Raw genomic sequence first — 144179 nt, 5'->3', positions numbered from 1 at the left:
TGCCTTTAAGACTGGCATATGTAAATGACCTTCGTTTTGATTGGCTGCCATGCATTTTGCTTTGTTAAAGAGCAGTCCAGGCTTAAGCACACCTTATAACTTCAGAGTGAATGGGCGAGGCTAATCTGTTTTACTCTAAATAGGCCGATAAATAGGAGGCCAGAAGAGGCTATGAGCTGTTGCTTTAATTTTTTGGATTGTTATCTTGAGATCACAAGATAGTTAGCTCGTTATCTCAAGATAACAATCTAGAAAATTGTAACCACCCCACGGCCTCTCTGGCTGTCCGTGCGATAAATATAAGCAAACGTGTTGGTTTTTGTGACGTCACGAAAACAGTACATTCAAAACGAGCTGGTGCGGCTTAGTTTCTCTACATCCCATGTGTGAAACACAAGGCCGGCGGGCCAAATCAGGCCCACCGCACAATCCTGTCCGGCCCGCAAAAGTGTTTTAACTTTCTGTTAATATTAGAAAATTACAGTCCCTGGAAATGTGAGGGGCACGCTTAAAACTTTAACAGTGTTTACACTTTACATCAAACTCTTTTGTTTAGAAAAGCGAGGGTAAGTCAGGTGATCGGGTCCCTTTAAGGCTTGTTTCTGAATACTGAGAAACTTTCATTGCTATGAAAATGATCCATAATAATGCTTCAGGAGTTTCTATAGGATTCTTATATAAGACTGTTAAACAGTTGCAGTGTTAAACTACAGGACACTAAACTCCTGTTATAGACTACTGAACACCAGTACAGAGCTGGACTATATTACAGTATTTATTATTATCATGATAAATTACATCACAGCATGCTTTTCTGAGCATATCACGGATATCGTCAGTACTGAAAAACTACTTACCAACTGCGTGTTTGTTTAAAAGGAGGGCATAGTTAGTCCTGTTTAACTGGATTTAGTGCAGCACAGTGTGTGAAATGTTGAATACAAATAATTGAATTCATAGTGTCTGATGATATTTTTAAAATGTGGGCTTACTTTGTTCTGTTTTCCTCTAAAATCAGACGTCAGGGAAAAAAATAAATATTCTGATGATGCGTGTTGTAAAAGCTTTGAAGTATTATGTCATTCTGTCACAATGCAACCTTCCATGCCAGAACTACAGGAAAAAATATACAAGATGAAGTTATTACAGATTAATATAGAATTGTTAAACTGCACTATAGGACTCCCCACCAGTACACACAGTTAAAAAAATGCAGACTTTTTAACCGTGACATCAGCGAACTCTCGTACGAGTCGGACAGCTGTGGTGCTAGTTTATCAGCTGGGGACACCTATCACATAAATAAATACTGTATGTAATTAATAAATATCTTATAGATAAAGAACAAACAGCACAGTGCTTATGAAGGAACTCTTCTGTTTCCAGGTGAGATGAGTGACAGGCGGCTTTCCCACCCTGCCTCCCACCCTCCTTACCCAGTCAAACAGGAGCAGGGTCCGAGTGCTTCAGGCCACGTGTGCGGGAGGGGCGGCGATGGCGAGCGCTCGGCCCAGAGCGTGTGCGACCTGGGCTACATCCACGTGGTGGAGGAAGAAGGAGGTGGTTCTCGTCCCCACAGCCATCCGCCCAAAGCCACACCCACTCCCCCTTCCTCCGGGTCTCATAACGGCCCCTCTTCTGGCAGCCCAACTCCACAGGGCCCATCCGGACTTGGCACGGCCCAGAGGGAGGCATCTGGGGCCGGCACACAAAGCCCTGGGACGTCCCCGGAGGTACGCAGGCGTCGTTCAGCCTCAGAGCTAATGGGTGAGGCTCCGGGTGATCGCCCCCACCTGTGCATGGAGTGCGGCAAAACCTTCCGGCTGGTGTCCAGCCTGAAGAAGCACCTGCGCATCCACACGGGCGAGAAGCCGTACCCGTGCGCCGTGTGCGGCCGCCGCTTCCGTGAGTCTGGCGCCCTAAAGACGCACCTGCGCATCCACACGGGCGAGAAGCCCTATTCCTGTTCAGAGTGTGGGACTCGCTTCCGCCACCTGGATGGCCTGCGCAAGCACCGGCGCACGCACACCGGCGAGAAGCCCTACGTCTGCGCCGTGTGTGGCAAGCGCCTCAGCCGCCTGCAGCACCTCAAGCAGCACCAGCGCATCCACACGGGTGAGCCGCCCACTCGCTGCCCGCTCTGCCGCCGCGCCTTCCAGGATGTCGCCGCACTCAGGAAGCATCTGCGGCACCACCAGGGCGAGCCGGGACTGGAGGAGGTCCGAGACAGGCTGGGGCTCGACGCAGATGAGGAGGAGGACGGTGACCCGAACCTCCAAGGCTCCATGGAGGACGAGGAGATGAGGTTCGGGATGTGGGGGGAGGAGGAGAGGGAGGAAGGGGAAGCGGCAGTCGATTGCGTGTAGGAGACAAAAAGAAAACACAACGTTTCTTCGAGCACTGGTCACCAACCGTGCTCCCGAATATCTGCCTTCCTGCAATGTTGATCCACCAGTCATTCCCTTCAGAAGACCATGATCACCTGGTTTCGGGTGTTTTAGACCTGTGGTGCTCATTTCCAGACCTGGGAATGCTTTCCTCAGCACACTTAAACCAGCTTCAGGAAGGACTTGAGAATCTGAGGACCAGAGTTGAGAATCCCTGACCTAAAACAATGCTGATTGGTTGCTTTAGGGTTCAAAATAAACTCTAGTCCTCATAGAATTCCTGAGTCCTTCCTGGTGCTGAGCAGTGCATTCCAAATACCGGACACATCTAATCCAGCAGCAGGAAGGCTTTAAAGAAAATTCCATGACAACCAGAGTTTAGTGGAACCCTCGGGATGTTGAGAATCGCCGGTCCAGGACCATCCTGACTGGTTGGATCAGCTGTAGCAGGTTAGGGTTCAAACTAAACTCTGCCAGAAGGTTGATCTCCAGGAGGGGGGTTGGTGACCACTGGCTTAAAGCTTTAAAAAATATTCTTGGTGCGGAGACTAAAACCTTTGTGACTTATCTGATACAGGAGTCACTGGCCATCATTTGCCGCCAGGCCTTGTGTAGAGTCTTTAGTCCCAAACGGAGGATCTTCACAAGCTTTTGCTGTTCCAAACGCTGGAAATGTGGAAAGGAATAAGCGAGCAGAATCGAGCGTTTGAGCTTGGATTAACAGCAAAACAGACTGCATGTGTGTTAGAGGAGTGGGAATAAAGACGAAGTTGTAACGCCAGGAGGACGTTTTCCTTGGCCCTGCGTCTTCCCTGCTGGACACACTCAAATGTTGGTCTTATCTTTGGGACTTCAGGGTGGGAACCTCCAACCAGCTCCTACTAGAGACTAAGTTCCAGCAGCACTCTAACACCCCTTGCTGTAGTGGTCATCTTCTTGTGATGGCATTAATTAGCTGGATGTTGGCATGTTAGATTAGGGTTCTGGACTCTGCAGGGTGGACGATAGATAGCATTACTGTGTAAGACTGCAGATTTCAGTTTTTACGTTTGTATCACGTTTTAATGATAACGTCAGGTGAACTGGTCGTTGCCCTTTCACCACTGGGAATCACTAATATGTTAGCATGGGTTAGCTTGTCTGTATTCACGTGGATGTTATGGAGATCTTCCAACAAGCCCACGAAAAGCCAAACCACCAACTATGGAGTTCTCAGCTGTGGAGTTTTCTAACAATTGAAGGCAACCGATATAGGAACCTCCTAATATTCATAAGCCTGAACAACATACTTATAAAGCAATACTATTTAAGAGCAGCTTATGCCATTATTCACAAGACGACATAAGATGTATTATGATGTAAATGACATTGTCTTGACACAAAGGAGCTTAAATGTGTCATAAGAGTGTTATAAGTGGAACAAATGCCGGTCACTTCAGTTTACGGCTTGTTATGTTAGTACAATGTCATTTATTTCCCCAAAGCATCTTGTCATTAATGGCATAGGCTGTTCATAAATACTCAAGGACATTCTTCAGTGCTTATGCACGTGTTATGAGGTTCCTATGAAGGTAGGCTTCATAGAAATTGTTACTGGGAGTCCTGGTATTCCATAGCTCCAGACTTCGTCTGATTTCCGGTCCTGGATTTTGTGTTTAGACGGAGAGCAGTGGGTTCCCAGCACTGTGTTGAGTTGAGAAACCTTGTTTGAGGAGGTAGATTAATCTACAAAGCTTACAAAATCCAGAACGGGAAAGTCCAGGTTGGGAATCGAATGTCTCGAGCGTTCTAAAATCCAGAAGACTCTCCCAGCTGGACTCCCAGGATGCTGTATGTTTCTTTTTTTTTTTTATTTTGTTTGTTTGTTTGTTTTTTTTCCTTAAAAGCTTTTGGATGGTCGTCTGTGGTAGTTAGTGAAAATGTAACATAGGTGTTTGTGCAAGCGTGGAAAATAGAAGTATGACCAAAAGGAGTTTCAGGGCGGCATGAGAGCCTTAACTCTCTCTTTCTTTCTCTCTCTCTGTCTCTCGCACACAAGCATTAATAAGCTGTCGAACTTTAAATGGGCAGCGGTTGAACAGAATGCACCTTCATCTTTAGGTATTTTATGGTTATGCTCTTATTGATCCCTATAAAGGAAAGTCTGAACTATAATGTCTATGTGTATACAGTATGTATGAAACTTTATATCCTTTTTTTTTTTATCTTACCCCTTAACTATAGTAGGATTTGAAGTCCAATACTTTTTCTCCTGAGCAGTGCTTTGTTTACCGGTTCACAGCCCCTCCGCTCTACACAGCTGGTGCAGTGAACTGAATCTGTTGATGTACTGTTATGAAATGGATATTCAATTAAGCCCAGCAAATAAAATCCTCAGAAATCAATAAACAGGGTGGGTGTGCCAAAATGGGGGCACGTTAAGAAAGAGTACTGCCCTCTTCTGGTCAGTTCAAGGCACTGCTGTTTGTTTTTGGTGTTTGTACTGAAGAAGGTTGGAGACTGTATTTCTTTGTTGAAACCGTTCGTACTGCCGTTCTCGACGTCATTTTGAAGACTGTTTTACCTCTTTACCCAGACTGATGGACAAAGAAGACCTTTCTAATGTCACCACCTTGTGAAAAGTTTTGGACTCTTAGTGCTTTTATTTTGATTGTTGTTGTTCTCTACACTTCTTTGTATTGAGAGATGTTCCTACTGTATTTGGGACTTAACACCTGTATAAAATCATTACCTAGTGGATAGTTGACCCAGACGTACCCAGGGTGAATGGAAACACAATAGTGTTTTAATAACTCTTCCAAACTGTTTCAGTAACTCTTTCATGCTTTAGATATATCTATTCACATGTTCATTAAATCTAGTAAATAAAAACTTTTATATGAAAAATTCTCCCTGTTGATCTGCTGGGGCTCTGTTGGAAGTGGGAGTGGCTGAGGTCCTGACTAGACGTGGGTATTCCAATGTTTTCAATATTGAAATGAATATCAATGCCCACACACTTTAAAAAAAAAAGGGTTCTTTAAGGGTTCTTTAGTAATGAAAATGGTTCTGTGTAGAACCATGAACACACACAGAACCCTTTGCATGATTAAAGGGCTGTTTGCATTGTGAAAGGGTTCTTCAGATTGACGGAGAATAGGCTGCAGATGGTTCTGTATAGCGCCTTTTTGAAAAAGGTTCTATATGGCACCAAAAAGGGTTCTTCCGTTGTCCCAAGCTCAACATCATAACAGTAGAACCATTTGAAAAAGGTTCTATATAGAACCATGTACAGCACATTCAACTAATCATCCTGAAGAATCATTTCAAATGGCAAACAACCCTTTAATAATGCAACAGGGTTCTGTGAGTGTTCATGGTTCTACATAGAACTACTAAAGAACCCTTAAAGAACCATCTTTATTAAGAGTGTAGGGGTGGGCAGTATGGAGATATTTATGGTTATTGGCATAAATGATGTCATATTGCATTACAATACTTTTCTGAGCATGTTGTCACTGTTGGGACAAAACCTTGTATCTTCAGTTTTGTCATTTTTTTAAAAAATTGCACCATTACATACATATATATCATCTAAACCGCTTATCCTTCTGGGTCGCGGTGGGGTGCTGGAGCCTATCCCAGCTGTCACCATTACAGTTATGTCAAAATTTCATGATGAACAAACCAGTAGAAATGGTCCAAGAATGACTTTTGGAGATGTTTTTCCTTCTCCCAAAGTTGCTTTTTCTGAGATGTGAGGTTTTATTCTAACAGTGATGATATCATGGATACGGCCGGCACTTCAAGAAAGCATAATTGGTCCTGTTTGGTTGGATTTAGTGCAGTTTAATATGTGAAACATTGAATAAAAATCACTGGACTCGTAGTTCTTGATAGTAAATTTTACATTTGCCCCTACTGGGGCTTTTTTAACTGTTCCAACTCATTAAATTTCAGAAAAACTAAATATCAAGATGCATATCATGATATATTTTTGCCCTATCGCCCACCCCTATAATACCTTTTTACCTGACCAGTACTGTTTCTTTTCAAAACGTCCTGTTAAATTACAAACCAGAGAGTCTGAGGTGTTGGTGGGTGTATTTACTGACCACAGATGACTGCAGACTTAATCAAGAAGCGCTTATTTTAATAACATATGCATCGTAATTTAGACAATCCGCAGTCTAAATTTTGGAACTCTCATTGCATCACTGACGCTGATGAGACCACTGAGGTGTTGAAATTTGGTGCTGAATAGAACGTAATGTTTTGATACTCAGTAGTATTGAAGTATTTCAGTCGGTGCTGTAGAAGTATGAATTCTGATGCTCAGTCCTAGTCATGACTAAGGTTAAGGAAACCAGGTAATTGTTTATTTCTATCATATTTTTTATGCTACTTCATATTTGACTTATAACATTAAGCATGCATTTGATAAACGTTAAACATCGTATCAGTTGTCTTCCTGCTAAACGCCTCGTTTTTGACTTATATGACTCAATAATTGATCAGACACTCACTGATATTCACATTTTCTGTTTTTGATATGACATGCATTACATGTCCAAAAGTATCTAGACACCCACTCTAAATAGTTAATTATGCTACTTTAAGGTGCAACCATTAGTAAAAAGTGTTCAACTGTGCACCCACAGCTTGATTAATCACGTAGAAAAGAACAGACCAGTGGAATGGGAACACTCTGGAGTGGCCATATATGAGCCTGAGGTCACCGCGCCCAGTGGAACTGCATACTCTGGAGTGATGAAGCTCTTTCCAATACCTTTGCTATGAGTTGGAGTGTCCAGAACAGATCGTCCAACATCATTACCAGTAACTCTCTAATGTTTTTGTGGCTGAATGCAATCAAATCCTCACAGCAATGTTCCAACATCCACTATGCGAACTGTCTTGGTCCACTATTTTTTTTTTTTTAACTCTTCCAGGCTTGAAAATGGAAAAGGAAGAACAGAAATAAAAATATTATCCATTTATTAGAATAAAGTTCATACAACATGTAAAGTATTTGAACAACTAGGGGTACATTGTGCCAATTAGAAGCATTCCAGTCATTAAAATTAGGTAAAACCTGGAACTTTCAGGTCTAGAATGGCTCCTCCACGTTTTCAGGAATGTGTGTGATGTCGCTGATTAAAAAACCAGGAGCAAAGCTGATCTTCCATTGAGATCTCCACACTCTCAGCTCTCTCATACCCCTATGCAGCTCCTTTCAGAAGCTCTGAGTTTGATTAATGAGGCCTACGTGCGCTGCTACACGGTCATATTAGATATCCATAACGTCTCTAAGGTCTGTTCTGTAATGAACTGTAAATGTGTCTGGATATAGATGTAGAAATTTGAGGAGCTCTCAGATGGAAGAACGTTCAGCCCTCTAACCGACCTTTTCTCGCTTTCCTTTTTTACCAGAATAGATATAGAATAGATGACAAAAGTACACGATTAGTGCTTTGTGTCTTTGCTGCAGGAGATTTAAAGGGTTATTCTGCATACTTAAATGGTTAAGATGTAAACGCAGCCATTCAGAGTGGTTTGGTGTGAAACGCTCTGTTTAAGACAAACTTACAGAAGCGTTCACAGTGGTGGTGATAGGAACCAGACGTCCACCTCTAAAAGCTCCCTCACAGAAAGTTTTAACATGAAATGGTTATGAATACACTGTCTGATGCCTGAGACGTTATTTATTATAGTTTTGCGAGGATTATGGCCTAAAATGTATTTTTAAAATCCATTCATTGCAAAGTGACACATACAGGGTGTTATAAAGCAAAATAGTTCTCAAAGAAAGCTTGTTTTTTTCAGATTTATCACGATTTTATCATCATCAACATTACATATAAAAACTCAGACACGGGATGTTCACTGGTGGTTTATGATAGTAAATAAAATGGCTGTATTTGTGTTGTAGACATGGTGACCCCTGGTTCCCATCATCACCTCTGCAAATAAATCTGAGGCAGTAAGTTTCACTACAATGAACCACTTCACATCAAACAACTCTGAGTGACTTTGTTTACATCTCAACTAAAATCTGAAAAATTGGTGGAATTCCCCTTTAAACTGTACATCAACAGACGAGCTGCAGTCTCTAACTGTACACGGCAAGGGGGAAGCAGAAGAGAGTGTGTGGTTAGTGCATATATCCATTGACACATGTGTGAACCTCACCTTTCACCATTGGGAATGAATTCTGTGATGGACTGTCCAGTGTGTTTCCTGCTTCCTGCCCAATGGCCACTGGGATAGGCTTCAGGAAAACCCCTGCAACCCAGGAGGATAAGCGGCTTAGATAGAGTGTGTGTGTGTGTGTGTGTGTGTGTGTGTGTGTGTGTGTACTATTGTTGTAGTATTTTATTGGACCCTTTCATTTTATTAAAAGGGTCCATTTATTATGTTTGTATGAGTTTATGCAACTAAAACAGTCATAATTCATTTTTACATGACCATTTCCAACCTGTCTTTGAATTAGCCTGAAACACTCCTTGTAACTTCAGTATGAATGGGTGGAGCCAAACTGCTGTAGGTGGATATATGTAAGTGCATTGGTTTTGTGACATCACAAAAATGTTAAAAACCAGCTGCCGCAATATCAAGTTTAGCTCAGTTTTGTCAGTTTTTGCCAGATCAGTATTAATGTTGTTTTGATCCAGCCAGTCTGTAAAGCATCTTACAGCCCATTTAGTTTGGTGAATGGTATTGGGTTCATTTCTGGCTGACTCCAGGTTGTGTAGCTGTTCTTCTGTCACAGCTGCCGACTGAAAAGCTGCTCAGTGGTGATGACAGTTTGGGAATTTAGTGTCGTCTCATCTTCAGAGTCTGACCAAATCGGCTGTCGGTCAAAAGTGATCTTAAAAGTGTCCATTTTGTGTTTGTGGCAAAGTAAGAAGTAAAAACATTCAAATGGCTCCTACAGCTGTCAAAGTTGTTGCTTAGCAACGGCGTCTCAGCGGAGCGATACAGTGCTTGTGAAAAAAGTTAGAACGCTTCTCAACCAATCAGCTTGTGTGGCCGGAACTAACTGTTGTATAATTTCATATATTTTCCATAGGAACTGTGGAGTGAATGCTGTGTTATTTTGAAACTTTAACAATGTTTACATATTACACTAAACACCATTATGTCGAAAACATGAGGAGAGTTCAGTTTCGCATGTTATGGGCCCTTCAAACATCAAAACCAAGAACGAAGTTATTATTATATTAAGGCCTTACGATAAAATAACTCAGTAAGTCATGCCTGATATATCAAAAGTGAAAATCTCAGAGAAAGACACACCAATAAAACATCATTATATGATCACTATAAATCAGTAATTCCAGTTTATTATTTATCATAAAATGCCTTGAAATATTGAATAAGACAAATAAACAGGAATAGTGCATTAACATGTGCAGAAGTGTGTTCTCTGTCGAGGACGTGTTCACTTTGTTTAGAAAATCAACAAAACGTCATTTGGCCAGGGGTGTCTAAACTTTTGCATATGACTGTATGTAAATACTGTACATAAAAAGTGATAAAAATGAGTGAGACAGCTGATTCCCAGTGTTTGAGAGCCAGTGTAGCTGTAAAAGCTGCTGTTTGGCTCTGATCTGAGTGCTGGGAGCTTCAGACAGAGCCAGTTTTTCATGGAGCACTTTGAGGGAAGCAGTTCAAAACAACATAAATGAGTGTTGTGTGCGGAGGGCGGTAGAGTGGTGATTACTGTGTGCTGGAAATCTGTCCCTCTTTCCCTCTCACTGCTGACCACACATACAAAATAACTGAGACTCAACACGCCCATCTCTCTCTCTCTCTTTCTCTCTCTCTCTCTCTCTCTCTCTCTCTCTCTCTCTCTCTCCCTTCCTCCTCCTCTTCTATGGGTTCCACAGACAGTATTTGACTCATAGGATATGATGTCTGAAGAAACTACCACAGGACTCTTATTTTGAAGAAACTAAGGATGGAAAAGAAGTCCCTGTGGGCTTGTGTTTTTTAAGCACCACAAACCACACATAGTGAGAACTGTGTTTCCTAAGTTACATAATAATTTGTTTAACTATAAAGCTACATATGAATTTGAACAACATGAGCTATTTTTACTCTATTATAAATGTCTGTCTGGTGAATGTCTACTAGTTAAATCTGCCTCATCAACATATTTCAGGGAAGTACAGCTCTTTTTATCCGGTAAAGGATTTGATTGTGCTTCGCTGTGGAGATATAAAGGGAAAAAGTTTCTCCAACGTACAAAATATCAATACATTTTTTTCCAGCTATTCAGCAACATAAACCTCTATATCTTCTCCTTTTGGGTACGTAAAGTTGTGAGTCGGAAGTCATAACACATTTTTCTTCCATAGTCTGACATATTTGTTAGTGAAACATGGTGTCAGGGAGGGTCTCTGAGCTAGCTGAGCATTTTCTGTCCATGATAGGTGGGGTGGAGGTGAAACATGATGTTATGGGTTAGTATTATTGCTTCTGACAGATGCACAGTGATGTACTTAAAAATCAGAAGGCGTTTAAGAGAAAGGGCGATACATCACATTGCTTCTTTCTTTACACTGGCGCCAAATGGATTTATTTATTGAAACATGCACTCGAACGAAAACGAACTCCCTCTCCAATTTGATTTACCAGATTAACTACTGCATTACTCCACATGGTGGCGCTAAGGCGCTAATCAAATGAATAGAGTAAACCTGCAGTGAAGAAAAGAAACACTAAGGGGGGAGAAATGGTGGAAACTTGGGGGGGGACGAATCAGACAGACCCCGTCCACGTTGAAGTTGAAGGTCTGGGCCCACTTATCGCCTATTTATTTTATTTTCTTCAGTAACACAGATATCGTGATGCATCGTAGAGGATTGTCTTGCGATATATCGAGTATCACAGAATCTCAGTATCGTGATATCATCGTTATCATGGGCAGTATATCATGATGATATTGTGATATATATGTATAATATCGTGCGATGCCCTGTGATTCCCACCCCTATTTAAGAGGTGGGCAAAGTCATGAGTACTGCCTTAAATGATCAGGAACATGAATTAAATAGATTAAAAAAGGCCAATTTTGTGGACATGCTAAATTGCCCCTAGGTGTGAATGTGTGTGTGAATGTCTATGTCTGTCTGTCTGCCTTGCGATGAGCGCTGGGATAGGCACCAGCTTCCCCCGCGACCCAGAAGGATAAGTGGCTTAGAAGGTGTGTGTAAAGGCCAATTTTGGAACCCCTGAATTCAATCCCAGGAGATGCCACAGCCGTCCGTAACCAAGACTCCAGGGAAGTCTTCTCTCTCTCTCAGTGGGTGGGAAGGCTCTTCCTCTCCTCACATCACTGCAGCATGATGTTAGCCAATATAGGCTTCTGTTAGCTGACATAACAGAATTAGCAGTTAGCATTCTCCTCCAAGCGTGCTGAGCTGTCCAGTGATGTTGCTTTAGCGTCAGTTCGGAAAGAGCTTAATGTGCCTAAGATGAAGTATGTTCTAGCATTCACCCTTCCAGTTTGGTAGCTTTGTATGAGAGGGGCAATCAGGCTGGTGGATGGAACTGTACATGATTAAAAATTGCATTAATAGTTGTTTGCATTAATTAAAGCTGTTTGAATTATTAAGCACCTTTTTAATGTGGCTCTCATTTAAGCTGAGGTGACGCCCAGTTTGTAAAACCTCTATATCTCAGATAATATTGAAGATACAAAAGGCAAAAAAGCCCACATTTGGCACATTTAGGCACAATGGGATTGATGTCTCAAATGAGATCTGACTGTTAATCAACATTGAGTTGATCAGATTTTATATGCACTTGAGTAATCTAATAATGGGGAAACTCTGAATCTACATGAGTCAGGCGGTAATCAGATTTCTGGTTTATAACCAGCCAATAAACTCACAGAAGAAGACATGACGTAAACATAACTAAACCCAAACTTCATGCCGTGGCTTTTTTTTTTTTTAAACACTTCCCCTGAAAATATGAACATACATCGTCTAGAAGATGAAGAATATTTAAATCCTTCATTTCGTCAACCATGTGTTTGGTTTCAGCGTCGCTCCAGTAGTGTTTAACTGCCATCTCGCAGCAACACTGCTCACTTATTTCCGGTCTGTTTTCGCACGTGATGACTGAGATATCTGAAAGAAATCAGAGTAAGAGTTCACATGCGCTGAGAAATGTGATTACTGGGCTAAACTCCAGCTCTCTGGAGGATTTGTAGATCAGAGTATGGTGTTTACATGACCCTTTGAATAATCAGATAACTGCACTAATCCGATCATGATCGGATGCACTCATTGTCAACACTGATTGACAGGAGATGATTTCACATTCACTCTTTTTTACCATTACGTTGAAAGTGACATTACATGGCTCCATAATTGATCAGATATTTCCGCTGAAAGTGTTTTGTTTTACTTATTGTGTCATATTTACTGTGATTACTGTCTCACAGTAATGATTACTGGGCCACAATCCGTGATAACTGTGTTACATTCAATTTTAGAAAGTACATAGAGAGGCATTTCGGTTTAATTGACCTTGAGCTTCCTCAAAGAGTCGAAGCTCAAAAGGCTAGAGTGAGCATCACTGTGAACACTCTCTCTAATGATTAAGGTGACCTTAAAACATTGCTTTTCAGCCATGAAAGCTAGTGAATACAAAAATCAGTGTTAGCAACATCCTAGACATTTTTGCTTCAGGCCCTTCAGGGTTTTGAAAGGTCTGTTACTGACACATTGCTAACACATGCTAACTCTGAGAGTGATTCACACGCATCTCCTCAGGATCTAAATAGCAGTACCAGACAGTAATCCAGGAGGAAAGTGTTTATACTGGCCAAATCACACCCTGCGCGAGTCAGCGAGAGCTTCAACCCTCGAAAAATTCCACTGTGTGGAGTCACCCTGCTGTTTCGTCTGGGACAATAAGATGTTTAGCCAGCGTCTGACCAGAGCCGCTTTCTCCTCTTTCTGTGGCGTGGCTAGTGTCCGGTTAGCCACTGTGGAAGCCGTATGTGACGTAATGGCTGTTCCTCCCTCTCAGCCCACATCCAGACCACAAACTCTGCTCATTTCCCTGTGGCTCAAACTCACAGCACAGTTTAGTGGTTTGTCCAGTTTTGTTCAGTTTAGCTCTGAGTTGTAGTAGACCACGAAAACTCTACGCCTGGTCAGGGAATCCTCTGTTGAAGCTACAGTTGGCACTTTTTAAGAACGCTGGCACTGTCACCTGGTTTAATTTGGGGAAGAACATTTTTGTAACATCAGTTGTGCCGCCCACCTCCAAGCAGATTGATCTGGTCAAGTGGGGTTGCCGGTTCGAAGTATCCAACATGATCAATGAGTGATGTACAAAGGTGAATACAGCATTAGGAGTCAAGCCAGAGATGTGAATGGGAAATCTTGTAATGCTCAACATGGTTTGCTTATAAAAAAGTCCTGCCCTACAATAAAAATAGCCAATTAGCTTGCTGGTTGCACCATGAGCAGAGAAGGGTCGATGATATTGTGGCGCTAGTGGGGAAAGCCCCCTGGACATGGAGATCTGCGCAAACGAAGTAGCCAGAAAAAACTATAAAATCACGTTTTTTGTGTGTTACTGAGTCAAACGCTACAAACTATTTATGAGGTTTTTGTCAGATTTTACTGGTGGTTTCAAATATGTTTTTGAAATGGTAATTGGACCTTACGTTTTAAGTATTTTAGGCTCTCCTCCTTCAAAGAGATAGGAGACTGGATTTAGTATACCTGGAAATAACTGCCTGGAGGCGTTGCAAAGATGGCTGCCGAGTGAACAAACTTTCCTATAGGGACTCTTGGTGGTGCAGGATGATAGTGTTATCCACTATGCTATCACTACACTGTCAGACCAGCACTGTGAGTTACACCTGTGAGACTTGCTCACACAGCTTTAATGGGGGATTTAAAAAAACAATCACCATAATAAAAGGTAACTGATTTTCCAAAATTGTGCACACTTAACTCATTAAGATGTAAATGAAGTCATTTAAAGTTATTTAATACGAAATGCCTGTTCTAGAGAAACTTACAGAGTTATAATTGTTCACAGTGGTGATGATGGGAACCAGGCGTCATCATGTCCACAACACAAACGTAGCCATTTTATTTACCATTCAAAACCACCAATGAACCTACACCTGTCTTCTGAGTTTTTATGTGTAATGTTGATGATGATAAAATAGTGAAAAAATACATTTTCTTTGAGAACTATTTTGCCTAACAATGCCCTGCAATGTAGCCTCCCACCATGATTGGAGATGTCTGGTTCCTATCAAAACCAATGTAAAGAAATCTGAGTCTGCAAGTTTCTCTACAATGCAGAATTCCCCTCTTTAGTACAGTTGCTCTTCTGTAAGATCTGCAAAAACTGTGTATTTTGAGCCACCCTTGCTATGTGATTCAAGAAAGGTCATATATATGACAGCCAAAACCAAAAAGAATAATATTTATCCCTGAAATGTACAGTTTAGAGCTTTAGCGCCCTTGAAGGGGCTTTTCCAGCAGAGTATGTGTGTAAGATGGTAGGCAGAAGCTTTTTGAGTCATCTGGGTGGCAGGTGTGGTGGTCAGCCCACAGTCTGGTGCTTTTCTTGTGTGATTGACCTAGATTTGCCTCATTCCCTGTGACTCAGACGTCCACTGACGCTTGTCACAGTGCGCTTAAATTCGTCCCACCATGTGAACTGCAGTTATGAGGGATTCTGTTACCATGATGACGAGGGGTACGTCCCAAACAGACTTTTCCACAGCCTGTGTAGGAAGCTAATTAAGGTTTCAGCCATCGAGGGTGTCCCACTGTAGAGATCACACTGAGCTCTATATTGTAGTGAATGAGCATGTATCCCAGTAGATCCTGTATGTCCCAGACTGCAAATCAAGACAAGCAACAATAAGAAGGCGTCAGAATGCCCACCCATTCTGGTGTTCATACAGTCATATGCAAAGGTTTGAAAAGCCCAGTCAAACAACATGTTTTGTTGGTTTTCTAAGTGAAAATAAGTTAATACATCCTTTACTGGGAACAAACTAGAATATGGCATTTTTCTGCCAATTTTGGGTCACAATGCTCAGAGCATTACATTCTCATTTGTCACTTTATTAGAAACCCTTAGAGATTAGAGATTATAGCCTGTAGATGCACAGTGTGTGTTAGTTATCTTCAGTGTGGTTAGCCTCCAAAATAGCCTCCAAAATATATATATACACTGTTGTCACATAATTTGAAATAATTTTGTCACTGTTGTGACATAATTTGAAAATGCCTGTTGCCTTTTACATTGTATGTAAATTTCATAATGAATGGACTAAAAGAAATGACCCAAAATGACTAAAAGTAAAGTATGTTTTTCCCTTCTCCTGTGAAGTTTTCATTTTGGATATACAAGGTTTTGTTCCGACAGCAGCGATACATATATATATATATATATATATATATATATATATATATATATATATATATGTATATCAGTAGGTTTTGTAGTCAGAAACTGATCAAGGATTAATGGGTTAATGACAGCAGATGGGCTACAGTCTATATTACATTGGTGAACTGTAACTATTAGAGCTAGATTTTCAGGTCAAATGTCAAAAACTCATTTCAATACCAGTTTTAACAAGTCCCTCGTCCTTTTTGGCTCGTCCTCAATGCCACCTTAAGGGTCGTTCCATTACTTTATTAGCTCAAGTTCCCAACCCGACAATAATGGTGAACATATCTGTTTATAAGCTACAGCAGTTCTTAACATTTCAAAGCCTTAACTTTCGATTCACTAGGCTTTAGGTTGCAAACTGCTCCGTCTGTCATACTTCTGATTCAGCTTCCTCACTTTGCGCTGCTTGCTAACTAGCATGCTAAAGGCTACACAGCAAACAACAGCAAAAATAAGGCTTTATACTTCAGCTCTACACCACATCTATAGCGATAAACTACTATTACTCACAGATTTTATGTTTGTCATGTTCATACATCTCATGCATGGCTAGTCAGTTAGCTCACTGATGCTAACCTGCTGAGGCAGAGTGTATTTTGTTTGAATGACCCTCTCTTCACCGTCTCCTCCTCCCCTTCTGCTGCTGTGAGTGACCACTTGTGTAACGTAGGTGTGACGCACATCTGAGTCAAAGTTTAAAAAAAGTACTGAAACAGGATGCTGGTCAGATAACATGAATAAGACCCATCTCTATAACAGTGCTAATTTCTGACAGCTAACACTGGTGCACATTAACCTTTTTTGGCCTTTCTAGATTAAACACTGATATTTTAAGCTTATAAAGGACATTTCACAGTTTTACAGTGACTCTTTCTGTAAACAGTCCTAGCAGAGTCGCTACCACTGTTTTCCATTTCTAACAAGGCTAGACTACAGTTCATCTTCACACTCAGTGATGTATCTATAACGTCCAAAAGGCCATTCACACCAATCTGGTCCCACCCATTCTAAATCAAAACATGATTGGTTGATTCCTCTGTCATTACCTAATTGTGTTAATCTAAGATGAATGGCCCTTCAGTGCAGCTCCTGAAGTCCTAACCAATGGGAAAGCTTGCTTGGCTCTATGTATCCAGATACCACCTAGAAAAATGGGCCGTTTTTCATCAGGCAGTTCAAGATTTTAACCCTTTTGTTTCCAACCAGAACGTAACAACGAATTACTACAATACTTACAGAGTTTAAATACAGTAAGTATGTCAATACTGTTAAATAGAAATGAACAAAAAATACAGATTTATTAACATTTTCTAATTCCTGGTGATCAAAGCCCTGAAGGTTCCCACTGCTATATAGTGGACCTATAAGATAGGTGGAGGTCATGAAGTGGCCAGTGAATGGACAAATTCAGTGTAGCCTAACTGAAATAGCCATTTCAAATTCATCTTATATCAGTGCTGACATTCAAGACTCATCTTTGCAAGTTTCAGTTTTTGCTTTAAGCTATTGTAACTCCTTATGTAATATACATTCTATGTCCATCAGTATCCCTTCTAATTAGTGAATCCAGTTCCTTTAAGGTTGCACGTACATAGCGCATATAATCTCCAGAGAAAAGCATTGACCGATAGAATGGGACACTTTGGAACAGCCGCCCGTGACGCATCAGGCCCGATGCCAAGCATCAGCAACACTGGGCTGTAGAGCAGCGGAACTGCATTCTCTGGAGCGAGGGAGTTCCATCCAGTACCTTTGGGATAAGCAGTATGAGTTTTGGACATGCTGTCTGGCATTAGAAGATTTCGTGGCTGATTTTGTTTTTCTTTCATGCCACGTTTAAACAGTTCACTGTGTTGGCAGAAACATACTACTCTTTACTTATTCCAGGCTAAACGCTTGACTTCAATTCAAGAAATAAACACAAGGTTTATGGCTAGACAAAATAAACGTCTGAAACGTATAGGGATGCTGTAGTATTTATAAAGAAGGGTAACTAAGAAATGTTCATGTCAGCAGAACGTAGGCCTGAGCAGTGACGGGAAAGGGGTGGCAGGGTTTCAGCAGGTTAATGTGTTAAAATGCCACCCATGGGGCACATAGGGGGCGGAGAGAGGGTTGGGACAGTTGTCCCACTGAGTGCAGAAAACCAATTCATTCTCAACTTAAAGAACAAGGGGGCCAGAAGAGACGTACTCGCAATGAGAACGTGTGAGCGGAGGCAGGGGGCAAGGGGTGGAGAGTTGTTCTGTCTGTAGTACACAGGGCATTGAGGGTCAAATTCAGATCAGAAAGCGATTTTGGAATTTATGATTTTGTCTATTCGTTCTGGTTGGTTCAGTTGGATTCTATTTGTGCTGATTCAACTCGTGTGTTCTGTTGTTGCTTATTTATTCTGTGATGGAGATGAGGATGTTGATGGTGGTGTATATGTGGGTTATGAAGGGTTCTGTTGTGTGATATATCTAGTTCTAGGCTTGTATATATAGTGGTGTTCTGTGAGAAAACTTTAATAGGTACAGTTAAAGGTTCTTCACTGATTTCCAAAAATGATGATTTAAACGCTTTTTAAAGTGGCCCTAAAATGCAGTTTCCACCTGTTTTGGGGGGGGGTTTGTGTCCCACGCATGTTTTTTTTTTTTCTTCAGTATCATTGATGGAATATAAATGATTTACAAAAACTAGATTTCCTTTTTGGTAGGAAAGCAATCAAGTCAACAATTATAAATGTTTTTGAGTTGTGTTTAAATGCTGTTTCTGTTTTTTAAGTGGCAGTTGTGCAGCATTTTTTGGCGTCAAGAAAGATTAAGCGGTGTGAATTATACTCACAGAAGGGGGTTTTCACCCCCCTTCACCTCTCATTGCTCACTAGCAGCTCAACACAGTCACAACTTTTCACACACAGAGAACTAACAGTGAGTGCGTTTACATGCAATAATCCAATAACTGCAGAAAATCAGATTCTGTCAGTAATCTGATCAAAGTGTTTATGTGCGCTTGAGTAATCAGATAATGGGGAAACTCCAGGTTTACATGAGTCAGGCAGTAATCAGATTTCTGCTTTGCAACCAGCCAATAAACCTAATGTAAAACTCAAACCTTATGTCGCATTGTTAAAAAAACATTGCACCACTTTACCTGAAAATATGAACATACATCACCTAGAAGATGAAGAATATTTAAACACTTTATTTCGTCGAGAGTGTAGTCGGTTTCAGCGTTGCTCCAAAAGTGTTTTGCTGCGTCTCGCAGCGGCGCCATTTGCCTATTTTCTGGAACAGCAGTCTGTTCCGCACATGCGCAGACTGAGAAATCAGAAAGAAATCAGAGTAAGAGTTCACATGCACTGAGAAATCTGATTACTGAGCTAAAATCCAGCTGTTCTATTTCTCGGATTCCTAGATCAGAGTATGCTGTTTACATGTACATTTCAATAATCAGATAACTGCAGAAATCCGATAATGATCGGGTTATTGAGTGCATGTAAACACACTTAGTGTTCTAACTAATCTGATAACAGAGTTACAGGAAAATATTTTATTTGATTACATTAATTAAACATATCCTAGTCCACTCGCAGGCCTGAATGAGGCTACAGAACTGCCAGTTGAAAGGTTCTTTGCTGCTCTTCTATGTCTATAAAGAACCCTTTTGGCATCATTACGGTAACATCATGAGTGCACTCAGGGTTGTGCATGTGTTTTGTTATCCTCCTCTCGTTCCTCCATCTGGTTCTCATTTTGGCCTTTTTAGCACTTTTGGGCCGACGTTAACTTTAAAAAGGTGATAACACTTTAAAGGAAAGGTTTATTGAAACCAGTTTTACCTCAAACATAATTGAAGTCTGTTTAGACTCTTATTATATTATCCTCATAACTCCAGTTTACAACAAAGAAGACAATGCCTGACACCAAACATGTCGTGGTCCATCGACTGTTTGGGGTTCGGGGGAAATGTGTAATATTCTCAGAAGAAACTGAGGGGAGAAACTGAGGGGAGAAACTGAGGGGAGTCTCAACATCAGCTTTAAATTATAACACACCGTATTCAGTTCAAATTTTCGATCCATATTTTAATTGTTAACATTTTTGTAATTACATTTACATAGTAATAACTCTGTTATAACTAGCATAATCTGTGTGTTTGGAAATCCTAGCTCACGTGTATTGATCGGCTCTGCTCACTGCTGTCTGTCGCATTTTGTCTGGTCTGCAAATGGTTTGATTATTCCAGGAGCCTCATGACTCTGCAGCCAAAAATGTGAGATTTGCCTGCGAACTCTCTCCTGTGTGTGTGTGTGTGTGTGTGTGTGTGAGTGTGTGTGTGTATGTGTGTGTGTGTGTGTGTGTGAGTGTGTGAGTGTGTGTGTATATGCGCACATGTGTGTACGTGTGTGTGTGTGTGTGTGTATGTGTGTGTGTGTGTATGTGTGTGTGTGTGTGTGTGTGTGTGTGTGTGTCTCCCTCTCTGGATCTATGCAGTCATTTCCTCAGAGACTCAATGCAAACATTCCCACTTTTCTCAGAGGAAGTGACTCAATTCACTTTCTCTCCCTCTCTGTCTGTGTCTCTCTCTCTATTTCTCTCTCTCTCTCTAACTCTCTGTCTATCTGTCTCTCTCTGTCTCTTTGTCTCTCTCTCTGTTTCTGTTTCTTTGTCTCTCAATCAATCTCTCCCTCTTGCACTATTTCTCTCTCGCTTTTTTCTGTTTCTATATCTTTCTCTCTCTCACTCCATCTGTCTCTCTCCTTTCTGTCTCTATCTCTCTCTCTTTGTCTCTCTCTCTCTCAGTTCAGTTCTGAACAGTTTTATTGACGTGACAGTGTCAGTGCAGAACTGCCAAAGCATTACAGCAGTAGCAACAACGCAACAACAAAAATAACAACAAGAACTAAAGCAAAAAAACAGCGATAATAATGATGATAATGATAATAATCACATTATTATTGTCATTATAATTATACTAATAGCACTACTGATTTATTTGTAAATTTGTATACCTATGCTGTGCATTGTTGGGGGTCTGCAGGGTTTGTGTTCGTTTTTGAAAGTTTGGGATCAGCTTTTTAAATCTGTTTGTGAATGAATTTCACAGAATTTTTCACAGTGAAGACCAGTGTGCATCTCTGTCTCAACCTCACCTGATATACAGTGACCACGCAGTCTCTCTCTCTCTCACTCTCTCTCTCTCTCTCTCTCTCACACACACACACACACACACTCATACACACACACTTACCGTTCTTTTGTGGTTCTCCGACTTCCCTTAATGTTCATCACTTCCACTGTTTATCAGCTGATGTTACCAACTTCTATTCTGTATCTCTTACCGCATTCAGCAATTAATAGGCTCTATTGTGATGCCTGAGATGCTCCTGGGCCTCGTTTCACTATCCTACTGTTTAACAAGCCCTCGCCAACTTCCACTCACCACTCAGACGTGTGTCAGTGTGTCAACAGTGCAGAAGTGGCCACTCAGAGAGGAAGAGGGCACAGCGAGGAGTGGATTTTCAACCATAACGCACTGGCCTTCGGTCAGGTTAGCCTCAGAGAGCAAAGCTAGCCATGCAAACTTATGAAATATGTAATGAAATAGGTTTTTTGAAGACGTCTGAGTGGAGCAGATATATATATACCTAAACATACCTAAAATTAGCGAACGAGTGCTCTGTCTGGCGATAGGCATCGCTTTAAAGCTGTGGTGTAGCGTCTTTCTTTTTGTCATTGCTAGCTGTGTAACCTGTAGCTTGCTAACTGGCAAGCTAGCAGAGTAAAGTCATACAGTTACATCAGCAGCTGTAACAGATGGAGTGGCTTGTAACCCAAAGCCCAGTCTAAAAATAGCTAATTTAATGTTATAGGTTTGAAAAATGCACTAATTTCTTAACAAGGAACAGCATAAAATATTCCAATACTTCTGTGATATTTTTTAGCACTTCTGAACTCCAGTTATAGGACTTTTAACAGTGCCTTGACCTTCAGACCTCTTCACTCAGCCAGCTGATGAGCTGATCAGCTCACCAACCAATCAGCACTCAGTAGCAGTAACGCTAACCAATCAGCACTCAGTAGCAGTAACGCCAACCAATCAGCACTCAGTAGCAGTAATGCTAACCAATCAGCACTCAGTAGCAGTAATGCCAACCAATCAGCACTCAGTAGCAGTAATGCCAACCAATCAGCACTCAGTAGCAGTAATGCTAACCAATCAGCACTCAGTAGCAGTAACGCCAACTAATCAGCACTCAGTAGCAGTAACGCCAACCAATCAGCACGCAGCAGCTGTAACGCCAACCAATCAGAACTCAGTAGCAGTAATGCCAACCAATCAGCACTCAGTAGCAGTAACGCCAACCAATCAGCACTCAGTAGCAGTAATGCTAACCAATCAGCACTCAGCAGCTGTAACGCCAACCAATCAGCACTCAGTAGCAGTAATGCTAACCAATCAGCACTCAGTAGCAGTAATGCTAACCAATCAGCACTCAGTAGTAGTAATGCCAATCAGCACTCAGTAGCAGTGATGCTAACCAATCGGTACACAGTAGCAGCAGGTAATGCTGGAGTCCTGCACGCGAAAACCTGCATGTTGTAGAGAAACTGAAAGATGCTGCTGATTTTCTGTCATTTTTTGTGAAATACATACTTTTCCAAATTAAGGCGTTTCTGTGCAAATGGTTAGAAATGTTTAATGTTTTTGTTGTCAGCTGTTTAGCTCCAATTCACCCAATTCACTGGTGAATGCTGAAAACGTGTGGAATTCGCTCTCAGTTATCTGACTAAATGGGAAATCTTGGTCTGAAAACTTTGAAAGTTGTTGCTGTTCAATACTCAGTAATGCTGTTCTGTGTTTTCCTACTGGGTTGACATCACAGTGTAAAGCTTTCTAATGGCCTGGGACTGACTGCAGATGCATTTGATCGTTTCCTAATGGGATCTAAAGATGTCCTATAGGAAACTAGTGGTCTCCAATGGTAACCATCAAGCCTATACCTATCAGAAAGCAAAACCATCGGGTTCTAACCCTAATGGTTCTAAGGGTCTTTTTTCAGCAGGGTCTGTTTAGGCGTTATTTTTCTCCCCACCCGTTTTCCGACAAGCCCCGCCCACCGCGCTCAGCTGAACTGGAGAAAGTTTTCTCTCGCTCTGCTCTGGGCGGGGCCCCAGCCGAGCTCGCAGATGATTGGCTGCTGCTCCTTGGCTCCTCCCTCCAGCTGTCCTCCTCCAGATCTCAGCCTCGCGCAACGGCTGGAAGAAAAGAAACAGAAGCAGAAGAAGAAGGAGAAGAAGAAGGAGAAGAAGGAGAAGAAGGAGGGAGGAAAAGGAGGAGAGCGAGGGAGAAGTGCAGGAAAGTGGGGTCTACAGTCGCGCGTGCTCGAGGATGTCGCTCCTCGTGTTTTCACTTTCACGCGTTTTGATTTGCATATGACGGAGGGAAGAAATCAGCGCGCGAGCTGCGGTTGTTTTGGCCTACCTGGACCGTGAAGCTCTGACGGTTTTATTTTTTTCTCAGAAAACTCCACTCGCACACGCGCGCGCACCTCAGCCTGCTCCAGCACGAGCCTCCCTGCCCGCCGTACGCGCATGACTCGCGCGCGTGTGCTCGCGCGGCGCCCGTGACCGGAGGGGACGCCAGCCGGCCGTCCGTCTCTCCATCCCTCCCTCCATCTGTCCGTCCACACCGTCATGATCCTCCTCCTCGTGCCGCGCCTGCTGCTCGCCTGGCTCGCGCTCCACAGGCTCGGCGGCGCGGCGGCGGAACAGCAGCGCGCTTCCTCCGCGCGCGAGCGCTTCAAGGTGGTCATCGCGCCGCTCATCTGCAAGCGCACGTGCCTCAACGGCCACTGCCGGGACACCTGCGAGCAGGGCAACAACACGACCCTGATCGGGGAGAACGGACAGTCCGCGGACACGCTCACCGGACACGGCTTCAGAGTCGGTGAGTGGAGCCGTTTGGGAATTTTCATGGATTTGGGCTTTTTCCAAACGGATTTTCCCATTTTTCCCAAAGTTTGATCCGTTCTCTTAAACTCAAGCTGCTCCTGCTTGTTAGTTCACACTTAGAACAGATGGTTCTTCAAGAGTTCTTTAGTAAAGAAAACGGTTCTGTATAGAACCATGAGCACTCAAAGAACCCTTCGCATGATTAAATGGTTCTTTGAGTGTTCAAGGTTCTATAGAACCACTGTCTTACTAAAGAACCCGAGAAGAACCATCGTTTATAAGAGTGAGGAGCTGACCCAGAAGAATAAAATATGGTTCTTCAAGGGTTCTTTAGTAAAGAAAATGGTTCTACACAGAGCCATGAACACTCAAAGAACCATTTACGTGGTTAAAGGGTTCTTTGCATGGTGAAAGCGTTCTTCAGATTGATGGAGAATGTGCTGTAGATGGTTCTGTATAGAACTTTTTTGAAAATGGTTCTATGTAGCACCAAAAAGGGTTCTTCTGATACAAGCTTCACATCGTAACAATAAAAGAATGCTTTTTGGTGCTATATAGAACCCTTTTCAGACAGGCTCTATGTAGAACCATCTACATTAAATGATGCTGAGAACCCTTTAATCATGGAAAAGGTTCTTTGAGTTTTCGTGGTTCTGTGTAGAACCATATTCTTTACTAAAGAACCCTTGGAGAACCAACTTTTATTCATTTTCACTTTAGCCCTTTACATTTAGCTTTCGTTTAATTTCGTTCTATTGTTCTGGGTCAGCTCCTCACTCTTACAAAAGGTGGTTCTTCAAGGGTTCTTTAGTAAAAACTGTAGTTCTATATAGAACCATGAACGCTCAAAGTGCCGTTTGCGTGGTTAAAGGGCTCTTTGCATGGTGAAATGGTTCTTCAGATTGAAGGAGCATGTGTTGAATATGGTTCTATATAGAACCTTTTTGAAAAAGGTTCTGTATAGCTCCATAAAGGGTTCTGCTATTGGTACAAGCTTGACATCATAACAGTAGCAGAACCTTTGTTGGTGCCATATAGAAGCATATAAAACTTTTTCTCCATCAATCTGAAGAACCATTTCACCATACAGAGAGCCTTGTAAGCTCACAAATGGTTCATTGTGTTCATGGTTCTAATTAGAACTATTGTCGTTACTAAAGAACCTTTGAAGAACCGTCTTAAGAGCGGGGAGTGCTCTGCCGTTGCCCACACCTCTCACTGTCAAGCTTTAGCATTTTATTTTACGCTAAAAGGATCTAACAAAAAAAGAAGGGTCTAACAAACTGGACTCTGGAAGTTCTAAGAAGGTTCTCCGCAGTTCTCAGCACTTCAGGGTTTTTTGGATGTGATATTTTTGTTTTTTAAGTTCTTCTTGAGTCGTTACTTCACTGAAGTAACGGCTTGTTTAGTTAAGTATTTGTTCATAAACACAGAAAAAGCCCAAACTGCTGAAGTCGTCTCGCTCTTCTTTGTCTCGGTAGAGTCGTCACAGCAGCGCTGCAGATCATTCCAGCTGCTTTAGTCTCTAGTTTTGTGGAGAAAACTGATTTTCTTCTGGATGATCTCCAGATAGATTCATTATTTTTTTAAATCTGGAACGCCTTTCGTTCCCCTTCAGCCAGAAAATTATCCAAAGCATTTCAGTGAGGCGACTGCGCTGCCCTCTGAAAACAGACCGCTCTTGGTCTGTGTCACGCACTGCAGTTCCTGTTTAGGATGTTTGCTGAATTGAGTGTTTTAGGAGGTGGCTGAGAGTGGTAGAAAGTGAATAAGAAGGACTGAGATTTGTAGAGCAAATAAAAGTGGCTGTAATTAGTACAGAGTGAAAAAGAGTGCTTGAGATTAGTCAAGAGAGTGATTGGGGTGATTGAGATTTGTAGAGAGAGACAGAGATTGGCAGAGAGTGCGTAAGAGTGTTTGAGATTAGTAAAGAGAGTGATTGGAGTGATTGAGATTTGTAGAGAGTGACAGAGATTGACAGAGTGGAAAAGAGTGTGTAAGATTAGTAAAGAGAGTGATTGAAGTGATTGAGATTGGTAGAGAGTGAATAAGAGTGTGGATAAGAGTGGATACGAGTGTCTAAGATTAGTAATGAGAATTAATACAAGTGTTTGAGATTAATAGAGAGTGAATAAGAGTGTTTGAGATTGGTAGGGAGTGAATAGGAGGGCCTGAGATTGATAGAGAGTGAATAAGAGTGTTTGAGATTGGTAGAGAGTGAATAAGAGTGTTTGAGATTGGTAGAGAGTGAATAGGAGGGCCTGAGATTGATAGAGAGTGAATAAGAGTGTTTGAGATTGGTAGAGAGTGAATAAGCATGTTTGAGATTGGTAGAGAGTGAATAAGAGTGTTTGAGATTGATAGAGAGTGAATAAGAGTGAGATTGGTAGAGAGTGAATAGGAGGGACTGAGATTGATAGAGAGTGAATAAGAGTGTTTGAGATTGGTAGAGAGTGAATAAGAGTGTTTGAGATTGGTAGAGAGTGAATAGGAGGGACTGAGATTGGTAGAGAGTGAATAAGAGTGTTTGAGATTGGTAGAGAGTGAATAGGAGGGACTGAGATTGGTAGAGAGTGAATAAGCATGTTTGAGATTGGTAGAGAGTGAATAAGAGTGTTTGAGATTGATAGAGAGTGAATAAGAGTGAGATTGGTAGAGAGTGAATAGGAGGGACTGAGATTGATAGAGAGTGAATAAGAGTGTTTGAGATTGGTAGAGAGTGAATAAGAGTGTTTGAGATTGGTAGAGAGTGAATAGGAGGGCCTGAGATTGATAGAGAGTGAATAAGAGTGTTTGAGATTGATAGAGAGTGAATAAGAGTGAGATTGGTAGAGAGTGAATAGGAGGGACTGAGATTGATAGAGAGTGAATAAGAGTGTTTGAGATTGGTAGAGAGTGAATAAGAGTGTTTGAGATTGGTAGAGAGTGAATAGGAGGGCCTGAGATTGACAGAGAGTGAATAAGAGTGTTTGAGATTGACAGAGAGTGAATAGGAGGGACTGAGATTGATAGAGAGTGAAAAAGTGTGTTTGAGATTGATAGAGAGTGAATAAGAGTGTTTGAGATTGATAGAGAGTGAATAGGAGGGCCTGAGATTGATAGAGAGTGAAAAAGTGTGTTTGAGATTGGTAGAGAGTGGATAGGAGGGACTGAGATTGATAGAGAGTGAATAAGAGTGTTTGAGATTGATAGAGAGTGAATAAGAGTGTTTGAGATTGACAGAGAGTGAATAAGAGTGTTTGAGATTGGTAGAGAGTGAATAAGAGTGTTTGAGATTGGTAGAGAGTGAATAGGAGGGACTGAGATTGATAGAGAGTGAATAAGAGTGTTTCAGATTGATAGAGAGTGAATAGGAGGGACTGAGATTGATAGAGAGTGAATAGGAGTGTTTGAGATTGGTGGAGAGTGAATAGGAGGGACTGAGATTGATAGAGAGTGAATAGGAGTGTTTGAGATTGATAGAGAGTGAATAAGAGTGTTTGAGATTGATAGAGAGTGAATAAGAGTGAGATTGGTAGAGAGTGAATAGGAGGGACTGAGATTGATAGAGAGTGAATAAGAGTGTTTGAGATTGGTAGAGAGTGAATAGGAGGGACTGAGATTGATAGAGAGTGAATAAGAGTGTTTGAGATTGATAGAGAGTGAATAGGAGGGCCTGAGATTGATAGAGAGTGAAAAAGTGTGTTTGAGATTGATAGAGAGTGAATAGGAGGGACTGAGATTGATAGAGAGTGAATAAGAGGGCCTGAGATTGATAGAGAGTGAATAAGAGTGTTTGAGATTGACAGAGAGTGAATAAGAGTGTTTGAGATTGGTAGAGAGTGAATAAGAGTGTTTGAGATTGATAGAGAGTGAATAGGAGGGACTGAGATTGATAGAGAGTGAATAAGAGTGTTTGAGATTGATAGAGAGTGAATAGGAGGGACTGAGATTGATAGAGAGTGAATAAGAGTGTTTGAGATTGATAGAGAGTGAATAGGAGGGACTGAGATTGATAGAGAGTGAATAAGAGTGTTTGAGATTGATAGAGAGTGAATAGGAGTGTTTGAGATTGGTGGAGAGACTCTACTCTTAGAAAGTGACTAAGGTATGTGTTGTTTGAAGAGAGTGAATGTGAACTGAGGGACCCGAAGCCAGAAAAACAGTGAGTCTGACTGATCATCCACAAAAGTAAGGTTTGATGTGCTCATTCGTGATGCGCTTTACTGGAAATGCATGTGGTAAACTAAAAATAGTTTTCCTAAGAGTAACTGAGTGATCGAGGTTGGACGAGAGTGAATAAGAGTATTACAGATTTTACAGGTTGAGAGTGAGGGGTGATTAAGAATGGGAATGGATTAAGAGTGATTTAGATAAAATGAGAGTGAGTATGAGGAAGAGTGAGAGTGACTGAGAGTGAGTGACTTATTGAGAGTGAAAGTGAGAGTGCTAGAGAGAAAGTGATTAAGCGTGAGAGTAACTGAGCGAGTAAAAGTGAGGGAGTGTGCTTGAGATTGAGAGTGATGGCGAGTGAGAGTAAATAGAAATGAGAGTGATTGTGAATGAGGGTGAAAGTGATGGGGAGTAAGAGTGAGTGGAAGTGGGAATGAGTTAGAGTGATAAGGAGTAAGAGCAAGTGTGATTGAAGTATTGGGAGTGATGGAGAGTGATTGGCAGTGACTGATGTTGACCGATGGTGTTTCTTAGTGATTGATGTTGCAGAGTGACTGTTATTGACTGAGAGTGATGTGTACTGAAAGTGTTTCAGCTGATTGAGTGTCTTTTAGTGATTCATAATGAATGAGCAAGTTTTGGTGATTGATTTTCATAGCGAGTGTTTGATGCTGGTTAAGGGTGTTTCAGAGTGATTGATGGTGCGAGAGCTCCTGTGTGGCCTGATCTGCTCGTTCTGTATGTGGCTGTAAAGAGTGAAGCGGTGTGGAGGGCCTGTGTGGAGCTATGAGGCTAATGTAGCTAAAAAGTAATGGAGGCTTACATCCCATCAATTAGCATTGTGCTAACTGCTTGCCTAAATCGTCATACACTGCATGTGGTTTCTGACGCCACACAACATGCTGCTATATATAAACATGAACAAAGTGTGTCACATTAAAAGCAATGCTGCACGATGCTGATTGGTGGGTATGTGGTTTCATTTTGTTGACTACAGTGTGGCATCAGTGCAAAATAGAGAAGGAAACTCAGATACCAAACATGTCTTGGATAATCGACTACAAATGGGGAGACTAAGGCCCAATCCCATTTCTCATTTTTACCCCTACCCCTTGTTTTTGAGTGTCATCTTGGTTGAAATCCTCCTACTATGAAATGGGACCCTCAAATAAAAAGAGCATTACTTCATTAACAGCTACTAGCGCTGCTCTGTAGGCGACACTGCCAGTCTGCAGTGACAGCAGAGGAGGGTAAAGTTCAGCTTAGTTACGTTTAGGACATCATATGGCTTCAAAAGCGGGGCAATTATTTATTATTGCCCACCACCTAATTCTTCAGTGATATGAAGCTGAATTCAGCCATTCTCCAGCGTCTTGTCCAGCATTTTATGCTCTTTTATTCCACCTTAAATGGTGCAGCAGTTACATTCTGGCACTTCAGGTGTCAGTACAGCTGGACTATTTAAGGTGGAATGGGAAATTTAGCTAGCTACTGAGACATCAGCATAATATTAGTGATTTTTATGCTTGTTATGAAGAAAAGGACCATAATACATTGACACACAATTAAACTAAGATAATATAATGGTTATTGTAACTTTTTATTGGGAAAATTCTCACAATTGTGGGTTTCTTTGGGCGCTCACACAGCCATCTTGCAGGTTTTTCTTTTTCTAATATCACTCTGTTTGGAGTGTGACCTCTGTTTGGAGGGCCATGTAGTCCTAACACTTCACCCCACCCCTCTATCTCAACAAGAATCGGGACACCCCACCCCCTAGATGTGATCATGCGAAATGGAGGGGAAACGCTAAGTGGTAGGGTCAAGGGGTGAAATGGGATTGGACCTAAGTTTGATTTTTTTCTTAAACGAATGATTAGATGTGATTTCATGTGGGCATGAGTGTATACAATAAAGTTTAGCACGCATGACTCTCTCTCTATCTCTCTCTCTCTCTCTCTCTCTCTCTCTCTCTCTCTCTGTCTAATTGTTTCTGTATATATTCTGCTGTGTCAGATTGTGCTGGTGGTGAGGTGTGGTGCCACAGAGTCTACCCAGCGGGGTCTACACTCACACAACCACTCACACACACACGCACCCCAAGAAGCCGTTCACACTCTTTTACTCCCTTAAGTGCAGATCTGTTTTGGTTCTTTCTATCTCGCCCGCTCTAGCAGCAGTTTCCACTGAAATAATGCGTGTGTTATCTTAGCGGGTTTAGATGTGGAAGGGGGGGGCCGGGCAGGGGGGGGGACTCCTGTCAGAGTTAATCTGTCCCACCACTGTTATTTAAAGCTGTGGATGTCTGGGACTGAGGGAGAGAGAGTGTGTGGTAATTGGCCTCTGTGATCAGACTTGCCAGGAGGGGAAGTTTTATTTTGCTTTCTTCTCTCTCGCAGGGTTATTTTGAACCTCTCTCTCTTTCTCTCTCTCTCTCTCTCTCTCGTACACACACATTAGTTGGGGATTTGGATTTGAAAAGGAAGCCAAAAAAGTATGTGGCGAAATAAAAGTGGAGCCCAATTAACGGTTTAGTAGAAGCTACATTTATGGCTCAGCTCAGTTCGAGCAGAACATGCATGATTACCACAGAGCGCCTCACCTAACTTCAAAGTCGTGGAGGTGTATTCCGAATAATTTTGATATTCGAGTGTCCTTAAGGGTTAATCAAGTCCATAGCACTGGCCACTACTTGCCTAGCTAGCTTATACTCATAAAACAAGCTCTGTAAGTAGTAAACGGTGCTAAAGAAACACACATTGTGCAGTAATGCTGGAATAAAACGATCAGGCCCTAGATATCACCTGGGGCTGCGAAACGTAGGTTAATTAGTGGTTACCCACTGTGGAATGCTGTTATAGCGACTAGACAGTTGAATGTGAGGTCAGCAATCATGTGTTGTGTCTAAACTATAATCTTTTTTCTTTCTGTCTACGACAAATTGAGTTCGTAGCTAGAGGGCTAGCTAGTGTTTGTCAAGGTCACTATACCAGTCTCTGGGATGTAATGCTGCCTAGCAGGCCCCCCCAACCTGTAACTAGGCCCACTTGAAAATAAAATATGGGGGCGCCTCAATGGTGTGTGTGCGGTCATATTCTCCACCTACTGTACGGAAGTCAGAGACCACCTTCATTTGTTTATTTTCAGTCAAAACAGCCTTTAAGTACAAGTTATTCATTTTTCAGTGTCAGGAAAAAAGCAGAAAAATATGTTTAATGGAAATGTAAACAGAATCTTCGACAGCTAAATATAATCACATTTTTCAGGATTTAGTGTGACTCTTTACCTTTATTACAGCCTCCATTCTTTTCAGAAGACTCACTTTTAGTTCTTCAAATCTGCAGGGAAAATTTTCCACACCTTTAAAGTTCAGTCTTAGACGTTGGTTGCATTTTCCGGTTCTCACAATCCAAGTGTTTGGACTCCGGGGTGGTCAGTGACTTGTTCTGAGAACACCAGCAGCTTCTTTGATTTCTTCGTTTGCTTTTCTCAGTGAAAAGCTACACATCCTTTCAGACCCTCAGCGCTGAGTTGTCCTCTCACAGTGGAAGGATGGCTGTGGATTTTTCAGAGCTGAAGCTGGAGAGGGGCTTGATTTTATCTCTCTCTCAAAGATGGAAGCTTTGAGTGCTGCTTATCTGATGCGGTCAGTTTGGTGGTCTACCAGGTCTTGCAGGTGGTTGTTAGGGGTCTGATTATCTCTGCTGCTTTTAATTATGTTTTAAAAACTTGTTTTTTCACTTATATTCCTTTGACTTGCCACCTATGCCAATTGATTATCTTATACCTAATCCCCTCAGACACACCTCCTGAAAAACTCATACTTAATGGTGTTTTGACTGGACATTAAATAAATTTCAATTGACTCAAATTGAAAATGAATATTCATGAAAAGGCACTGGACTTTACATTTAGGAATCTGCTCAGTGGCTGCGCCTTTAACCCCTTAACATCACAGGCTTATTGCATACTAAAGCTTATTATTCAGTAATTACAGGGACCGCAGTGCAAACTAGTTGAGCTATTCTTAGGTTATAGAGTTGTGTAATATAACGTTGGCCATTTAAAGGGTTAACTTCCAGCCCACTAATGGAATGAAAAACAAAAAAAACTCCACTCGTCTGTGAAATAGATTATCCAGTACATCCAAACCTTCCATCGAGTTTTCATGGCTTCTTCTGTGTTGCTGTGGTCTGAGCAAGCCATCAGGGTTTTCACTGTGATGTAACAGTACCTTTTCTCTGTGGGTCTCAAAGTCTTGAAACACCCCTTCTTATATTCTGTTTAATTATTTATCAGTCTTTGCTCATTGAAACAAGCAGAGAGGTTCTGTGGAGAGTTGACATGTTAAACTTTAAATCAATGCCTCATTTGTGTTTGCAAGTAGAAGAGGAGATATTTTATTAGGATTTGAATTCGGTGAAAAATTAATGGAAAAAATGAAAGGTTTATGGAATGAAAAGCCTTCTTTGCATTCAGCCTGTAGATACAGAAGGTAAATCAAATGTAAATGCAGTTTATTGCCTAAAGAACTGTGTAATTGACTCTCTAATCGTCTGAAACGTCTGTCATAACAAAACTCTGAAAAGACAGTAGTCATATTGAATGTGAACGTGCCCCTTGCCCCAGTCTGAGTGGGCTAATTCTGTTGAAGCTTCACTGCTTGTTTGCTGCAGCTATAGCCTACTCCACATAGTCTCCATTACCAGACGTTGACTCACCACCACTAAACACGCGTCAGCTATCCCTCCCAAGGGAGGGGAGAGGCTATTTAAAATATCATTTCTCACCGGCCAACCACAATACCACACTGGAATTAGAAGTGACAGCCGTGCATTAGAGCTGCATTCATCACATCCAGTCCTGCTCAGTTTAGTGTGCTCCCTCCTGAGAGACTGACACACCTGGTTTAGCTCATTAGCTTAACCTTCATCAGCTCAGTCAGGTGGACTGGAGTGTTAAAATTGCTGGACCGCTCAGTGCTCGAAGAATCACTGAGAGGTTTTCATGATTTTTATCCCAGCCAATCACACTCTCCATGCAGTTCCTCTCTGTTTTCTTAGTGTTGGTGTTAAATTGAGGAATAAATCTGGATCCAAATTAGGCAGCACTGAAAGCTGGAACTGCAGATATGTAGACAAAACAAAACAAACTGTGCTGAAGATTCAAAATAAGGTTCTTTGACCCCTTTTACACCTGCTCACTTCATGCGTCTGGAGTATCAGGATTATGTCTGGATAAGGCCAAGCCACTTAGAAATGCCAGTTTGATTGGCTGAACTGCATTTGAAGCCATTGTAAAATCTACGATATACACACACCTTTGACCGCCTCAGAACAACTGAACTCTGTATTACTGGGCCACGGCACGAAAAACACGCTTGTGCTGTTAATGGAATCATCTTTGACTGTATACTGATGGAGTAGGACCCCGTTTTTTGCTTAGACTAAGGGGCTGGTAACTTTTGATTGTCTGGTCAGCTAGCTAACAGGCTAAAAGATAGCAAACAGCCTAAACAACTCCATCATTAATATCACAGACTTGACTTAAAGTACTTACAATATGATTAACTGTAAAATAACAGTATAAAAGTCTAAAAAATGTCACTTGAATGACTCACACGATTCAATGTTGGTGTTTCAGTCAGGAGTAGCGTTATTCCCAGGCTGAATCCCAAACGGCTCTGTACTCCCTAAATAGTGTGCTAACTATGAAAGTTTAGAAATTCTAGCCTCTCCAGCCAAACAGTGCATCATTTATCGAGTATGAATGTGTCTGAGTCCCAAATGACTGTTTCTTAGCTATATTTTGCACCATTGGGGTGCAGGATCCAGTATTCAAACTCCGATGTAGTGCACTATGTAGGGAGCAGGGAGCCATTTGAGATTCAGCCCCAGCATGGGAAGAGGGCGCCGTGGGACTGGTGCTAAATAAGACTTGGTGACCAAAAAGTACTTATAAAGCAAATATTTTTGCATTAAACAGTGCTGTGTTATCATATGTTCATTGTTATATGTTGAGCATGTCATGTGTTGCTGTACTCACGACTCTTTCAATGCGATTTCGGAGATCATCCATTACTGTGGAAGCAACAACGAACGCTCTGAGCTGTTGGAGGTTCACTGCCCACGGAAATCACGCCGCGGTTAGGACGGACTCACTCTTATTAAAGTGAGTGACGCAAAATGCTTTCTGCTGAGGGGTCGCATCTCCTCGCAGAGGAGCCATCTTCCGGTGACAGTCAGAAACTCTACGACCCCCTCTTACAATTGGTATGTGATTGGTTCCTAGGCGCCTCACGGTTGTAAAAATATGGCACTTTGAAATCGGATGAATCTTTTTGAATCACCCGGTATTCAAGGTTTCAGCACTTTGAGTGATGATGGGCTGGTTTGGATCAGTTTTGCACAGAATTTTATTAGTCTTAGGTCAGTTTTAGACTTTTCATGTGGTTCAGGTCTGGTAGTATTCAAACAAAAATTTGTCAGGCTCGGGCTGGGTTTGGATTTAAATCTATGGATTGGCTCAGGTCAAAGATCTTGTGCTATAGATAGCATTTGATTTCCGTCACAGCGCGGTGATGACAGCAACACATGTAGAGCCACTGTTTGTACACTGTTAGTTAATGAAGCCTTGGTGAGCTGTGTGGTTCATGGTTGTAGTAACAACAGAAACGAAAATAAAACTCTGTAAGCTTTCATTATCGCGCCTGTCTGACATTGTGAGGGGAAAGAAGGCTGAAGAGCTGAGCCAACGAAGGAGAAACCTTTGAATAACGAAAATAAACAGAAAAAATCCAGCCATCTCTCCATGTCTGAGTCTGCTCTGATCAGTCTGACACAGGTAGACACTTAAGTGAACGATGAATTCTGTAGTTTTGCCCTTGATCATTTTCGAGTGTTGAGAATTGTTCAGAATTGACAGTTGACACTGATTGATGATAGACTTGATTTGTGTATAGATCTCTTATGCTGTAGATAGACAGTGAATGCAGTTAACAGAACGTTAGTAGTGTTCACACATCTTAACCTAACATCAAGTTAACACTAATGAACCTCATCAAACATAGATACGTAGCTATTACTCACGTTTTCGATCATGACAGCATTTGATGGTGTAGTTGATGGTTCAGAAGACTGAATATCACTGACCCTTCCACAGACGAAATAAAACTAATTAAATTATGTGTTTATTACCTGCAGTGTGTTTGCTTATGCAGTATTTAAGGTAATAATAATGTTAGAGGTCTGGATGTGTTATCACAGACAATAACACATAATTGGGACTCCAAGATAACTTTGGTACGGATCAGATCAAGCTGACTTATTCTTGATATCGATTTGGGCTTCCAAATCATAGCCAGCATTGACTGCTCACGTTATGGTGACAGATTGTCAACAGTACGGCATATGGCAGGGGTCGGCAACATGTGGCTCTGAAGCCACATGCGGCTCTTTTACTGCGCTGTTGTGTCTGCGTTTTAATTTATATTATATTTTTTAGTCTATACTAGGACATTAGTACATACTGAGACATTGTTTTCAGGCAAGATAGTAAAACGTTACTTCAATAAATGGACATAAACTGTTGTGGCTCCCAAGGTGGTTTGATTTTTTTTGTTGAAAGGACAAAATGGCTCTCCTTATCATTTAGGTTGCCAACCCCTGGTATATGGTATTCTTTAGTCCAGACTTTTCCGTGTTTTGCAAATACCATCCATTTTGGTTTTGGACTTAAAGCTTGATGTGGTTCAGGTTGAGTCTGGTTCAAACAGATTTTTCTTAGGCTCAGGTTGGGTTTGGATTTAAAACTGTGGATTGGCTCAAGTCGAGCTTGGACCTTGTTGTATATTTGGGTTCAACTCTAAAAATAAAATAATAAAAATAATAATATTCACATGCATAAATGAGGGCGGCACGGTGGCGCAGTGGGTAGCGCTGTCGCCTCACAGCAAGAAGGGTCTGGGTTTGATTCCTGGCCAGGCGACCAGGGTCATTTCTGTGTGGAGTTTGTCTGTTCTCCCCGTGTCTGCGTGGGTTTCCTCCGGGTACTCCGGTTTCCTCCCACAGTCCAAAAACATGCAGTCAGGCTGATTGGACACAATAAATTGCCCCTAGGTGTGAGTGTGTGTGTGAATGTGTATGTCTGTCTGTCTGCCCTGCGATGGACTGGCGACCTGTCCAGGGTGTATCCTGCCTTCCGCCCAATGACAGCTGGGATAGGCTCCAGCACCCCACCGCGACCCAGAAGGATAAGCGGTTTAGATGATGGATGGATGGACATGCATAAATGATAAATAATGATAATATCTACAATAAAAACATCAGCATATATTTTCATTGATGATTTTTTCTTGTTTACATTTTGCAACCAACAGTGAGTTAACCAGCCTAACCTGAAGAGGGCAGCAGTTTGCTTATAGTGTCGTATCTATCTAGTATCCGTGTGAGCAAACAGCAGAAATTTATGAACAATAATAGCTTACAGTTAAAAATAAGAAAAGTATGTGTGCATTTTCTTAAAGTGAAAGATAAAGACATCATATAAAATACTAAAGTCTGACTTAGCTTTCCACAGAAGCACAACATTACTTTCGAGCAATGGAAAGGAAAACATGATGGTGGCAGTTCTGAAGCAGCAGAATGGTCAGTAAACGGTAGCTTTCCCTCCAGTGCTAACATTGAGGCAATGCTGGATTACTGGGCCAAAATACCTCCATTTAACTGCATTAGTAAACTCATAGAAATACATGTTGTATTTCTCTGTAATGCAGACTGAATGTAAAGCCTAATCGAAAATCAAGCCTAATAATAGGACATAGGCTGTTTAGTCATTCACTCCTAAGCAGAAAATAACAGGATTGTCCAGCAGCTCTGAGGTTTTTGCTGAAGTAGGTTGTGTTTGGATTGGTTGGCTACAGCTCCTCTTTGGCTTCCTACACAGAGACGATGACAGAAAGACAGAAAGGGCAATGTTTAGGGTGGCTGTCAGTACACATAACCTGCTTTCTGTTTGCTCAAACACACACAGAGAGAAAAAAGTATACAGAAAATCACACATACACACTTTGTGCTACAAACCTTCCACTTTCCTTGGTCAGCTCTTTGTTTGTCCAGGTACTGTCACAACACATTTTCTTTCTCCCAGTCGTTGGGGTTGTGGTAGGCGTTTGATTGAGCGGTCAGTGTTTTCCCAGCTGTGGCTGAGGTGGTAGGTGAAATGACCCCACACTGGCCTGAACGTCAGTGGTGCGTAGCCATGAACACGTGCATGGGCTTCTTCTCTTAGTGCTGATCTGTCAGGCCTGTATTACAGATGAGCATTTCAACAGTTTTTTTGCGTTTTCATTGTTTAAGCATATTCAAACAAATAGTATTCAAACGTTTCAAGGAGAGTATATTTATATTGTCACACTGGTGCCAAAAGCTAGCATAAAAGGGTCAGCCATACTATACATTCGGTTCTGTGTTTTAGGTGTTTGCAATTGGCCGTCCATGCCCTGCCTGTATACTCTAATAGAAACTATTGCGTTGGACAAGCATTACAGAACATTGGCAAAAATCCCATTCAAACTATTGCAATATAATGTCCTAAGACTGAGTTTTCAGTTAAAAATGCTGTCACTGTTATTGTAGCTAATCAAATTTAGGCAGGTTGGAAACAACAACAAACTTGCCATAATGCTAACATTAGCTCGATTACAAAAAGTACAAGAACAGTACCTTGAATCGTTCTTAGTTGTGTTACCGTTACACATATATAAAACAAATATCGTATAAGTCTTCATATTTTAACAGTTGTGCTAGAAACATCCTGCAGACATTCTGCAGAGCTGGTCCAATCTAGCAGTAGCAGCTATGAAAGAGCACTTCTGTAGGGTGAAGCGTGGGCAGGTCGATTAAACATACAGACCTCTGAAGCTATGTTGTCACTTTGTGGTCAGCGTCATGCCCATATCAGAAACTCTGGATTGACACTGAGGGAGAAATGAACTCCATTTTTGAAAATCTCTATCTTTTATGCCTTTGAAGTAATGAAAATGTTCCTAGTTAATAGCGCTACGTGCAAGCTAGCACTGCTGTGCACTGAGTTAACATCAGAAGACTGACAACCTCACCAAAATACCCCACACAAACCTGCAAAGTTTGTCAGAAGTGGTAGTTTTAGTACTGCTTTGGCAGTGGTAGCCCACACTTTGACTAGCTGAGGTCGTATAATAGTGTTTAAGTTTAATGGAAGGCTTACTTTTGTGTGACGTCAGTGTTAGCTTGCTTGTAGCATGTACATAGCACTATTGGTGTTTTAGCTAATAAACAGGTTTAGAACATTTTTGTTTACCACAGGCTGTGATGACAGTGATTTTTTTTGTGATTTTCAAAAACACCACTCATTTCTCCCATAAAGAAAACCTGCTTAAACTGTGTTCCCAACATGGGCATGAATGTGGACGACACAACTTCAGAGGCCTGTTATTAGCTGGCCTTCAGAGCGATAACTTGCACAGCTTTACACTGTACAAACTGATGATCTCTTTGTTTGAATTATTTCCCTCATGTATAGCACTGCTAGCTGTTTAGCCTAACCTGAGAAGCAATATCAGCTGCTTGAGGCCCACGTTCTCTGCAGTTCTTCAGCCACCGAGAGCTCTTTGGTTGCCACCGTAGTTTTTTTTACATTTCATATGCACTAGCAGTGCTGACCAATATGTCTCAGTGGAGTTTAACTCAAGAGGATTGAAAGAAACGAGGCCTGTCAGCAGCACGCTAAAGCTAACTTTCTGACCTGGTTGTGTGTTTGTCTTGGAAGTGGAAGCTCACTTTAGTGACTGAAAACAGCTATAAAATCTGATTTATTTAAACCTGAATCTGCCTTGATTCCTTAGTTTACTTCTGTCAGTTGTGTGATTTGTTCTAATAAGCAGTATATGCGCAGAGACATTAAATACGGGTGAGTAAAGTGTGCAAGGTGTTCATTTTCCTCTTAACTCAGAAACTCAAGCAGTCTGTGCAGTTTAAGGACAGAGAGAGGTCAGTGAGTTCACTCCGTTTTAAACCGATAGTTCTGCCAGAAGAGCAATTTACAGTTTTCCCCCCTTTCCTCAAACAGCCAAGACACGTTTGGTGTCTGAAGTTTGCTTCTTTAGTTTTGTGTTAGGGCTATGAGCTAATTTAGCTAACAAGCAAATGAAGCTTGTTTTTCTCTGATTAGCGCTGTGCTAACTGCAGGCCTAAATCATCACACATTTGTTTCCTGTCAGAATCTCACCTCTATTTAAACTGGATCAGGTACGATGGGAAGAAAACAGCTGTTTGCCAAGCTAAATGCGTTTAGCAAGCAGTTGCGTTTCTACTCACCAAGACTTCTAAAGCAAGATGTCGGCCCAGAAGCGTTCATAACGTCCCATTTTAAGATGTTATTTCTGAATTGTGTTTGAAACCGTAAGAAACAAGTGAGTGACACATCCTTGTTTGTTTGCTGACTGATACTCCAAGTTTGCTTCCGTTACGCTAAATGGTCTGCAATGGGATGGTTTGCATGTCAGTCAAATGACCCTTTCTTAGTGCAGTTCTCTAAATCTTCTAGGTCTGGCTTATGAGTCTGTATGTCAGCTGTATGCATGTTTATGCAGCTTGCAGTGGAATTGGTTTAATTGCATGTGTTTCCACTCTGAAAAGGACTCTGGGCTTTGAGTTTAGCAGAAAAACTGATTTCTGTCTCTTCACTGCAGTTTTTACCACAGCTGTATATTAGACACTGCCCTAAACTAGTCAACTGCTGCACACAATGCCAACTAGTTGATTTATTAGGCGACTAGTCGACAAGTCTATGAAACTCCTATTAGTAGTGTGTGCTATAAGTAGCAAGCTAACAGTGATTCCAGTGAACATTTTTAAGCTGGTCTAGATTAAACACAGACATTTGATGCTTGTAAAATACGTTCCATGCTTTTTTTAAAGCTTGTAAAAGACATAATATCAGATATTTTACCTTGTAACAGTGACGTCTTTTCCTGACATAGAGCTGCTGCTGTTTTAACCATTGGTTAGGCTAGGGGTCGGCAACATGTGGCTCTTTTACTGATCTGTTGAGGCTCCACAGCAGTATTAGATTTTTAGGTAAAAATAAAATAACACTTCTTTGCAGTAAAATAAAGCTCTGGTGATCGTTCAACACAGTTTTAACAATAAACGGTCTTAAACCCTGGAGTTGATGCAGCCTATAACTGTTAATTGACCCTTTAACCCTGAAGGTTGGCACACAGACTGCTGGTCACATAGCATCGCGGTTAACAATCGCGCCTAGCTCGTAGCTAACGAAAAGGCAAAGAGAAAGATTTAAGATGAATATTGATCATTTAGAGATGAATTTATAATCACTGGTTTCCTGATATGTTTATTCTGCGACGAGAAACTGTCGAACACTAAAAAGTCGCAAAGCTAAAGTCAGCTTCTCATTCTCCAGCTTCTCGTTCAGATTTCCCCGTTCCACCTTAAATGGTGCCTGAGGTTCCAGAATGTAACTGCTGCACCATTTAAGGTGGAACGGGAAAATTCGAACAAGAAGCTGGAGAATGAGAAGCGACTTCAGCCTTGGATAAAAATTTGAATGTTAAGAGACATTTTACAAGAAACTATTCTATTTTTGTGGAAAAGTTTCCTGCTGGAGATGCGAGAAAAGCACTTATAGCTGAGCTAAAGCTTAAATCAGAGCAAAGTCTGCGTTTTCATTTATACTGTATTTTTAGCCTATATTGGTACATGAGCACATACTGAGACATATTTACCGTCAAGGTGTCAAAATGGACATTAAACGTTGTGACTCCCAAAGTGGTTTGATTTGTGTTGAAAGGACGAAATGGCTCTTCTTAACATTTGGGTTGCCGACCCCGTTCTTAGGCTATCGCTCGTACTAACACTCAGTGATGTATCTTCCAGGACTTCCAGATGTTCTAGATTGATGTTTTTTCTAACAAAACTGATTCTACCCATTGTAAATCAAAATGTGACTGGTTGATTGATCCGTCACTTCTGAGCTACGTTAGTGGTCAAGAACTGCAGTTCAGCTCTTTGAGCGTTTAACACCGTTGTGTCCAACCATAAATTAACGATAAAATAAAGGTATTACTACAACACACATGATAATACTATTACCTAAAAATCAACTATTACATAAAAATCAACTAAAACTTACAGACATGCGGTCATTAGGACTTCTCTGAAGGCCAAGATGGCCCAAAGTGTTTCCACTGTTGTGTAGCTAAACCAGTATTAACCTGCTGAATCTCAATTTTTCTGTTCTTATGTACATTTTTATGGAAGGCAGTATGTTATACAATGTCAGAAACTACATAAGCAAGTCTATTTGAGATTATTTAGCAACTCAGCCTGGTGTGAGTCAAACGTGTGATGATTTAGACTGATAGCATGATGCTGGCTAAACTAGGACTGTAAGCTTCTATTACTTTTTAGCTACGTTAGCCTTGTAGCTCGGGTGGAAGTCCAAAGATGCAAGCTACAGTTAGTTTTTATTAGGTCATCCAAAGCCACATGAGCTTTTCTTAGTCCAGAGTTAAATGACCTTTACCTTATCATTTGCTCACCGTTTAGCTGCGGCCCTGCAAGCTAACTTTGCAGGAGCACTGGTTATTTGGAGAACTTTAAATGTTAATCCTTGTTGTTTTGTTCCAACTTTCTCTCACTACTGCTGTGGTCAAGGGTAAACCCCAAACCCTCCCGGAGTGCCCGGGCTTTGCCCAGAGAGATCCCTTCTCCTTCTCCCTCGGCTCTGTTCCTCTCTCACTCCTCTCTTTCACACACATATGCTACATACTTCCTTTCTTTTTTTGGGTTCTCTTTTTTGGGCCTCATGTTTTTTTCCAGCTTCTGCCCTCAACTTCTCCGCCTCTTACCCACTCTCTTCTCTTTCACTCCACCTCCCGCTCTCTTTTTCCTCCTTCCGTCCTTTAACGGTTTCATACGCATCTCTCTCTTCTCTGCTTTGCCCTGCCTGTCAGTAATATCTAAAAGTTGTGTGTCTATGGAAAAAGTCGTAAGACATGAAAGCTTTGGCTGAGCGTGGAAAACCAAGCAGGGGATGCCAGAAATATGTCTATGTGTGTGTTTATGTACGCTGTGTGTGTGTGTTTTTTATGTGTGCTGTGTATGTGTGTGTGTGTGTGTGTGTGTGTGTGTGTGTGTGTGTGTGTGTGTGTGTGTTTGAGCTGAGTGTTATGCTCTAAATGAGATGGCGTGGGTGTGTTGAGTTGCTGTGTCATCAGCGTTTACCACAGGCTGTGTTTAAAGTCTTTATGAGAATGAATTTAGTGCTGCTAACGCGCACACACATACACACACACACACAGACACACACACACACACACACACACACAGACACACACAGTAGGGCTGAGCAATATGAACTCAAATTTATAAAACAAATTGTTCTAGTTCTAATTCACGAAGCAGACTTACTGCTTCCTAGCATCACTTACAGCTCAGTTTGTGGAAGATCACTTTCTTATTTGAGCCGTTCTACTTAATTAGTTCAAACTGCGGCCTCACAATAAAAATGCTCTTTAAAAAACCATTAACCCCTTAAATGGCCAGGAGTCTTCTTACACATTTCTATAACCTAAAAATAACTTAGCCAGTGTACACTGTAGTCCATGTAGTTGCTGTCAGTATGTAATAAGCCTGGGATTTTAAGGAGTTAGGTATTCAGACCTTAGATGTTCAGAAGAATTATGTTATGACCTATTTAAACCTAAGGCACTAATTGAGATAATAAGAAGCTAAATATATAATGAATAATAAAATGAAAATGATAACATTTAAATAAAAATAGAAAAATAAAACATACACATACATATAAATAAATAAAAAAAAAACTCCCTCACGGTGGCCATCAGATAGTGGGCTGCGCTCCCTCAGCCGAAGCACGCATGATGGGTAATCCCGCAAATTAACGAATAGCCTAAATAACTAAATAATAGATAAAAACCATATAGAAGGAGAACAATAAAACAATTAAAATCAGTGAAATCTTTCTAAAGGGATGTGAAGCAAACGATTACGTGAACAACACGCAAACTCTTGTAGCTTACAAAAACAGCAGAACCTTCAGCCCAACGGCTATTTGTGAATAGACTATGTCAGATCTTGGATGCCAGTTTGCCTTAGTGGAACTGCACAAGCTGGAGTGGGCCAAAATGTTTCGGATGTGGGTGGGAGCGGAACAAATGATTCTGATTTTCTGCGGGAGCGGGATGAAATCTTTTGATAGCAGGCGGGAGTGGGACTGAAAGCGAACAGACCTCTGCCATCAGGGGCCACATCAGTTGTTAGTTTTTGGCCGACTTGAGCTGCAAAGCTTTTTTTAACATTAAAGTGTGGCAATAACTTTTGTTAGCTGTGGGCTGATCTTGTTAATGTAACCAAGTTTTTTTTGGCCCAAATACAAAAGATAAATTCTAGTTTTAGTACATGAATGTAAAATTAAAATCTGGGTAGGATATTTATATATATTACATATATTTCAACATTGACATGGACAGAGAGGTTGCTTGAGTTGGTCACTATGCCCATGGCAAAGTTCTGGCTAAAACTATCAAATAACAAATTGCATTTAGATTGGTAGCTGAATTACCTGTCCAGCAGATAACAGGCAATTTCGGCGTCACTCTGAAAACTTGTCTGCGATTTCCATCTGGGAAAGGCCACATCAACGTTTATCCCTGTTTTCTGCTGTCGACTGTCCTGATTTTGTTTTGTTTCTTCATGATTTTGCTTCTTTGATTTTCTCTTTGAGGATTCACCCTTGTTTGCTTTTTCCTGTGCTAAATAATAAATATGATCCTCTATTTGTCAAAATTTGGGTTCTCAAACTTCTTACCACACAAAATGTACGTCTATCAACCGGTGCTGCAGCGCCACCAAATTTGAGCTGCTGCTTCAATGTAAGAACATGAAAGGTGCCACTGTTTGGTTGTTCGAAACATGGTGGCGCAATATGGCGGCCTTTGTTTGAAGAGGACCTGCTTCCTATGCAGATATGAAGGGCTCATTCTAAGCTAACGAAAACACAACTAATCATATTTACACGTGATTATACACAAATGACAACATGGTTTTGTGTACTGTATTCCATTTCTGCTAGTAGATCCCTCTAAATCTTACACACTGCACCTTTAACTGTAGTAAGATGCTTATCTCCCTGCACTACTGTGGTAGCAGTGAAGTTGCGCCAACACTTTATAGTTCTGTAAATGTTTATATTGCTTTACAGAGGTTATAAGAATTATTTGAGCGAGTTTAATGTGTCTCAGGAGTGAAGCTTTGTTGTTTCTGGGCTTGTCATCGTATCCACAGTGTACTAAAATTCATATCATGAGAAAATTTAACATGGATATTTACGTTTATACCAGTATACCTCCCAATGCATACACACATATTACCTTAAATTTGATGAGCAAAATCGGTTTATGTTCATTTGTATCTCTCACTTGAGAGTTTAGCTAAGGTTAAAGTCACTCCCACCCTCTCACTCTCTCGTTTCTCTCTCTTTCCCTCGCTCTGTTTATTGATATCTGACCAGCCCCCTATCTAGGCCAGCTCATGTGAACTTCCCTGTTTGTGCAGGTTTTAAAGGGGATTTCTCAAAGGCCTCTCAGCTTCACTCCCAACCACAACTCCCCCCTTCAGTTTAGCAGGAAAATTCCTACCAACTTCAGTAAAAAGAAAACTGAAGGAGGAGGGAAAGGTTCTAGTGTGCACTGCACTAATTTAGGCCACGGTCAGTATCAAAAACTAAACGTAAAGGTCTCAAAAATAAGAAGGAAGTGGGTAATGGCATGTACACTTTAGAGAGAGGTCACCACTGGGGCGGTTGTTAGGGGGCAGCATTGAAATCAAGGCTTTCTCACACACAGGCCTGGTTCTCTCAGCATTAGCAGCTTTCCCCTACAGAGGAAGAGGGCAATTATTTACAGCCCCCATTAAGAACTGAGGAGCACCGCCCTGGGCATCCCAGCGCCAGCATTAACTCTTCCAGCAGAAAGTTGGAAACTCAAGTCTGATTGATCCAATAATTATTGAGATTGTGTTGATACTGTGATTATTACATAACACATCTGATGAGGATTAAGGTATAGACTGGTTGATATTTTCCCAAGCAGTTGTTTTGAAATGTGCATTAGGGGAAGTTATGAGTGCTGAATTTTGGTGTTTTGTTCAAGTCAAATCAAGTTTAAGTTATACTCCACTGATCCACTTTGCACTGAAATTTGGCTGTTTGGCAGCTCCTGGGGTTGTTGATGTTGGTTTTGCAGGATTTTGTGTTGATGTCATTGCTATTTTTATTGGTGTTTGATGGTATTGATGGTGTTGCAGGTGGTGGCACTAAAGTTGACGCTTTTAGTTTTGCTGCTGTTAACGTTCTGGTGTTGCTGGTATAGTTGTTCTTGATATTACTGGTACTATTGGTGTTGATGTTGGTTTTGCTGGTGTGGTGTTTCTGGTATTATAGGTATTGCTGGTGGTGTTGATGTTGGAATTGCTTATATTGATGTTGCAGGTGGTGCTGGTGTTGATGTCAGTGTTGTTAGTTGTGCTGCTGTTAATGTTTTGGTGTTGCTAGTATAGTTGTTCTTGATGTTACCTGTATTGTTGGTGTTAATTTTGGTGTTGCTGGTATTGTTGGTGTTGATGGTGTTCTTGGTGTTGATGATGGTATTGGTGTTGCTGGTGGTGTTGATGATGGAGTTGCTTGCTGCTGCTGCTCAAATTAACCATTGCCTGTTTTCCCCATTTTGTACTATAATACTTTATACTAACAATGTTTGCTATCCGGTGTCGACCAGAGGAGGACGGGTTCCCCTTCTGAGTCTTGGTTCCTCTCGAGGTTTCCTCCTCTTGCTCTTAGGGAGTTTTTCCTTGCCACTGTCGCCACTGGCGACGCTCATGGGGGCCTGGACCCGGATTTTTCTTTCTGTAATGCTGATTTTTCTGTAAAGCTGCTTTGTGACAACACCTGTTGTAAAAAAGTGCTATATAAGTAAACTTTGCTTGCTTGTATTGTTGGCTTTGTTGGTGTTACTGGTGATGATGTTTCTTTTGGTGGTATAATTGGTGGTTTGGTGTTGTCAGCACAGTTGGCGGTGCTGGTGATTTTGGTTTTGCTGGTGTTGGTGTTGCTGATGGTCTTGATGTTGGAGTTGCTTGTATTGTTGACATTGTTGATGTTACTGGTGGTGATGTTACCATTGATGGTATAGGTCTCGGTAATTGTTGGTGTTGTTGCTGGTTTTGGTGTTGTTATTGCTGTTGATGTTGCCTGTAATGTTCATGCTTCTGACATTGTTGGTGTTGCTGTGATGATGTTGTTACTGTTGAGTTTGATGTTGTTGCTGTGATTAATAGTGTTTGGCTGTTTTTGGTGTAGTTGGTGCTGTGCTGATCAACTGTAACGATCTAAACACAATGGATCAGAGAAGAGAAGATCAAGGAATAGATCACGTATGGAGATATAAAGGGATAATCTCTGGGGAAAGCCAGTTCTGCTCAAGGGTTGAGGTTATTACTGCTGCTATTGCAGCAGCACGTGAACCACAACTAAGAGTTGCATTCCTGAAAGCCATGCTACTACAGGAGACGCAGCTATTTTCCGTTTGAATGAATGAGGAGACGCTGTTAATATGTTTGTATACTGGAATATTTAGGTGCTCTCCTAGCAACCTGCATGAGGTTTGTATTGATAGGGCACCGCTGCTTTAGCCAAGCCAAACTGCCGTGCACGGATGGCTTTGTTTGGGAAGCTAGCATTACACCAAGTCATGACGGTAAAGCGTAGGCCTTTACGGCCCAGAGTGAGAGCCAACTAGGTCGCTTTTAAAGACTTTATTGGCTTAGTAATTGGTTTGTTTGCGTGTTCGATGTTTTTGATGTGGCCGGAATGGGAATTGATGATGAAAGAGTTTGTAGTTTTTCCCTTTTCCGCTGTGTTTTCGACAAAAAGTGGAGGCGACTTTAAACATCTCATACTTTGGAAGTCAAAGAGAGCGTTCTTTATTTGCATGTGTGTGTGTGTGTGTGTGTGTGTGTGTGTGTGTGTGTGAGTGTATATGTTTGTGTTTGGAACACACACTGTTTAAACAGCTTGCTCACTCTGTAGCGCTTTCCCAGTCTCCACCGGTTACCGGACATTCAGAGAGAGGGTTCACTGTTTCTCTTTAAGTTCATGTGTTTGTATATAATTTATATAGTTTCTACAGGGGCTCTGCTGATATATCAGTTTGGCCAATAATATCAGCTGATATTTTTACAGATTTATTGGTAGCGACTAAAATTCATCCAATAAAATGCCTATAAAATGCTTTAAACGTGTTTGTTTTGTGATAAAATGAACAGATACTGCTAATGTAAGGAAAATCACACATGAGAAATTGAATGTTTGAACATTTTTACAGCACTTTATAGAGAGAATATAGTCCGCTAAGCTGGCAGACAACAGCTACTCATGTTACTACAGCAGTACAAGCTGGCTGAAAACAAAAACATGTAAAATCTGACCATTAGTGTGAGAATAACATGCATTAACACAAAATAAGCACGTGCTAGTATTTAGAAAATCGTGATATAACCTAATCATGGTGTTATTATGCTATTACAGTATGTCTTTAATGCCACAAAGATATGTGGGGAAGGATCAGTATGACCATACATTAGGTCTTTACCAAAAGATTCACTAGATTAGCCTGTTAGCCTATTAGCAGTCTGCCGAACTGCTTGTTAAACTAAACTGGGCTCTAAGTTAAGATCGGTTTGCTTTGTGTCTTTTACTTTGTTACTGCAAGCGTCCTTGTATTTGTGAGACTGAGCTTTCCTTCTCCCAGCTGGGTTGATACATGAGTTTTCACCTTTTTGAAAGATAAAAAGTTCTCTATCTGCTCCTCCTTCTGCCGTGCTGAGGCTCAGAGTGCATTGGGAGCTTGTGACAGCAAAGCTGATCCGCCCATCTAAAAAGTCTTGGCGAAACGGTTCCTTGTCTGGCTAAATTACAGTGACTGTGTTCTAGAGAGTCCACAGTAACATTACTGTGCTTGTTTAGTATTACGGTATACAAAGTTACTGAATACTGGCACCAATGTAAACACAGTAAAGCTGTATAAGACATTATACACATGGAATGTGGTGTAGGTTATAGATGTGAAGAAAGCCCCTCCTCCCCTTTCACTCTCCTTATCAAATAATGGGGCCAAATCTAATCTCAGCACATTTTCTGAATGGCTGTGGTCTAATTTTGAAATTTCATCTGCATCCTGGGATTTGTTCCCCCTGGAAGTGTTTTGTGGTCAGTTGATCTTATTTTTTGTTACTGGATAATGGTGATTTATGTGTTTTTGTTATTATTTGCACCAATGGTCAATAGCTTTGTTTAAACTGTTGTTATTAATGTTGCTATAATAATACGTCAATACATACATTTTAAATGTGACATTTTTTTAATTTTACAGTGTAACATTTTTAGTGTTGTTCTTTGGTCAATAACACAATTTGTTTAGGTTAGTAAAAATAATAGTGGGGTAACATACCTGTAATAATGATTTGCTTGTTTGTGCTATAAACTAGACCTGTCTGTAGGTTTAGGCAGCATCAGGCTGTAAATGTTAGTCATAGACAGCTGCAGTTTAGCTTTACAGTAAATGGACTTTCCTCTACTGTTTCTACAGTTTCCCGTTTCCCCTGCAAACTGTATGTGAATACATTCAACATCACAGTGTGGACAAACACAGTCTCTGTATGTGACCTGTGTATTTATATACACTCAGTTTGTGCAGCAAAAAAAACTTTCTACACCAGAAACTTTCTCACACAGCTTTTTTAAGAAGTCACAATTTGCTGGGTAGTATTGTCGCTGCACCCCCCCCTCCTTCCCTCTCTCTCTCTCTCTCTCTGCCTCTCCCTCTCTCTTGCTATCTCTCTCTCTCTTTCTGTCTCTGCCTCTCTCTTCCACTGTCTCTCTCTGCCTCTGCTTCTCTCTCCCTCTCTTTCTTTCTCTCTCTCTCTGTCTCTCTTTCTCTCTCTCTCTCTCCCTCTCTCTCCTCTCTCTCTTCCTCTCTCTCTCTCTCTCTCTGTGTCTCTCTCTCTCTTCCTCTCTCCCTCTCTCTGCCTCTCTCTCCTTCTCTCTCCATCTCTCTGCCTCTCTCCCTCTTGCTGTCTCTCTCTCTCTTTCTGTCTCTGCCTCTCTCTTTCTCTCTCTCTCCCTCTCTCTTCCTCTCTCTCTCACTTTTTCTCTCTCTCTCTCTTCCTCTCTCCCTCTTTCTCTTCCTCTCTCTCTGTCTCTCTCCTTCTCTCTCCTGTAATATCTCTATAAATATCTCTCACTCTTTCTATCTTTTTTCTTTTTTTCTTCTCCCTCTTCCTCCCTGTCTCTCTCTCTCTGTCTTTCTCATTCTTTTCCTCTTTCTCTTCTCTCCCTCCCCCCCCCTCTTCTTCTTTCCCTCTCTCCCTGTCTTTCTCTCTCTCTGTATTTGTCTCTCTATATTGGTAATCGTCTCTCTCCCACTCTCTTTGTATATTTCTCTTCCCTCTCTCTCTTCTCTCTCACTCTCTCCACCTCTCTCTCTCTCTGTTTCTTTTTCTCTCTCTGTTTCTTTTTCTCTCTCTGTTTCTTTTTCTCTCTCTTTCTCTTGATTTCTCTCTCTTTTCCTCTCTCTTTCTCTCTATCGCTCTTTGTCACTTTCTCTCCTTTTCTCTCTTTTCTTCTCTCTGTTTTTATCTCTCTTTGTTTACCCCCCCTCCTTCTCTCTCTCTCTTCTTCTGGTTCTCTCTCTCCTCCTGAGTGTCGTAACTGATGGGAGTCTTCATTATAATAGAATGAACAGTTGAGGTCAGCGTTGCTGTGTTATCGCTCTTGTCGTCTTGGTGAGCATTGAGACAAACAGACAACATGTTTTCATCCAGTGTTTTTAAAGCAAGACTGTGAAGTCTGTAATATTCGAACGAGCTCTCTAATCAGTTTGCTGTGTGCTGTGATCGTCCTGACCAATCACAGCTCCAGATGAACGTGTCTGTGGCTTGCAGTCCAACAAAAGTTGATTGTTTTGATCGAAATAATGCTGGTCGATCTTAAGAAGGGAATTCCACTCATCTTTACATACAAATCTGCCTGATTCATTTAGTGAGACAAACGAAGTTTGACTGTACAAAGTCACTCAGGGTGGTTTGGTGTGAAATGGTTTATTGCTGAGAAACTTTCAGACTCAGATTTCTTTACAGTGGTGGTGATGGGAACCAGGGGTCACCATGTCTACAACACAAATATAGCCTTTTTATTCTACAACCCTAAGCTACCAGTGAGCCTACATGAGTTTCTATGGTTTATATGTAAAGTTGGTGATGGTATAACAATTATAAAAATAAAAAAACAGAAAAAATAAGTTTTGCCTTACAAACACCCCACATGTTCCTCTCCACCATTAATATATATATAAAATATGTTAAACCTCTCAAAACTATCATAAAACATTCAAGCAGTGTATTCATAACCATTTTGTGTAATAACTCTCTGTGAGGGAGCTTTTACAGGCATTAAACTCTTCAGACGTCTGGTTCCCATCACTACACTTAAAGAAAAGTCACCTCCATTTATCAGGTGAAGTGTGCAAAAACCACGTTTACGAGTAATCGCACATTTTTGCACATGATCACGTATTTTTTCTTGCGTGAACACAGTTTTTTCACGTGATAACACATTCACACTCGTGTCTTTTTTGTAAGGGCACCACTGTGAACAATTCTGACTCTGTGAGTTTCTCTAGAACAGAGCATTTCACACCAAACCACTATGACTGACTCTGTTTACACTGTAATTATTTAATTATGCAGAAATTTTGAAAAACTTGGAGGATTTCCCCTTTAACTTCAGAGGTTTACATTATTGGTTTCCCAGTGAGTTGTATTGTACTGCGAGGCGTATCACAATCACAATATGTAACGAAGGAATCACAGTAATAGTGTTTTGTCTGTATCGTGAAGCCGTAGTGTGAGAACGTCTGGTCTTGTTGCTGAGCAAAAAAGACAAAATAAAGTTTCGCTATGACATCACTGGAGGGGAATGTCCCTCTTTTAGAACTTTGTTGATCAGTTCAGAACACTTAGCTGCTGTCACCAGAAACGGAGCGCGCGCACACACACACACACACACACACACACACACACACACACACTCACACCCATACACACACACACACACACACACACACACACTCACACCACACTCACACCCATACACACACACACTCACACACCCATACACACACACACACCACACACACACACACCACACTCACACCCATACACACACACACACACACACACACACACACACCACACTCACACCCATACACACACACACACACACACACACACACACACACTCACACCCATACACACACACACACACACACACACACACACACACACACACACACCCATACACACACACCACACTCACACCCATACACACACACACACACACACACACACACACCACACTCACACCCATACACACACACACACACACACACACACACTCACACCCATACACACACACACACACACACACACACCACACTCACACCCATACACACACACACACACACACACACAAACACACACACACACACAAACAGCAGCCCTGGCCTGAAAGATTCATTCATGGCTGTTAAAGCTGAGAAGGTTTACCTTGAATGCCGTTTTGTTGCAGTTTGAGGTAAACAGCAGTATAAAGCTGGGGAGCTAGAAGTCTCGTCCAATACAGCGTTCCTCACACTCCGATTTGAAATCTGATCAGACTGCAGGTGGTGAAGAATGAGCAGATATACTGATTTATGTGAAGTTCTTTTGTCTCGCACATGCTGTTCTTGGACAAAACAGATCACCTCCTCTGAGATACAAGCCCAGATAACGCAGCATCCCTCACCAGACTTTAAATAGTGTTAAAACCACTGAAGTGTCCACTTCTGGAGTGTAACTCACCTAGAAATGCATTAACAAAGTAATTTGGCCCTCGATCTCACCCTCCAGATGATACTACATCATCAGAGACCTTTAGCTATGTTAGTTTTTGTGTTTAACTGTCTGAAAGGCTGCATAGCTGCTTCATTTAAATGTCTAATAAAGAAAAAATAAACCTGAAAGGGAAAGTTTGTGAACCAACTTTAAGTTGGCTTGACAAAGACAAAGTTTGGCTTGACAAAATTTAAAAAGGCTGTTGCTATGCAATCTCGGGTGGTTGCTAAGATGTTCCTTGGCCATTGCTATGCAATTCCAGGTGGTTGCTAAAGTGTTGCTCAGCTGTTGCTGTGCAGTTCCAGGTGGTTGTTGAGGTGTTGCTCGAACATTGCTGTGCAATTCCAGGTGGTTGCTAAGGTGTTGCTCGGCTGTTGCTATGCAGTTCCAGGTGGTTGTTAAGGTGTGTCTCAGCCATTGCTGTGCAATTCCAGGTGGTTGTTAAGGTGTTGCTTGACCATTACTGTGCAATTCCAGGTGGTTGTTAAGGTGTTCCTCAAACATTGCTGTGCAATTCCAGGTGGTTGCTAAGGTGTCGTTCGGCTATTGCTATGCAGTCCCAGATGGTTGCTAAGGTGTGGTTTGGCCATTGCTGTGCAATTCCAGGTGGTTGCTAAGGTGTTGCTAGGTGGTTGTTGCTATGCAGTTCCAGGTGGTTGCTAAGGTGTACATACTGTGCATTGGTCTGTTGGCTTTTCTGATAATATATGAAGCAATTAGTATGATAACCAGAGGAATATGTCACAGTAAAGAAAAATAAAAAAAACTGGATTGATTGCTGTAGTTGCGACTCACGAAATGGGTGTACAAGCCTGTTCTGAGGTGTCACTGAGAGAGACCTATCTGTAAAATTCTAAGCTAAAGAAGAGCGGGTGCATTGAATGCATGAAGACGCGTAAATGTCTGTAGCTGGCCTGAGTGGCTGCAGCAGCAGTTAAACCAGCAGCGCATTTCGCTACCTTATCAATATTATGCAATTATTAGCTTGTTGTGCTGTAAAACATGTAACTGTTATCTGACCAACCAGCCTGGAATGTACTGGGAGCCGCAGCAGGAGTAGCTTTAAACATTCAAATGGACACTTTTGACATTTTGTTTTTTCCGTTGTAATTTCTATGAATATTTAAATGTCAGATTTTATTTACAGCCATAGCTGTTTAATTATTTCTCACTCAGAGCTCATTGAAACAAGTAGAGTATACGGTTTACCCCACACACTCACCAGTTTTGTCAGATGCAGATTCTAAACTTTTAATATATACCACATTTGTGTTTGTATGTACAAGAGGAGTCTGCCCTGCCATGGACTGGCGGCCTGTCCAGGGTGTATCCTGCCTTCCGCCCAATGACAGCTGGGATGGGCTCCAGCACCCCACCGCGACCCAGAAGGATAAGCGGTTTAGATGATGTGTGTGTGTGTGTGTACAAGAGGAAATATTTTATTGTGATTTGATCAAAAAATATATAATTATTATGATTCTGATCAGATCATGTTTTTTGATGAATTCTTGTTGTTTTGTATGGTGAGAAAACATCCTTTACATTTTTTAACAAACTGTACACTTTGAATTGTATTTAAATAGGTAGCCTAATTAACAATAACTACGAACTGTAAGGGTTAAACTATGTCCTGTAATGAAGGCTGAATAATGCAGAGATTAGCTAGTGTTTCAGTTTTTTACAGTGTACATTTTATGTTTACAGTAGAAGGTTTTTACATGTCAAGATTTTTGTTTTTCTACTGTTTCTAGTTTTTTTTTGTGTGTGTGTGTGTGTGTGTGTGTGTCTGTGTGTGTGTGTGTGTGTTTGTATGTGTGCGTATTGTTTGTGTATGTGCGCGTGTGTATGTGTGTGTGTATACACGCATGTGTGTGTGTGTGTGTGTGCGTGTGTGTGTATGTGTGTGTGTGTGTGCGCGTGTATTTTACATAGTGGCCAGTTTTTTTTATCATGTATACTTTTAGCTGATGACTCTTTGAGCTGGTAAAAATACCTCTGTTTCCTCTTTAAATATGAACCCATTCCCACTGTCCAGTGGCCTTCAGGAGAAAAGTGCGAGCTTCAGTCTGCCAGCACACACACACACACACACACACACATATACACACACACACACACACACACACATATACACACACACACACACACACACACACAAAAACACACACTGCAGGTGTTTTGGCTTATCATGCCCACTCAGTTTAATACAGCAAGCTGGGAAACATGGCTGGTATTAAAATAATGTGTGTGCGCGCGTGTGTGTGTGTGTGTGTGTGTGTGTGTGAAACAGAGAGAACGCATCCAAGTTGGCAGTGTTCATAATGGTGGCAGGTTTTATAAGAATGGCCTGCAGTGTGTTTGATTCCAAGCTGGAGATTTTAGAAGAATGGCTTTCTGTGTGTGTGTGTGTGTGTGTGTGTGTGTGTGTGTGTGTGTCTTCTACATGTTTTCCATCTGACTTGAGAGTTGCTCTGCTCTGTTCTTTTTTCTTTTCTTATCTCATGAAACACACACATATATAGATATATGTCCTTATATGTAAATGGAACTGATTTTAATGTACAGTACTGGGCAAAACTCAGAGACCACCATTCATTTGTGATTTTTTCCACTAAAAACAGCCATTTTGACAAGTTGTTAATTTTCCAGGAGAAAACAAAAGATTTAACGGAAACTTACACAGAAGTCACAGCAACTAAATGTAATACAGATTTTCAGTATTTATTATGACCACCTTTTATCTTCATGACAGGAGACTTGGTTTCAGTCTTTTAAATAAACCTGCAGGGATATTTTTCTGCACCAAAGGTTCAATCTTCAGCTTTTCCCTGATGCAACTAATCCCGAACACATTCCGTAATGTTGAGGTTTTCAGATCTCAAGCAAGCGTGGAGCTTGACTTTCTCCTCTCTCAGCTAAGTGCTGATAAGTGCTGCTTATCTGATGGGGACAGTGTTGGTGGTCTACCAGGTCTGGCAGGTGGTTGTTACGAGTTCCATTTTCAATCATTTTGAACTCCAGTTTGGGAAATTTCTGTTTTCACTTATTTAACATAATTTTTTTTAACTTAACAGAAAATTTCATTTAAAATCCAACACTGATGGGAAAATATTTGTCATTGTTTCACATTCATACAATCATGTAATGCAGTAATGTAATGCAAACTAATTATGTAATTACATAATTACATGTGAACAGTACAGCAACATGACAGTAACCCCTGTAGAGTTGTAAGGGTTAGTTTACCGTCTTCATCAGCCGTCTCTGTTAAATATACTACGTACTGCGTCTGCAGTGATTTCATCAATCAGCTTGTTCCAACAAATTGATATATAAAGATATCAGCACATAGTCTGTGTAAACATGCCATCTCTGTGTGTATGTTTAGAGCTGTCTGAGCATGATTACCCAGCAGTGGAGGTATGACGGGTATGTTGGCCTGAAAGTCTCTCTCTCTCTCTCTCTCTCTCTCTCTCTCTCTCTCTCTCTCCCTCTCTCTCTTTCTCTCTGACTGGGTAGAGAGCCATTAACCCAAAGCTTAGGTCCCCATTAACATTTCAAAACCATATTTGAAATCACTGGAAAAAATTGAGCAAAGCTCGAATTAATATATTTGTACAATGTGGCTAAAATAATGCACAAAAACATGTTTTTTCAGGTTGTTCTGGCTCCTGGCATACATACCTCCGCAACAAGGGAGGGCTTTTGCTGGTACCAGTAAGCCGACTTGCTCTTTTTATTGAAGGGCGAGACTTTCCTATAAACAGACGCAATGTTGAAAGTTATCCCATTCATTTTTCAAGCTGGTAGTCTCCTCCTTTATAATGTCTCTGTTTATTCTCTGTGTAGTAGTGCTAATCTGAAATCTTGGTCATGTTGTCTGCCAGTGAAAGCAGTTCCATGCACAATGTCTCCTGGCCCTAGATCAGTCTGTTTGATAACTAAATGATGTAAATGTTAGGCTGGTGTGCATGGTGTAAGTTTCACGCAACTTTAGTTGCTTGATATACATACAAAACTACATTCGATTTGCATTGCGTAATGCAGCAGCTCCCTCAGCTCACTTAAAACTAATTTTTATCTTCAGCCTCAATTGCAACCACCACAAGTTTGTGGAACAAGCTTTATAAAATAGCCAATCAAAACTTCAGAAAAGTGCAGTGCAATGACAGGAAACACTATCACTTCAGCTGCAATAACACTGCTTTTTGGCTTAACTAGTTAGCTAGCCAGCTGGCGTTAATGTCTGAAAAGCTACTTGTGGCAGCGTTTCTTGCAGCTGTACTTCCTTGAAATTGACATGAAAGTCAAAATGTGTGTATAATGTAAAGTGTCCTGCAATTCACTTGAAACTCATTTGAAACAGTTGCAACCGCCTCAATATTGCGAAACTTTGTTTCAAGGAACAGCCAATCAGAAGTGGGCATGGGTCAGAATTTTTAAATATTTGAATATTCAGTGTAATATAAGTGTAAAAGTATAAATATATATAAAATATAAGTGTACAAAGCGAATAGTAAATTAGTATGTTTTAATTATCTAAATGAGCTTTTCTCTAATTTTGTATGTTCTCACCTCAAAACCAAGAGCTGTCTGAACTCTATACTCCACCAGGAGGCAGTGTAGAGCCAACGTCTGACATTGTAGTCAAAGTTTCTTATCTGTTCAGTCCAAAGAAAGAAGCATAGAAGGACAAAAAAAGCGGCTAAACACACTAGACGAGGAGCTCCGCACCATGCCACAGGGTGTCTGTGGTGTTGGGTCGTAGATAATAGGACGCATGAGCATACTGCCCTCACGTTCAGAGAGGAGGATAAGACGTAGTAAGAAGAACCCAGAGACCACAGTTTCAGAACTACGCAGCTTAGTCGAATCTCATCCACTGTAAGACGCCACCTCTGTAAACAGAAGCTTTTTGGAAGACTTCCATAAAAGAGGCCTTTCCTAAGATGAAGCCACAAACTGCAGCCCCTAAACTTTATAAAATGCCACTGGAGCTACAGATGGAATTGTGTGGTGTGGTCAGATGAGACAATAATTGAACTTGGTCACACACCCCATCGTTACGCTTGACGAAAATAAGGGACTGTATGCAATAAAAAGTGCCTGACAGCCTCTGTCAAATCTGGTTATGGATCATTGATGCTTTGGGCTGTTTTGCTGCTCGTGGTCAAGGGGCTCTTGTGAAAATTAATAGTATGATGAATTCCAATACATACTAGGAGATTTTAGCCCAAAACCTGTCTGCCAAATCTGGCTGAAACTGGCAGCATGTGGCCCTCTTAGCAAGATAATGACCCCAAACACACATCAAAATCCACACAGAAATGGTTTCAGGAGCACAAAGTCAAGGTTTTGCAGTGGCCCTCTAAGTCTCCAGATTTAAACACAGTTTGAAACCTGTGGTGTGTATTAAAGAGGGCAGTCCACAAGTGAAGACCCAAGAATATCAAGGAACTACAGATGTTCTGCATGGAGGAGTTTCTAAGATCCCTCAACAAGTGTTCTCCAAGCATTACAGAATGCTGTTATTCTCGACAGGGGATTCTTCACCAGATATTAATAATGATGCCAATTTTTTATACGTTTTTTCAAAAACAAAAGTGTTACTAAAGAAAGTTTCTTGTTCCAAAAACATAGAGCAAAGATAATTTTAATTTACAGAAGTAAGTAATCTTAAGCTGTTCTGTCTTGTGTCCTATATGTACCAGAAATAGTCATAATTAAATTTGTATGACCATTTTTAAATCTTTTTTTATTCCTTAAAATCAAACATGCTGTTTTGCCTTTAAGACTGATAGCAGCAGTGGAGGTATGACGGGTATGTTGGCCTCTCTCTCTCTCTCTCTCTCTCTCTCTCTCTCTCTCTCTTTCTCTCTGACTGGGTAGAGAGCCATAAACCCAAAGCTAAAGTCCCCATTAACATTTCAAAACCATATTTGAAATCACTGGAAAAAATTGAGCAAAGCTCGAATGAATAGTTTGTACAATGTGGCTAAAATAATGCACAAAAACATGTTTTTTCAGGTTGTTCTGGCTCCTGGCATACATACCTCCGCAACAAGGGAGGGCTTTTGCTGGTACCAGTAAACCGACTTACTCTTTTTATTGAAGGGCGAGACTTTCCTATAAACGGACACAATGTTGAAAGTTATCCCATTCGTTTTTCAAGCTGGTAGTCTCCTCCTTTATAATGTCTCTGTTTATTCTTCTTATAATTCAATTTGTATGACCTTTTTTTATTCCTTAAAATCAAACACGCTGTTTTGCCTTTAAGACTGATACATGTAAATGAGCTCTGTTCTGATTGGCTGTCCTGTATTGCGCCTCATTTGAAAAACAGTAGGTGAAACAGTAGTTATAATTACAGTGTGAATGGGCGGGGCTAAACTGCTAGGCTGAAATAGGCGGATAGTTTTTTGTGACATCACAGAAACAGTGCATTCACAACTGGCTGTGTTCACAGCTTAGTTTCCATGTACAGACTGGGGACGTAAACAGTACCTTTTGAAACTTTAACACTGTTTACGTACCACATCAAACGTTTATTTGAAGAACGGGGGGAAAATTTGTTTTTCCCTTTAAAAATATTCTTTAGTTTTGCAACCTGCAAGTCCTGAAAGTTTCACCACATAAAGCCAGTCTTAGCCTCTCCATAAGGAAGTGCTTGGAAAGCAAATCGTGCAGGTTGGCAGCCACAGAGGAGTGTGTTTGGTGAGAGGAGCTACATGTGCAGGCACTTTTCGTCTTCAGCCATTACAGTAAAGCTGCAGAGCAACCAGCCCTCCTTCTCCGAAACCTTCATACCTGCATTCTTCTGAATCTTTAACCACATGTGTGTGAAATACTTCAAAACGTAGCATTTTTTCCATCTCTTTCCACCCTGTGCACACACACACGCACACACACACACACACACGCACACACACACACACACACACACACCTTCTCACTCGCTTTCCTTTTCTCTCGCTCCTGGAGAAAAATATTCAATGTTGCCTTTGTTTTGGAATGCGTGCGGCCTGCCAGTTTCCAGCTGTAGGAAATCTCCTTTAAAGATTTGGAGTTTATTTAAAGACCGTGGGTCATTTTCAAGGAGCGGATAAATGCAGCATTAATACGGCAGTTCTGACGAGGATTAGCTGACCATAGATCAGTTCTTTGTATTATGAGAAGCTTCATAAATCAAAATGTCCAATATGCATTGGGGAGAAAGAGAGGGTGGGTGGACTAATCCAGTCCTGACCCTGCCACTGTTTTCAGCCATGTGGTGAACTTTTGTCCAGGTTTATAGATAACAGAACGTCACACTGTGTCAGAAACCATATAAGCATTTTTTTTAAGATTATTTAACAGCTTGACACAGTTTGGGGCAAGTGTGTGATGATTTAGGCCTGCAGTTTGCAGGGCTAATTGTTGGAGGATAAGCTTCCATTATGTGTTAGCTAGATTAGCCTCATAGCTCCAGTGCAAAAATAAAGAAGGAAACGTCATGCTGTGGCTTGTTGATTATATTGATTATATTATATTGATTACATTCAGGGTGCTACTGAACATTTATGGCTAAACTTCAGGAACCTTCAGTACGTGCTATACATTTTTACTTGTCTACCAGTCTTTCAAAAACGTATTTGACTACCTATTATTGCCATGTTGAAAAAACATCAGGGGCGTTCACACGCACTCAATAATCCGATAACTGCAGAAAATCGGATTTTGTCCGATCAACAATCAGATAATAGGGAAGCTCCGGGTCTACATGAGTCAGGCAGTAATCGGATTCCTGCTTTGCAACCGAAATAAACCCACAGAAGAAGACGTGACATAAACATAATGTAAAACTCAAACTTCATTTTTTTTTTAAACATTGTGCCACTTTACCTGAAAATATACATCGTCTAGAAGATGAAGAATATTTATATCCTTCATTTCATCAAGCATGTAATGTTTTGCTGCGTCTCGCGGCAACACTGCCTGCTTATTTCCGGTACCGCCGTCTGTTTTGCACATGTGCAGACTGAGAAATCTGAAAGAAATCAGAGTAAGAGTTCACATATTTACAGATGTGCATTTCTGATGTGTATTTCAATACGTTTCAGTCTCAGGCGCTCTGCCATCGATACACTGTACAGAAATAAAGATTCTGTGCAGGTACATTTTTCAATCATCATAGTACAAACAATGTAAATGTACACTCAAAGGTACAACAATGGTTTTAAGGTCCAATTGTGTACATTAAATACGTTATTCCAGGTGAAAAGTACATATTTGTACCTTTTCATAACTTAATATTTTAAAACAGAGCTATAAAATGAAAAGCCTGGAGACGAGACGGGGTTTGTGGAGTCAATACAACTTAAAATCTAATTTTAATAGATTATGATACAGTTATATTCCCTGACTAAGGTACTGAGATGCACCCTCGAGTGACAAGAGGGGTCCTGCGGTGACAGTTTCACACCTTTTTTCTGAGAGTGTACATAGACTATCTGATGTAAACTGCACGCTAAAACCTTGATCACTCTCAGAAGCTCACTTCTCACAGAGATGCTACAGAGTGAGATGTAAAAAACTTACATTATAGCTATGTAACTTAAGCACAGCTGGTGTATTTGGTACCAGAACCTCTGCTGTAAATTATATACTATAGTGCATCTGAGCCAGACACAAGCTGTGAGTATAACAATGCAGACAGACTCACAGACAGACTGTGATCTTTATAATGTCGCAGGCTTTAGTACACATATTTACAAGGGAGGAATCTGATCCCTAATATTTCTTTTGCTCTGATAGGCTTCGTGAATACTGACCTTGACTTTGAACCTGGCAGGCTTCTCCTGTATCCCCTCCACCCCACCCTTTCACAGGCACGCACACACAGTGGGAACACAGTGGATCTGTGAAATCCATTAGAGCAGTTCTTGGCTCACAGAGCGGGTTAGAAAATGTTTGGCCTGCATGTTCCTGTGTGTCAGACGCAGCTTTAATTTTCTCTCCAACAAGTGTTGATTTGATTTATCGTGGATTAGCAGGTGCACAATATCCGAAAAATCAACTTATTTTGGGATTTTGTGTGTTATTTTGCTGTTAGTTCGGCCTCTACATTCACCGAGCACTTTATTAGGAACACCTGTACGCCTACTCAGTCATGCAGCTGTGTAATCAGCCAATCGTGTTGCAGCAGTGCAGTGCAGAAAACCATGCAGAAACACGCCAGCAGCTTCAGGATTTTGAGGTTTGTAGATGATAGTCCTTTTTATCCGGTATGGATTTTAGCTGCGGACAGGTACCGTGTAGGTGTGTTGGGAGGTAAATATACATGTTTTAAACCCCTTAAATCTGCTGGACATAATTTAATTTAATATTTAAAGTTTAACTTAATTAATTTAATATCAGAATATTTTCACAGTGTCCTGGTTTCAGGTGATATTTGGGCTTCATTAATGAATTTAATTAGCTCCTGCTTCCTGAGGGCTGTTACTCTAAACAAATGATCAACTGTTTTGTTCTGTTTTCATCTCTTTTCAGACATTTTCAGACAGGAAAATTGCTATTTATTTAGTTTTTGAACTGTTCTTCCGAAACAATCTGAGACACCCAGTAAATGACCTACATCACAGTTAATCCCTTAAATACCAGGCTTAGACGGAGGTATTTGACAATAGTAACTGAATGATTTACAGCAGTGACTGAATAATTAATAGTAGTTACTAATAAATTATGGTAGTTACTTGATTGTTTATGGTACTTAATGAATAATTTATAGTAGTTACTGAATCATTTATAGTACATAATAATTTGTAGTTGTTACATAATACTTTTGTAGTTACTTTAATTTATAGTAGTTACTGAATAATTGTAGTATTTACTGACTCATTTATACTAAGTTCTGAATAATTTATGGTAGTCACTGAATAACATATAGAAGCTAAAGAGTAATTTGTAGTTGTTACTGAATTATTTATAGTGCTTAATAAATGATTTATAGTGCTTGATGAATGATATAGTAGTTAATGAATCATTTGTAGTTAATGAATCATTTATAGTAGTTACAAAATCATTCATAATAGTTAATATTTATAGTAGTTACTGAGTCTTTATAATAGTTAGATAACCGTTTATAGTAGTTAATAAATACTTTATTGTAGTTACTGAATCAATTGTAGTAGTTAATGAATAAGTCATAGTAGTTACTTAAGCACTTGTAGTAGTTACTGAATCATTTGTAATGCTTGATGAATGATTACAGTAGTTATTGAATCACTTATAGTAGTTACTGAATCATTTATAATAGTTAATATATTATTTATAGTAGTTATTGAATCATTTATAATAGTTAGAGAATCACTTAGTACTTAGTGAATGGTTTATAGTAGTTACTGAATCAATTGTAATAGTTTCTGAATAATTATAGTAGTTACTGAATCATTTATAGTGGTTAATGAATAAGTTATAGTAGTTACTTAAGCAATTATAGTAGTTACTGAATCATTTGTAATGCTTGATGAATGATTACAGTAGTTATTGAATCACTTATAGTAGTTGCTAAATCATTTATAATAGTTAATATATTATTTATAGTAGTTATTGAATCATTTATAATAGAGAATCACTTATAGTACTTAATGACTGGTTTATAGAAGTTACTGAATCAATTGTAGTAGCTTCTGAATAATGATAGTAGTTACTGAATCATTTATAGTGGTTAATGAATAAGTTATAGTAGTTACTTAAGCAATTATAGTAGTTACTGAATCATTTGTAATGCTTGATGAATGATTATAGTAGTTATTGAATCACTTATAATAGTTACTAAATCATTTATAATAGTTAATATATTATTTATAGTAGTTATTGAATCATTTATAATAGAGAATCACTTATAGTACTTAATGACTGGTTTATAGTAGTTACTGAATTAGTTGTAGTAGTTTCTGAATAATGATAGTAGTTACTGAATCATTTATAGTGGTTAATGAATAAGTAATAGCAGTTACTGTAGCATTATAGTAGTTAATGATTTATAGTAGTAACTGTAAAATTTATGGTAATTATGGAATAATAAGCTTTAACAGCTGAATAATTTGTCTACAGTGTAACAGGTTAACAGTGTCACAGTCTAATAGAATACACTATAGAGTCTGACTACAGTTCAAGAGTTCATAGTACTTTTATATTTACACTCCATCTCTCTCTCTCTCAGGGTCTAACTCTCTCTCTCTCTCTCTCTCTTTGTTCTGTGGGATCACGGCTGGAAAATCAAGTTAGGAAAAACTCTCTCTCTATCAGGTCTATGTGGTTTCCATTCATGCATGCAAAAAAAGACTTTAGGGAGGAACAGCCTGTTCAGAATATCTGTCTGTACAGACTGTGTGTCTGTGTGTGTGTGTGTGTATGTGTGTGTGTGTGTGCCGGAGAGAGAGTATATTAGAGAGTAATAGACTGACACATGCTGTTATTTGTTGTGTGAGGAATTCGTTTGATACCTGTATGTCTTGCTTTAGCGTACGTGTGTGTGTGTGTGTGTGTGTGTGTGATTGAAAGAGGTCTAAAGCTGTAGTTTAGAAAATTGTCTGTCTGTGTGGAGCTCAGCAATTAAGCCAGCATGCGCAGACTGTAACCACAGTCTAACAGCAGAGAAACATCCAAGCTGAAGTTCTCACTGAAATTTCCGTTCCACCTTAAACGGTGCAGCACTTGCTTTTGGCTGGATTTACAGAGAAACTTTCATGCAACTAGTTGCATGTTGTAAGCTGCATGCTGCTTCATTTCTTTGTAGTCTGGCAGCTTCATGAAGCAATTCAGAAACAAGGTTTCACACAGCATCAACTCCACTAGACAGCAGCGACTCCACAACTCCACCCATTAGCAGCTCATGTTTTTTAATAGATTGGACTGTTAAATATATATATATATATATATAGAGAGCATCTTTAACACGTTTTTAACATTTGCATATTCATATTCACAGATTTTTTATTGTGTGTGATACATGTAAATTGTCATGTACAGGTACAACATCCCCCCGTTAAATTACTTTTTTAATTTAAATGACACACTTTGTTGGGAATAAACATAAATATGGCAGTAATTCAGCAGTAATTGTGCATTAAAAAGTGTGCTCTCTGTAGAGGATGCGTTAACTTAGGCCCAATCTCATTTCACCCCTCACCCCACCACTTAGCCCTTAGCCCTCCGTTTTGCATGTTCAAGTATAGGGGTAGGGTGTCCTGAGTCTTGCTGAGATAGAGGGGTAGTGCGAAGTAAAGAAAAGAAAATCCGGCTGCGCAAGCGACCAAAGAAACCCACGAATGTGAGTATTTCCTCTGTTTCAAAATTATGATAATCAGTGTATTATCTTCGTTTAGTGTCGTTTCAATGTATTATGGTCCTTTTCTTCATAACAAGTATAAAGTCGCTAATAGTATGCTGATAGCTAGATCTCGGTAGCTAGATAGCTACCTAAATTACCTGCTCCACCTTAAATAGTCCAGTAGTTCTGACGCCTGAAGTGCCAGAATGTAACTGCTGCTCCATTTAAGGTGGAGCAGGAAAATTCAAACAAGAAGCTGGTGAATATCTGACTTCAGCTTCGTATCACTGAAGAGTCAGGAGTGGGCGATAATAAATAATTGCCCCTTCCCACTTTGAAGGTCTATGATGTCCTAAATGTAACTAAAGCCCAGCAGTGAGGAGCTGAACTTTACCCTCCTCTGCTGTCACTGCAGACTGGCAGGGTCGCCTACAGAGCAGCGCTGGTAGCTGTTAATGAAGTAATGCTCTTTTTTATTTGAGGGTCCCGTTTCATAGTAGGAGGATTTCAGTCACTACCCCTTGTATCTCACTTCCAAGGGAAAAGGTGACACTCGAAAACGAGGGATAGGGGTAATTTTCCTTATTTTACTTAGAAAATCATCAAAACACACCTTTGACCGGGGCGCCCAAACTTTTGCATTAGCCTGCTAGTTAAGCCAGCAGGTCATAGAAACTTGACCATTTGAATGATGTTGTTTGAGATGATCTCATGATGCAACTTGTTTCACAAAATTGAGATGGTTGTTGCTGCTGAGTTTCAAATGAGTTGCAGGAAGCTTTACATTGTGCGAGTTTCTCCAGCCTGCACAGGCGCCAGGATGTAAATGCTGCGCCCTCTAAGGTGGAACGGAAAATTCGGATAAGACGCTGCCTAATAACAAGTCATCTTCAGCCTCGTAGAGAAACAGTCAGGGGTTCTGGCCTCTCTCTTATATCTGTGATTACTAAACCACTTACGCTGTGACATCACAGACTGCTCGGCAGCAGCGCTGCTCAGGCCTCAGTGGAGACGGTTAAAGTAATTAGAAAATGATGGACTGTACTGGGGCTTTCCACTCCACTTTCTCCTTTAGATCTGCTCTCTATTTCTCCACTACTCTAACCACTGTCTCTCCTCCCTCCCTCTCTTCTTCTCTCTCTTTCTCTGCGTGCTGATTTCCTATGGTGTGTTGGCTTTTCTCTATGGACTTAACTTACTTCTCTTTTTCTCTGTTCACTCTTGAAATATGCAGACTGTTCCGTCTCTTTTTCCCAGCACTACTATAGTGTTTTCCTGCTGTTCAATAGGTAAAAATGGATTTTTTGTACAGAGATGTGGATTTTTTTTGCTGTTTTGCTGTCAAAAGTGTCCTATAATCAGTAGTAGTGCACTCACAAATACACTAATGATGATTTGACTTGTCTGTTGTATCTATCAGAAAAGTGGTGCAATTCATATCGTATCAAAATGTTTGCATAATTCAGTCGTTGAGATGTAAATAAGGTCATTCAGAGTGTTTTAATGCTAAATGGTGTGTTGTAGGGCAACTTACCGATTTCTTCACAGTGGTGGTGATGGGAACCAGGGGTCACAATGTCCATAGCACAAATATAACTATTTTATTTACTATCCAGAACCACCAGTGAACCTACTTGTGTCTTCTGAGTTTTAGATGTAATGTTGATGATGGTAAAATGGTGGAAAATCTGTATAAATAAGTTTTCTTTGGGGGCTGTTTTGCCTTATAACACTCTGCCTGTTAAAATGGCTTTTAAAAAATATGTTTCTGAAAAAAATTCTTATCTCAAAACTAAACGCAAAACAGTGTCAGGGAATAACTTTCATTGAGGAGGCATTAAACTTTTCAGATATCTGGTTCCTATCACCACCACTGTAAACAATCCTGACTCTGTAAGTTTCTCCAGAATGGAGTGTTTCATCAAACGACTGTGAATGACTTTGTTTACATTTCAACCATTTATTTATGACATTTTGAAAATTCAGTGGAATTCCCCTTCAGTTATCAGTGAATTGTGTATTTTAGGCATGTCTCTGTCTGTGTGTGTGTGTGTGTGTACCTGAGTGTGTACGAGACACCCACACATACACACACGTATGGTTTGTATATAGTGGTGTGATGAAACCTCCAGCTAATCTTAGTAATCAGTCTCCATGGTAACATATCCACTAGCAGTGCTGACCAATGTGTCTCAGGTGAAGTTTGACTGAGGAAGGCTGAAAGAGACGAGGCCTGTCAGCACTATGCTAAAGCTAACTTTCTTACCTGTCTGTGTGATTATCTGGGAAGTGGAGGCTCACGCTAGTGGCTGAAAATGGCTGTGAAGTCTGATTTGTTAGAACGCCTGCTGTGATTCACAGTTTAGTCCTGTTAGCTGTGTTAGTTGGTACTAATAAGCAGAATGTGCACAAAGATGTGAACTAAGGGTGACTTAATTGTGCAAGGTGTTCATTTTCCTGTAACCCAGAAGCTCAAGCACTCTGTGTAAGTTAAGGACAGAGAGAGGTCAGCGAGTTCACTCAGCTTTAAACCGATATTTCTGCCAGAAAAGCAATTTGCACAGTTTTCCACCCCTTAGTTCAAATGCAGTCAATCAACCCACACGTGTTTGGTGTTTGAAGGTTGTTTTTAGTGTTGTTCTGGAGCTACAAGACCAATCAAAATCACTTTAATAGACACTGGCATGTCCTAGGAAATTGCTATATATATATATATATGTATATATATATATATATATATATATATATATATATATGCATGTAAACATATGTTTATACATAAACACACACATATAAATATATATATATATGTATATATATATATATATATATATATATATATATATATATGTGTGTGTGTGTGTGTTTACGCCTAAGTTTCTTTTTTGATAGCTTTTGGTTTGAATATCCTGTTCCACCTTAAATAGAGTGGCAGTTTCATTTTGCAACCTGTATACATACCTCAATATAACCATTTAAGGTGGAAGAAGAAATTTGGATAAGTTAACTTTTTAAATGGCTCGGTCGAATTTCTTTTGCTCGAATTTCTGCTTGCCTCTGTCCATCAAACACTGGTGGAATCTGGAAAATATGAATCATTTGTGCTTTAGTTTTAGCTGGTCCACCGCTTTTTCCATGTACTAGGCCTTGACCACAGTGTCGTCTGATGCAGCTGACCCAGTCAGGCAGCTTCTAAGGTGGTACAAGAGGAAACAGAAGCACGGTAAAAGCTCTGGTGTTCGTGTTAGGCTAAGGCTAACCCCAAAAGACTGGCCATTTCTTTTTGTTCGCTGCCTCAAAAACACAGTGGACTGCTTCAGATGCAACAGACTAGACAGCGGAGGGTGATCGAGGGTCTTCTGTGTCTTAATTTTCACTTGAAACATGACTGAAACATCTCTGTCTTAGCTATTCAGCTAAACAGGCTAACATTAGTGTGGTTTACGCTGTTTGTATGTCGTGTTGTCGCTTAGTTGTGGCATACTGGTATAACGGTTATAACTCAAAGCTGAGGAAGAATTTCAACAGCCCACTACCCTGAACTGTGTTAAAGTCATGAAATTACACATTTTTGAACGCAACTACACACGAAACCCTGCCTGCGTAGCTGGAAACATCTGCGTTTCACGTCCTTGCATGAAGTATGTTTTGGGCATTGGGGTGCAGTTTGCACAATGCTAACCTGTTAGCTAAAAGCTTCTATATTTGTTAGCTGTATTAGCCTCGCCGCAAGGGGTGGGCAGTATGGCAAAAATATTATGTCACCATATTTCAAGACATTTTCAGGGTACACAAGTTGCATCACAATATTCAGTTTTTCTGTAGTGCCACATTTCAAAAAATACTATAACGATAGTAATAAACATACAACTACAGTGATTTTTATCAGAGACGTTATAAATAAGGAGACCGGCTACGGGTTGAAATATGAATAGGAAAGCTCATAACACTCAACATGGCGTCTGTTTACAGAGTAAGTCCCGCCGTTCAAGAAAAAGAGCCAGTCAGCTTGCTGGCTGGGTTGTGATGTGAACATCCGCGCAAGCATAGTAGCCAGAACAACCTGAAAAAAAAAACGTTTTTTGTGCGTTACTGAGCCAAACGCTACAAACTGTTTATGAGGTTTTTGTCAGATTGTATCCGTGATTTCAAATTTATTAAAAATAAGTTATCAAATATGTTTGAAATGGTAATTTGACCTTCGATTAAGAATGTTTAGGTCTCCCCTCATTCAGCGAGGTAGGAGTCTGGGGCCGTATTACAGAAACGTCCTGTCTGTTTGTCTTAACCTAAGATCTGACAGGTCAGGATAAGATTTTTTACGAATTCGTATTATAGAAGCGAATCTGATCTTAATTTAAGAATCTTATCTCATCTTACAGCATCTTTTCTTATCTCAAGTTAAGAAATGTTCAATCTCGATCAAAGTCGACAATCAACTGTCTTATCTTACCTAGCAACCGACCACACGCACAGCTGAAACAATAACACGTAATCAAAGTACTGAAGTTAGTTAGCCAGACAGCTAACGTCAGCTACTGTTACTGAGGTAAAAAAAGGGTCCAACAGACTGAAGCGCGATAAACTTGGAGTCAAGAATATCGCGACAGTGCTTGTGACTTAATTTATCACCATAATGTTAAAATATATAAATATAATATTTAAAAAATGTAGAAAAATTGGTCATCCTGTCCACCCCTGCTCGTAGCTCCTGTGCAAAACTGAAGTAGCAAACTTCAGTCACTAAACACGTCTTGGCTGATCGACTACGTTTTGAGTAAGAGGGAAAATTGTGTAAATCAGATTTTTAGCTGAACCGTCGCTTTAATAGGAGTTAGTAGTCAGCGCTCGCCTCCTCTCTTGTCCCTTCGCCGCTCGTCAAAGAGCAGCACAGATTCCAGCTCAGTGAGAGATGAGGCCAGTTCAGCCGCTGATCCCCTCTGGAGCCGGAGCTGTGTGTGGTTGTGGTTGTGTGTGGGTGAGCGGTTGATTTTGGCAGCGTGTAAAAGTCGCAAGGACGTCAAAGAAGTTTATTATGACAGAGAGGGTGTGGGTCTGACTCACAGCTAATCTGTCTCTCTCTCTCTCTCTCTCTCTCTCTCTCTCTCTCTGTCTTTGTCCGGCTGTGACACAGTTCTTGTTGTTGTGTTTTTTTACTCCACAGAAATTGAGGGTATTTATATTTATATGGGGTGAATCATACAGGAATCATGTTTTATACAGTCTCTGTTAACATCATATTAGTTGAAGACGTGTTCACACACAAACAAGTTTGGAATCACTCGCCACATTAACAGTTTTTCTTATTTTATATACAAAAATAGCTTAAACAGTGTGGATTTAAATAGGAAAAACTGTTCACCGAGGCATTTTGGGACATTTTATTCAATATTTCAAGAATGCTGTGAAGAAGAAATTATTAAATGATAAATAATATACAGTAATTGTCCGTTTACATTTGTTTTTCATTTTAATTCTCAATTTTATAATCTTCAGCTCTGTAATAATCTCATACACTGCTCTGCAAATAAATTGGCATTATATTATTAAAAACACTGATTCCAAACTTTTGAATGGTAGTCTATGAATCTGTCTGTCTATCTATCTATCTATCTATCTATCTATCTATCTGTCTATTTGTTCCATGCATGATGATTGGTTGGCTGATGTTAGCTGATAGCATCTTATAATACCAAGTTTATCCATAATTTTGGAGATTTGACATATTTGGTCACTATCATTATTATTATTATTATTATATTGATTTTTGTTTTTATCTGATTATATGCTCTCTCTCTCTCTCTCTCTCTCTCTCCGCAGTGGTGTGTCCTCTGACCTGTATAAATGGAGGTGTGTGCAGTAATCGTACACACTGTCTGTGTCCGCCGGGCTTCACGGGGCGACTCTGTCAGTTCCCCATCCGCACGCAGTCGTCCCACGGCAACAACCAGCCCTTCTACACACTGCAGGCTCGTACAGCATCATCATCTACACCATCTACACCATCTACATCCACCTCTTTATCATCTTCCTCCGTCTCTTTATCGTGTTCATCATCTTCATCTTTATCCTTCACCCTTTATCATCTTCATTTTCATCTTCATCATCTTTATCCATCTCTTTATCATCAGCCACGTTTACGTGCAGCCTTATAACGTTAATAATCCGCCCAGTAGCTCAATCAGAATAGAATACGTCCATGTAAACACCTCAATCGGAATAGACTAGTCCGATTGAGGCCATTCGGAATACAGTTTCTGTCCGATTAAACGAGGTGGGTAATCCTGTAAATCTGTTAAATAGAAGAATAATATCCATGTAAATGCCTGTATCTGATTACATTCCCAATCTGAAAGTCTAAGTACGTTCTGATCATGTGCGTCGCGTCATAGTGAAAGTTTATAACTCAACATGGCGGAGCAGAAACTGGTCTGCAGAGGAGACGAAGTTTACGCTCTGATCTTTAAAAGACGGCGGTGGGACGGACGTCCAGCTTATGTGTCTCAGAACACGACGTCTTCCTCTCGGCCTTCTTTAATAAGGACATGTGAAGGAAGTTTTCCTGAGTCTGACATCATTTTAAAGCAATTAAAACACAAGCACTGCTCACTGCTGCTCATCTCACTCTGACTGGACTCACGTGATGCTTGTTGTCATGGTAACGTCTACACTAAGTGGTTCTCTGCGCACGCGTGTGATTTTGGATCGGATTACTTGTAGTGAGCATGCAGGCGGAGATTTTCCATCAGATTGTTGAGTAGAGTGAGCATAAACACCTCAGTCTGAGTCTATAATCTGAACGTATTCAATCGGATTGGCAAACATCTTCACATGTAAACACAGCCGTTTTCATCATCTTACTCATCAACCTCTTTATCATCTTCCTCATCATCCACCTCCTCATCGTCATCATCTTCATCCTCCTCCTTTGTCATCGTCCATATCTTCTTCATCCTCCACTATATTATCGTCATCATCTTCGTCATCTTCTTCTTCGGCTTTCTCCTCTTGATCATCCTCATCTTATTCCTGTTCCTCATCTTCCTCTTTCCCCTTTTCCTCCTCATTCTTTGCATCCTGCTCTTTCTGTTTCTTGCTCTTCACCCTCCACATCATTTTCATCCTCTTGTCCTCTTCATTGTCCCCTGCCTCTTCATCATCTCTAAAGTGCTTTTCATCTTAACCCTCTGCCTCCTCCTCATCTTCATCATGTTCATCAACTTGTTCTGCTTCATCTATCCTCTTCCTCATCTTCCTCCTCCTTCTTCTGTTCTTTGTCTTCATTCCTCCTACTTTCCCTCGTCTTCCTCTTCCCCATCCCCTCTCTCCCTTTTCTTCCTCTTCCTCCTCTGTTTTCAGGATTCTGCCTGTTTGCTGTTGCACTGTCAGAGTCAGAGACCCTTCATTTATTCAGTTTCTGGTCAAAACAGCCATTTAGTACATTAAGTTATTCATTTTTAGCACAGAGCTGTATAAATGGATGAAAGAATGGTTTAAAATGTCTGACTGGATCTTTACAAATGACCGTGCAGGTGATGCCTGAGGGTCCAGGCCTGTCTGAGTCCAGTGGTCCGGGTGGGCGGCAGCAACTGACCCAAACACACTCAGTGTTCACTCTGCCGCTGGCGCAGGGCACCGGACAACAGTCCTCCAAAGGTACCGCACCCACACCAGCTCCTCCTCGTCATAGTTCTGATTTACTGCGAAGGTAATGTTGTGTTCTTCATGTAAGTAATCTCTCTCTCTCTCTCTCTCTCTCTCTCTCTCCTTTCTCTTTCCTTTCTCTCTCTCTTTCCCGCTCTCTCTCTTCATCTTTCCAGTGCAAGTAGAAGTCAGTGTCCACCACACGCCGGACACCTCTGTGGTCATTCATTCTCTTGATCAATCAGACAGCAAACCTCCAAAGCCAGTGACACGCCTCCCTCCACAGACACACAAGCCGAGGGGCCGGTGCTTTCAGGAGACCACGCCCAAACAAGCTGTGAGTGACAGACAACAGAAACTGAAAAGTTTCTGACGCTCTCTGAAGCAAGTGCCCAAAATTAGTGTTAATGGTAATTGACCGCATCCTGTAAGTGCTGCAGGTAGAAATTATGTTGAACAAAAACGGAAATATTCCTTTAATTGCAACTTTGACAGTAACAGGAAGATGCTCTCCATTCTGTATCCCCCTCTCTCTCTCTCTCTTTCTCTCTCTCTCTCTGCTGTAGTGTAGCAGTAACCCTCTCCCTGGATTGACCAATCAGGAGGACTGCTGTGGCAGTGTGGGAAATTCCTGGGGTCAGAACAAATGTTACAAATGCCCCAAACTTCACTGTAAGTATGGTAATCGACTGAAAGTGAACAGAACAGCAGGAGCTCATCAGCTTTTTTCAAAATAGCAAGTAGAAAACCGTCAAACAGCATGCAAACAGCCTGTTTATGCTCCGCCCACCGATGCATTCTGTCATAGCTACCGTTGCCAGGTTAGACAAGGCTTACAAGACGCTGAGTAACATCCCATTCAGCCTAATGAGGAACTAGAAGAAATTTAAATTGTAAATCATTATTAACTGTGTTGAACATTAATATATATTAAATATAAGGTGACTCAAAAAGATTCATCCACTTTTAAAATGATTTATTTCATTTGTAAATCATTACAGATCAATGCAGTGAACTGTAAATGGTTTAAATGAGCATAAAGTTTATTATGTAATTTTAAAGTGCTCAATATGATCCTCCACCAGCTGTGCAAATATTACTCCAGTAAAAGTAGAAGTTCATCCCTTTAGACCTAAAAGTACAGAAGGATTTGCCTTCAAATGTACTTAAGTATCGAAAGTAAAAGTACTAGAAGATTAATTATGACTCTGATGTCTTATTACCATTTTTGTAACAAGACTCCTGCTTAATCAACTCATTTTAGGTGAAAATACTCCAGTGTCACTCTTGTAACACCAATATTTTAATAGAATGTCATTAATTAGTGACGCTGATGTCTGTTAAAATGATCATAATCACAAAACACTGAAGGCGAACAGTTTCCATTAGGTAGAACTGAGTGGCTCTGAAATAACTTTTTACAAACAAGCAAAGTTTCAGTTTAAGATTTATTTGCAACTTAATTACAAGTTTAAATTTAATAAAAACTTGCTTTAAACTCAGGTTCACAAATGAGTTTTCCTTTCCTTTCATAAACATAAACTAGCAAAAACTCATTTACTATAAAATGAAAATGTGTTTGTATAAATTCAGAATAAAGACACGTCAGTCACAACTGCATATGTGTACATATTTCTATATTGTGGTCTATTTACATAAAGTTAGGTTAGTTCATCATTTATGTTGAATAGACTCTCCCAAATTGTTACGCTGCTGCACTGACGTTGAACCGTGTGCTGCACTGGGCAGGTGTGTCCAACAGGTCAAAACAAGCTCAAAACAAAGTGCACTGTGCCCTGATTGGTGTTCTTCCTTTGTGCTTCTTTTGTTTTGACGTTACGTTTTTATACACACATAAACCAAAAGGAACGACAGATTCCTCGTAATGTAGTGGAGTGAAAGTAAAGAGTCACCCAAAATGGAAATACTTCAGTAAAGTACAGATACAGAAAAAAACTACTTAAGTACAGTAATGAATTACATTTACTTAGTTACTGTCTATTAAATATTAATTGTTAATCACATATTAATTGCGAAATCACACTATTATCAAGGTTGGTTGACAAGCTGTGCAGAAAGTTCAGCTTCAGCTGTTTTAATATTGCTGGCTAGTTTAGCGGCGCAGTCCACGCTGCTGGTGTATGAGTGAAGAGATCTGCAGACGCGCTGCTCGTCATATTTGCTAGATATACCAAAAATCTGTTGCCTCGATTGGTATTAACTTGGTTTAGGGCTGAACAATTTACGGAAAATATCTAATAACCAAATTTCTGACTAATATTGCAACTGTGATTTAAATTGCGCTTAAATTTTGCTTTTTTGTTTTTTTTCGTCGTGAAGGCTTGAACACGGTATATAGGGCTCCAGATCACCCAATAGTGGAGACCATGATGTCACAGCACATGTGTGTTTGGTTGCTCTAAGGCCAAACTACACCCAGTCAGCACTCAGAGCGACCTTTCACACTCATACAGCATCCAAATAATGTAGAGTTATTAATAAACTCTGAATGGAGCTGTTTTTCCTTATAGAAAAGTTACATGTATTTCACATGAAGTGTGCAAAAACCGTGTGTTTACAAGTAATTACACACTTTATCACTCGTGAAGTTTACTTTTAGTACAGAAAAGTGAGGCACTTCCTCTTCTTCTCTGTCTCTTTTTTTGCCGTTTGTCTTATATAATCCTCCCGTCACTGTTGGGCTGGTAGGAGTCACTGCAGGCCAGCAGATTAGATTTCAGTACGAGCTCCAAGAAAAACCCTCTTTTCCCTTTTTACTCTTTTTTCCTGCTCATATTCATTCTTTCTTTTCTCCGTCACTCTGTCTGCCAGGGCTCGGTCTTAAAGCCCCAGCGCACAAAAGCAGCTCTGTGGAGTCGGGATTTAAAAACGAATAAAACCTGACCGACTGTGAGACTCGCTCTGCGCTCTGTTTCCTACAGCACACCCTCAGAGTCAGAGACAGAGATAGAGACAGAGACAGAGTCAGAGACAGCGTCAGAGAAAGAGTACGAGTCAGAGACAGGGTCACAGACAGAGAAAGAGACAGAGTCAAAGACAAAGTCAGAGTCAGAGACAGAGATAGAGACAGAGTCAGAGACAGCGTCAGAGAAAGAGTAAGAGTCAGAGATAGGGTCACAGACAGAGAAAGAGAAAGAGTAAGAGTCAGAGACAGAGTCACAGACAGAGAAAGAGACAGAGTCAAAGACAGAGACAGAGTCACAGACATAGAGTCAGCGTCAGAGAAAGAGACAGAGTCAAAGACAGAGTCAGAGAGAGTCAGCATCAGAGAAAGAGAGAGTGTCAGAGAATGAGACAGAGATAGAGACAGAGTCAGAAACAGAGTCAGAGACAGAGTCAGAGTCAGTCAGAGTCAGCGTCAGAGAAAGAGTAAGTCAGAGACAGAGTCAAAGACAAAGTCAGAGACAGAGTCAAAGACAGAGTCAGAGATATAGACAGAGGCAGAGTCAGAAACGGAGACAGAGTCAGAGAAAGAGACAGTCAGACACAGAGTCAGAGACAGAGACAAGCAGAGGATGAGAAACTACTGGAAAAACACTCACTACAGCCAACTCTCCTCTCTCTCTCTCTCTCTCTTTCTCTTTTCTTTGTGTCTTTCTCTCTTTGTCTTCACTTTACTCTCTTTCTGTCTTCACTCTCTCTCTCTTTCTCTCTCTCTCCCTCTTTTTCTTTGCTTTCTCTCTCTCCTTTCACTCTCTCTTCTCTTTCCTCTCTTTGCCTCTCTCTCTCTCCTTTCTTTCTGTCTTTTTCTTTCCCTCCTTTTCTCTTTTTCTATTTCTCTCTCTTTCTCTGACTCTTTCTCTCTGTCACTCCTTCTATCCTCTCTTCTATATAATTATTTCTCTTTATCGCTTTCTGTCTCTCTTTCCTCTCTCTCCTCCTCTTTCTTTCTTTCTCTTTCTTTCTCCTCCTCTTTCTCTCTCACTTCCCCTTTCTCTTTATCTTTCTTTTTCCTATCCATCTTCTCTTATTCTCTTTTTCTCACTTTTTCTCTTTCTACCTCTCTATCTTTCTTTTCCCTATTCTTTCTTTCTTTCTCTCTGTATCTTTTCTCTCTGTTTTTCCTGTTCTCTCTCTCTCTCTCTCTCTCTCTCTCTCTCTCTCACTATCTGCTTTACTTCACATCCTTTCCCATAACGTTCCCCTTCTGCAGCACTGAGAGAAAGAAAAGAGAGTGACAGAGAAGAGAAAGACAGACAGACAGACAGAGAGAGAAAGTGTGTTTTTGTTTTACTTGGCAGATGAATATAAATTATAAAATGTATCTTCTTTGTTTTCTTTCTTTCTCTCTCTGTTTCTGTCTTCACTTTCTTTCTCTTTCTTCACTCTCTCCCTCTCTCTCTCTCTCTCTCTCTCTCTCTCTCACTCTCTCTCTCTCTCTCTCTCCTTCTCTTCATTTTCACATGGGTTCACGTTTCCTAGTTAGCATTTAGATTATAGACTCATATTTACTCAGTGATCTGATCCAGGATCAGCCTCTTCGTTCCGATGTTCTACAGAAAACGCCTCTAAAGTCTCTCACAGTGAGACGTTTATTAAAAGGGAATCTTCTCTGGGGGGGTTAGAGCCCCCCTAACAGACCTGAGAGAGAGAGAGCTGTGCTGTGTTTCTCTCTGCAGCATCTCTTTTCCAGACGCGTCTCTCCTGATGAAGTTTCCTCTCTTTACTGAATCACTCTTCACTCATCTTACTGCGAGCCAAAGGGAGGGGCCAAGCGAGACAGCGAGAGAGCGAGAGTGAGAGAGAGAGAGAGAGAGAGAGAGAGAGGCGAAGACCTGAAATGTGGAAAAATCTCAAATCTCCAGCATTCTTCCGATAACTCTCCTACGCCAACATCGCTCCTCCTGTCTTCTTTCCTTTTCCTTTGTTTTGTTTTCCTTTCCTTTCTTTTATTTGACTTCCTTTTTTAATCTTGTTCAGTTTCTCCACTTTTTATCTCCTCTTTTTATGAATCCGTTCAGTACTGCAGTATAGCACTTATTTTATCCGATCCTTTCTGAACGTGTGTATATATTTGAATTCTGCACTTTTCCGTGTCTCCTCTGTTTTTCTGGTCTGGTAGGCTGCAGTGCTTCACCACCGCACAGCTTTCTTTTCTCTTTTAAATGTGTGTTTATGTGTTTTGATCAGTTTTCTTTTTTAAACATGGCTGCTATTCTCTGTCTTTGAACTCTGACCAGAACAAGTTCCTTCTGTGTGAAAACATACTTGGCTAATAACGAATAAAAATCGTTCTGATTCTTTTCTTTTCCTTTTTTTCACTCCTTTTTCCCTCTGAGGTGTGGTTTGGCCTTCTTTCGTTTTTGGCTTCCTCACATTTTTTCCCCTTTCTTCATGTCGTGTTTGTGTGTGCGAGTCTCTGTGGCTGAGTCTCGAATGCCTCCCTGCACAGTGCACTATGTGAGTTATGACATTGTGTCTTCTTCACCCAAGTGATGCCCTGTGTGTCCTGGAGAGAACTGTCCCCATGGGGCAGCGGTAACGGTGGGAACAGCAGTGCTGTGACCCAAACAGGAAACCCGCCGTAGAGCAGACCGTCTTGCTTCGGTTCAGCCTTCGCGAGTCTACGCAGCCTTCGAAGGGTGCAGCCCCTGAATTGGGACACAGCCACTGTTTGGGCGTGGGAGCCATTATTTTAAGATCTATATAAAAAGGATAGTCCTGGTTCTGATTGGCTGAGCCGCGTTCTAAGCCGTATTAGTTATTAGCCAAGTATGTTTTTGCTCGTTAGCTGCTCATTAAAGATTTCCGAGTGAAAGTTTAAGATATTTATTGATTAAGGATGCAATTATTGAGGTAAATGAACGCATTTATTGAGATAAGCTGATGTCGCCAACTTTCGTAATTCGTTCTACGTTTAAGGCACCTCAGCGTAACTGCAGCACCATTTAAGGTGGAACGGACAATTCAAAAGAGAAGCTGGCGAACAAGAAACTCATTTCAGCTTTATATACGAGTTTTGGCAGCTTTAGGAGCCACTTTTATTGGTTTTTGTAAAATCTCACAGATTCAAACGTTCTGAACTCTGGAGATGTGCTGGACGGATCCAGTCAGTCAATCTAGCTGATCTTCTCCCTGTAGTGTTTTCTGCAGACTGCATCTAAAGTGTCCACATCTTTTCACGTTTTTCGTGGTCATTCTGGTCTGTTCTGCTATTTTGCTTTTGGTCATTTGGTCTGTAGCTGCAGTAACGGTGATGAGTCGAGCTCTAGCAGTCAGAGTTATAACTTATCTACCAACATGGTGACGAGTTTATAAGGGTTCTAGGAGGTTGTGACAATGTTGTGGGTACCAAAACAATAGGTTGTTACAACGTTGTGACAACATAACTGTGTTCGCTGGGAGAAAACTGGGAAAAAACACTGAAAACATAATGTTAATTTTATGTTTGCCCATTTGTCCCCATTAAAATAGGAAAAAAGCATTAAATATGAAAAAATATCAATCTTTTATTTAGAGCTGTTAAACATTAAATGGGGTCAAACTGATCCCGAAGATAATAGGAGGGGTAAGAGATGCAGCAGTTAACTGACCGGTGCACCAGCACCAGAGCCTAACAGCAGCACCATGATAGTGATAATGATAGTGCAACAGAAATTTGAATAAGAAGTTGGCAAAAAATGAGCCAATTCCAGCTTCATCCTCTTTTCCACAATGTTCTCTGTAAAACAGTGTTTTTGTTCTAGTAGAATTGTTTATTGCAACCCAAATCATGAAGAAAATGAAGACGAATCGAAGCCGTTTCAGCAGAGTTTGTGCTCACAGCTGCTGCTGAACTGCGCTGGTGTTCAAATCTGCTAGTTAAACTAACTCAGGCTGCTCAAACTCGGACTGTATCACACCAGCCTCCGTCAAAATGCCCCGTGAGCCAATTACGGAGGAAAACACGGAGTCGTCAGAGTCGACGAGTCGACTCCGAGCATTACGACTTTTAGAGTCATTTGCCAAGAGTCGACTCCGACTCCTAGACATGCTGGAGTCGAAGAATCAATTCTTTTGGAATCGACTCCCAATCAGAAGTACGCACTGCGTTCGGTGATTTAACCGTCGCCTCGCAGCAGAAGCAGCTCCGGTCGAGTGAGGCTGCGAGACTGAACTGATCCGTCGTGAGAGTGAGAGCACTTGGATACTTTAGCTGTTTTAAATGAAAAAAAAAGCGGTAGATGAAGCGATAGTTTTGTAGTAAACGTTATGTATGATATTATTTAGACATGCAGCGAAAGCTAACATACAGTATCCGTTTATCTGAAGTATTAGCTTGACTGTCGTTAGCCGTTAGCGAACAAGCTAACGGTGGAGTTTTGAGCTCATTGAGGTTTTCAGTGTTTCTAGCGGTGTTTTGGTGTTAGTTTGATAATGACTGATCTAATCTGTGTCCCTGTTTTCTACAGTTTCTCAGAAATGCTACTGTTTTTTCCAGTAAACTTAACATGAATGTAACTAAATAATGTGCGTTGTACCGAGCTAGGTTAACTAGCTTAGCTTAGCTGGCTAACGGTGGTGATTTAGCCACAGCGATGAATGTCGGATATTTTAGAATAAATTTAGAAGATTTTAATAAAAATGCTTTAATAAAACATGTTTGATATCTGTTCATATGAGGGCAGACACTGAAATGAGGAAAACTGTAATGATTCTGTTTTGGCGAGATTTATTATTTTTACTTTAGAGAGATTTTGACCCAGGTATTCAGTAACTGTCTCCTCCAGATTGTTCGATTACTGCTGTGAGTTATTCAGTAACTACTGAAACATGTCCAGTCACCGCTATAAATTATTCAATAACTTCAAAAACTATTCAGTAACTACTGTGAACCAAAACCAGTCTTACACAGCTATGAGAGTGAGTAACTGAAGTAACTCACAGGGTTTCAGACCTGTGTAGGTTAAAGGGTTAAAGCTCAGCAGCTCAGTTTGGACTTTTTCATGCACCAGATAAAGCAGCCTATACAGCTCTAACCTCACTAATTATCGCCATCCTAATTATCTCCATCGCTCCGTCTGTGTTTGAGTAGAAAAGTGAGGATTTACTGCACAGTGATTTGGTCGATGTGTTTAGATGACCATAACGTGACTTTAAGTTAGTGTGTGTTTGTGTACGAAAGAGGCGGAGTGGGTCCGAAACAGGTTGTTTTCTTGCTCTCTGTAAAATGGTGCTTACTTTTTGTTTGTTTTAGAGTTTTGTCATGCTGTGTATTCAGTTGTGAAATAAGGACTTATTAAATCTCTCTGTCTCTCTCTCTCTCTCCATCTTTCTCTCTCTCTCTCTCATACAAACTCTCGCTTTCTCTCTGGGTCTCACACACTCAGATGCCGGAAAGCTGCAGACGATAATCGAGGAATTTGGCTCCACATGCCCTCAAGGTTACAAAAGACTAAACAGAACACACTGCCAAGGTAAAGTAAGAGTGCGTGGGTGTGCACACGGCAATGTGTGTGTGTATCTGTACTGCCAAGGTGAAATAAAGTGTACGTGTGGGTGTGTGTGTGTGTGTGTGTGTGGACTAGCAAGATAAATTATATGGACGTACATTCCAACTAATTTTGACATTTAAGTATCCGTAAGAGTTCATAAATGGATATCCGGTTAACCGTAGAGAAGTAAAAATGATGCCAAATAAAAAAAAAAACGATGAAACTAATGTAGGTCTGTAGGCTTACTTTTTTGGGTGGCAGCACTTATGGTGCACAAAATTATAGCGATTCAGCATCAGCTGAGGGACATCAGTAGGTTTTCGTATTGGATGAGTGACGGAGGCTGCCTCTTCAGATGAGCTAACATCTGATAAGGACTTGTCATCTGCTACACAAGGTTTTTGGACGAAATGCCAGCATTATTTGTCAGAGAAAAATGTGTTAGTTGATTCGGGACGTGGCTAACATCAGCTAGAGTAGCTACCGTAGTCTTATCTATCTCTCAGTCACGTCCTTAACAACATGTATGTGTTAACGCTCACATTCAGGCACCCTTTGTTTTGGAGATGCACATCTAGCATACCCGCAAATAAGAGCGAAACTGACCCTGAAGTATTGACCCGTATATTTTCTCCATTTTTCCATGACAAAACTTAACAAATACCTGATTTCAGTATTTGAATACTGGCACCTTGAAGAGTTAACCGAGTATTCAGGTACTTGTGCACATCCCTAGGATTAATTAACCCTCTCTCTCTCTTTCTCTCTCTCTCTCTGCAGATATTAATGAGTGTATGATGCAGGGTGTGTGTCAGAATGGTGAGTGTTTGAACACTCGGGGGAGTTTCCGCTGCACCTGCAAACCTGGGTACATACTGACAGACAGAACACGCTGCATAGGTGAGACAAAAACAACTGCTGTTTTAAAAACAATAATTCTTGTTACTTCTAACTGCATTCAGTTTATATTTATCCGAATGTTGTGAAGTTGTGGTAGACAGGTAGATTCACGATACACTGTATATATAATAAGATGTGTTTTTTCTGACATTTCATAACTTGGGAAAGACAAAGTATTGCCACATTTAAAAAATACAACGTCTATGAATGAAATCATTTTGTAATCAAACCTGCAGTTTGTCAGTGTATTGACGATATCCACAGTATGAGCCACGATAGTAGAAAAGCGTGTTGCGACGATGTGACGTAATTTATCACGATAGCAATGAATATTGTCACATTTTCTAGTCCTGTTATATAGTTTTTATGGTCAAAAACACATTTACTGACAAGATTTAAACAGTTTACATGAACTGTAAACATAACTAGTAACTGTCCACGACTGGTTTTCACTTAATGAGCATGCTCTGTTTTTTCTGATTAACGTAAGAGCACGGTATTCCGTACACTTCAGTATTCCGTACACTTCAGTATTCCGTACACTTCGGTATTCCGTACACTTGCAAATATTTCTGTCTGTGTAATAAAAAACACTTTCTTGACATTTGTCAAAGATACATCTGAGACATTGTCATATATCCCTTTTTCCATCAAATCGGTTGGAAAGACCACCTAAGCTGGGTTTGGACATCAAATCTGTGTAAATAGTGACCGACCCCCGGCGCAATGGACCCCCGCACCCGAACATGGTGGGTGGGGAAACCCAGGGATGCGAATGTGAATGGGGTGGGGAAACTTTCACAGCCAGTTAAAATGCATTTTAGCATGTTTAAACATCATATTTAACACTTAAATGAATATTAAACAGTGGATCATCACCATGAAACACAGTATGTTTACTACTGAGTTGTTAATCTAAGTTTACACCGTCAGCTGAGTGACCTTAGCAGACTCCTTTCAGCTGCGCAGCTTCACAGCACTGATCTTTACTGGGCTTTTTTTCATGGTAGGCTCATTCACTGCACATATTGTTTATAATAATTCACTTTTATAATCAGTTAATGTCTATTTTTATGCAATTAGATTTCATAAAACTTCAAATAAAATGCTGGGAAAATACTGTACGGAAAACCGCTCCCTCTGTGGAAGCTGGTGTACGGAGTACTGACAGCACAAATTGCGGACGCAGATGACGTTTTTTTCTTATTTCTTTAAAAGTATTGGTCCAAATGTGACCAATCAAAGTGCATATTGGTTGCTAGGCAGATTTTGCAGAGTCCAACCAATCATTAAATCGTGTATGACTTCGGGTATTTCCGCATAACTACTAAAACGCGAAAAATGCCGAAATACTGTACGGAATACAGCGCTCTTACGTTACATATCTGTGTTTAAAAGTAAGAGAGAGTAATCTATGACTCAAAGCATGATTTTTCACCCTTCCACTGACATATGACATAAATATCACACACCAGTGATGTATGACATAATTGTCTTTTGAGAATGTAAGTGAATTGTTCGCTATTGTCATCATACCTTCATCAGTATAATGAGTGCTTGGTTATGTATCCTCCATACAGATATTCTGGTATCGGTGTTTTAACGATGCTGATTATTAGTTTCAGCTGTATTGATAAATAACAAAAACTGATTTGATAGTTTTAATTTTTTTAATATTAGTATAAGGTTGATTTTCCATTTGAGACCCAAACATTGAGCTGGACCTTCTTTTTAGTCTGTGCTTGTGACGTTACTACATAAAGACCTATGACATGGTCCAAAAAACTGCAAAATCTGATCCGACATCACTGACTTCTGAATTATTACTTCAAGCTTCACAGGGCGTCTCACTGCTGCACACACCATGTTTTAGCCTGTTTTTAGTCTTTACTCTAACTAAAGCTACTTGAGGTGTAGCAAGAAATCTTACATAGTGCGGCTTTAATTACCAGTGAATGCAAAATCCAGTACTGGAAATCAGATTCAAGGTCTGGGGTTGAATACGTCTGTGACTGAGGTTGGGCTGCTGTGTGTTCTGTGTGTGTGTGCAGCGTCCCAGATGGAGCAGGGTCCGTGTTATCGCATGCTGACGCAGGCGGGGCGCTGTGAACTCGCTCTGTCCACCAACCTCTCTCGAGAGATCTGCTGCTGCACCGTAGGAAAAGCGTGGGGCAGGAACTGTGAGAGGTGTCCACAGGACGGCACCGGTCAGTGGGTGTAATAATAATAATAATAATCACGACATAGTAACATACATTTACTGAGCACTTTATTAGGAACACCTCATTGTTTCTACACTCATTGTCCATTTTATCAGCTCCACTTACCGTATTTGAGCACTTTCTACTTATACAATTAGTCCATCTGTTTCTCTGCATACTTTGTTAGCCCCCTCTACTCTGTACTTCAAAGGTCAGGACCACCACAGAGCAGGTACTATTTGGGTGGTAGATCAGTCTCAGCACTGCAGTAACACTGACGTGGTGGTAGTGTGTTAGTGTGTGTTGCACTGGTACGAGTGGATCAGACACAGCAGTGCTGCTGGAGTTTTTAAACACTGTGTCCACTCACTGTCCACTCTATTAGACACTCCAACCTTGTCGGTCCACCTTGTAGATGTAGAGTCAGAGACGATAGCTCATCTGCTGCTGCACAGTTTGTGTTGGTCATCCTCTAGTCCTTCATCAGTGGTCACAGGACGCTGCCCACAGGACGCTGTTGGCTGGATATTTTTGGTTGGTGGACTATTCTCAGTCCAGCAGTGACACTGAGGTGTTTAAAAACTCCAGCAGCACTGCTGGAGACGATCCACTCGTACCAGAGGGTCCTGACCATTGAAGAACAGGGTAAAAGGGGGCTAACAAAGAACGCAGAGAAACAGATGGACTACAGTCTGTAATTGTAGAACTACAAAGTGTCCTTTATGGTAAGTGGAACTAAAAAATGGACAGTGAGTGTAGAAACAAGGAGGTGTTCCTAATAAAGTGCTTGGTGAGTGTTATGCTTGTCATATAGTGCTGGATTATATATAATCTCTTCAGATATTCTGGTATTGGTGTTTCAGCGACATTGATATTTAAATTCTGCTGTATTGAAAAATAACAAAAACTGATTTGATAGTTTGATAGTTAACTGTAAAGTAGGTCGTTTGCTGGCTGCTGGCTTTTTTTCCATTCTCTGGGGAAACTTATGATTTTGATAATTTTAAGATTTTCTTTCATGCTCTTCATCTCAACCTCATGGCTCTTAAGTGTGTCATCCTCTTCTCTCCAGGGAGCAGAGATTTTTGAGATATACCCTTTTCTATGGCTAGACTGTGGTCAGTATCTGCCCTTTTCTATGGCCCAGCTGAGCCCACACTTGGTTTGGATTAGTCTCTGCTTTGTGTTTCTGACAGAAAAGAGATACTCAGAAGATTCGTCTTTTCTTTTTATGGCCCAGCAGCACTGTAATTTAGATTACTGGGTTTTGGTGGTGTTGTCCCATTTTATTTGGTTTGTCTGATTAAGCTTACTTGACAGTTTGGGACAGTTACAAAGAGCGTAGTCAGTGCCAGAGAGCAGGATAACCAAAACAAGAGGGACATCTAGAAAAAAACCAAATCCAGTCCAGGATTGAAGACCAAGAGAGCAGATAATACATAGCAATCCAATCCAAAAGGGCAAACACGAAACGGCAGGTCACAAACACAAAAAACAGGTCATACACAAAAAGGCTTTTCAGACAAAAGGCCGCTCAGCATGCAACAAAAAGGGTTGGCAACACTTCTCAAAGAACCAAACTAAAGCCTGGGCTTTTATACTAACAAACTAATGAAATGACAAACAGGTGTGAAGATGAGAATTCTAGTAAGGAAGAATGCTGGAATGAATGTTCATTGGTTGATGGTGGTCACTGTTTCTTCTTTTCTTCATCGTTGTAACATTTGCAAACTGAACCAGGTGCTCGCAGACGAGGCTAGTTTTGTGAGCTTTATTTACAAAGGGGCAATCCAGAAAAAAAAACCCACAACAGCAAACGGACAAGGCAAAAAACAGGGTCAAAAACAGAAAACAGGTCATACACGATAACAGGCTTATAGACATGGAGAAAGGCTTGGTATGCCCAACAAATGGTGACAATACTTCAAAATGAACAGATGCAAACAGACAGGTTAAATACACATGGGAACAGGTGATTAGAAGTCCTGAGAGGCTGAATGGTGAAAGGAGGATCACAGTGAGTCCTGAGTCATGTGAGGGAACGAGGGGTTCTAGGAAATGCTGTCAGAGGCGGCTGAGTCGGCTGTAATTCCAGCCGGGCCGGAGGGAGGCGTGACAATTATTCAGAATTTGTAGTGTCAAATTTTGACATTTGATTATGGTCTCATATAATCATTTGAGTCTTCTTGGTTTTCTCAGCCAAACTTTCCAGCCTTTTTTCTCTTCTGCCCAAAAACTGAAAGTGGCACTTTTGAGCATTTTTGCCTGAAATGTTTTGGTGCATCCCTAATTCACATTCTTACATTTGGGAGACGCTCTTATCTACAGCGACTTATGGTGTTAATACTGTCACCACTGCAGGTAAATGTAGCATTAGGAATCTATGGACTCTTAGTGGTCGAACTCCAGTCTGGTAAAGCTTTCTTGAACTAAAAAAATCGAATCAGGTCTGTTTATGTGCGGTTGGAGCGCTCTCATCTTCTGCTCTCAATTTCAGCCATGAGTTTCTTATTAGCATGATTAGATGCTTGCAGTGTTTATGGCACTTGCACTGGTTGAATCCACAGTCAAAGTGTGGGAAGGTCCTGTATGTGTTCTTCTCCCTCAAGGATTCTGTTTCTTTGTTGCCAGGAGTTGTTGGGTTTGTCATTCACACATAATGACTTAAAGTTGTCATCATGTCTCTCCCTCTCTCTGTTTCTCTCTCTCTAGCCTCCTTCAGTAAGATCTGTCCTGCGGGGAAGGGCATGTCCGTCCTGCATTATCACGGCACTCTGTCCATCCAGCCCTTCCAGACAAGCATAGAGCAGAGCCCGGTCTTTCCAAAATCTGAGCAACCAGGTGAGACATGCATGCAAACAAGTTTTCCTTGAAATGTACAGCATAACCACCTAGAAGCAGCACTAACATATAAAATAAACGTGAATAAATTGTGGCATTTTTGATTTTTTTATCTCTAATATCTACTCAGTAAATATCTGCACAGATACTGCCCAACAGTGTCCAATGATCTGAGGCCATATTACAGAAACTTCTTAAGTCTGAGATCATATCTTATCTGCTTTGTTGTCATGGCAACTTCAGTTAAGACTAAAGTTAGGACAGAAGCCATTACAGAACAACAGTTATAAAGTCTATTATCTTATTTCCAGATGAGAAAACTGTGTTACAGAAACATCCTAAGTTGCCAAAATATCCTAAATACTTTCTTAACTTCAACCCCAGAGCGACTTAACTTCTGTTTTAATCGTCTGTTTCTATTGTTTAATGCAGTGACAGCAGCACAGGTCACTATAACCAGCATAATGACGCTACATTTATTTACACTGAAAACGGTGCTTTGACTTGGGTTTTTTTTTAAACAGCGTTTTTCAAGAACTCATATGCTGCAGACACGATGATCTCCCCCGTCCCCTCTTATTACCGTCGGGTGTTAATGTTTGATAAAAACTCGTCAGATAAAATATTACAGTGATGGTGGTGAATAACGAGGAGACTGAACGATGTATCTGTTTATTAGGAGTAATAACGTTAGCGCGGTCAGCTAAAGCGTTGGGGAAATGAAACTGAAACTGGAGACAGCAACTCTGATAAACAGCACAGAGCACTAAAACAATATTATTAACTTTCGGTTTATCGCGCTTTAGTTTTGTTTGACCTTTTTTACATCAGTAACGGTAGCTAATGTTAGCTGTCTGGCTAACTAACTAGATTACGTGTTTACGTTCCAGCTGTGTGCCTGTGGTTGGTTGCTAGGTAACAGACACGACAGTTCATTGTCGACTTCAATCGAGTAAGTTAAGATTTCCTAACTCGAGATGAGAAAAGATGCTGTAAGATAAGATAAGATTCCTAAATTAAGAAAAGATTTACTACCTCCCGAGTGGCACAACCGTCTAAGCGTTGGATCCCTGGTGATGCTACAGCCATCCGTAGCTGGGAGTCCAAGAGAGCACAATTGGCCTCACTCTCCCTGGGTGGGCCCCCCTTCTCCCCCATCACTCAACGCAATGCGAGTCAGCGCAGGCTGTTGGTGCTTTCCTCCGAGCGCGTTCAGCTGTCCAATGACGTTGCGTGAGCGGCAGTTCGAAAAGATGTGGTGGCGCTTTACAGGTCTCGGAGGAAGCCTGTGTTAGCCTTCGCCCTCCTAGCGTTGATAGCATTGTGTGATTGGGGGAGTCCTAACTAGCGGGGGGAAAGGGAAACGACTAAATTGGGGAGAAAATTGGGTTAAAAAAAAGATCATAAACTGTCTGTTTAAGTAACCAACATACTACAGTAATGTTTGATACTGTGAGGTTATTTCTCTTTGTTTATATTTTAATTTTATGATTACTAGCTTTCTAGGAGCTACCCTTGATTTCCATTCACATCAATTTTATCGGCAAAACGATGACATATTTGAGGAGCTGTAGCACGTGCTGATGTAGATTAAGCAAACATTAGCTAAAAATGGTTAATTAGCTGTGGGTGCTCATGTTGTTGGTAGTTTTACTTAATTAAATACACTCTGTGTTTTTGTTATATTGATAAATGTACTGAATCAAATAACGCAGTGATGTACATTCTGGTCAGCCGATATAATAAGATCAGTGTGGTCATCTCATATGTTTATTGTCTTTTTTGTGTTCTGTTACAGAGCTCCGGCTGCCGGTAAGCGTCAGACTTCTTTCTTCTGAAACTGTAAACACCAACATCAGAAACATCATAGATCTCTTTTTCTCTTAAGTCGATTTCTGATGTGTCTTCGTTTCTCATCAACAGGAAGTGCACGTCCAGGTGACCACGCCCATGCAGCTTTTACCAGCCAGCACTCATGGCCCCCGAGTACCAGGTTCTTTCTCTTTTTCTTTTTTTGTTCTCAGTCTAATGTTCTCCTTCTCTCAGTTGCTATGTTTTTGCTCTCTTTTTCCTCTCCAGTTCCCTCTTTTTTTATTTCCCTCTCCCTTTTCCTTTCTTCCTTCTCTCTCTGTTCTGTATTCTTTCTCAATCTTTCTCTCTGTGGCTGATGTTCTTTCTCTCTGTTGCTTCCTGTACCTTTTTATTTAACGTGACCCCTCCCTCTCCCCTTTGTCTCCCTCTCTTTTGGTTAGTTTTGGTTCCCAGGCCGACAACACGCCCCATAATCCGTGTGCCACCGGAGCCTGATTCGCTGGAGGTGGCGCAGACGCAGGTCTCGCGTGAGTTCCATGGCAATCATCCATCACACTTCAGACTGATAAATCACTGACCATTATTAGGGATGTAAAAATAGAGCAGTGCATCTGGAGGTGTTGAGGCAAGTGCACTGATTTATAAAGGTTAGAATTTATTTTAACTGATTGTAGTAATGTTCAATAAAAATGCAGTTCTCAGGCTCAGTTCCCATCTTCAGTTAAAACAGTAAAAAAGCTTGGTATATTGTTTCTATTGTCTATATTTCACCATTCATAATTGTGTGTAACAGTACATTACCATCTACCGTATTACACTCATTGACCAATTTATCAGAAACAGCTATCACATTTACCCACTTTGAAGGCAAACTGAAAGAAGTGATTCATCAAACTTGCTTGTTTCAAGCAAATCATTTGTATTTTTCAAATGAATAAACAAAATTACATCATCAAAAATGTCTTTTACTCATGTTTGCCAATCATTATGTTGATATAATATATATTTTAGGTGCGCACATTTAAGTCAAGTAAAATTCAGTGCACTACTTTTAAGTGTATGCAGTTACAGAAAGTATCCCATCTGTTGCTACTCAGTTTGTCAGCCACTGTCTACACTGGCTCTCAGTGGAACGGGACCGCCATAAGACCTCCAGTCTCATTTTCTTCCTGTAATTTACTAACAAAGTGTTCATAAACTACCAGAAAAATCAAGACATATAATAGACAGTGTGATTGTTTGGCACTGCTGTTGTCTCTAGTAATATTATAAGCAGGTCAAATAGCAGGAAAATTAATATTTTTAGTGTCAACAGTTTTTTATTATTCCAATAAAAAACACAGCAAAAAGGCTAAACCTCTTGCCACACCTGTGTTTTTGCCTGTTGGCCGTTTGGTGGAAAGAACCAGCAGGTCAAACACACATGCGTAAAATAGCACCGTTCTCCTGGTTGCCGTAGCATTACTGCATGTTTAAAATCCCTGTTGTTCTCTGTTAAATGCAGTTTCACAATCGCAGCTTTTCTAAAACTTGGTGCCAGGATTGGCCAAGTGCCCCCTGTAGTTGGTGCCTATATTTCAGTGTATTGTGAATCGTGAAGATTTCAGATTTCATAATGTACTAAATTGGTTCTTAATGAATCGTAATTGAACCAAATCGTTGTAAGGTCAGATATTTACACTCCTACTGACCACATGCGTTCTTCTGCACTCTGAAATTTGTGTGCACTGGCGTGTGTGTTCTACAGAGACGGACGAGTGCAGACTTAACAGGAACATCTGTGGTCACGGCCAGTGTATAAACACACAGAACGGTTTCATGTGTCACTGTGAGGCTGGGTACCGCTCGCACGCTCAGAGAAAGAGCTGTGTAGGTGAGTGTACACACACACACACACACACACACACACACACACAGTTGTCTTAATACATGTGAAATATGCATGACTTTTTGAGTGTACACTAAAGATCTTAGGCATGTAATCATATTGTTTAAAATAATTTATCTGGACAATAAAAGTGTTTTTACAAGTGAAAACTTGTAAAACTAAAAAAAAAGAATGTCTTCAAAAAGTAGTTGAGATGTTGTGAGCTGATTGGAAGAAAAGTGATGCTCCCAGCAATCACATGGGTGTGTCAATCAACAGTACTGTTGATGTAACTCGATGAAGTACTGAGTAGCCAAACCAGATACTGTACGATAACTATGAATAATAGTGGGCTTCTTCAGGGGGAAGTTTAGAAATTAAACACTCACATTGATGTACATAAAATCACTAATTGTGTATTAATGTTATTTGTATTTATTGTAATATTAGTGTTTTTTGAGCAAATAAAGTCTTACTGCCCAAATGAATAACTTTTTAAATATCATTTTCACAGGGGCCTGAAATTTTTGCACAGCACTCTATATGAACAAAGAATCACACAAACGCACACGCGGAGGAATGTTTCGGCTTTAGGTCTTTAATTGGCTCTGAGGGATACTGCTGAGTTTAAGAGCACAGTCAATGTGTTCTCTGAGGCTGGGAGTCCAGACGGGACTGTAAAAAAGCGTTTATTAACTTTTGTTCTCTGTCTTTCTCTCAGTTTAGTATAGTTGAGTTTAGCTTCATTGGCCTCCTGTATTGCATAAGTACGTAAAGGTTAATCAGAGTTTTTTGTAATGTAAATGATTGCAGTTTGGACGATTGGAAAGGTGAATATGTTTACAGTGTCCTCCTGAATATATTGACACACTTGGTGAACATGAAGGTGTTGTACACTAATCTATGTATATCTTAATTTGTGTGTATGTTTCTCTGCCTCCCTCCTTTTTCTCTGTAGATGAGAATGAGTGTGACTGGGAGCCGTGTGGTCAGGGCAGAGGGACCTGCATCAACACGGTCGGCTCATACCGCTGCAACTGTCACCCTGGCAACAAACTGGTGGTGCATCATGGAAAGCGCCGCTGTGTAGGTGAGTGATAACTGTTGATATGCTTGTGTGTGTGTGTGTGTCTAATGTCTAAGTGAAGCACACTGGTCAGGCTGGCACCTGTATTTGCAGTCAGTGACGTATATGGGACTTTCAGAGGCCTGGAGTCGTGTTTTTTTTCACAAATTTTATCCCACACATTGTAAATCAAACCATGATTGGTCAATTACACTGTCGCTTGCTAATTATGTTAGTGGCTAACCTGTTAGGTGTTCAGTTCAGCTCCTGAAATCTTAACCAGTGGGAGAATTAGTTTGGCTGAATCTACTTAGAGACCACAGAAAAAAGAAATCCTGATTGGATCATTTTTTGTTGTGTATAACGATTTTTTTGCTTCCAACCAGAACTTAACAATAAAATAATTATTACTACAATACTTGCAGCCAGCATGATGTTCCAGTTATCTGAAAGCTTAGAAGGCCCTGAGGGTTCCCTGCTGTCAGGGCCGTAACTTTAGGTCCATTTTGCAGAAACGTGACTTACCTGACCTGGTAAAGAAACTGACTGCCAAATATGAGTAATAAACCAACCGTAAGTTTCTCCTTTAGAGGATTTTTTTTTTGCCAAATCATTGCTCCTTTTTTTTACCCTTCTATAACTGTTATGAATCTTTTCCTTTTATTTATTCCTCCCTCATCCCTCTGTTTTCCATAAACTGCAATTACTCGTCCATAAACTGATTTGACTCGTTGTCCTGTTGAAGTTTATTTAATTAATCATGTAACTATTTATGTTTATTTTGAGAAAATAGCCGGGAATATTTTTTAAAAGCTACACTAAATGAAGTGATGGTTTCAAACTGATTTTATTTCAATTACCTTTCTCTTTCTCTCTCTCTACCTCCCTGCCTATCTGTCTTTCTTTGCTGGTCTCTTTTGCATCTTTGTTCTCACTGATTACTGAAAAAGCACACATTAAAAATACGCTATAAAGGTAGCCTATAGCAAGTGTGCTGCATACCTGAACGTCTGAAGTCACAGTCACTCTGGTTCTCTGGGTAGTGTAAGTTAGGGGCTCGAACAGAGTTAAACAGTGCGAGCAGTTAAGTCTATGGCCGAGCCACAGCTGTGCTGAGGTCAGCTGAGAGCCAGTCACTGCTCATTCAGTATTAATGTCGCTTTTTCCACACTGGATCTCTTAAAACCCTTCCGAATCCCTCTGAAACTACCAAGGTCCAGACCTCGGTGTCCTCATAGCTAGTTACGGCCAAGCCCACTGTAAAGGATGCCATTGTGACAAAAAAAATTGGCCGACCAGCTTCTATAACATGTCTAGACTGTCTTATTCACTGATTATCAGTTATGTTGTAACCAGGATGGCTGAATATTCGTACATCTATTTTACATGCCTGTATTTCTACTTCAGACACTCGTATTGTGAGTGATTTACGAAAGTGAAAGGGGATCTAGTGGCTCAGGGAGGCATGACTCATGTAATAGTTCTTGGCCCCTGCAAGCTGTCAGTTTTAATCAGCAATGTGAATGTATTTGGTTGACGTGTTTCTTTTGGTTGCTTTTCAGATATAAACGAGTGCTCCAAACCGGATATCTGTGGTATCGGAGGACACTGTGTGAACCTGCCGGGCTCGTATAAGTGTGAATGTCTGGCAGGCTTCAGGAGCAAATCACGAAGACAGCCTGTGTGTGAAGGTGAGAGCACACACACACACACACACACACACACACTGTGATTGTTCATTTAGAGTTATTGTTGTATTTCTGTACATTCAATGTACAGTTAAATGTTTTATGTACATTTATTATATGTAATTACATAATTAGTTAGATATGTGGTTACATTTAAATCATTTAAATAAAGCACGTATTTAAATGCACCTCAGACCTTTTTATGTTTGTTTCAGTGTCAGAAAATGACAAGAACCAGATTATTATCCACAGTGTGGTTCAGGGCCCAGGCTGACAAATTCCACACCATGTCCATAATCATAGGAAAAAACAGGCAAGAGAATCAGTGCAGATAAACAGAAAAAAACGCAGCTGACGGACTAGAATAAACAAAGAACACTAGAAAACAAGGAACATGGCTAGGAATTACAGCATAAGAATACATGCAAGGCATTGCAGTCAACACAGGAAAACAACAGGGTTAAATACCAAAGTCAGAGTGATCTTTATCGTCATTTCTTCCCATCACAGACGTGTTGAGAGAGGAACAAAATGTTCTTTCTCCAGGACACGATGCTACGTTTAAACACAGAACAGCAGCATAATAAACAGTACAGACGGACTGTAACTACAGTAAATACAGACAAACTATACTATGAATTCTTCTGTACAGTAGACACCAATTATACAACTGTATAACCATTAAGCACAATGTAAAAGAGAAATTAGACCAGCTGTTGGAGCGTGTATTTTTATCAATGCCCTGGTATTTAATTAACAGTAGACGGTAGTGCTTTGTAATATTTTATCACTTAGAGTCAAGTATTTCCACGAAATCTCTTTGATACAGTTTACTAGAAACACCTTATACCTGTATTCATTCATTATTTTATTATAAACATTTAGAATTTTAAAAAATCCATATGACAGTATTTTCAAATAAAAATCACAATATCAGTATGAGATGATATGTAAATTAGAATTGATTAAGTTAAATAATGAATAAAGAGCCCGTTCTTTCTAAATGCTGTTTCTCTATGCTAAAAGAACATCCTGCAAAGCTGACAACAGCTTGTTTAATTAGGACTGTTTTGTTTTCTTCCCCTAAAATTACACCAAATGGATCTTTACACAGTATTGTAGATCTTATCCAGATGCAAACAACATTTCAGTTAAAAAAAAAAGTTGTTTGGATTTTAAAACATTTCTTTCCAAAAAAATCAGAAGCATCCACAAATGCATTTCAGTTCAGTGTCAGCGCCTGGATCCAGAGAGTAAAGTGACCAAAACAGAAATGGAAAACCAAAAATAAGTCATCATGGATATAAAGCCTGTTATTTATCAGCCTTTTCTAGATCACTGTACCAGTACCAGCTCACTTACACTGAAGCATTCATTTTTTTTGATACATCATTTTTATGCAGCAGATTGTCCAGCAATACGGTGATGTAATATACCATTGGAAAGCTTGAAATCTCAGGATTCGGTTCCCACAAACGATTTTATGATCCGTTATTCACAGCAGTAATGATCGTCTCATCTGCAACATAAGCACCGAAGAGCAAATGCCAACATGTCTTTGGTTCCTCACCTTCGAAGCCTTGCCGCTTTTCACAGAGACATCATAACCCAAAACGTGGGCTGCAGTTAAAAGGTTAAACTATATTTTTAAAAATGCCAGTAAAACTAAAAAGCAGTATTGTGGCGTGTCAGTCACACCATGATACCTGCATATCTGTACAGACAATGTGTTGTACAGCACTAGCATTTCTGTATAGGTGGACTTTGTAGGTCCACTGAAAGTGAAAGTATTTACTTGGTTCAGTTGTGTAACTCTGACATGACAGTGCCATAGTAGTGTGTGTGGCGCCAGTTCAGTTAAAACTGTGGAGATTCAGTCTAATCATTAGTTTTTGTCTAAAAAATATCCAGCATTCATTCAGATATAGAGCCAAAAACGTACGATGTTCATAGAGATGTGACTTTTCATGCTTGTTAAAATGGAATTAAAAGATTTGTCCTCTCAGACAGATAGTGGACTGCATAATGAAAACTTACACACCACACCAAACATACACAATGTAAGACTAAACTGTTTTCCATCACGTACCATTTAAAGGGCTCATTTGGTGGAAAACCACATTTTCAAAATATACCATTCACTTCACAGTCCATACAGACCATAAGCTGCAAAAGCAGCCCGTTTTAAACTCACTGTTTTCTGTGGTCAACACATTTCCGTACATCCAACTACACGGCATACAGCAGTTTAGCCCCGCCCATCCACACTGAAGCTATAAGGAGTGTTTCAGTTCTGAGTGCTTTTTAAGTGAGATGTAATACAGACCGCGAGTCAGACCAGAGCTTATTTATATATATCAGTCTCAAAGGCACAGTAACTGAAACAGTCTGTTTAATTCTAAGGGATAAAGAGAGGACGGAAAACGCTCACGTTAAAATGAATTATGACAGCTTTTGGGACATGAGCTCACTCAAATGTTAGGAGTGGACCTCAGGACAAAATGCAGGATGTGGGCCTAACGTATTTTCTTTTCATGTCATGATATATTTCTGAATAAAACACAGTGTCAGGGAGAGGATCTGAACTAGCTGAGTGTTTTCTCTCAGTAATTGGTGGGGGCGGTGGGAGAGGGAGGTGAAACGTGATATTACTGGCTCATTTTATTTTGCCTCATTCGTTGGTGCACAGAGACGTAATCAAAACTCTGACGTTTTAGAGGCGAGTCACAACACTTCGATCAGAGATAGTGTCTTTAAATGATCTGAGATGATGAGTTTTGCTTAATATGACCAGAAAAATGAACTCATGAACTAACAAAATTTTATTTCAGGTTTACCTTAAAGTCACTTGTTATAATTTGTTTTTAATCCTCTAATTGAATTCTTTTTCTGGATCTCTCTTTCTCCAGATATTAATGAGTGTTTGGACCCCAGTGCATGTCCTGATGGCCAGTGTGAGAATACTGTTGGGTCGTATGAGTGTATTCCCTGCCAGCCTGGACACCAGGCACAAGGAGGAGTGTGTTATGGTGAGAAGACACACACACACACACACACACACACACACACACACACACACACACACACACACATTTTTGTTTTTTAGTAATATTGAATATTTTCTAGCATTACAGTGAATTCTGAACTGATTTGTCAGAAATCCAAGTAATTCCAAATTGCCTGTCGTTGTCGTGAGTTTAGCAGTTGAGCAGTTTAGAATAGCAGTGCTGAATGAGGACAACAGTACTTAATTGGGTTTTAAACTTTGCTTAAAGGCATCACCTCTCCTATTTAACATTTGACATAGAAAATCTGTTTCTAGGCCCTCCTACATTTAAAATATGAAAACTGAAGTTGTTTTCCTTTATAGTACTATTTAGTTTTGGTTTGTGTTACAGTGGTCATCGTAGTTTTGATTGAATTTAGTTTTGTGCGTAGCTGTTGTTTTACTCCTTTTATTCATTGTTGTGATAGTTTACAGTATCAACTCTGAAGCACAAGCTTTCACAGAAACTATCATAGTGCCTTGACTAACGAAAACAGCATGGAGCTTTTTTCATATAGTGATAAAAAAACTCCAATTGCAAATACTGGTCCATTTTACCGTGGCAGGCATGGACACGCACGCCAGAATAAAGCAAAACATGACGCACTGAAGACGTATTACGCTGATTTATGTTGGTCATTTTCAGTAACAGATTTCCTCAGGACATAATTATAGTAAGCGATGTGTTCATGTTAGTAATGTGTGTGTGTGTGTGTGTGTGTGTGTGTGTGTGTGTGTGTGTGTTTTAGTAGCTGTAAAGCAGGCTGTCAGGTAATTAAAGATGGTAGTGACAGTGACATCCACCTGGGGAATACAGTAATAACACAGTGCTCAGTTCTACAACACACACTCACTGCCAAAAGCCTTACACTGTGATCACATCAGCAGGCAGTAGGCTTGTGATATTGTGTGCAGTGTGTCATCATCAGATTGTGCCCCCAATCCGTCGCTGATTGCAAGTTGCTTTTAAAAAACTGCATTTTCACTGCGCACAGAAAAAGGATCCGTAACTACAGACTGCTGGCTGCTTCTTATGCTGAGTATTTCAGCACAGCTGCTTATGTGGCTACAAGGCATTACCGGCCGTGCCTGCTTAACTGGGAGAAATTAAACAGACTTTCTGATCAGAAACGTTGATCTTTGTCAGAAGTTAACTTCGTTCTTGGTTTAGGTTGGTAGGTCTTGATATGGTTTGGTAGTTTTTAGTGTGGTTTGTAGTTCTAGGTATGGTTTGGTAGTGTTTAGTATGGTTTGATCAGTCATGATATGGTTTGGTAGTTTTTAATATGGTTAATTGTTCTTGGTATAGTTTAGTAGGTCTTGGTATGGTTTGGTAGTTTTTAGTGTGGCATGTAGTTCTTGGTATGGTTTGGTAGTTTTTAGTGTGGTGTGTAGTTCATGGTATGGTTTAGTAGTTTTTAGTGTGGTGTGTAGTTCTTGGTATGGTTTGGAAGTTTTTAGTATGGTTTGTAGTTCTTGGTATGGTTTGGTAGTTTTTAGTGTGGCGTGTAGTTCTTTGTATGGTTTGGTAGTTTTTAGTGTGGTGTGTAGTTCTTTGTATGGTTTGGTAGTTTTTAGTGTGTTGGTGGTAGTTCTGTGGTATGGTTTGGTAGTTTTTAGTGTGTGGTGTGTAGTTCTTTGTATGGTTTGGTAGTTTTTAGTATGGTTTAGTAGTTTTTAGTGTGGTGTGTAGTTCGTGGTATGGTTTGGTAGTTTTTAGTGTGGTGTGTAGTTCTTTGTATGGTTTGGTAGTTTTTAGTATGGTTTAGTAGTTTTTAGTGTGGTGTGTAGTTCGTGGTATGGTTTGGTAGTTTTTAGTGTGGTGTGTAGTTCTTTGTATGGTTTGGTAGTTTTTAGTGTGGTGTGTAGTTCTTGGTATGGTTTGGTAGTTTTTAGTGTGGTTTGTAGTTTTTGGTGTGGTTTAGTAGTTTTTAGTGTGGTGTGTAGTTCTTGGTATGGTTTGGTAGTTTTTAGTGTGGTGTGTAGTTCTTTGTATGGTTTGGTAGTTTTTAGTATGGTTTGTAGTTCTTGGTATGGTTTGGTAGTTTTTGATGTGGTGTGTAGTTCTTTGTATGGTTTGGTAGTTTTTAGTATGGTTTGTAGTTCTTGCTGTAGATTTAGTAAACTGTGTTTGGCGCCTAAAATCACTTCTTATTACAAAAATAAAATGGCTAAAGTGTAACCATGTGAAGAAACCTAAAGGCCACTGTTACTGTAGCAGTCTTTTAACGTAACGAGCCCTCGTTTATGTTTTGTGAGGGAAGCCATTCTGTGTGTGGCTGCTGCACAACTTTATCAGTTTAACAAGCAAAACAACGGGAGAAAAGATTTACCTCACACTGCATAAATGTTCTAAAGCCAGACAACATATCAGAGCTGATTCAGGACATGAACTGACGTTATACATTGAAAATAAAACTGAGATAAACATAATTACTTTTGTGCGTATTAAAACCACAGACAGTGTTTTCAGACATTTATATCATTCAACTTGATAGACAGTTGCAATAGATTGAAACTATCTGCTCCCCTTTCCTATGAGATCACCTGATTTGCAGCTGTGATTTAGTGATAGGGCGAGAAACAATAAATGGACCTGATTGTGGATTCAAGCTGATTGTGGAAAAGATTGTGGATTTTCTCAACTTTATGAAAATGAATTGTGACGTGATGAGCAGCAGTCTAAACGACTAGCTCCCACAAAGTCCTCTTACCTGTGCTAGACTTGAGGGTCCCCAGCCTCCACTCTCTGAATATTTTCTTCCTGTCAGTGTTTTATTTCTATTCCCAAAAGTATCTCACAAAAAATGTAAGACAAACTTGTAAACCTCTAAACTTGTGATAGAAATGTACAAAGCCAAATGGACAAAAAGCAAGGCCTTAAACACACAAGCGGCAAACTTAGAACATTAACAAATTGTCTCGCTCGTAATGTGAATGTACAGTTACACTGCCTTTGTCTTCATAACGGCAACAGCAGAATCACTAACAGTTTAATGAAGGAAAGTCCAGAGTAGCATCACAATTACACTGTGAACACTGCGAGTCTTATAGGGTTTGTGTGTGTGTGTGTGTGTGTGTGTGTGTGTGAGAAAGAGAGAGAGAGAGAGAAGGGCCTGTATTTTTGTGTTTAAGGACGGCATTCTCCAAACTTCAGTGACTGGACCAAATCAGTTATGCTCCATAAATCACATGGAATCATGCATATATATATGCACACAAGCTGCTCTCACTTACGTTAGAGAAAAAAGAACACCTGCACTCCTCTCATTCTGCTTCTGTTTCTCTCTTACAGATGTGAATGAGTGTCAGAAGAGAGGGGTGTGCATGAATGGCCGTTGTGAGAACCTGCCGGGGACATACCGCTGTCTGTGTAACGAGGGTTTCCTGCCCGAGGCCGACAGCAAAGGCTGCAGAGGTCAGCAGCACGCGATGGTGACATCACACTATGCTTTCACACAAACCGGGGCGGTCTTTGCTCTACCTGCCCTAACTAACAAGACCCAGTGCATCATTATTATCTGCAGTAAAGTTTTAAATCCAACTTTTTGTGTGTGGCTCCTCAGATATTAACGAGTGCGAGGACAACCGTCTGTGTGCTAATGGCCGCTGCATAAACACAGAGGGCTCATTCCAGTGCCAGTGTTACCCAGGATACCAGCCCACCCAGGAGGGCAGCCACTGTGAGGGTAAGTATGCTAACATGCTGACACTACCGAACTATTAATTCCATTGCATCCTGTCTAATCCTAGAGTGGGACAAAGTGGAATGTCTCATTTCTGTTTAATGTTTCAGTTACATTTATAAACGCATTTGATCTGAATTTGCCAGCCGTACCACACTGGTATCAGCAGTAAGTGTTCTGTGGTGACGAAGTATAAAGCTTGTGCAGGGCAGGCGAAACAGTGAAGTCCAGGCAAAAAGAGTCCTATTTACTGTGTTTAATCTGTTTAATATACATTATTCTTCAGATATTAATGAATGTGAGCGTGCATCAAACTGCCAGAGGGGGCGCTGCATCAACACCATGGGCTCCTACCGCTGTGAGTGCCAGAAAGGATACATGCTTGTCAGCGGACGCAGATGCCAAGGTACTCACACAAACACACACACACACACACACATAAATGTGTGCCTAAGCTTGTAGATGTTCACACTCATCATTTGAAATAATGATCAATACATTTGTCTCATTTCTCTCTCTTTCTCACTTTCTTCATCAGACATAGACGAGTGTGAGGTGGATAGGAGTTTGTGCCAGCCTCATGGAGTGTGTGAGAACCAGCAGGGGGGTTATATGTGTGTGTGCAATGAAGGCTTCATTTTATCTGAGGACAGACACAGCTGTGAGGGTAAGTGTGTGTGGGTGTGGGTGTTTGAGCAAAACCATTTCTTTTTGTTACTGAGGACAAGGTTGTGGTTAAATTTAGGTCTCAGCTCAAAAAAATTCTTATTACAAATAGGTACATGCAGACAAAACAATATATATATATATACATATATACACATATATATTATCTATATATATATATATATATATATAGAGAGAGAGAGAGAGAGAGAGAGAGAGAGAGAGATACTTATTACGTAGAGATACATCACAGGAGAATGAGAAAACGTTTTTAAAAATATTTTATCCATTAACCGTTTCTGTTTGTCCATTCATTATGAAATGTTAATATACTGTAAAGGACAAATGGCATTTTCAAATTTAAAAAATGTAAAAACAGCAAAAAATTGCAAAGTTTTTGTCCTGAAAGCTAAAATAGATGTAATACATATTGGAAATATTGTCGTTATTATATTAGCTATATGTAGTATATGTATTATACACTATATGGGGGCTTCTATTACATATAGGGACTTGCATATATATATAAAATACATATGGGACATTATTATTATGTTGATGTAGTACATGTGGGACGTATTATTTTGTGTGTATATATATGTATATATAAAAAATAATAAGTATGTATATATCACTGCAGTCGTATCTCCATTTAAAGCACATTTTTCCCTTCTCCTGTAAAGTTACCATTTTGGAGATAGTTTTGTTCCGACAACAGTGATATATATATATATATATATATATATATGTGTGTGTGTGTGTGTGTGTGTGTGTGTGTGTGTGTGTATGTATATACACATTTGGGACATAATGCGTAACCCCCACATCCTGACATATGTCAGAAATATGTGTAAAAATAGTGTTTGTGTGTTTCCTTTCAGAGATGGAGATGGATGTGAACAATAAGAAGGAGTGTTACCTCAATCTGGATGACACAGTGTTCTGTGACAGCGTCCTGGCCACTAACGTCACAAAGCAGGAATGCTGCTGTTCGGTTGGAGTCGGCTGGGGGGATCACTGTGAAATTTACCCCTGTCCCGTCTACCACTCAGGTACTAGAGACAGAGAGAAGGAGGGATGATAGCTGCTTAAAGGCTAATAGATATACAATACCATGGACACTTTTGAAAAAGCCAGTAGATCCTTGCATGGATAGTAACGTGAATGGATGGTCAGTTAGATGCACTGAGAGTTACTAACAGTGCCTTGTGAAAGTTTTTACCAGCTTGAAAATTATCAACATATTTTCCCAGTCAGTATTTGTATTATGAACTCGTACTATAACACTATATTTGCAATGCCAATGCAAGTTATATGCACTGTAAAGAAAATGAAAAATTGAATTATGGTATCTTTTGCTCTTGGAACTTTTATGTTTATGTATGCAAATGTTTTGGTGCTCCTCTTCAAATTACTTTTTTGTTGATTTCTAAGTGAAATAACACATAAAGCACATTTATTGTTTATGAATTTAACATATTGAGAAAAAAACAGAAATGTGTCCATTGCAAAGGTTATGGCACATTTTATACTACATGTTTTGTTTTGTTTTGAATTTTTGCACTACAGCAAAAAATGCCATATTGAAGTGTGTCACTGTAGAGGATATGTTAACTCATTTTCTCTTCAAGAATCAACAAAACATGTTATTTGACCAGAGTGGTGTTCAAAATTTTGCATACTGTTAGAATGGATGGGTTGATAATTACCATTGTGTGTTTGTGTGGTGTGTAGCGGAGTACCACTCGCTGTGTCCAGTGGGACGAGGCTTTTACCATGAGGACGGTCTGACGGAGTACGGCCTGCCAATACACAGAGGTAACGTGAGCTATGAGAGAGGAAATGAATGAATTGTTGTAAACACCATCAGCCTGTGTGTTTAAATGTAACATTGGTCTTAAGTAATTATGTACACAGTCTCTCAGTTAGGTCACACTAGCCTGTTTGGTTACTCTTTCCTGTTTTCTCTCTATCTGTCCTCTTCTCTGTAGACATAGATGAGTGTGTGTTATTCGCTAATGAGATCTGTAAGGAGGGACGCTGTATGAACACACAGCCCGGATACGAATGTTACTGTCAGCAGGGCTTCTACTACGACAGCAACCTTCTGGAATGTATAGGTAAACAGACAGACACTCACTCTCTCACACACAAACATACACATACGGTCATATGCAAACGTTTGAATAACCCTGGTCAATTTACCTTTGTTGATTTTCTAAGTGAGAATAAGTTCAAGTCAAGTCAAGTCAGGCTTTATATTGTCATTCCAGCTATGTACAAGTACTCAGTGAAATGAAACAGCATTCCTCCAGGATCGTGGTGCAACACAGAAACACAAGTGCGAGACAATACAATATATACAGTGCAGACAATAGAGTGCAGTAAATAAATACGAAAGACTTACAATAAATACAAAACAGAACACAGGCAGTACACGGTACTGAGAGTATGTGGAGTTGTGCAAAGGAGTGTGTAACAAATTGACATATTAGCAGCTTAGCAGATAGCCTAGCATATATGAGCATAGCAGTCACTGAGGTAACAACCAGAGCAGCAATATACAGTATACAGTATTCAGTTGATGCAGTAATTCTAGCAGCTAACATTGTTAAAGTGAAGTAAAATGTGCAAAAATGCAAGTATTCAGATCTACAGTCATATCAAGGGAAGTGTTTCAGTGAAATGCAGTAACTATATTTATCTAAGTGGGGAGTGTCCAGAAATGAATGCTGTGTCGGTGCTGCACTGTCCTGTCTGTTTACTGTGTCTAATGTCTGTTTAATTTATCATATTTATTGTATTGTTTCTAGTTAAAATTTTTGTTGCACACTAATGTCTGCACGTTCGCACTTTGTACTCTTTTGTTCCATGTTGCACCGTGTTGTTCCTGGAGGAACGTAATTTCACTCCACTGTGTACTTGTACGTCGATGGACTGACAGTAAAAGCCTCTTGACTTGACTTGACTTGAGTTAGTCCCATATCGTTGTGTATGTGTGTGTGGGTCCGTGGGAGTAGAGAAATCTGATGGCTTGTGGAAAGAAACTGTTGCACATTCTGGCTGTGAGGGGCCGAATGCTGCGATACCTTCTTCCAGATGGCAGAAGAGAGAACAGTTCGTGTGAGGGGTGTGTGGGGTCAGTCACAATGCTAGTGGCCTTTAAGTTAACAAATCCTCTACAGAGAATGCACTTAAATATGGCAGTTTTCTGCCAATTTTAGTGCCCAGTTAACATATGAGAAAAATAAAATATAAAATGTGCCATAACTTTTGCACAGGCCACATTTTATGTTTTATTCCCTGCATGTTAAATTCAGTAAATAAACAGTAATTGTGCGGTAAAATGTGGAAAGGTGTGTTCTCTGTAGTGTATGACTGTACATGCTTCAGCCCCTGAGACCTTAATTGTTCTCAAATGCTGTGACTTTCATCATATTTTAACACCTTACACAAGTGACAGAAATCAGCTATACGAGTTACTCCGGTTCTTGTATATAAGGAACTTGAGTGTTTATGAGGAAATTCTGCCCTCTAGTGAGCACGTACAAACTAATAGCAAATAATATTTACTGCAGTGGCCACAAGGAGGCAGTAAAGCCCCACACTGGCCTTCATTACAGTCATGCAGTATAACAACATGGACCTGTTTCACAAGTCTGAGCAAAATATGAATTTGTGGGAAATTCCTACTGATTTACATTTAGATTAGAATACAAATAACATCAGGAGTGTAAAAGTCAAGTTAAAATTATTTATCATTTGTTATGTCTTTATCTCTCTCTCATTCTCTCTCTCTAGATGTGGATGAGTGTCATGACGAGTCTTTGTGTACTAACGGTCACTGTGTGAACACACGTGGATCCTTCTACTGCACCTGCAATGCCCCCTGGACTCCTGACCCCACCAACAAGAAGTGTGTCTTCCCCCCAGTCACAGGTGGGCGCATGTGTGCATGTGTATTTGTGTGTGTGCGTGTGTGCGTGTGTGCATTCATTTCATAAGATCTTTTTTACCGTTCGTAGACCATTCATTTATTGATCTAAACTAGAAACCAAATGAAATTGTTTGAGCTTTGGTAACTAAATTTTTCTGCATAGATTCAGTGAAGTCTGTTTTTATTGTTTGGCTGTTTTCTTGAACACTGATTACTTTCAGAGCAGCTGGAAAAAATACAACCTGCTTAATATAGCACAGTAAAAATATTAAACAGTTTCTTTATTAAAGTAAAGCTGTTCAGAAACAGGTTAAATCTGTATGAACACATTTCTATCGCAAAGCACAGTTAAGAGACTTTAGAAATATGTCATCCCACTAGAATGTCACTGCTCTTAGCTATTTAAAGGGGAATGCCACCAGTTTTTCAAAATTTCTGCATGGTTAATAGTAAACAAAGTTGTGTTTGATGTGAAATAGTAAACAAAGAGTGGTTTGATGTGAAATACTCAGTTCTAGAGAAAGTCAGAATTGTTCACAGTGGTGGTGATAGGAACCAGACATCTCAAGAGTACATTCAGTGATTAAAAAAGCTCCATCACACAGTGTTCTTACATGAAATGGTTATGAATATGCTGCCCAATGCCTGAGGCACTGTTTTACAATAATTTTAGATCAGCTTTTAGCCTAAATCATACATGCAGGGTGTTGTAAGACAAAATAAATCTTTATTTCTCCAGATTTACCACTATTTTACCATTGTCAACACTGCTGTGTATGGCTATATTTGTTTTGTGAACATGTTTATCTCTGGGTTCTGTCAAAAATGCTTTGAATGAAACAATCTGGGTAATTCTGTTTACATCTCAAACCAAAATCAAATCATGCAGAAACATCGGTGGAAATCCCCTTTAATAAAACGTTTATGTAGTGTTGCCGGTTGTTGAGCTGCTGTCCCGTCGCATGCTGCATGTGTGTGTGAGTAAAAGCATGAAAAGATTCTGCCCCGTGTGAGGCTCGAACTCACGACCTTCAGATTATGAGACTGACGCGCTGCCTACTGCGCCAACGAGGCCTGAAGGAGGGAGGAAACAGCAGCGTATTCAACGCTCAGACTGTGGGGGGAGGTGCACGAGGGGCTCTCTGGGGTGGAGAGGGAAGGGGGTGGGGAGTGTGTGAGAATGTGCTCGCTCTGGCATGTGTGCTCAACACACACTGTGCACTGGCCGTGTGTGTTTGTGCGTGTTTAGACTGTGTTTGTATGCGGCTGTTAAAACGTGTTAGATTTATTATAGACCCAGTTAGGAGGACCGACCCTTGCTTGAGCTCAAGAGGAAGTCAAGAGAACGAACACACAGAGCCAGTGGATTCTCTCCAACCTCCTAGTTTATTAAAACACACACAGAGATGTATATACGGCAGTTGTCACACAACTCTTACACCCGCACCCTCTCTTCTCCTTTCCAGCAGCCAGCTGAACGTCGATCGTAGCCTAGTTTGAATGTAAACTGCCACTGCGTTAAAGTTTACAAGCTACTAGAATTGAACCGGTTGCATCAAGTAACATAGTTTCAACGTAGCTTTAAGTTCTAACTTAAAATTTACACTTATCCTATAGTCATGCAAGTTCTGCTGTAAGAATCGGTTAAAGTGGCGGGTCTATTTGATCGATGGGAAAACTTGCAAGAAAACCAAATACATCTTTAGTTCTGCTGGAGAGATTACACCCGTTTTTGTCGATAGAAAAGATTACAGACCTCTTATCCACATGTTTGCAACACAGCACAGACAGTAGCCATGCCCTGAGTCCTACTTTGTGTCTGGCACTGAGATATTTTGGGGGTCGCTCTAAAACCTGGTGGGTGACACTGTTAAATACACAAGTCAAACTGCGTGCAGAGCAATAAGAGCAGCTCCATCAGTGCTCAGGTTGTGTGTGACGCTGATCTTATAATCATACAATGCATAACACTGATTATTTTAAAAAGTATAACAGAGCTAACATTACATTTCTGTCATCCAGCAGATTCAAATAGCGATTACATTGGCTGCAGCTTCGCTAACATTACCGACCGTTTATTGATAAAGTGCTGTTAAAATATTGTGCACGAGACCCCAGTTTGATTATCGCAAAAATTCCAGACAGAATAAACACACAAACAAGAAATGGACGATTTGAGGACACCAATGTATTGTAAAACACAGGCTCTTTTGAATCATAGCTAATACGGCCTACTTACATCAAGCAAAGTAAACGTAGCATGAAAAGAAACGCGAGCGATTTCACAGTGTGTGGAGATCATGCGCGTAACGTTTCCTGTTTATGTCGGGGTAGCATTACTGATTGGCTGCAGAGGGAAAACGTCATTCTGTGCGACAGTGTTTTGATCTACGATCACTTTAAGCACAACTAGTTAAGTGTCTGTGGTGCAGTTGAAATTCTGTGTTGCTAGTTTTACACTAATTACTCTCAACGTGAGGTTTAAGACGGACTTTACACCCCAACCTATGATCCTACTTGCGTTCAGCTGGTGCAGCTAGCTGCTGTTCTTCAGCCCCACCCCAGCCTCAGGCCTCTCTATCCTAACTTGGCGAGGATGCAGTTTATCTTGTATTTTTATTGACAACTTCCCTTCCCCTTCTATGTAAGGGGTTTGGGTCAGGAACAGTTTGTTCTTGCAGGCGTAAGCAATTCTGCTGTGGATGTATTCCAGCATGCCCAGAGTCCCCTTCCTCTTTTTCTCCTGTGAGATCAGCTCCTGTGCCAAACAGTTATGCGCAGTGATTCTTATGTCAGACACAGAAATGTTTGACACAGATTTACATTTTTCCATCGCAGTCACCTTTTACACTCTGTGTGGGTATTTAGCTCCTTATGGGGACCAGATGTTCCCAGTAAGATGAAAACATGAACATTTTGATGTTTTGGGGACAAATGACAACTTATTTATTCATTCATGTGTTTATTTGTTTAGAAAAATAACTTTTACTAGAAAAAAGATCAGCCAGAGTGCATTATTTCTCTGTATTTATGAAGTGAAACATGGTACCAGGAAATCTCTGAGCTCTGTGCTTCGGTGAGGATATTATTGGTTAAAGAGCCCATATCATGAAAAAAATGTTCATTATTTACTATTTTTGTGATTTCACAAAAAAAAAAACACATTTATGCATATCTGTCTGTTCAGCTTACAGCCTGTTCACACTGAAGCTTTAAAGAGCATTTTTGCCCCATGCTGTATTTTGAATGAGCCCCAATACAGGGCAGCCAATCAGAACAGAGCTCATTTACATAGTCCTTACATAGTCCTTACTTACTTCTTTACAATAAACAACTTTGAATGTGTGTTTGTGTCTCCCTTTAGGAATCAATGAATGCCAGGACCCGTCTAATTGTAAGAATGGACACTGTGTGGACACACAGGACTCCTATTACTGTATCTGCACTCCACCCTGGATCCTGGCAACTGACCGTAACAGCTGTGTGACACCAGAGGAGCAGGCCGGTGAGTGTTTAGGACAAGGTTGCACCATTAAAGCGGTATGAAAGGTAATGAGGTTGTGTGAGTAGAACTCCTGATAAAAGAAATGAGAACGTTTGAGTGCAACATGCCATCATCACAAATTATAGCGATCAACGTTTGTACAAGAGCCACTGTTCCAAACAGTATCTGAAAAAGGCATTGCAGTGCAACATTTTGAGGACAGACAACTTATGAGTGCTGATGTTGTACATGGCATATAAAAATAAGAGAAGCTGTCATCCATCATCCATTGGCTCCAGCTTAGGCTGGGCCTACACTGCACGATTTTTTGCCCGATTTTAACCCCGATTTGCCCCTTGCGACAAATTTTCACAGTCGATTTTCCAGATCAGAAGCTCGATCTGAAGTGACTGACAGCATGGTTTATCTGTTAGTGTGAGAGGAGAAATGAGTGAATCTTTAGCCCTCCGATCGAACTCTGAAGTGATCGGAGGCCCTCCGATATTATCAAACATGTTTGATATTTATGCCTCAAAACGTTCACGAGTCCTGTAGAGTGAGAAGGTCAGAGATTTACTCAATGAGTTATTCGAACAACAGCCAATCAAAGAGCTAGAAGAGCGGAGGAACAGGTGAAGAGACCGCCTGAACAACAGAGAGCGGAGACAGAGGAGCTGCATGTAAAACAGGCAGATAAGAGCCGATATCATGTTTATAATGTTTGGGTCCAGACATACGATTTCAAGGGAGCTGCCAGTTTGTAGTGAAATATTTCTCCAGCTCTCACTAATATCAGCGTTTCTCAACCACATATTAATCCCCAGTTTGCACTTCTTCTGCGCATAAAAGCACAAACAGGTCCGGTCCAGTACGTTTAGCTTTATTTGTGTCGTGTGATCTAAGGGGATCTGGAAGTTTGAGTTCTTATTCGTAGCCCAAACCTGTTGTGTGTGTTATACTCTCTCTTTGCCCTGTCGTCTACTGTGAGCGCCCTCATGACAAAAGGACAAGACATTCTGTGACAAACTGACATAAAGTCCGTTTTAAAAATCTGTTAAGATTTTAAAAGTCGTGTAGTGTACGCCCATCCTTAATGAGATGCATGATGGGTAATGTAGTTTTCTGAACAGATGTTTTGATAACTGAAACGAAATGTTAGCTGAGTAATGTAGTTCTGTGAATGTAGGTTCTGATAGATGAAATGACTGGATGTTAAAATGGGTGAAGTGAGGTGTGCAATGGCTAATGTAGGTTTGTGTATAGAAGGTGTAATAGATTAAGTTGGGTGCATGATGGGTAGTTTAGTTTTGTGAGTAGACATTCTGAGATGTAATGAGGTGCATCATCAGTGATGTAGTTTTATGATCTGAAGTTGTACAAGCTGAAATGAGGTCTATGACGAGTTTTGTCGCTCTGTAAAAAAATTCTGTAAACAAGGTGAATGATGGGTAATGTAGTACGACGTATAGAAGTTGCATTAAATGAGGTGAATGATTGGTAGTGTAGTACTATGAGCAGATATTCTAGAGGATGAAATGAGGTGTATGATGGGTCATGTAGTTCTATAAATAGACATTCCCGATGGATGAAATGAGGTGTATGATGGGTAATGTAGTTCTATGAATAGAAGTTCTGACAGAAGTGAATAATCGGTACAGTAGTTATGTTAATAGAAGTTCTGATAGATTAAATAAAATAATAATTTAAAGCAGTTTTGACCGTCCTAATAACGGTTAAAAGAAAAGATATGGTATTTATCTGACCTCTGTGAAGAGGTTAAATAATGGATTGTATCTAAATATGGGTACAACTGGAAGCCAGTAGTCTATTTATGTAGACATACTACTGCACAACTCACCCAAGACTGTGTGCTTCTGATGCTTCTTTCTCGTTCTTTTTCTCCCCTCTTTCCTCTCTCTGTCTCTTTTTACCCCTCCCTTTTTCTTTTCTTCTCTCTCTCTCTGCACTTCTCTGTTCCTCTCTAGTAATGTCTGTGGTGACCCTTTCAGATGTGAATGAGTGTCTGGACCCGTCGTACTGCAGGAACGGGAGGTGTGTGAACACTCCCGGCTCCTTCCACTGCATCTGCACTCAGCCGCTCACCTTCAGCGCGGCCCTCAAGCAGTGCGTCTATGATGGTGGGTAGCACAGCCAATCAGACGCTCGCCCCCAATCGGCCAGTCAGAGTCACAGTTTAGCTGCCAGCTAGCTAGTCGACTAATCAGCTAAAAGCATAGCCCTGAAACAGCTAATCAGGTCTCACTTAAATCCCTGATTGGCCAATCAGCTTCAGCGCGAGTGCCCGATAAGGCACGTAGCAAGGTTCCCAACGTTCCTTATGACATGTTGTACATGGTAGGATAGGACCCCTTTGTGTTTATTGTGTGTTTGTCTTTCTCTTCTTCCCAACACCCCATTCTGTTACTTCCTTTTCCTTCATTTTTCTTGTTCTCTTTGTCTGTTTCTGTGTCTTCCTCTCTTGCTCCTTGTTTATTTCTTTTTTCCCATTTCTCTCCCGCTCTCATTCTCTCTACTCTCGCTCTCTCTATTGCTGTCTGTCTGTCTCTCTCTCTCTCTCTCTCTCTCTCTCTCTCTCTCTCTCTCTCTCTCTCTCTCAGATCGTACAGCGGCGCATAAGGACGTGTGTTTTGGGGAAGTGGATGAGGATCTGATCTGCAGCATGCCAAGGAACGATCTCACAGTCACGTACTCTGAGTGCTGCTGCCACTACGGCCGTGGCTGGGGCCCTGAGTGCCGCACTTGCCCACAGAGAAACTCAGGTAAGCCAGCTGCAGTACTCCTCCAGTCCTTTTGCTCTGCGAAACTCAGGTAGGCTAAATTAGGACTGGCCAAAAATCGTGTCATTGAATTTTGGTCATTTTTGACAATTACCATATGCATATGGGTCAATAACCCAAGACAAATAAGGTTTTCAGAAGTGACAATTTTTAAAAATCTTATTAAAAAAGACATGATGTGCATTTTTTTGTTATCAAAGCTGTTAATTGCCTATTTTAGTTATTCAAGCTGTGCTGGTCTGGTTGCCCCATTTGACGTATCTAGTTGTGCCACCTGACTTTTCAGACTAATTTCTTCAGATAAATAAACATTATAATAAGGACAAATTTACATGGCTCTCTTGAGCTCATACCACACGACATGTAAACTGAACCATTTGAACCACGACTCAAAAAAGACATTTTGTCCAAAATTGTGAAAAGGCCACTGACCTTGGCATTGCACCATGAAGGTCACTTGGGGTCTTCTTTATGATGCAATACCCTGGCCCCTCCTTTGTAAAAGCATGTCAAAATAAAAGGTCTTTGTTTTGGGTTATTTAACCTGACATTCGAGGAAGAAAGAACCTGTGGAATTTACAGTGAGATGAGTACTTATTTTAAGGTTTTCAAACATAAAATCATACCAAACTATTTTATTTAGAATTGTATGTAATTACATGTGTGTGTAATTGTATGTGATTACCTTTTTTAATCATTTACTTAGTCAACATACATAGTTGGATGGTTTAACCACCTGACATGTGTAGACTTTTGGAGGCAAAAAGAAACTAAAATGATTTTTTTTAAGCCGAAAATTGATTAAAAGAACAAAACTCCAGTTTGCTACTTTAGATAACTTTGTGCATGCTTTATTTATTTATGTATTGAAAGTAATGTAGGCTGTTTGTGCATTCCACGTGTTGTTTATGTCTGTTTGGGTTTATTGTGAACATACGTTTGAAGAAGGCATGTTTAAGTGTGGTGTGCTTTGTGCAGTGATATTTAACAGGCTATGTGAGATGCACCTGGAGACCGAGTCAGACGGAGAGGGAGATTTCCTAGCAGCTTTCTCCAATTACAACCCAGGTAACTTTTCCAACAGCCACTCAAATAGTGTTTACTAAGCCCCACAGAAACAAGCTTTTTGTCAAGGCCGTGGAAGGTGGTAGTACTGGACGTTTGCATGTTATGGCTTACGCCAAAGAACTGCATCAGACGGCCATACTGAGGAATAGACTTGGTTTATTCAAATATTCTTACTCTTTCTTTTCTTCTGTCAGAGAGAGACAGTTCAGAGGAGGACTCTGATGAGTGTAGTTGTGCTAACGGACGCTGTGTGCGCTCATACCTGGGTACCATGTGTGAGTGTAACCCCGGCTTCAGACTGGATCATTCAAGAACGCGCTGTGTAGGTCAGTACACACGTGCTATAAATGGATTACAGTGGTTCACTGCATGACTTTTTAAGCCTCTTTCTGCAGGCCCCCAGTGGCCATTCTACTAGTGGAACGGCAATAGGCTAACATATTTTAAATTAATATTAAGAAATCAAATATTTTTCCCCATAACTCTGTATTTAGGTTAACTAGGACACTGTTGGCTTCTGTTTTTTGCACATTTGCAGCATTATTGAAGTAAAAAAAATAGTGGTGCAACTTAAGAACCTACAAAATAGACTTTTATTTATTTTAAACACCAAAATAAAAAAAAACAATTAAATTTGTCCTATTTTGACTCTTTTTTATGACCTTCTTAGACTTACATTTCTATGCCTAATACAATAAATAATTAATAATAGTCTTTGACATGCCTGTTGTGTAGTTCTACGATGTGTCTTGCTCCCTCACTCATTTATTAAATGGAATAAAGCGTATTTCGGCCTAAGATATTTTGGCAGTCAGTGTACTGCTATCCGTTAAATGGGAAAATGTACTTATTATTGGTCACATGCTCATAACCAATAATGCATTAGATGCATTTAAATCCTTTTTAAATGCATTTGGCCTGTCAAAGTTACCCTGACCTCACCTCCCTCAAACAATAGTTGAATTTACATGTATGTGATAATCTGGTCAGATTTTGTCAGTTAGCCGTTCAACGTGTTTGCAAATACTTGGGAAATCAGATAATGAGAAAACTGTTTACATGAGTGAGGCAATAATCTGATTTCTGCTTTGCCCCTGGCCAGTGAAGTCACAGAAAAAGACATGAGAGAAACGTAACATTGAGTCACTTTACTAGAAAATGTGAATATACATCATCTAGAACATTGAGTGTATAGTTGTCAAGCATATGCTTGGTTTCAGCATCGCTCCAGAAGTGTTGTGCTGCCGTTTCTCGGGTGCTGTGTTAAACACTGCTCGCTCTTTCTGGGCCAGCAGTCTGTATTTGTGTTTGCACAGACTCAGAAAAATGACAGAAATCAGAGTAAGTTATACTTGCGCTGAAAAGGCTGATAACTGAGCTAAAGTCTAGCCCTGTTAATCAGATTTCTAGAAATCTGATAACGGCCTTAGTCCGATCTAAGAAATCAGAGCTTGCTGTTTACATGACCGCTTCAATAATCAGATAACTGCCGAAATCCGGTGATGATCATACTATTGGTGTACGTGTAAACGCATTTAAGAGAGAACTATATTTATATATATATATATATATATATATACTATTTTTATAGTACATATAACTAATCAAATGTTTAACTTTTAAAATTGTATTTGTAGTCACAAAATATAGTGGAATGTAAGCATTTTCAAAACCTTAAAACCATAGAAAACCAACCTTACCTGATTTTTTTGAAGAGTTTCTTTCCAAAATGCAGTATATCCATTTAGAACAATTTTGGATATAGCATGTATTCAATAAAAAAATTGCTGATGTATAATGGAAAACATATTTGTCCAATAAAGGCGATTTTTTCATAATATAGTATTCATATTTCTTGTATGTGTGAAGTCCACTCCCAAAATCATAAATCATGAAAAAAAGATAATTCTTGAAAGTGGTCTATAATGCAATTTGCAGTGAAACCCTTCATTTATATATTTTATTGCCTTTTTGACGATCAGCCCACTGCAAATTGCGCTTTGGCCTCCCAAGACAAAAGTTTGGGCACCTCTGCTATGGAGCCTGGATTTTATTGTCTATGATGCACATCTATGTTAGCAGGTAGCTTCTGCTACATCAAAACAAACGATGCACCATATCGGTGCATTGCTAGTTTTCATGTAGCATCTCTAGAATTTGCTTGTAAAATGTACAGAAGGGTGAACATGATTCTCTTGCTCTCTCCCTCTGTCTCTCTGTGATATAGATATAGACGAATGTGTGGAGAGAGGCATGCGGCTGAACCCGTGTAAGAACGCTCGGTGCACAAACACGATGGGCTCATTCAAGTGCACCTGCAAACACGGATTTGTACCCACACGCAGACCCAACGTGTGCAGGCAGGCCAGGGCTTCATAACACTACACACGTTCACATCCAGTGCAAAGACGCAATGCAGACAGACACACAGATAAGTAGACAGGCACAAATGCAAACACTCGTTCTCATCCACCCTCCTGCAGTTCTCTGTGGTCAGTTCATTTCCTCTCATCTTCATTTGTTTTTAACTCTTTTTTTAATTAAATTCAGAGATTTTGATTGAAGTATCGCCAACTGTTTATAGTAATAATACATTTTTGTTGTTGTTTTTGTTTTTTTATGTGTTGATACATTTTCCCTTCCCCATCCTTGAGTCCTTTTTGCACAAGTTTGATCATTATCTCTCTGGATGTGGGAAAATCTAGTGCTTTTTTTATCCGACACTACTTGGGTACAAGTATTGAGAAACCAATACATTTTTCATTCCCTTAAGATTCCATCAAAAAGATGCCACATAGGGTTCTTTGAGTGCTGCCATAGAAGAGCTCATTTCCTTCTCTACAGAACCTTAAAGAGACTTGTGAAGAACTTTTTAATGGTTCAAAGAACCTTCACATAAGGAACACGCAAGGTTCTTCACATTCATCTCATTTGCAAATCGGTTCTCCAAAGAACCTGTCTTCAAAAAGTTTCCTTTTTTCTGAAAGCCTCAGCTCAGTTAATAATCGGGAGAGAAACCAATTAACTTGTACACTAATATTTTTAGCTGTAATTATATGCTGCATCGGTTGTTCAACACTGAGGGTTGAGATTTTTGTTAATGTATACTGTATATGCTTCAGTCTGAATATAGGACCTGAAAGGTGCTTGTTATCTTTGATTGTACTAAGCCATACCATTCAAAAAGATACATGCTAACAGTGGAAATTTGGAGCCTCATTACTAGTGCATTTAGACAATGGAGATTTTTTTAATATTTGTACAAAATAAGTAAGCCAGCAAGTGGTTGAGGTTTGCACCTGAACTGTACTGAGCAAACAATTGGAACTCAATGCACTTGAGGATCTTACTAGCTTCTTTGTTGGGATTACACAACCACCTGATATGATTACGGTCTCTGTTTTGAAGAGCAACTATCCTGGTGGTTAGAATACATGGAGAACACTGTTGAGCTGAGCAGTTACATTGGGTTGACCTGTCAGCTCAAGACTACTCCTAAAGGAATAGGTGGAAAATCAAATTTACACAGCTTTCCCAGTGTCCTAAATGTAGCCAGTCAGCTAAGGCGCGTTTCATGTCTGGAGTTTGCTTATTTAAACTTTCACTGGAGCTACAAGGCCACATTATGGACAATATAGAAATTCAACACAGCTACTAATACTGTTTTAATCGAGTTTACAGCACTATCGTAAGTAGGATATTTAGCCTCATGACACAGTGCTAATGTAGGCTACAGCTGACTCTTATTAAACGTTATGTCACTTCTGTTGAGTGTACCCTTGACCTGTAGCTAACAGTTAGCCTAGGTAGTTAGTCCCATGACTAAAACTTAAAATCTGTGAGCTACTGACTTCATGTTGACTGTTGTTTAAACTAGAGGTCTGTGCGGGACTGTTCTTTCAGTCCCACTCCCACCCGCAACCGAATCATTTTGGCCCACCCCCACCTATGCAGTTCTGTCAAGGCGAAGTGACATTATCCTCTGATGAAATAACGCAGCAGTCATGGTCATCAGGCTCACTGTGAAGTAACTTCACCAAACGCCGTTTATTCCCAGTAAACACAAAGCGGGAATTAAACCACAGAGCGGTTGTTTTTGGTGCTGGGCAGCTGTGGCTGTCGGACTGAAGGCTCTGCCATCTCTGTAAGCTATGAGAATTTGCATGCTGTTCACCTGACGGGTTGCTTCGCAACTCTTTAGAATGACTTCCTTAATTATATCATTCTTTATCTGATATTTTTTATATTGTTTATGAATATGATTTAGTGATTATTCTACTTTATTTAGGCGATTCATTAATTTGAGTAATTTGAATTGATTAATTAATAATTCGTTCATTTCAACACTGAAATTTAGTTACATGGGAATCCACGGTAGTGTAGACCTCTAGTTAAAACTATGCATATGAACTTCATATATATTTGTTAACTTGGGTTAATAGTATGTGGTAAATGTAGGTAGACTACATTATTACTGTCATGTTAGGCTGTGTTTTTTCATTAAATAAAGCCTAAAATCTTTTATATAAACGCAGTGCTGTGTTTGATATTTTCATGGGTCGTGTCCGTGATTTTAGGTTCGTCAGTTAACGATTAATCACCGACTAATGATGATTGGCTTTCGGGCAACAGAATTTGCCACAATTCTGATCTTGACTTATCTTGTTAGCTACATTAGCCTCATAGCTCCAAAGCAAGACTAAAGAAGCAAACTTCAGACACCAAACATGTCTTGGCTGTTTGACTGCTTGGGGTTAAAGGGAAATAAGGGTTGGTCAGACTATACTATACTTTAAATTGAATGTTCTGACCAATAAATCCTGTGTTCATTTCAAAGCTCTGATTTGAACAGCTATTCATTTTTGGAACATGGCAACATATAAAAAGAGAGCTTTCAAGTAACTTGGCTTAAAATGTATTTGCTTTCACATCTAACAGATCTTTGTCTGATTTGTCATATTTATTTTCCCCTTCCAATTTTGTCCTTTTCTAAGTGTGTCTGATGTTGTGATGAGGTTGCACAGTCTGAAAGTAGTTTTAATGCAAAATAAGCTTGACTAGACCTAAGAGGTCGAGTCGGAGAGAGACTGAAAAATGGATTATTGTTGATTACCCTGTCCTCAATCCTATGTCAGAGCAATTACAGAGATGCTTTTCTACCAAAGAATAGAACAATAAATCTGAGATGTTGTGAAACCAACACAGTTGACTGATGTGGCTTTTTTTTCCTATTTCTGTTCTCTTTCTCTGTCATGGGAAGCATTTAATTATGAACTTCTAAAATTTTAAAGAAGGCATGATAAGCAAAAATGCATTTTCCTTGGCAGTTCATGTGTGTGCTGCTTGACGCTGTATGTACCAACCAAGAAACTATGAATTGTGAGGTGTCTGTTGTTTTGGTCTGTTTCACATTTTCAGAAGGTTTGTGTTTCTACAGGCTGTTAGGATTTGCTGCTTGATGCAAAAGCTCCACCCTCCCTCTTGAATAACCACGCCCACTCACCCAGCCATCATAATTTTACCATCACAGCTGCAGTTTCAGATACAGGTACACTGGTTTTGGGGGCGAACTGGACCATATTATGTCTTCAATAGAGTAAGAGTAAGCTGGGCATTTACCTTTCAACAAACACTGTACAAAACGGCTGTAAATGTACAGCATTTATTTTATTTATTTCATGAATATACAGTACTTTACAGTCAACTCTACTGCTAGTAAATTGTATGTAATGTTATTATTATTATATATATATATGTCTGTATACTGTTTGAGGTGGGAGATTGTACCAAACATGGAGAACAGTATTTTCTGCATTAGTTTTGGGCGTTTTAATATATATTCTCTTCTTTTTACAGTTCTATCAGTATCATGCCACCCAAACATAGCATTTCATTCATTTTCAATATACAGTTATTTGCAGTATCATAAACAGTGTGAAATCAAGGCGATGTTCAGGAAAATTGAAAACTCTCAGTTACTCTAAAACTAAGTTTGTCCCACAGCCATCCTGTAGGATTGAGGTCTGAAGATTGTCCATGTTATTAGTTTGTCCATCATGTGCCTTCTTCATCTGTACGACTTTCAGGTGTGTTTTGGGTTGTTATCTTGCTAAAGAATGGAGAACTTCCCCGTCCAGATCCTGATAAAATGGCACAGCTCTTAGGTACAGCTGTGATGTGATAGCCATTGTGGTTGCCATGGTAAATATCATCACCTTTGTCACCAACAGAGCAAACACAGACCATTTTACTGCCTCCTCTATGCTTGACAGTCAGAATTATACATTGCGCACACTTGCATCACTTTCTCTGCATCCTGTAAAGACAGATCAGCTGGAACCAACTTAGTTTTTGCTCATAAGATCATCAGTGAATCTCCTCAAATGCCCACTTTCCATATTTTTGGTCCCAGCAAATGTGTTGATTGTTCCAATTAGGCTGACTTTATGCAGTTTACAAGATCTGCATTACTCACATTTTGAATGCAGTTAACTTGTGGTTGTTTGCTTATATATACACATATTCTGAGATGAGAGATTGTACCAAGCATGGAGAACAGTATGCATTCTGCATTTGTTTTGGGCATTTTAATATATATTCACTGCTTTTTACAGCTTTGTCAGTATTATGCCACCCAAACATTTCATTCATTTTCAATATACAGAAATTAGCAGTGTCATAATCAGAGTATGAAATCAATGCAATGTTCAGGAAAATTGAAAACTGTCCCTAAATCTCAGATTCTTCAAAAAACTTTTCACAGCTTTGGTTAACAAGTTTAACAAGCAGGGAATCACCCAGCATTCCTACTGCTTCTGCAGCCACTTCCAGTTTTTCTTTGCGTTAACTTCTCTGTTCAGTTTGTCCCACAGACGTCCTGTAGAATTGAGGTCTGAAGATTGGACAGTCCATGTTGTTAGTTTGTCCATCATGTGCCTTCTTCATCTGTACGACTTTCAGATGTGTTTTGGGTTGTTATCTTGCTGAAGAATGGAGAACTTCCAACTAGTCCCGATCCTGATAAAATGGCACAGCTCTTAAGTATAGCCATGGTGTGATTAGCCATTGTGGTTGCCATGGTAAATATCATCACCTTTGTCATTAACAAAGCAACCACAGACCATTTTACTGCCTCTTCTATGCTTGACAGTCAGAATTATACATTGCGCACACTTGCATCACTTTCTCTGCATCTTGATCAGCTGGAACCAACTTAGTTTTTGCTCATAAAATCAGCAGTGAATCCATCTCCTCAAATGCCCACTTTCCATATTTTTGGTCCTGGCAAATGTGTTGATTGTTCCAATTAGGCTGACTTTATGCAGTTTACAAGATCTGCATTACTCACATTTTGAATGCAGTTAACTTGTGGTTATCCTAGATCAAAGTACTAAGAAATTACAGACAGGTTTATACAGTTTGAAGTCTAGAGAATCATAAAATGTCTGTAAATTTAAGTTTTGTCTGCTGTATGATATGTAAGATATCCCAGGACACAAAGTGACTCTTTAAACTTCAAGAGACCCACATTTTAATTCCACCTTTCTTACAACTAGTTACTGGATAATTTATAGTTGTTCCTCAACAATAAACCTTAAGTCTGAAATGTTCAATAACATGCCTAAAGTTTATAGTGTGCTGAACGCTTGTCATAATTCACAAGAAATAAATAGGGCTGCAACAATTGGTCAACAAAGTCAATTACTTGTTGATTATGGAAATTACTTTGAAACAGAAACACTCATTCCAGCAGAGCCACGAATGTATGGGGCATAAAAGTTTCTATTGTTTCGTTGCACCTTAAAAGAAAAAATTGCTTGATGCACAGATGGAACTTTGAATAATGACGATGCCTGACTGAGGTAAAGTGATAGAACACTACAGAAGGCATAACGGTTTGATTAGTCGATTAATCGAATAATAGATGACATTATTTTATTGCAGAAATAAACATTGGCTGCAGTCATAGAAATATTGCAATAGGAGAACTGAAAGATTGTCTAAGGCAAATGCAGTAAATAAAAAAAAATGGAAAGCAGTCTGCTGCTTACAACAGTCTTTCAACATGTTTACACATCCCTTAACATCTCGTAAAGACAGCTCTCAGAAATATCATATATGTGCCAAGAGTACTGACTGCTAGTAGGATAACGAGAGTCATAGCAACATAAAAATGCAGATCAACAGGCAGATGTGACTTTGTTGTATTGCGACGTACCACAGGCTTCTTTATAGTGGTTTTGTTTGGGGATGTAGTTTTTGCATTGCTGTGCACAGGTGTTTTGTGTACTGTAGCATGTACAGGGGAACCAGATGTGTTCAGCAGAATTGTTGGTTTGCTAAAGTTTGTAGTTCCATGCTTAGATGAGGAGAAAGTGTTGCCTGTGTTTGATGCTGTTGTGTAAGACGCTGGCTTTAGAACTGTAAACAGACTGTCTGGTTTCATTTTTTCTGTTCTGTGTGTTGATGCAATTGTTATTTCTCCAGTAGTTCTTTTTAGCATTGCAGTGGTATCTGGAACCTGCTCAACTTTAGTTGCTTTTGCTGTTGCAGCAGTAGTTGGTACCACTCCACCAAGAGTTGCCTTTGCTGTTTGGGCAGTAGCTGTTACCTCTGTACCTGCAGTTGCCTGTGCTGTTGCAGCGGTAGTTGGTCCCTCTCCACCTCCAGTTGCCTGTGCTGTTGCAGCGGTAGTTGGTACCTCTGTACCTGCAGTTGCCCTTGCCGTTGCAGCGGTAGTTGGTACCTCTCCACCCACAGTTGCCTGTGCTGTTGCAGCGGTAGTTGGTACCTCTCCACTTGCAGTTGCCTGTGCTGTTGCAGTGGTAGTTGATACCTCTGTACCTGCAGTTGCCTGTGCTGTTGCAGTGGTAGTTGGTACCTCTCCACCTCCAGTTGCCTGTACTGTTGCAGCAGTAGTTGGTACCTCTCCACCGGCAGATGCCTGAGCTGTTGCAGCGGTAGTTGGTACCTCTCCACCCACAGTTGCCTGTGCTGTTGCAGCAGTAGTTGGTACCTCTCCACCCACAGTTGCCTGTGCTGTTGCAGCAGTAGTTGGTACCTCTCCACCTGCAGATGCCTGAGCTGTTGCAGCGGTAGTTGGTACCTCTCCACCGGCAGATGCCTGAGCTGTTGCAGCGGTAGTTGGTACCTCTCCACCGGCAGATGCCTGAGCTGTTGCAGCGGTAGTTGGTACCTCTCCACCTGCAGTTGCCCTTGCTGTTGCAGCAGTAGTTGGTACCTCTCCACCTGCAGTTGCCTGTGCTGTTGCAGCAGTAGTTGGTACCTCTCCACCTGCAGTTGCCTGTGCTGTTGCAGCAGTAGTTGGTACCTCTCCACCCGCAGTTGTCTGTGCTGTTGCAGCAGTAGTTGGTACCTCTCCACCCGCAGTTGCCTGTGCTGTTGCAGCGGTAGTTGGTACCTCTCCACCCGCAGTTGTCTGTGCTGTTGCAGCGGTAGTTGATACCTCTCCACCTGCAGTTGCCTGTGCTGTTGCAGCAGTAGTTGGTACTTCTCCACCTGCAGTTGCCCTTGCTGTTGCAGCAGTAGTTGGTACCTCTCCACCTGCAGTTGCCTGTGCTGTTGCAGCAGTAGTTGGTACCTCTCCACCTGCAGTTGCCTGTGCTGTTGCAGCAGTAGTTGGTACCTCTCCACCTGCAGTTGCCTGTGCTGTTGCAGCAGTAGTTGGTACCTCTCCACCCGCAGTTGTCTGTGCTGTTGCAGCGGTAGTTGATACCTCTCCACCTGCAGTTGTCTGTGCTGTTGCAGCGGTAGTTGGTACCTCTCCACCTGCAGTTGTCTGTGCTGTTGCAGCAGTAGTTGGTACCTCTCCACCGGCAGTTGTCTGTGCTGTTGCAGCAGTAGTTGGTACCTCTCCACCTGCAGTTGCCTGTGCTGTTGCAGTGGTAGTTGGTACCTCTCCACCCGCAGTTGTCTGTGCTGTTGCAGCGGTAGTTGATACCTCTCCACCTGCAGTTGCCTGTGCTGTTGCAGCAGTAGTTGATACCTCTCCACCTGCAGTTACCTTTGCTGTTGCAGCGGTAGTTGGTACTTCTCCACCTGCAGTTGCCTGTGCTGTTGCAGCGGTAGTTGGTACCTCTCCACCCGCAGTTGTCTGTGCTGTTGCAGCGGTAGTTGATACTTCTCCACCTGCAGTTGCCTGTGCTGTTGGAGCGGTAGTTGATACCTCTCCACCTGCAGTTGCCTTTGCTGTTGCAGTGGTAGTTGGTACTTCTCCACCTGCAGTTGCCTGTGCTGTTGCAGCGGTAGTTGGTACCTCTCCACCCGCAGTTGTCTGTGCTGTTGCAGCGGTAGTTGATACCTCTCCACCTGCAGTTGCCTGTGCTGTTGGAGCGGTAGTTGATACCTCTCCACCTGCAGTTGCCTTTGCTGTTGCAGTGGTAGTTGGTACCTCTCCACTTATTGCTGCCTGTGCTGTTGCAGCGGTAGTTGATACCTCTGTACCTGCAGTTGCCTTTGCTGTTGCAGCGGTAGTTGGTACCTCTCCACCTGAAGTTGTCTGTGCTGTTCCAGCAGTATTTGTTACCCCTACAACTGTAGTTGCCTTTGCTTGTGCAGCAGTATTTGGTACCTCTCCATCAGAGGTTGTAAATGCTGCTTGCACAGTCTTTGCAATAGTTGTTGGAGCTGATACAGATGTAGTTATTTTCACTTTGCTGGTTGTAGCACCCACTGGTGAAACAGCTGCATTTGGTTCTCCAGATGCCACAGCTGGTGTGGAACCATCTGAAATCGTCATGATTGTACAAGCAGGTGTTCCAGATGCAGTAATTGCTTTTCCATCTGCCGTTGTATCTTCTTGGTCACCTGTAGTTGCAGCCAATGGCAAAATGGCACCAATAATTCCTGCAGATTAACAAATGGCAAAATAACTTTACACAAGCTACTTAAAAAGCTTTAAAATAATGTTAATGTTATTTTAATAAATCCATCTCTGTGCATTTTATTAGCTCTGTCCCTGATTTGAGATGTGTTTTTTCTGTCAAGCTCAGTAGAATCTCTTCTCTGGCAAATTCTGAACTGAAATGCTGATCTAGGACCAAATTTTCCTTACCCACGCTAAGTTTGGCCTTTAATGTGCTGCAAAGCGAAACAGATCTGGAGTCAATCCTATAAGATCTTAAGTGATTAAGGCCTGGGAGGTGTAGTTCAAAGACACGCCATAACAGTCCCAGCTCCCTTCCTCCCATAGGTTCTTATTTATAGACAATGTGCATGATCTTTTAATAATATGGCTTGCACAGTTCTACACTATTCTGATTAATCTATTATTAATGCAGTAGCTCCTTCATTCTATTATTGATATTAGTGGATTCACTGATGCAGTTAGACCTCAGTGGAGCAGAGGAATGTTTTCTTGAATTAATGTTTTACTAGTTTTTCAGAATGTAACCCACTTTCTTGTCTCATATCTATGTAACAGATCTGGGTATTTATTGCCTGGCAATGCCAGTAGGATTTAATTTTACTGACTTATAATTTGATAGTTTCTTTTAATATCTAGAGGAAATCCTTTTTTTTCCTTCATCATTTTCTCATCCCAGTCTGAGTGAAGTTTCTTTTCTGAACAAGAACAAATCTGCTCACCTGCTGCTATAAGGGCAATGTACACTTTAGCAGGTGCCATCTTGGTTCTTTTCTTGATGTCTTTTGCTTAAACAGTGTACTGTGAAAACGAAGTACATATAGACACCTTATTATAATTATATACACCTTATAGACACCTTAATTCTACAATTCTATTTCTACACAAATGTCACAATATTTATTTGTAAGTACACTAATGTGTCGTAAAGGTGTATGAAAAAAAATTGGGCACCCCGGTTGATTTTCTAGGTGAAAGCAAGTGAACACATCCTCTACAGAGAACAAACCTATGCATATTTTAAGTACAGTTACTGTTTATTACTTGAATTAAACATATAGAAAAAACCTAAAATGTGGCTTTTGTAAAAGTTATATGTTTTATGTGTTCCAATATGTAAACAGGAAGTGGCACACTAAAATTTGCAGATAAGTGCAATATTTAAGTGTGATCTCTGTAGAGAACTTATTTTCACTTAGAAAATGAACAAAACATAAAATCTTGTTTCTCTGAAATTGTACCTTCATAGAAGAAGAAATACAATATTAACTTTACTGTAGGTTAATATTCCAAGTCATTTTAGACCATTTCTGTTGGTCCATTCATCATGAGATGATGTAAAGGACAGGTGGGCTGAAATATATTGCAAAAACAACAAGGTTTTTATATACATTCACTGAGAACTTTATTAAGTACTCCTCCTTTTATATACAATAATTGTCCATGCCCATGTCTCCACTTACCATATTGGAGCACTTTGTAGTTCTACAGTTACAGACTGTAGTCCATCTGTTTCTCTGCATACTTTGCTGTTGGCTGGATATTTTGGTTGGTGGTCAATTCTCAGTCCAGCAGTGACACTGAGGTGTTTAAAAACTCCAGCAGCACCGCTGTGTCTGATCCACTCTTACCAGCACAACACACACCAACACGCCACCACCACGTCAGTGTCACTGCAGTGCTGAGAATGATCTGTGGTGGTCCTGTAGGGGTCCTGACCATTGAAGTTCAGAGTGAAAGGGGGCTAACAAAGTATGCAGAGAATCAGATGGACTACAGTCTGTAACTGTAGAACTACAAAGTGCTCCTATATAGTAAGTGGAGCTGATAAAATGCACAAAGAATGTAGCAGGAGGTGGTCATAATAAAGTCCTCAGTGAGCATACATATTTATAGATTGTCAAAACCTCATATCTCCAAAATAGTAATATCACAGGAGCAGGAAAAACATCTGTGATGTTCAGTGTAAGCTAATATAACGATATGTTGTTCCAAGCATTGACATACAAGCTTTTGCTCCGACACATGGTACGTAGTGTAGTACACTATACCTGGATCTGATGTCCAGATGTTCCTGGAGTCCTAAATCGCTGGAGGTGGGATGGACTGCACTTGCTTTCGGACGCTGTGGAAAGCTGTCATTACAGTGCTGGATCTAAACGTAACCGTTTCATATCTTTTCTCCTTAAACAAATCTGCACAATAGAAATTCATAGAACTATATGATGAGACTTGCTTACAAAAGCGTGTGCATCCGTTCCTGAAAACAAATTCAAAATTTTATTAAGAAAAAAAACTGAATAGTCTTTGTTAGGAGGCATGTTGAAGTTACTAAAAGAGCAGGCAATGTGCTTTGAATCAAGCGAGGGCCATAAATGTTGCAAATGGAGGGGTATGAGATGCAAACGTGCACCCAGCTGTGCCTGTGAACGGGATGATGTTTAGCAAGAGTGGCTTGTCAGTCATGAGCTTTGTTTTCACAGAATCAGTCAACAGGATGTTTTCGAGTGGTCGTATAATCGTCATCAGGGTTCGTGTTTGGTGGGGGGTGGGGGTCCCAAACCTTCCATAAGAAGAATGGAACCCCCTATAAGAGAGACATCTTTCTGGTTTAAAACTGGAGGACTTGGAAGCTTGAGTGCATCTCAAACTACTGAGAAACTGTAGATGCTTTTGACTTGAACCAACAAATACGAGAGTTTTCAGTATAGACAGTTCAGTTGGAGAACATGCAGTGGGTAAAGTTCTTAATTGCCTCATGCAGTAACGCTTGTTTTTGCACAACAAGCAACATATGCCAAGAATTTGACCCATTTGTACAGCAAACTGAATCGTTTACTACCTAAAATAGGCCATTGGACTTGGCTGCCGTGTCTTTGCATCAGTTTCTAAGCATAAAAATAATATGTATTGATACAGATATGAGATAAAAAGACTACTAAGTAATACTACAGGAGTGAACCTCACACAGATATATTGTGAAAATATTATACAGAAGTTTACAACACTACATAGGGCAGACTTTCCACCAGGGGACCCCCGAGACCCCTGTCACAATTCATCACCATGATTGTAATGAATGTGATGTGGATGGTAAATTGCAATAAGAGAATTCTGTGTAATTAGTGACGATTCTGCTGTGCTGCGTAAGGCAGCGTGTATAATGTACTGTACATTGTTTTACGTTATTTAAAACATGTTAAAAACAAAAATATCCAAAACATTCAGACTCTTTAGACTTTCAGACTTTGAGTGGAGCCAGAAGTCCATTCGTTGCAAACTGTTGAGCTCTGTTCTAATACAATTAGCATCAGTTCACCACTCATAAACTTTAAATGGCACATAAATAGAGTGCAGCCTATGAGTAACTGGACAGTGACTCCGCTGCTGTTCTGGTTATATGTACTGCAATGGACATGAAACAGAATTCTGCTAACTAAAGACCAAACTGGAGGCCAAACAAACAAACGCTAACCAAACTTACATTTATCGCTGTTGTCAGAAGAAAACCTTGTGTCTCCAAAATGGTGACTTTACAGGAGAAAGAAAAACCTACTTTACTTTTAATGGAAGTCAATGGAACCAGACTTTTTTACAAGTCATTTTAGGTCATTTCTTTTAGTCCATTCATCATGAAATTTACATACAATGTAAAGGACAACAGGTGCTTTTAAATTATGTCAAAAACTGGAAAACGTCAAAAGTGGAGATACAAGGTTTTCTTCCAACAACAGATGTTAATTTATCCATTCACTTTTGCCCCCCATTTAAACAGTGGGGCTATGAATAAAAAGGGTATGACCTCATAACCATTATTCCATCCAAAACTAATGTGCATGCAGTGTAACACAACAAACTGGACACTACGCCCAACTAAACAGTGAATAAGCATTAGGCAATAGAATAGTATTTACCTGGCGGCGGCTGGACGGTTGAAGTCTTCTTTCACAGAGTCAGTTAGAGTAACTTCACAATCTCTCTGCTTTGCATTTCAAACACAGGTGCTCACCTGTCTTCAGACGCTGGTTATCTGCGCGCGTGAGTGGAGATATGCATGCGTGCCTGCGTATCTGTGTGTTCTGTGTGAGTGTGAACGTTCACCAGGACAGTTCAATTCGACCATTTGCATCACAGAACAGTAAAACAGTTCAAGACTGCTCATAAAACAGCACTGAGGGACGAGCAGTGGCAGAGCTGTGCTCTTACACTCAACACGTCTACACATCCAGACTCTTAAAGGGGAATTCCAGCACTTTTCCCAAATTTCTGTATAATTCAGTCTTTAGTATGTAAACAGTGTCACTTGGTGTGACATTGTTCATTGTAGAAAACTTACAGACATGTTTTTACAGTGGGTGAGCAGGGGTCACCATGGCTACAACAGAAAAATAGCCATCTTGTTTACTGTCCAAAACCTTCAGTGAACCTATATGTGGCTTCTGAGTTTTTACATGTAATGTTGATGGTAAAATAGGGACTATTTTGCCTCCCTGCCTGTGCATTCATATTCAAACGTTTGGATACCCCTTTTTAATTACACCTTCTTTAATGTGAAAATAACCTTGTCCTCTACAGTTAACAAAATTGAATATTATTTACTGAATTTAACATACAAATATAAATGTGCCATAACTTTTGTACACTTTTTTTTTCCAATATGTTAAATTCTGCAAATAAACAGTGTATTAGAATGTGCAGAAGTGTTTTCTCTGTAGAGGATGTGTTCACTTATTCTCACATATAAAATCAACAAAACATCGTTTGACTAGGGTGCCCAAACGTCTGCCATCAATGGCTTTTAAAAATAGATTTTAGGCCAAAACGTTCAAAGGGTGATGAAACAATGTCTCTGACATCAGGCAGTGTATTCATAACCATTTCAGTGAGGGAGCTTTAAGAGGTGGACGTCTGGTTCCTATCACCACCACTGGTTTCCACGTTACGCAGCCACATGTTCTGGTCATCCGTCTGGAAGTTTGTTACTTCATGGCAGCTCTCCTCTTCACCTTCTAGTCTTTTCCAAGGCAGATTTGCACATTGCTGCATTCAAATAGTGGGTCCTGATAAGTGTGTTAGGGTAGTGTCAGTCATTAGTCTCATTCAGCCACAGTTGCTGCTGTTTAAGTCGATTGAAGTGTCTCACTCCGGCCACTAGAGGGAGCTCTAATATCAAAATCCGCAACCTCACCTTGTTAAGCTTGCATAAGAAAAAAGCCTGACAGATGTTAACTGTCCCGAGAAATGTACAAGAAAGATTCTCTGCTACGTCTAAAGGAGGAAAGTTGCCTATATTTCCAAAAGTACATGCTATCATGACATTAAGGTGATCCAGCTTAAAATCAATTTTCAGTTTTACACAGTGGACAACAATATGGGCAAAATTCAGCTACTATGACCATGAGACACTTTGGTCCATATTTATAGATAACAGTATGTTATACAGTGTCAGAAACCACATAGATAAGTCTATTAGAGATGGATTAAAGGGGAATTCCACCAATTTTGCAAAATTTCTGAATATATTAGTCCTTTAATAAACAAAATCATTTGGTGGTTTGATGTGAAATGGCTCATTGTAGATAATCTTGAAGACTGATGCTGATATCTTCATAGTGGTGGTGATAGGAACTGGGGGTCATGATGCCTATAACACAAATATAGCCATTTTATTTACTATTCAAAATCACCGGTGAACCTACACATCTTTGTATGTAATGTTGATAATGGTATAATAGTCATAAATCTGAAAAAATACATAATCATTTGGGATTATTTTGCCTTACAAGGCCCTGCATGTATCCATCCAAAGTATGGATTAAAATAAATGGATTAAAATACATTTTAAGCCAAAGTTCTGTAACAAAGCTATCATGAAACAATATGTTAGATATCAGACAACATATATCTTACCATTTCATGTAATAACTATCTATAAGGGAGCTTTCAGAAGTATTAAATTCTTCAGATGTCTGGTTCCTATCACCACCACTGTGAACTATTCAGACTCTGTAAGTTTCTCTAGAACAGAGCGTTTCATACCAAACCACTCTGACTGACTTTGATTACATCTCAACCGTTTTATTATGTAGAATTTTTGAATGTAGAGTTCTCCTTTAATAACTCAGCACGGTTAAAGGCAAGTGTGTGATGTTTAAGCATGCGGTTTGCTTGATGCTGATTGGCCAGTCAGTGTTTATTACTTGTTATGTTAGCCTTGTAACTTCAGTATGAAACTAAGGAAGCAAACCTCAGACAGCAAACATGTCCTGGCTGATCAGCTACGTTTAGGAAAGGGGCCAATTTTGTATGCTTCATTTTTGCCAGTCACTCTAAATGACTGAATAACTTTAACTCTCTCTCTCTCTCTCTCTCCCTCTCTCTCCCTCTCTCTCTCTCTCTCTCTCTCTCCCTCTCTCCTCTCTCTCTCTCTCTCTCTCTCTCTCCCTCTCTCTCTCTCTCTCTTTCATTGATCCAGTGCTGACTATCAGTTAGCCGGTGGTATTTTGACACCATCAGTGTGTGACTCACTCTAGCTCACGGACCTTCTCCTCCGTCAGGCTCAGTGACTCATCCTGCTTCTCATCTCTCAGGTCAGCGTCTGTGGAAGGAGCTGAACAGTCGATTTACTGTACGGAGGTGTCACGATGAGCCCAAAGCACAGCTCGCCGTATCCAAGCTCTATCGGCAGAGAGATAAAACAGCACAACTCTACAGAAGGAAATCCTGGAAAAGTGAATAAAGAAAAAAGGTTTTAAAAAATGATGACTACACTTTTCAGAAGTATCTTCCCACTGTGAACCGTAAGCTGCAGCGACGTCCCGCCTCAATTTCCCTTTTAGTCTTAGCGGTAAGTGCCCTAAATGGAGTCAGTCAGCCAAGACATGTTTGGTGCCTCAAGTTTCGGTTTGTTCTGGAGCTACGAGGCTAATGTGGCTAACAAGTGAGCCAGAAGCTACTTAGCTGGGTCATTCTACAGAAACGTCCACTTTTCTGTCTCTCCATAGGCGTCACTGGTGTTACCGACCCTCATTGGTGTTACACATAGGAAAGGTAACACCGGAGACATTTATAATGAACAATGCATTTTGCAAAATGGCTGCTACAGAGCATCAAACCACATGTTGTCGATCGTGGAACATCCACTAAAATATGTAATTTAATCCATTTGTGTTCTATTTTTTCACAATTACCTAAGAATAAAGTCGGTCACACCAGTGACTTCAGCTAAAAGCTTCAACTGAAATCATGAGCTAAATGAGAAAATCTCTGATAACTGAAAGACACAGTCGACTCACCATGTGCTTTTCTTCATAGATCCTCAGAAAACAGGTAAAAGGAAATCATAATGATGTCATCAGTGTGATTTTTAATGCAAAATAAAAGGTTTTTTTTTCGCAGTAACACCAGCGACACGACTCCTGGGGACAACTTTCATTATATATTGTATAATATTTGTTCAGCATTTGTTTTCTTTGTCATTTAAATCATGTATTTCATAGTCATGTATAGATTATTGCAGTTAAAATTGCAGAAAAACATGGTTTTTACCTCAAAATATGGCCTCAGCCTTTACACATGACTGTGAGGACGAGCTCTTCTGTGGTGCTTGGAATTCTAGATAATTGATTTAAAAACCCAATATTGCTGGATTGAGGCTCAAGATGGTATAATTGTTAAAGTAACATTGTTTTATTTTAAAATATAAATACATGGCAACCCTAACATGTTTCTCAAGTGTAATATATCTGTAAACACTAGGGACACAAAAATGGAATCCATAGAATGACTCAGCTGCCAGTTAGCATCGTGTTTATATCAAGCCTCAAATTGAACTGAGTTGTTAAATGACTGTATGACACATTGTTCTCTATAAAAATGGACAAAAGTACAGTTTTTATCAATACCAGAGGTGACAAACCGCGACTATTAGCACTTCAGTTCAGGCCATAAACATCAAAATTTGTTTAAAAGTACTTTTTGGATAATGCTAATTTTGATAGCATCCCTGTGGGACTAAGCTAAGGGCGACTCACTTGAACATCTTGGCCGTTCTAGATTAAAAACAAACAACTGAAGCTTTTAAAGGACATTTCATGTTTTTATTTGAAGCTTGGAACAGACATTAACGTATATCTGAGCTCGTATGTATCAGTTTTACTGTGACTCTTACAGTAAAAGAGCTGCTGCTGTTTTCCATTTCTAATAACTGACTGAAACCTAGTTAGATTACTCTCGTATTCACAGCCAGTGACGTATCTAGAGCTTCCAGAAGGCCTAGAGTGACGCCAGTTCCTCTGTCACTTAATTATATTCATGATTAGCCTGAGATTAGTCCAGCTCCTGAACTCCTAACGAGTGAGAGAGCTCACTTTGCTGTATCTGTAGACGCCAGTTGTCCATTAGATGTGAGGAAAAGTTTTTGTTTAAACCCAAAACTTCAGTCCAGAGTGTAAATGCAGGAAGTCTGATGGTCGTATTATATAAAAAAAATAAACTAAAAATTATAAACATATTTTTATTTCACAGAAATGATTAGGCCTGCTCTGAAAGCCTACAAGGACCTGAGCTTCTCCACTGGATAACATACAGTGTATGGAACCACATAAGCAGGTCTGTTTTAGATCACCTAACAACTCGATGTAAATGTGTGATGAGTATTGATGAGAGTGCAGTTAAAGCTGTGAAAAATTAAATATGCGTATTGTCTTCAGATTTAAAACTGAAGGCGACATTGCAGCAAAGACCAGTTCACAAAGCCATTCATGCATTTATTCAAGTCATTAGATTTAGAAGATTTAGTTGTGCATGAATTTTGCATGAAGCTAGTTGTGCTCAGTAGTTTGGTAACATTGTGGATGATTTAAAGTTGAAGAATTCCTCAAACTTTCTGCATAATGAAGTGGTTGCATTGTAACTCAGGCCATACAGAGTGCTTTGATACGAAAAGCCAGGAACCAGACATCTGAAGAGTATCTAACGCCTCTAAAAGAGTTATTGCACAAAATATGTGGGGCATTGTTTTGTGATACTATTTTAACCATTTTTCAGATTCATCACTATTTAAACATCACCAACATTACGTATAAGAACTGGGAGGTTCACTGGTGGTTTTGGAATGTAAATAAAATATCTAGATTTGTCTCATAGATATCACATAGATATCAGCACCACTGTGAAGAAATCCGGGTCTGCTGGTTTCTCAAGAATGGAGCTTTTCACATCAAACCCGCCGACTAACAGAAGTCTGGAGAGGCCATGAGCCAGTGATATAATTTTCTGGATTGTTATCTTGAGACAACAAGTTAATTATCTTGTGATCTCAGGTTAACAACTTTTGTTATTTTGAGATTACAAAATGCTTAGCTTGTTGTCTTAAGATGACAACTTTGTTATCTGGAGATCACAAAATAACTGATTATCTCAAAATAAACACCTTCTGTTATCTTGAGATCACAGATACTTAACTCGTTATGAGCTGTTGCTGTAAGTTTCTGGATTGTTATCTTAAGATAAAAAGTGAATTATCTTATGATCTCAGTTAAACTGTTATCTTGAGATCACACTATACTTAACACTATTTCAAGATAACAACTTCATCTTGAGATCATAAGATACTTGTTATCTCAAGATGACACCTTTGTTATCTTGAGATCACAAGATACTTAACTCCTTATGAGCTGTTACTTTAATTTTCTGGATTGTTATCTTGAGATAAGTTCATTATCTTGTGATCTCAAGATGACAACTTTGTTATCTTGAGATCACAATATACTTAACTCGTTATGAGCGGCTGCTACAATTTTCTTGATTGTTATCTTGAGACAACAAGTTAATTATCTTGTGATCTCAAGTTAACAACTGTTATCTTGAGATCACAAGATATGTAAATCGTTATCTCAAGATGACAACTTTGTTATCTTGAGATCACAAGATAGTTAGCTCGTTATCTCAAGATAACAATCCAGAAAATTATAACTACCCCTTGGCCTCTCCAGACTTCCGTACCTGACTGACTTTGTGAACACCTCAATGACTGAATTATGACATGGCAGAAATTTTGAAAAATGGGTGGAATTCCCCTTTAAGACATTCCCAATCATCAGGCTGCTTCAGCCAAAGCCTCTGGAAGTGCATTAGGTTTTATTTCCCACATCGCTGAGACACTTTCAATGCGAATAAGAAGGTAAATGGCAATAATTGACTGTGTGTTTCCTGTTGGCAAGAATTGATAATGATAATGGACAAGATAATGGCTTTCTCAGCCCCTCATCTCCGCCTTTCCATTCTCTCTCTCTCTCTCTCTCTCTCTCTCTCTCTCTCTCTCTCTCTTACGTAATGCTGGTCGCCTGAGAGGTAACACACTGTTCTATACGGCTCCAGATAGAAACACAGGCATGAGCCCATACCATGGTTGCGTAGCAACAAGAGCCGTGTCACGTTCTAGCAGGTTTTTTGCTCGTCCTTATGCAGATAATGAGCAGCGGAGAGGAGGTGAAACGGATGGAGAGAGAGAAGATGAAGTTGGTGAAAAGGGCTAAAGAGGCAAACCTCAGATGTCTGATTGGCTGCATCAGAGAGGAAGAGCAAACTGTAAACGTGCTGTTTTTCTCTGATCTCCTCCTTTAAAGACGACCGAATACGTGAGAGTGGAATGTAGGTTGAATGTATCATGCTGAATGTTTTAACACGCTGGGTGTGAGGACGTCGTTATGTAATGCGTGTGTGTGTGTGTGGGGCGGGGGGGCGGGGGGGCGGGGGGTAGGTAGCGGCTGCTGAGTTCAGTGCTGGAGCCCCTGCAGGCCTACGCTTCATTAGGGCCTAATTAGCATAATTAGTGAGCCTTTCTAATGAGGAGGGAGACGAATCCCTGAGCGCGCGACCCAAAGGTGACTGCTATATGGGACACACACACGTTCTCCCTCCTCAGAGGTGTGTGAGATGTGGGACATAGACACACATGCTCGTTCACCTAATGCCAGCTCTGGTCTGCTGGACATTTGATTTGGCCCGCCAACCCCTAATCCCGCCCCCTCACTCATGACATGTTTATAGTATATGTGGAAGTTTCTACCGAGTCGATTTAAAGTCAGAGTTGAAAACACGTTTTGGACTTTTATCTGATTTTTGCTTTGAGTGAACCTAAACCTTAATTATGTTTATCTGAATTGCAGAAAATACGTGTTTCGGTAGTGACAGCTCTGAATGTTCCACGATGATTTTTAGACTTTGGGACATGTTTACTTCAAAACAAGGATCTTACTGGTCTCCATGTGGCCATGAGGGACAGGGATGCAGCCTCACTTCCTGCTCTAAAATGCAGGGGCGGGCTAAAACAAGACTCCGCCTGTGGACTGAAACTGTTTCAGTAGTGACATAAAAACGTGGGACAGCATTTCTTGAAGTTTTTATTTAAAAATCAAACTCATGATAAATCTAAATCTTTCAGCTTCACTTTAAAAGAAATCAAAAACATCTTTATTTAGGACAATTTGGGACAAACACCTCCCAATAGAAAGTACCCCTAAATTTACACCTGTAAAATTAATAATTGCTTTTTTAAAATGTATTTTTAACAATGTTTTTTATTTCTGTTGAAATTACGTTTTAAACTCATCATTTGTTTAATTTGTTAAAAAACTTAATTTAAAGAAAATGCTGTCCTACGTTTTCACATCACTACCGAAACACAGAGTTTTGGTCCATAGGTGGAGCCTTATTTTAGCTACACCCCTGCATTTTAGAGCAGGAAGTGAGACGGCATCCCTGTTCCAAAAGCTGGAAATCAGTGTGGAACGTTGAGAATTGTCACTAATGAAAAAAAATAAATAAAACTAAATATAGACCCTCACAGGTGGTCCTGGATGAGGTGGTTAATGTCTCTGCCTTGTTTCTTCACTGAAAATCCTCCTTCTATTTCTGTATATTTCACAGAGAAACCAGGTGAAGGAAGAACCTCAGTATTGTCCACATTTGTTTGCTCAGTGCTAACTGGAGGGGTTTAAAGCTTCCTTTGCTTGTTAGCTACTTGAGCCTCGGAGCTCCAGTGTGAAACTGAAGAAGTGAACCTCAGATGTTGTATCACTAACTTTTGAGGTAAGGAGGGAAATATGTGCGTTTGGTCTTTCGCCTAAATATCAGTTTAAATGAGTGTTAGGAGGACGTCAGTATCAGTAGCTGAGCTCTGAGCTTTGGAGCAGCAGCTGTGCAGAGATACAGTGCAGCACTTTAACTTGATCAGTTTGAGCTCTCGTTGTGTAATCAGGCCACAGGCTGAGGCACAGCACAAAGCACGTAACACAGTTAGTGTAACAGGCCAGAGGAAGACATATAGCGTGTGTGTGTGTGTGTGTGTGTGTGTGTGTGCGTGTGTGTGTGTGTGTGTGTGTGTGTGTGCAGGATGGCCTGGTTTTAAGCTGCTATTTTCAGAGTGTGATTGATGAAAATAGTCTTTGGCCAGATTTTGAGGCCGGACCTGTTTTTAGGGTATCTGGGGTGAATCTGAAAACTTTTGGCTCAAGAAAATGTGTGTGTGTGTGTGTGTGTGTGTGTGTGTGTGTGTGTGTGTGTGAGTGTGTGTGAGTGTGTAAGAGCCTGAAATAGTTCCATATCCGATGGGACCCAACTGTTCATGTCGAGTTCAAATTTCACGTTCGTGTCTCTGATGTTTAACAGATTTCCTCTGCTTTAGTTTCACTCCGTACTTTATTCTTCACTACTTCCACAACTTTAAATCACTTTTCATCCGGCGCACTGGAGTCGTCCATTCAGCACTAAAGACCACGGCGCCCAGGCTTGTAAGAAACCTGGACCTAAATCAGCTCAGCAGAGTACAGTTTAGTGCAGCCAAAAGAACGTCTAACCCCCTCCTGCAGCCCCCCCTACTGGCCGTTCTGCTGGCGGAATGGAAATTGACAGCTGGGATAGGCTCCAGCACCCCACCGCGACCCAGAAGGATAAGCGGTTTAGATGATGGATGGATGGATGGATTAAACAGGTGAAGAGTAACATCTGGCTATATCGGCACGGAACGTTTATCCAGACCAAACGTTTGAGATGCTGTTCAAAAGTATTATTTGATGAATAAATCTGTTACAGCAGAATTTAGACTTCCTTTAGGGCAGCTGGTTATTTTATTACAGTGTATTATTTTACAGTGTTTTGTTTACCTGTGCTGTAATGACACTATTATTGCCACTACATGATGAACAGCGCTTTCCTATCAGCCGTTATTCTGCACTTTGGGTGAAGATCGGTCGGTTCGGGTCAGTTTCGGCCAGACTTTTTTTTTACATTCAGTCAGTTTTGGAATACATGCTGATGTGGTTCAGGTCAGGTTTGGACACAAGGAGCCTCTTTACACTTGAATTAACATGTGTTTTGTGTCTAAATTGTATCTGGATAAAGTTTGACCAGAGGGATATTCCACAAAGCAGGATTTCTCAATTAGCCAGAAACCTAAGGCCAAAGATGAGGACAGTCCAGTGGGAATGCCCCTCAGTTTTTTTCCTATTGGACAGGCTCACATCAACACATATGTGGTTTCATTTAACTTCTGTTTACTCTTTTCCCTGTTATGATACGAGTGGACAGCCTTGGCTTGGACGCTTTCATCAGCCTGGAGTTTCACAGAGGCACCTGGTTCTGAGCCGACTTCGGCCTTGCATATCGTTTATCTTTCGTTTGATTGGTTTGTTCTGTCACCTGCTAGTGAGACGTGTCTCCACTCACAGAGTTGTACACGGATAATGAAGTGCATTCAGATTACACTTTTGCTAAATGTGGTCGAAATCCATCTCTGACCCTCTGTGTGTTGTTTGAGTGATCCGATCATCATCTGAACAATCCAAATGCCTCCTGAGGGTGTTTACACCTGGCTTTTCGTGCGGTCAAGTGAAATCCAAACACAATCCATTGACCAAAACCACATGTTGATGCAAAACAGGCTCAAGATGCGACTCGGAAAGAAAACTGTGGGCTCTAAAAACTCTGTGTGTGTAAATCACAAAAGGCCTTGTTGTTCAGTGTGTTCTGTTCGTCTGACGATTAGCAGTAACTGGCCTGTGTAACTGAACATTAGCGCTACAGAGGCTGTGTGTATGTCTCTATGAGTTTATAGGAGTCTTCAGCAAAATCAGCCTGATAACACATGGCTGTCCTGTTAGACCACGATGGAGTCCCAGCTCTTCTCTGCTCCTCTCCTCTGTTTCATCACTGCGTTTTAACATCTTTCATCACTCCATACTTTCATCCCTCCACCACTCCATTCCTTCAGTCAGTCGTCAGCCCTCCTCTGCATTCTTTCATTTCTCTTCTCTTGCCGGCATCAGCAGGTCAGTACCAAAGTATCAGTACGTCAAATCTTGAGCTGCTGTTTTTTCTACATGTATAAAGTAATTCGGTTCACTTCCAGCATTCGTTTTCATATTTATTTTTCAAACTATTTATTGTGGCAGTAAGTGTGTTTTTGCTTGTAAAATCGTTGTAGATTATAGGAATAAACAAAAACAAACAGAAATACAGTAAAAAAAAATAAGAATTCCTCATTTTCAAAACGTTTGTATATAGCTTGTGAGCTGGTTTGAAGAACGAAGTTTGGTTCCAGATTTATTCTCGATGCCCTAAACATCACATAGATTTGTTCAAATCCACCACAGGCCCACCTAATTATTAGCCGTGTAAGGAGTTCTCAAGTAATGGTGGGCCACTGATTAAGCGGCAGTGACGTATCTAAGACTTCCAGAAGGCTTAGAGTGATGTTTATTATTTGAAGTCCTGACCAATAGGAGAGCTAACTTAGCTATATCTACCCAGATATACCTTTGATATAGAGATACTTGCCTTTGTATCGTATCGACTTTGTATCCTCAGTATCGTATTGAATAGCATCGAATAGAAAAGTCATTTGTATCGCCCAGCCCTACTCTACACCTCATCTGTCTCTCTGTAATGGAGTCACGCTGGTTTAGCTGCACCATTACACTACACAGGTGTGTGTCTCTCTCTCTCTCACACACACACACACACACACACACAGCCATCTGCATCATCTCATCATTTCACACCACTGGAGCAATGAATTCTGGGAAAAAAACAGCAGAGACACAGACACCAGAAACAACCTATTTATCATAACACCCCCCTCGCTCAGCCTTTCAGTCCTTCTCATCATCGTATAATTATATACCGTCTCACATCACATTATTACACACCCATTCATTCACTCAGAGCTTTCCTATCAGATCAGAAAGAGCACGTATTAGCAGAGTGTAACTTACAGGTCACACCTGCTGCCTGGCTCAAGTGAGATCAGTTTACACAGACTAGAAAGACACACACGAAGCCGATCTTCTCCCAGATGCTGAAGCTAATGTCCTACTGTTTTATAGTCCTACTGTTATGTACCAGATTCTGCTGGAGTGATGTCCATTGTTGACTCAAACTTATAACCCAGTACAAATTACAGATTACTGGTAATGGGATTACTTTGCTCATTACTGCCTGGAAAAAATCTGATTACACATTACTTAAAAAAAAACAGCTTTTATTACTTTATTTAGAAAGAAATCAGAGTAAACCGCATTCAAAAGGCCTGTCACTGTGCCTGCCTTTGCTGTACAGTTACAGCGGGGTCTAAAAGTCTGAGACCACTTTGAAAATCTGGAATTAATAACAACAGAACTTTGAAAACTTTAAAACAAAAAAAAGCTATAAGTAATACAAAGAAGAAATATTCATGATTCTGCACTATTTCTAGCTCACTAAGCAAATCTGTGACCACATTGAAGCCTTTTGTATAGAAAGGTCAGATTTTTTTTAGCCTTCTCTTTATTTGAAGCTCATGTTCAGTCAATTCTCGGGTAAATTTTGTCTACTCATCACAGACTTTTGCACAAACTTATGGAGTCCTTGCCTGCTCGAGTGTACGCTGTCAGTGAAACAAAAGAAAGACGTACCGAATACCAAATACTAAATTTAAAAGATTTTACTTTTCGCTCAAATTGTAGCGCTGATTATATCAATTACAATGACGATCTTTCCATTAAATTAGAAAGGAATGCAAAATAGAGGCATTTTCACAAGTGGTCTCAGACTTTTGGATCTCACCGCATGCTTGATTAAAATGATGAACGACTGTTTAAAAACAGAAGTAGGTCCGTAGAAACGGTTGAAGAACAGCTGACTCGAAATAAAATCTTTATGAATAAGGGGTCAAACGTTCAGAGCTAGACTGTTTAGGTGAGGTTGGGTTCCCTAAAGGCCCTTAATGTTCCCCTTCTGAAGCATAAAGAGAGACAAATAAGCCTTTTTTAGTATTTGAAAACACCATCTGCCCTTTAGATTCATGAACGTTTTATGAAGAGTGGAGCAATAAAAACAGTCCTGTGAAGTTTATATAGCAGCCATAGGATCACCGTCGGCTGGATATTCAACGACGCATCACGCATGCACAAATTATGCACAAGGACAAGCACAGATAATCTACATAGAGGAAATGTATGTGTTAAATGCATTGTCTGTAATTAATATTGCTGTGTTAGAGACGTATGAGTGATGACACCAACGCAATTTAGCCGTATAACTTAAAGGGCTCCTACATTTTGTTGTATTGTATTTCTTTTCTGAGGAATGCCTTGTCCAACCTCTCCTTATCCCTTACAGTTAAACAGGCTGTTTTAGTTGCTGTGCCTTTAAGACTGGTATATGTAAATGAGCTCTGTTCTGATTAGCTGCTTTGTATTGTGCCTCATCCAAAAAGCAGCTCACGTTCAGACACTCTGGTACGTTCACCATGATCGCTGCTGAACTGCTGCAGGCTGGAAAAGGCAGATCTGTGTAAATGTGTTGTGGCATCACAAAGTGAAGTGAAGAAAATGCCGTGATATGGACGTCAGTCAGTACTCGTCCAGTATATGGGATGAAGTACAGTTCTATTAGACGGTCCTCAGCTTTGGGTTTCAGTGATGTGGTGAACTGAGAAAGGCTCAGCTTGGTGATCGATGTTGTTTTGTTGTGTTTATTATTTGTTTATCGCTGCGTCATGTTGTTGATGTTGTGGAGACACTTGAGATTCTTAAAGCTTTCAGCAGAGTCAAATCCATCAGCATCAGTCCGTCTACATTACTCTCTCTCTCTCTCTCTCTCTCTCTCTCTCTCTCTGCCTCACTATCTCTCTCCTCTCTCTCTCTCTCTCTCTCTCTCTCTCTCTCTCTGCCTCACTATCTCTCTCCTCTCTCTCCTCTCTCTCTCCCCTCTCTCTCTCTCCCTCACTATCTCTCTCCTTCTCTCTCATTCTCATTCATTCTTTCTCTTTGTTCTCTCTCTCTTCTCTCTGTCTCTTTTTCATTCTCTCTTTCTCTCTCACCATCTCTTTCTTCTCTCACTCACTCTCTTTCTCACTCACTTTCTCTCTCTCTGTTCTCTCACTCACTCTGTCTCATTCACTTTCCTTTGTTCTCTCTCTCTGTTCTCTCTCCCTGTCTCTGTCTCTTTCTCATTCTCTCTCTCTCTCTCTCTCTCTGTCTCTCTCTCTCTCTCTCTCTCTCTCTCTCTCTCTCTCTCTCTCTCTCTCTCTTTCATTCCTTGTCCTAATTTCTAATTTCACTGCGACAACTCTTTCAGCCCGAACTAGAACAACAAGGTGCCCTTCAAAAACTTCTGCAGAGAGAGAGAGAGAGAAAGAAAGAGAGAGAGAGAGAGAGAGAGAGAGAGAGAGAGATAGAGAGAGAGAGAGAGAAAGAGGGAGGGAGATAGAGAGAAGAAAGAGAAGGAGTGAGAGAAGAAAGAGAGAGAGGGATAGAGATGCAGAGAGAGAAGCAGAAAGAGGGAACGAGATGGAATGGGAGAGAGAAAGAGAGAGAGAGGGAATAAGAGAGGTATAGAGGTAGTGAAAGAGGGAGTGAACGAGAGAGAGAAAGAATAAGGGCGTGAGAGAGAGATGGAGACAGTGATGGAGGGGGGCAGGAATAGTGTGGTCATCCCACAGAGAGCAGTGGAGCAGTGTGAAAGAGCGGAGAGGAGTATAAATATCCTTATTTTAGTAGGTCAGAATGAGAGAGCAAGACAGCAGAAACAGGAAAGGAGAGGCAGAGTAATATAACAGTCATAGGGACACGTTTGACTTTAAACACTCAACAAAACATCTTTTTTCGCTGTTTTTTACCTTGTTTATTATTTTTTTCTCTGAGGTCGTGACTCGTTTTTACGTGATCGTTTTCTGTCCTTTCTTTAGTCCTGTCAGACGGGGTTAGCTTTCCTTGGGGAGGTGGGCTAATGTCATTTTACAGCAGGACGTCTGTCACGTTTATGTCCGGTTCACAGAGGATAAGTAATCTCAGGATTAATTACGGAGATGGACGTGGCTACTCAGCTTACACACCGCCTTCGCTCAAAGTAGAAACATTTAATGTATTGTATTTTATTTAGTCAAACTACCTGGCTGTCATTAGTGAATGCAGTGTGTCATCAGTGTCGTCATTAGCTTGAGAATTTACAGCCAACAGTAAAATCAACTGCATAAAATCAGACTTTTTTCTGTCAGTTCACGTTGTAATGTTTACTGTCGTACACGTGAGGAAGGACAGCACTAACTGGCTTGATTTGAGCAACAGAGAACACAAGTGAATGGTTCTTCAGTATGTTGGAAAGACCTTTTCCATAGGAAGGACAGCATTGTTAGCAGCATGTGGATCCACACAGGATTAATATAACCTTGGATTATTTCTATGGCTCGTTTTATAGCAGGTAGAATCAGACGGAATCTACTAATAAAGGAGCACACAGTGCATATAAATTAACGCCTTGTTTACATGTAAAATCTTTAAAAAGTATCTTCCACTGAATTAATAAGACAGCTATTAAAAACAAAATTATATATGGTTTATTTATTTATTTATTCATTTATTTATTTATTTATTTATAATAGATTCCTATTAATTCAGTGGAACATATTTTTTATGAGTGGGGTATTACTGCAGGCCGGAAAAACTCCAAATGGGCGGGCCATTGCTCCAAATGGGTGGGACAGAACTTGGAGTGCTCTGCTATTGGTTGTTGAGAGGTTCGTTGGGATTTCTGAGACAGGTTCGGTGTTCCTGCTGTCTGGTAATAAACAAAATTATTTTGCTGATAAATTTCCTTTTTTATCTTTTGTGTATTAAATACATGGACAGATCACGACGTCCCATCCGATTTTTTAAATAATCTAAAATTGAGCAGTTAAGTGATCTAGATCTGAGTTTGATCCACAGCCTGTCGTGCAATTCCCCTTTGATTTTATGTTAAAAGTCAAGTGGATGTGCATTTGTGTGAATACTGAAACCAGCGGGTTTGCTCTTTAATATCGACCGAACGTAAAGGTGATCTGTGCAGATTAGCTTTTTCAAATAAAAATGAAGTACAATGAGTGAATTATTATAGATGGGAACTGACCTTCGTGTTTTTGGGACCAGAGATGCTGCTGTTTACTTATATTCTCATGTATACATCAGAAGCAAACCACTGTTCTCATGTTATTTCATTAAAATTAACCAGCCCATTATGAGTGAAGACCGGACCCATTATGAGTGAAGACCGGACCATTTGGAGCTTAGTCCCTCCTACTTGGAATTGGTCCAGCCTGCAGGAATACATGCAGGCATACATAAGTGACTTTTTACAATCCAAAAGAGACAATAAGTTGACCAGTGTGGAGTGGCTAATAAGCGATGTATGTATTTGAGTAATTTTTGTTTCATCTTTGTTTGTTGGTGATTTTGTTTATTCCCATAAACTCCACTTGTACACAGTGTAGCTTTCCTTGTTCCCTCTTCCTCTCGTCTGGGGACCGGATTTGGCCAGTTCTGGTTACTGTCATCCCGAGGCAAGGATTATAGCAATCACGCAGTAAATGTGATACTGTACTTAAATACATTACAGCTGCATCAACTAAACTGCCCTGTCCTCACTGCTGTCCCCTCTGCAGGAACAGTTCTGACATTCTAACATTGGGGACATTTGATGGAGCCCAGAGATAACATGGTGATTATTTTTTAATAAGGCGTGGCCACAAATTAATACACTGAGGACACAAGTTAAGTTTTCTTGTGCCGAAGTTAGAAAAGATATTCCTCTGTTCTCAGTGTTGGCCCAATCCCATTTCACCCCTCTCCCCCTACCACTTAGCCCTACCCCTCTGGCACATTTTAGCCTAGGGGGTGGGGTGTCCCAATTTTTGTTGAGATAGAGGGGTAGGGTGGACTGTTAGGGCTACATGGCCCTCCAAACAGAGGTTTTTCAGAGACGCACTCCAAACTGAGTGTTATGAGAAAAAAAAATGGCAAGATGGCTGTGTGAGTGACCAAAGAAACCCACAAATGTAAGTTCTTCCTCCGTTAACAATTACAGTAACCACTGTTTTACCACAGTTTAAAGTCCTTTCAATGTATTATGGTCCTTTTCTTCACAACAACCATAAAAAATAGTAGTTTGCTGAGGTACCTGGCTAGTTAAATGTCCCGTTCCGCCTTAAATGGTGTAGCAGTTACATTCTGGCGCCTCAGGCATCAGAACTGCTGCACTATTTAAGGTGGAACGGGAAAATTCGAATAAGAAGCTGGTGAATATCTGACTTCAGCTTCATATCACTGAAGAATTAGGGGTGGGCGATCATAAATAATTGTCCCCTCTTTGAAGGCATACGATGCCCTAAATGTAAGTAAAGCCCAGCAGTGAGGAGCTGAACTTTACCCTCCTCTGCTGTCACTGCAGACTGGCAGGGTCACCTACAGAGCAGCGCTAGTAGCTGTTAATGAAGTAATGCTCTTTTTTATTTGAGGGTCCCATTTCATAGTAGGAGGATTTCAACCACTGCCCCTTGCAACTCAGATCTAAGGTGCGAGATGACACTAGAAAACAAGGGGAAGAGGTAAAAATAAGAAATGGGATTGGGCCTTTAGCTCAGCAACCCAACCTGTTTCCACATCATTGACTGAACAGATAATTTACGTCATGTAGAAGACAACCACTAATGTTAAACTGCTCTAGCATTACCCGGCTAGAAAAATGAGCACAGACCAGCATGGCTGAGCACCAGCTAAACCAGCATATGTTGTGTTTTGGATGCAACCAGCATGACCAAGCTGAGTGACCAATTAAACCAGCACCAGACCTGCTTAGACCAGTTAAGACCAGCAGGGAATGCTGCAGAAATTTTGGAAAGTTGGTGGAATTCCTCTTTAAATCATGAGTGCTGGTGGTGACACTGAACATAGTTAAAAAATAACCACTTTTTTGACAAACAAAATAGAAAAATACTACATGAATGTTTGCATTTTATTTAATGTTATATGGTGTTGTAAACGATTTGCTTTGATTCTTAAGAGTTTTGCACAGCACTGTGTATAAATATTAACTGTATATTGTGTTACCATTTAGAACAAAGTAATTGTTTAAAGGACTTCCATTGATCCACAGTGACACTGACATTTGGATCATAACTTGTGGGGGGGTAAGTGTAAATTATGCTAGCAAATAAGTTTTTTGCTCTATTAAAACTTCTTGTGTTTTATTTTGTGATTGTTTTGTAACATTTTGTGTTTTATTTTAATAATTCTTTTTACAAATTAACAAGAATACATGTGTAAGAGTGTGTGTGCTGGTGTAGCTGGGACAGTCCGGCTCACACTCTGCTTACCACAGCACATTCACACACACACACACACACACACACACACACACTCACACACACACACACACACACACACACACAGCGCACACTCAGCGATCTTTTTGTCCCCACATGATTGTTCTGTTCTCTTTCACGCTGAGAGAGGGAGAGAGAGGGAGAGAGAGAGAGCACAGGTACACTCTCAGAAAAAAATGTAT

General features: G+C 40.4%; 2 protein-coding genes, 1 long non-coding RNA gene and 1 other non-coding gene across 6 annotated transcripts in view; 2 read left to right on the top strand and 2 right to left on the bottom strand.

The window, feature by feature from the left end:
- si:ch1073-224n8.1 (zinc finger protein GLI4) overlaps positions 1–2366 on the top strand; it is a 2966-nt gene extending 600 nt beyond the window's left edge. Inside the window, exon 2 of the mRNA XM_036581010.1 lies at positions 1387–2366. Within this exon, the coding sequence (XP_036436903.1) occupies positions 1387–2366 (980 nt within the window). The remainder of the gene's footprint in view (positions 1–1386) is intronic.
- Positions 2367–23503: 21137 nt separating this feature from the next.
- ltbp3 (latent transforming growth factor beta binding protein 3) lies at positions 23504–116633 on the top strand. 3 transcript variants are annotated; one of them, XM_036580350.1, is made up of 30 exons: positions 23504–23756; positions 70115–70263; positions 71827–71950; positions 72115–72275; positions 72505–72610; positions 80269–80355; positions 81154–81273; positions 83325–83480; positions 86187–86315; positions 88114–88127; positions 88239–88308; positions 88568–88654; positions 89875–90000; positions 90953–91084; positions 92623–92751; positions 95658–95777; positions 99090–99212; positions 99361–99483; positions 99767–99886; positions 100019–100147; positions 101028–101198; positions 101881–101964; positions 102138–102266; positions 103948–104085; positions 107448–107588; positions 109577–109705; positions 110186–110347; positions 111344–111433; positions 111628–111759; positions 113661–116633. In XM_036580350.1, the coding sequence occupies exons 1-30, from the start codon at positions 23504–23506 to the stop codon at positions 113810–113812; spliced, it is 3786 nt and encodes a 1261-aa protein (XP_036436243.1). In that variant the 3' UTR covers positions 113813–116633. The 3 variants fall into 3 exon arrangements, with proteins under 3 accessions (XP_036436243.1, XP_036436242.1, XP_036436244.1); XM_036580349.1 differs by having other exon boundaries at positions 109553–109705; XM_036580351.1 differs by lacking the exon at positions 109577–109705.
- Positions 105085–105157, bottom strand: trnam-cau. The gene has a single exon. It is a non-coding gene; the product is annotated as a tRNA-Met (tRNA).
- Positions 116634–122116: 5483 nt separating the features above from the next.
- LOC118814653 lies at positions 122117–126291 on the bottom strand. Its single transcript, XR_005007745.1, has 4 exons — positions 126233–126291; positions 124370–124513; positions 123041–123119; positions 122117–122299 (listed from the first exon to the last, which is right to left on the bottom strand). It is a non-coding gene; the product is annotated as an uncharacterized LOC118814653 (long non-coding RNA).
- Positions 126292–144179: the final 17888 nt, after the last annotated feature.

Source organism: Colossoma macropomum, unplaced genomic scaffold (assembly GCF_904425465.1).
Source record: "Colossoma macropomum unplaced genomic scaffold, Colossoma_macropomum, whole genome shotgun sequence".
In the NCBI taxonomy this organism is placed as follows: Eukaryota; Metazoa; Chordata; class Actinopteri; order Characiformes; family Serrasalmidae; genus Colossoma; species Colossoma macropomum.
Note: the sequence above shows the minus strand (reverse complement) of the source record. Positions and strands in the feature narration are given on the sequence as shown.

What these genes read in the sequence shown, in the direction of transcription:
- ltbp3 (XM_036580349.1), top strand. Translation starts at nt 23,504, where the DNA reads ATGATCCTCCTCCTCGTGCCGCGCCTGCTGCTCGCCTGGCTCGCGCTC. An exon ending in CGACAGCAAAGGCTGCAGAG is followed by an intron (nt 99,213 to 99,360) that starts GTCAGCAGCACG and finishes GTGGCTCCTCAG; the next exon opens with ATATTAACGAGTGCGAGGAC. An exon ending in TTGCCCACAGAGAAACTCAG is followed by an intron (nt 110,348 to 111,343) that starts GTAAGCCAGCTG and finishes TGCTTTGTGCAG; the next exon opens with TGATATTTAACAGGCTATGT.